At 40.3% G+C, this 135,492-nt stretch overlaps 15 protein-coding genes across 22 annotated transcripts; 5 read left to right on the plus strand and 10 right to left on the minus strand.

Annotated features, from left to right (window-relative positions):
• Positions 1 to 5: 5 nt before the first annotated feature.
• Positions 6 to 2,537, minus strand: vps28 (VPS28 subunit of ESCRT-I; the record flags this gene model as incomplete). Its single annotated transcript, XM_034241313.1, has 7 exons — positions 2,474 to 2,537; positions 1,314 to 1,377; positions 1,164 to 1,192; positions 879 to 916; positions 682 to 771; positions 220 to 325; positions 6 to 29 (listed from the first exon to the last, which is right to left on the minus strand). Coding segments are annotated over exons 2-7 (327 nt in total), but the record flags the coding sequence as incomplete, so codon positions are not given.
• LOC117563121 lies at positions 1,997 to 5,548 on the plus strand. The gene is given in 13 exon segments (XM_034241291.1): positions 1,997 to 2,006; positions 3,233 to 3,348; positions 3,487 to 3,607; positions 3,610 to 3,642; positions 4,074 to 4,220; positions 4,265 to 4,354; positions 4,357 to 4,502; positions 4,504 to 4,607; positions 4,609 to 4,786; positions 4,788 to 4,991; positions 4,993 to 5,027; positions 5,029 to 5,095; positions 5,097 to 5,548. Coding segments are annotated over 13 exon segments (1,290 nt in total). The 3' UTR covers positions 5,136 to 5,548.
• cap2 (cyclase associated actin cytoskeleton regulatory protein 2) lies at positions 5,470 to 25,815 on the minus strand. The gene is given in 14 exon segments (XM_034241295.1): positions 5,470 to 6,382; positions 6,574 to 6,714; positions 7,054 to 7,136; positions 7,225 to 7,348; positions 7,437 to 7,600; positions 8,044 to 8,092; positions 8,094 to 8,225; positions 11,917 to 12,022; positions 12,513 to 12,598; positions 13,407 to 13,550; positions 18,780 to 18,857; positions 20,873 to 20,973; positions 21,078 to 21,205; positions 25,059 to 25,815. Coding segments are annotated over 13 exon segments (1,410 nt in total). The 5' UTR covers positions 21,196 to 21,205; positions 25,059 to 25,815; the 3' UTR covers positions 5,470 to 6,298.
• A 3,807-nt stretch (positions 25,816 to 29,622) lies between these two features.
• rbm24a (RNA binding motif protein 24a) lies at positions 29,623 to 38,198 on the minus strand. Its single transcript, XM_034241297.1, is given in 5 exon segments — positions 29,623 to 30,617; positions 30,619 to 30,718; positions 36,061 to 36,115; positions 36,470 to 36,593; positions 37,744 to 38,198. Coding segments are annotated over 5 exon segments (699 nt in total). The 5' UTR covers positions 37,912 to 38,198; the 3' UTR covers positions 29,623 to 30,365.
• Positions 38,199 to 40,753: 2,555 nt separating this feature from the next.
• On the minus strand, positions 40,754 to 46,931 carry stmnd1 (stathmin domain containing 1). Its single transcript, XM_034241290.1, has 5 exons — positions 46,758 to 46,931; positions 44,718 to 44,904; positions 44,500 to 44,627; positions 42,071 to 42,208; positions 40,754 to 41,792 (listed from the first exon to the last, which is right to left on the minus strand). Exons 1-5 carry the CDS (start codon positions 46,824 to 46,826, stop codon positions 41,355 to 41,357), a joined length of 960 nt encoding a protein of 319 aa, XP_034097181.1. The 5' UTR covers positions 46,827 to 46,931; the 3' UTR covers positions 40,754 to 41,354.
• Positions 46,932 to 48,067: 1,136 nt separating this feature from the next.
• LOC117563122 lies at positions 48,068 to 51,086 on the minus strand. The gene is made up of 8 exons (XM_034241292.1): positions 51,082 to 51,086; positions 50,793 to 50,958; positions 50,262 to 50,387; positions 49,168 to 49,626; positions 48,813 to 48,920; positions 48,574 to 48,717; positions 48,407 to 48,486; positions 48,068 to 48,266 (listed from the first exon to the last, which is right to left on the minus strand). The coding sequence occupies exons 1-8, from the start codon at positions 51,084 to 51,086 to the stop codon at positions 48,068 to 48,070; spliced, it is 1,287 nt and encodes a 428-aa protein (XP_034097183.1).
• A 743-nt stretch (positions 51,087 to 51,829) lies between these two features.
• On the minus strand, positions 51,830 to 69,248 carry nup153 (nucleoporin 153). Of its 2 annotated transcripts, none has more exons than XM_034241294.1 (22): positions 69,120 to 69,248; positions 65,729 to 65,945; positions 65,317 to 65,592; positions 64,676 to 64,800; positions 63,098 to 63,226; positions 62,601 to 62,717; positions 62,383 to 62,427; positions 62,196 to 62,249; positions 60,873 to 61,013; positions 60,701 to 60,753; positions 60,413 to 60,548; positions 59,786 to 59,941; positions 59,584 to 59,682; positions 58,663 to 58,744; positions 58,469 to 58,570; positions 57,736 to 58,377; positions 57,412 to 57,579; positions 55,917 to 56,792; positions 54,940 to 55,341; positions 53,951 to 54,163; positions 53,652 to 53,835; positions 51,830 to 53,401 (listed from the first exon to the last, which is right to left on the minus strand). In XM_034241294.1, the coding sequence occupies exons 1-22, from the start codon at positions 69,246 to 69,248 to the stop codon at positions 53,311 to 53,313; spliced, it is 4,437 nt and encodes a 1,478-aa protein (XP_034097185.1). In that variant the 3' UTR covers positions 51,830 to 53,310. The 2 variants fall into 2 exon arrangements, with proteins under 2 accessions (XP_034097185.1, XP_034097184.1); XM_034241293.1 differs by having other exon boundaries at positions 64,676 to 64,821.
• A 1,859-nt stretch (positions 69,249 to 71,107) lies between these two features.
• Positions 71,108 to 80,535, minus strand: ptdss1b (phosphatidylserine synthase 1b). Its single transcript, XM_034241298.1, has 13 exons — positions 80,267 to 80,535; positions 80,089 to 80,180; positions 79,570 to 79,614; positions 79,066 to 79,190; positions 78,400 to 78,558; positions 77,718 to 77,869; positions 74,272 to 74,413; positions 73,968 to 74,080; positions 73,714 to 73,779; positions 72,429 to 72,528; positions 71,846 to 71,905; positions 71,404 to 71,482; positions 71,108 to 71,315 (listed from the first exon to the last, which is right to left on the minus strand). Exons 1-13 carry the CDS (start codon positions 80,443 to 80,445, stop codon positions 71,221 to 71,223), a joined length of 1,407 nt encoding a protein of 468 aa, XP_034097189.1. The 5' UTR covers positions 80,446 to 80,535; the 3' UTR covers positions 71,108 to 71,220.
• Positions 79,296 to 85,845, plus strand: mterf3 (mitochondrial transcription termination factor 3). Of its 3 annotated transcripts, XM_034241300.1 has the most exons (9): positions 79,296 to 79,371; positions 79,537 to 79,638; positions 81,776 to 82,131; positions 83,754 to 83,906; positions 84,046 to 84,235; positions 84,533 to 84,680; positions 84,812 to 84,883; positions 84,976 to 85,137; positions 85,242 to 85,845. In XM_034241300.1, exons 3-9 carry the CDS (start codon positions 81,783 to 81,785, stop codon positions 85,434 to 85,436), a joined length of 1,269 nt encoding a protein of 422 aa, XP_034097191.1. In that variant the 5' UTR covers positions 79,296 to 79,371; positions 79,537 to 79,638; positions 81,776 to 81,782; the 3' UTR covers positions 85,437 to 85,845. The 3 variants fall into 3 exon arrangements, with proteins under 3 accessions (XP_034097191.1, XP_034097192.1, XP_034097190.1); XM_034241301.1 differs by lacking the exon at positions 79,296 to 79,371 and having other exon boundaries at positions 79,472 to 79,638; XM_034241299.1 differs by lacking the exons at positions 79,296 to 79,371; positions 79,537 to 79,638 and adding an exon at positions 80,780 to 80,881.
• Positions 85,846 to 88,032: 2,187 nt separating this feature from the next.
• Positions 88,033 to 90,402, plus strand: LOC117563129 (cytochrome b-c1 complex subunit 7). The gene is made up of 4 exons (XM_034241303.1): positions 88,033 to 88,268; positions 89,452 to 89,520; positions 89,676 to 89,842; positions 90,209 to 90,402. The coding sequence occupies exons 1-4, from the start codon at positions 88,250 to 88,252 to the stop codon at positions 90,284 to 90,286; spliced, it is 333 nt and encodes a 110-aa protein (XP_034097194.1). The 5' UTR covers positions 88,033 to 88,249; the 3' UTR covers positions 90,287 to 90,402.
• Positions 90,403 to 90,452: 50 nt separating this feature from the next.
• On the minus strand, positions 90,453 to 96,312 carry lrrc14b (leucine rich repeat containing 14B). The gene is made up of 3 exons (XM_034241302.1): positions 95,203 to 96,312; positions 92,592 to 93,217; positions 90,453 to 91,864 (listed from the first exon to the last, which is right to left on the minus strand). Exons 1-3 carry the CDS (start codon positions 95,476 to 95,478, stop codon positions 91,183 to 91,185), a joined length of 1,584 nt encoding a protein of 527 aa, XP_034097193.1. The 5' UTR covers positions 95,479 to 96,312; the 3' UTR covers positions 90,453 to 91,182.
• Positions 96,313 to 103,564: 7,252 nt separating this feature from the next.
• gatad1 (GATA zinc finger domain containing 1) lies at positions 103,565 to 106,418 on the minus strand. The gene is made up of 5 exons (XM_034241308.1): positions 105,927 to 106,418; positions 105,171 to 105,293; positions 105,013 to 105,072; positions 104,695 to 104,878; positions 103,565 to 104,039 (listed from the first exon to the last, which is right to left on the minus strand). The coding sequence occupies exons 1-5, from the start codon at positions 106,104 to 106,106 to the stop codon at positions 103,849 to 103,851; spliced, it is 738 nt and encodes a 245-aa protein (XP_034097199.1). The 5' UTR covers positions 106,107 to 106,418; the 3' UTR covers positions 103,565 to 103,848.
• A 671-nt stretch (positions 106,419 to 107,089) lies between these two features.
• On the plus strand, positions 107,090 to 111,390 carry chrac1 (chromatin accessibility complex subunit 1). Its single transcript, XM_034241312.1, has 3 exons — positions 107,090 to 107,362; positions 107,940 to 108,066; positions 110,492 to 111,390. The coding sequence occupies exons 1-3, from the start codon at positions 107,201 to 107,203 to the stop codon at positions 110,575 to 110,577; spliced, it is 375 nt and encodes a 124-aa protein (XP_034097203.1). The 5' UTR covers positions 107,090 to 107,200; the 3' UTR covers positions 110,578 to 111,390.
• On the minus strand, positions 111,186 to 119,369 carry si:ch211-57n23.1. Of its 3 annotated transcripts, none has more exons than XM_034241311.1 (4): positions 119,152 to 119,369; positions 118,958 to 119,017; positions 112,837 to 113,379; positions 111,186 to 111,908 (listed from the first exon to the last, which is right to left on the minus strand). In XM_034241311.1, exons 3-4 carry the CDS (start codon positions 113,370 to 113,372, stop codon positions 111,767 to 111,769), a joined length of 678 nt encoding a protein of 225 aa, XP_034097202.1. In that variant the 5' UTR covers positions 113,373 to 113,379; positions 118,958 to 119,017; positions 119,152 to 119,369; the 3' UTR covers positions 111,186 to 111,766. The 3 variants fall into 3 exon arrangements, with proteins under 3 accessions (XP_034097202.1, XP_034097200.1, XP_034097201.1); XM_034241309.1 differs by having other exon boundaries at positions 112,837 to 113,383; XM_034241310.1 differs by having other exon boundaries at positions 118,958 to 119,369.
• Positions 119,370 to 121,110: 1,741 nt separating this feature from the next.
• pip4p2 (phosphatidylinositol-4,5-bisphosphate 4-phosphatase 2) lies at positions 121,111 to 133,446 on the plus strand. Of its 3 annotated transcripts, none has more exons than XM_034241306.1 (7): positions 121,117 to 121,407; positions 126,472 to 126,596; positions 127,633 to 127,739; positions 127,959 to 128,079; positions 128,869 to 128,921; positions 130,976 to 131,066; positions 132,005 to 133,446. In XM_034241306.1, the coding sequence occupies exons 1-7, from the start codon at positions 121,302 to 121,304 to the stop codon at positions 132,146 to 132,148; spliced, it is 747 nt and encodes a 248-aa protein (XP_034097197.1). In that variant the 5' UTR covers positions 121,117 to 121,301; the 3' UTR covers positions 132,149 to 133,446. The 3 variants fall into 3 exon arrangements, with proteins under 3 accessions (XP_034097198.1, XP_034097197.1, XP_034097196.1); XM_034241305.1 differs by having other exon boundaries at positions 121,121 to 121,407; positions 126,448 to 126,596; XM_034241307.1 differs by lacking the exons at positions 128,869 to 128,921; positions 130,976 to 131,066; positions 132,005 to 133,446 and adding an exon at positions 128,237 to 128,847 and having other exon boundaries at positions 121,111 to 121,407; positions 126,448 to 126,596.
• The last annotated feature ends 2,046 nt before the right edge of the window (positions 133,447 to 135,492 follow it).

Genomic DNA, 135,492 nt, shown 5'->3' on the forward strand with positions numbered 1-135,492 from the left:
ATCCTTTCCATGGCTAGTGGGCAGTCGAGCTATGTAAGAAAAGAAAAAAGTAAAAAATTTACTAAGAAAAATAATAGGAACAACATACAGTATGTATATATATATATATAACTGCAATTGGTAGAACAATTGGTAGAACACCTGCATTGCCCATTTGTGAAAATGTTCACAACGTTAAATAGTTAATTGAATCATCTGCTCTCCAAAAGATAAACTCACTCTGTACTTTCTGCAGTAATCATCGATGGAGCCCACATCAGAGCCCTGCACCTGTTTGAAGGCGGCCTTGTACTGGACCAGCAGCCTGGAGCAGGAGGCGGTGTACCTGGAACAGAATACTGCACGTTAAAAACAACATAGAAACCTAATATGAGTTGCAACTTGTGTGATCCCAACATTTCCACACTCCACAGAGTTATAAAGCCCAAAAGTCAATATTATATTAAAAAAGGTAAACATTTCCAAAATTTGAACATTATACACTAAAGTATCTAATTAAATATTCTGCTTCAATCCATATTTGATGGTGTTAATTGTTTCAAAAAAGACGAAGAGGATGGGAATAACACTACACCTGTATACAAGGGGCGATCTAGCAGCAGTCCAACAGCACTATAAATGACATATAACCATATAGCATTTAAAGCAGGCCTACAACTTATAAACTCAATCACAACTCACTCATTGGGCGTGACACAGTCTTTGATGTAAGCCTTCTCCAGAGCCTGAAGGGTCTTGACAACAGCAAACAGCTCTGCCATGTTATCATACCTTCAGAAACAGGGAAGAAATGTGTTACAACACTAACAGTATGATGAATCCCTGGGGTACTCTGTGTTCAGATAAGGCTGGCAATTGGTCATAAATAGGACACTTACTTCTCTCGTTCTCTTGCATTTTTGTACAATTTCACCTCCTGAAAATATATGATTTGTAATTTATTTACTAGTAGAATATTACTTTTTTTGTACGGTTTTAATACAAATATGCCTTGGAGTAGCACACTCCATACAATTGTATGTTTAACACATTTTCCCCAGAACAATTAAAAATAATATATTACAGATAATTTAAAATACATTAATCATTGTGCTGCTCTAGGGTTTATACAAATACTGTTTGCCAAATCATTGATAAAGCACAATAAAAGTTGTTACATTTACCTCATATAACTCAGGCTTGTTTGCCGGAGCTGTGGAAAAAAAAGATGACATGCTTTGAGTGACACAAACTGTACTTTACTGTTGAAAGGAGGATCATTTAACAACTTGAATACATCATTAGAAGTCATTGGATTTATTAGAATGACTTACCTCCTCCCACCCCTCCTGTAACTGGTATGCCATGGAACATGATGCCGATGTGTCAGTCCTTGATCTGAAATGAGATTTATGTTATAATGTGACTCAAAACTGACTGATAAATGTGGCCAACAATGTATATGTAGTTTATGGACTAAACACATCCAGGCAAATCTATCCTTACAGAGAAAGTAAACTTTCCCACCATTTACAAATTAAAAAAATATATTAATTTACTATTATTATACCTGGCAGGGACTGTCCCGACTAAAGACATTACCGTAAAGATATGTTCTGTATTATTACTTTTAGAAATTGATATTGATGAGGCACCTTAGTTTGTGTTATTATAGTTTCTTTGTGATAAACGTGTTACTCAGGAGAAGCATCATACCGATTAACCTTTTCACAAAGTAAAACATCCACCTTTTGGAAAGAATCTTTCAGGCACAATTTTACACAAAGATTGAGACATTTAAAATAAGTGTGTTGTTAAGCCGAATGCAAAATGATTTATGGGGCTCGTCACCTTGGCTCTGGGCAAGTGTTCAGAGACATGTATAGCACAATCGATTAATAAATGGAGTTTAGATAAACATCACAGGTCCCCAGTAATGTTGGAATTGTGTTACAATACTTTTAAGAAGGGACAATTATTCTCAACCTTAGTTTATTTTAAGCACAGCTTTGGGGCGATGTTCCGAGGTATATTATTTTCAATTAAACAGATCAACACCATAATAATAATAATTGTTGAGCAAAATCTATGAAAAGCCAGACTTTGTTCGCTGTAAATACCATATATCTAATAAGTACAGGTTAGCTACATTAGTTAAACAATACATAGCTTACAAATGCTGCCGTGTTGACTAGAAATCGTTGTTTCACTCAAATACGTTTTTGATCGACGAAGAATTAGAGAAAAACATTCTTAACGAAGATAATCACCAGCTTTCAATGTCTTGTTTTGCCAAACTAGCTAGCCTGAAGTTAGCTCTCTAGCTAGCTCGTAAGCACTTCCGTTATGATTGATTATAATTGGACGATAGAGCTATTGTTCGTAAACAATAATGTTCTATACGTGCCCATTATTGTGAGGTAACATGTCAAGGCTCGCATTATATTCACTATCAGTGTTTAACCAAACGAAATTAAAAGACATTTAAACTCACCCCTTCGGCAAACTGCTGTGACGTCAGCGTAAACAGGCGAGGACCCAAATACGTCAAAAAATATTAGGTGTCCATTGTGCCTAAAAGAAAACCAAATATTTAATTAAAGATTAATAATGACGTATTGAAATTAAACGGTTCGTGTTTGTGATATTTACATCTATCGTTTTTAAAGTCTTCAGAGTAAAACAACTATTTTAAGATTCGTTTATATTTTATAATTTTTACCCAGTCGAAATCAGCGGCAGCACATCACCGAGGCGCGAGATCATCAAACAAACGGAACGAGGATACATTTCTGAAAGAAACGATAGTAAAGTCTAAGCTACAAAAGTTTAAAGAAGGACAAACGAACCGCTAGAAACATCCAGAGCCATTTTATGAGGTCAGTTCAAATCTGAATGACACTTGTGTTATAAGGAGAGCTAAAGTAAGGCATTTATAAATACAAATCACTAACGTTAGCTGTTAGCGATGGTGCTAGCTGATAGTTAACACCGGTTTGTTCCTTAGTTAGAAAGTGTGTTAAAATGATGGTGTGATTAAATTAACAATAACAAATCGAAACGGGATATGCTCTTAAAGCAAACTGTATATTACTGTCGATGTAGTGCAAATAGTAATTCATTCATTTCATAATTTCGTAAATGTTACATGTTGTTTGACAAACTGTGGTATCAATGTTTTACATTTGTTATGCAATGATTTCTAGATTTCCTTATTTAACAACATTATTTTGTTTTGTTGAATGTATTTCAGAGCTTTATTCCCCTCTTGGCCATGAAGAACCCTCCAAACCATCTCTACAGACCTCCACCCAGGAGGAGTGTGGAGTTTGGCTGGACACTGTGCAGCTGAAAGGAAAAGCTAAGCAGGTTTGGAAACTAGCTTTTTAAATTCTGACTGAATAGCTATTTTGCTAGCTCTCTAAATAAAGGTGTGAATCAAGACATTTAATAGTGAGTATCTTAGTAGGATCTTTACTTACCTTTTTTTTACATCTTGTGTTTTAGAAACGAGCTCCTCGTCCCATTTCTAAGCTGCTGAATCCCTTCACTGAGGGCAGGGGATACAGTTTGTCGGTGGCACTCAACTTCACTCAGACCAAAATGGAGATGCCGAAGACAAAACAGAGCGCTTATCCACCTTCTTCACAGCTCAGCGCAGAGGTATGTTGCAAGATCCCTACTGCCATCAGGTTGTCAAGACATTTTCTTAGGATAGATATCATCTTATGTTAAATCAGGCCATTCAATTGAATGTTTATATTTAAACAGCCTTTTTCTATGTTACATATCCTTTATTTAACCAGGTAAAAAGTCTCATTGAGATTAAAATCTCTTTTTCAAGAGCGACCTGGCCAAGAAGGGCAGCATGAAACAAAGTTCCAACAGATACAACACAGACAATACAGGCAGACGAATACAGCGGTCGTAAAACACAATTAAATGGCACATTAACCAGTCAATATGCAAATAAAAGAAACTATTATAAATCATAAAAACTGGCCACAATTTAAAACGACTTCAATTATGGGATATAGCAAACACATCGACCAGTGTTAACATATTCATTTTTTTCTACACATTCTGTCCTGAAGTTCTCAATAAGATGACAACTTCTGAAGTGCCAAACACAGATCATCTGCAGCCTTCTTCATCAGCCCGCCTCATCCACGCATGCCCTCACTGCACCCACGCCTGTGTTTATCGGGAACAAAACGAAGAGCGTGAGATGGATCTTGAAATATCTGACTTACACAACTCTGACCCTTGTGTGTTATCATGAGTGGGGAAAGTGAAAATGTGGCTGAGCCTGAAGCGTTAGAGTGGCAGGAAGCAAGTCACACACATTCTCAAAACATGGACCGTGAATATGGAGATGAGCGTTTGAGAGCATAAATCCACCACAGAGTAGTAGAGGAGGGTCACTGCAGCCTCCTCTTTTTCCAGCTGACAGTCAACCTCCTCCTCAGGCGTGGAGTCAGGATCCGCTGCTCACATTTAGCCAATATTATGACGATGAAATGTGACCAGAGATATGAGAAAAAAACTACAGGGAAGAATTCTGAGCCAAGTTTCCCATACAGTTTACAAAGTGAGGATGCCTTTGGTATTCAGATCGATGTGGAAGGTAGCCTCGACTCAAAAATCCTTGAAAAACACTCATTCTTCTCAGATGGACGATTAGAAAGAAAACGGCAGGGTTGGGTCTTCTATGTCCCCAAAAAAGCACTCGGCTCTCTCTCATATTGAACCTCTTTCTTATCATAAATGGACAGAACCAAAAAGTGCATCACCTCAAAAACATTATTCCTGTGCAGCCGTGGAAAAGGGCTGATAAAGAGGAGAGCCCTGAGTCACAGTTCAAGTGGACAAAGCCAAGCACTCCTTTAAAAAAACGAGCGCCACAGCAGTCCTGCAGGGAGGTTGACGGAGGAACAAGTCTGGCCATGTTGTTCAACTCAGGACTCTTGAAGGCTTTCAGGGTGATCGCACACAGAGGTCTGCAAACCAGGGAGTCCACTCAAAGATCAGAGTAACACTAACTCTGGGACGGGAGAACGACGCTTACACATCTCTGGTGGAGGAGGAGGAGGAGGAGGAGGACGAGATGCTCTTGAACTCAAGACTCTGAGGGAAATATGGTGATCAAACACTGAAAGAAGCCTTTGACACACATGTTATTTGAGCTTATAATCTTGATAATTGATCTCCACTTTTTGTCTCCTCCCAAGTACTGAAACAGTTTTAAAAAGCTAAATTATACTGTTTGTTTCCATAATGACCCGCACTGACTTAAAAGCTACTTAAATGAAAATATTGAAACTTAAATCTGTTACCTCTCTTTATCTGTAAATATTGTGGATTCATCTTGATGTTTTAGTCCTTTATCTGTTTTTCATTTTGGAGCTTCCTTGTCGTGTTTGTGATATTTCTGCTCTCTGATAGTGAAATATCTTGTTCTCTTTTGCAATAACACCAACAAGCAAGAACTGAGGGTTTTGGTTTTATTTGAAAAAGGATACACAATAACATCAAGTTGTTTCATGTCAATTAAACGTTTTGAAAAGCATTAGTGGTGTAAACGTCTCTTACATATGCTGGTGCCATGTGATACATTGCTACAAAGTGATAGAGTAGGAAGTGCTCAAGTGGATATTTACTACTACAATCAATTTTAAGAGTTACAAATTGTGCAGTGCTTGTAACTTGATGTCTAAATATTCATAGAAGTTAGTGAATTGCTGACTGACTATACTGCATATATATAGACTGCCAGTACAGTACTTCATGACGCACATTAAGGAGTTCCTAAGGACACACTTCATTTGATGGAAATAATACCACATTGTCCCAAACTTAACTCCAAGATGATGTTTGTGAACATTATGTAACAGTTTCTCTAGAATAATGTATCTGCTGGTGAACTAAATTGTGCTTTAACTCTCAGATAGTGAATTAAAAAAGAGCACAGTGGTTATAATGTTGAAAATATTAATGGCTTGTTACATAATGCCTATCATTGCTAGGTGCGCAGACATGTAAGAAAAGGTAAACACACCACTGTTTGTGGGACTTAAGCCTGAGCTGTCTATTTATTGTGTGGGGATGGTGTTTTGTAGTGAGGAATTAATAAACCTATTATCACTGGTTCAACTTGTCTTAATAGTTTCAAAGTGCTACAGAGATATGACATACAAATTGAGAAACAACGAGCAGACCAAAAGAGAATCTGTTGCAGTAATCCCTTTGTATTTTAGACGGAGAGAATATTTTAAAAAAAAAAAGATAAAAACAAATGCTGAGGATAATGAAGCGTCCATCAGCCTGCCATCTCAGTGGGCTCCGTCACCAGTCTGGAGCCGTTCCACACCGTCTTGAACTGCTCCGGTACTGGAAACTCCCTCTGTGGTACAACAAAGAAGAAAAAACTATTATTTAATTATATTTTCATAAATTATGAAACACAAAGTCTAATGCATACTGAGAATGTTTCTTATTCATTGCAATGTGCCTTTGCATGAAAAGATCTGATTGGAAGAACCTTCCCAGTTCACACAGATCCCTCCCCTGTCCCTTTCTATCTCAGACACTCACGTAGTCGTCGTCTTGTGGTACCAGGATGTTCATCTCGGAGCTCTTGGCACTGACGATGTCGCAGTTCAGAGAGTCCTTGCTCAGGTAGACCTGGCAGCCCTCTGTCGTGTTGATGGAGATGGTGGGAACCTTTCCCAACACCTAGAGAAAGACATCTCGAGATGACTGATGTGGCAAAATATGCACTGATATAAAAATAAAACTGATTGCAAAGTTTTGTAACAGAATACAATGAAAACAAGTGCCACCTGACACTGAATGAGAATATAGCACAGCTGCTGCTCACATACAAAGCGAAGCTAAATGGTAGCCATCATTGCTGTAATGCTGCATTCATGTGGTGCACAAATAATCGAAAATCACCTGAAATCAGGAGAACTGCTGCCAAACTCAAACATTTCGCCATCATATGTGAATACATCTGTTCAAGCAGGTAATGCCGGAATGTTGGATCTGAAATCCAATACATGTGTTTCTCACCTGTATTTGAATTGACTTGGAGTTGATGATCTCCACAATCCCAACCACGTTCTCAAAAACTAAACCCAGCTTCTTGCAGTTGTCTGGAGAGAGATGATACGTGTAAAGTAAGTCATATTCAGAAATGATTCATTAAATCTCACATTTCCAGTCTATTTTCAGGCCACTCACCAATGATGATGGAGTTAATTTTGCCCTTAATCTGCAGGGTGGAGTTCTTGCAGCCGAAGACGTAGACCACTTGTTTTAACTCCGTTTCCTCTATGACCAGGTCGTGTTTCTGCTCAAAGTTCTCCTACAACACAAGGGATTGGATTCAGTCAATAACATGTGACATACCATCATACAAAAAGGTTACTCTCTTAGAGAAACATTTGACGTACCACCCTCCATTTCTTCCCATCCAGCATCATCAGAGGGGGTCTTTTCTGGACGGTTGCCTTGGAGGAGTTCATGTTCCCCGGAGACTTTGTTTTGGTCGGTGCTGCTTGCGAATGCAGATTTGGGTTCTTGTGGGTCTTCTTTTCCTCTGATACATGCTTTAGACCTATAGATTAAAACAAATGGAAGTGTATTTGCACATGCAGGGATGTAAGAATGAATTTATATATGTGTGAACTACCTCAGACATTTTAAACAAACACATTTCAAAGAAAACATTATGTAAAATGTGTTATTCCTGTGGAAAAAAACAAAAACGTTTTATTGTAACATAAAGTTAATTTAATTGTCCAGTTTTCAACAAAACCAAACCACAACATAGAAGTCCTAACACAATAACAAAAAAATGCCAAATGGAAGATAGGAAAATAATAAAAAGATATAGGGGACATAGACTAAAAGTAAATACAAAGACTATCACAAAAAAAGCGTATCATTGTTAATTGTCACACTTAATTCCTTTTAGTTTAATTGATTTAAGTCTCTCTAAAAAAGTCAAATTTGTATAATACTTAGTCCATGCTTTACTATAACCTTTCTTCAACCCACCTTTAGTGATGTCCATGCCTTGGTTGAGCTGGGCGAACAGTGCGGAGTGAGGGGGGGGTGCCCGCCTGAGGCTGGGAGTCATCAGTGAAGACCGGAGGTGGGCCGGGGGGAGGAGGGGGAGGGGGGGGAGGACAGGAGGGAGCGCTGGGGGGCTCAAAGATAGAAGGAGGAATGATGGGGCCCTGGAGGGTAGAGAAAAACAGGCTTTAAATGAAAGTAAACGCAGTGGTGACAGGTGGTTTATGAATGAAAGCTGCAGGGACATTTCTCTCCAGCAGAGGGAGTGTTGCACTGGAAATATATTGAAGCTTCCTGTCTTTTGGACCACATAGTGTATGAGATTGTTTTCTGACTACATGGTATATGACACTTTTTACCAGTCCTACGACCTTTATTTTCCTTTTGCTGCTTTTACTGTCTATATCTGTTTGTACTCTGTGTTTATATGTTGTACCAGCTTGTTCCCAGCTCTTTGTTATAGCTATGTTTACACAGGGGGGAATATTCAAACCAACAACTATAGGTTGTCATCAATTCAACAAATGGGAATATTCTAAATATCTTGTGCATTTCCCATACAGATTTACTAAAACAATTATTATGAGGGTAGCAAAAATCCAGGTGCTGGAGGAAAAAAATGCCATCCTTTTGAGTTGTGTTGTGTGTGAGCATGCCTGATGAAAGACTGATTGAGAAATTCTACAATAAAACTTGTCTAGATCTTTTGATACATTGCGCAGGTTTTTGTGTAGTTCTCTCAAAAATGAAAATCAACCTGACCTACTTTGCCTATTCGTAAACGTTGGCATCTCCGCTAGAATTTAAAATGAAGTTCAGTGGCTTTGAAAATGGTTGCTGACTGACTAAGTGGTACATGTAATCAATGCTATCCAGTCCACATCAACGTGTCTAAAAAGAAGGGCTTTAACTCTTGAGATGTGTACAGTAGAAGTTCCCAGTTTTCTATCGACTACAGTGAAGAGAAGCAGACACACACACACACACACACACACACATTTGCACACACAGACTGAAGACCTTGCACAGCTGCCAGAGACAGACACACACACCTATCACAGCGGTTCAACCGTCACATTACGCGCTTCTGAGTGCAGCTGAGACTATTTGACCTTTGACCCGAGGCACATGTGTCGTGAATATCACTGCTGAACAATGCTGACCTGTTACACTAAACAACTCAGCGCATACCACTGGATTAGGACCAGCAACGAGTGTGTGTGTGCTTGTACATGGTTGTAAAACAGTCTGACTACCTCTTTGTGTTCATGCCTGCTTGTGTGTGTGTTTGTGTGTAGGGGTACACAAACAAGTTCTTCTGAAGCAGAGGGAAACCTAACTTTTGTTAAAAGGTATTTCCGCCCCCTTTTTATATGTTGAGGGGTGTTTAATCATAATTAATCAACAGAAAAGCACAATGAAGACTTCATCTCTGGTTTTGTGTTTTAATCGCTAATTTTGACTGTTTTTCGACATTTTATAGGCCTTAACAATTCCAAATAAAATAGAAACCAAATGATTTTGCGCAGACCTACTTTAGAATGGGTTGATTTTCTTTTTGTACTTTACTGCTCAGAGGCTGCCACAAATTGCTTACAGAGCACCGAGAGGACAATTTGAACAAATATTTAACAACTTGGTGACACAAATCAGAGGAGATTAGATACGTCATTGTTGCCTCGCAGCAATGTTGGTGGTAATTGTTTGCATGGCAGATACAGTGCAAAATACTTTGTTAAAACGTGGCATTCAATAGAGATTAACTAATGGGACAGAGTGTGTGTGTGTGTGTGTGGGGTGTGTGTGTGTGTGTGTGTGTGTGTGTGTGTGTGTGTGTGTGTGTGTGTGTGTGTGTGTGTGTGTGTGTGTGTGTGTGTGTGTGTGTGTGTGTGTGTGTGTGTGTGTGTGTGTAAAGCCACCTCCATATGTTGGCCTGTGCATGTGAGAGTATAAGCGTGTCACTAAACCCTGCCGGCCTGCAGATGACGGCTGTGTTAAAGCGGGACCAGCCCAGCGGTTTAGGTTACGGCTGGCTGTGTGACTCTTTGTCGGGGTTCTTCTGTGAAGAAAACATCCATTCAAGTAAACCCTGAGGACCACCTGTTAGTACCCCACACTCCCGTCCTTGTAGGCACACACACTCCGTCCCTCACACACACTTCAGCTCTGTCGTCTGACAGCAGCAGGGACAACAGCTGACACACACACAGCCACTGGAGGCTCTCAAGTTTCTGCTTGTAGAAAACACACACAGCTGTTGGGCATTAGCTTCACATCAGGCTTTAACCAAATCATTTAAAACGTTTAACATTTGGGGTCCTTTGCTTGCCTGGGGTAAGCCCTGAACCTTATCTCTCCTTCATGAATGATCTATATCTTGAAATTCATATTAGAAATGAAGTTTAACATCGTCTTATCAGATGTCACAGCCTCACACATCTACAGTCTCCCTCCATGCCCACCCTCTCACCCAGTTGCCCACTTTTAGCATTTTTCAGACAGATTAGCAATGGATGGACCTAGTTTCAGATCTGGAAGTGAAATTAAACTCTTATCTTGCCATAAAGAATGGAGACAGGAGGAAAACCGCTAAAATATTCCTCCTAGCATTTGGGGAAGTCACTGGTCCAGGTCAAGAAAAAGTCCAACACATATTCCCTCTTCAAACCTTTAGTTTTTTTTATCTCAAATCTTAGTCTCGCTGTTTATGTTGGTATAGGTTTTTGATAGTAGCTACGCTGGCAGTTTCCCCCTGTTTCTAATGTTTTGCTTTGCTAACCAGGTTAAAGCTTGATAATTACGTACGGATATGAGTTTGGTATGTATCTACTAATTTCACTCTCAGCAAGAGCAACATCAAATAAAAGTCAATACACTTATTTCCTAAAAGGACAAAAAATGGTTGTCCTTGAATTATTAAAGATGAGTCTGGCTTACAATATATGATTCTGTTTTCTTCAAGGTTGTGTCTTCCTGGTCGAATGTACTTATTGTAAGTCGCTTTGGATAAAAGCGTCAGCTAAATGCAATGTAATGTAATATAATGTAACAATAAATAAAAAGGGTCAAGTGTGCGTAAAAGGATTTGGTTTCAAGCCATAATAATCTCTGGGATCTTGTGAGTGCAGAGGAGTCCCAGAGGAGACATCCATAAACAGAAATGTGTGTGAGTGACGGAGGTTTTGGGAGATCCACGGCGAACCCTCGGGTGCAGCTACTGGAGAGAAGCTCATTCATGCTCTCTGCGGCGGTTTATGTAACCGGCTGCTCCATAACTAAAATGGAAGTGTACTGCAAAAGCAGGAGTTAATTTGAGCTCCGATGTAAAAATATCTTAGCCTGTGAATGGAAACTAGATGAAAAGACAGCTAAGATAATAAACAAGTTGTTACAGCAGTCATTTATTGTTTTCAGGCATGCATATGCAAAACTGGGAAAAAAGGGTCTGGAAGCACTCATTGAGAAATGTTGGGGCTGGCCTCACCCCGCTGCACCATGACTCGTGCTAGGTTGCGCATCAAAATGTGTATCTATAAAGACGAGTCTTGCGCCATGGTTTTGAAATTGTAAAACCAATCTTGCAAAATACCAATATGTAGCTTTACATGGCTTCTCCTCTGTCACCCCTTGTTTTAACCAAGAGTTACTCAAGTTATATAGAAAGGCCCTCCAAGCAAATTGACAGGAAATGTTCCCAAATGTGATAAATGAAGCAATCTAGCACCCTGTTTCTGATACTTTCCTTAAAATACAGCAGCTAGTTCTGTGCCTTTCAGCATATAAAAACCCCATAGATTGGTAAATCATTTGATTTTTATCAGAGGGGCTCTTAACTTTGAGAGAAGAAGTACTCACGCTCATGCACCACTCCAGTCCTGTAGTGTGGTGCTCTTTGATGAAGGACTGCATCACGGTCCAGATTCCAAGGTAGGAACGCACCCAGTCTACATGACGTTGGTCGCTGGGGGAAAGGGGAGTTTGGTTAGACAAAGATATGATGGTCAGATGAAAACAGAGAGGAGAATGAGGTAAGCAGTGACGAAAAAGGTGCAAAAGAAAAGGAAAGTAAAGATTGGTTAGAGCAGAACATCTAAAGTGAAGCATTGTACAGATTAAGAGAAGCAGTCTATTGTAGTCATAGAAATGTAACTTAATGCATCTTGGAAATAGAAGGTCATTTCTATTTAGAAAACCTTGCACAAGCGTTTTTACTTCCATTTATCATCACATCTAGACTTGAATTTGTAAGATCAGAAGTACAATTTGTGCTATTAGGCAATGTACTACAAGTTATCCAAATCACTCCTAAACTAGAACTGCATGAACAATTCATGGCGCAAAATTCCAAGTATCACAAGGTCAAGATTGTCATCGTCTTAAATTAGGTTAAACATGGAGAATCAATGTTTTTGACAGAACATTTATTGTGCTGTGAAAAACGAGTTACTTACGTTTCCTTGTAGTCCTTCAGCACTCTGTTGGTGTAGAAGATGGCAGAATCATTCAGCTCCTTCACATATGGACCCGGCTTCTGACACTGAGAGATATTCATGCTCATTAGGAAACATTCATCTCAATGTTAGTATGGCAGAAACACTGTCAGACGTATCTGTCTTTCAGCTGATTTGTCTTCATCATGTCATAGTAAAAAGCAGCAGAGCTCATAATGACATACAGTAGAGAGATGTTGGATATGACCTGTGTGCTAAAGGTCCGTCCTGACAGAAACACTGAGCAGAGTCAGCTCTAGAGGCTTTTCTTTGAGAACTCAAGTGGAAAATCTTTGATCTTAATCTAAATGATTTTCATCCCTAAACTCAAAGGACAGAGACTGATGAAAGGCAGATAGTGGGACACATGCTGTAAAACACAGTGGGCTGTGTTTATTTATACTTATCTGTCTGCGACATAGTTATAGTTTTAGCAGGAGATAACAAACATTCACATTTTCTTACATATTAGGTAAGAGAACTTAGATTTTTTTGCTTAGAACTTTTTTTGACTTTTTATGGTTTTTCATGTGCGTGCCAATGTTCAAATACCATTTGTGTATCTTAGATGTTCAAAAAGTAAAACCTACTTTCAATTTAGGATGTTTTTTTCCCCTTGTACATCATTTATATTGAAAGAAAGATGGATATTTTCCATGCCTACATTTTATTGAAGGTTAAAGTTTCCTTGAAGGAGTTTATTTTATTCTTTTGTATACACACGTGTTTTTGTGCTTTTTAATGTTATTTTAGGCTGATACGCATCTTCTTACGTGTGTTGTCCTGTATACATGTGTGTGTTTTTATGCTGTGTAATTTGTGTGTTTTATACTGTGTAATGCTCATCTTCCTCACCACAGCCACCCAGCCCAGAGCGGGGATGCTCTCGCTGACGGCCGAAAGGTGGTTGAAAAGGTTGCTGCCGCGGTTTCGCTCACGGAAGCTCTGGATCTCATGGATGTGATCCGAAATCGGCTTCAGCAGGTCTTTCAGCTCCATCTGCAGATGAAGAAGATGTGGGCAGAATATTTAAACTTGTAAACAGCATGTTACACTAAAATTCAATCACAAAGAAAACTTGTAAAAGCTACCAAAGATTATAACTTCTTAAGCAAAACATGATAGCTACTTTCGTCTTCAACATGTTTCAGATTCTTTTCATTTCCAAACACCAGCATTGTTTCCCGGCCTACTCATACCTAGCCTTCTCTTGATGCCAGTCACTCATTCCTAAACTATACTAGAGGACAGCAACCCATTTTATTAGCCAGAGTTTTTTTTCCATTGGATTTTCCAGATCTCAGCTACATAACGTCTCCCAGCACTCAGCTCCCCTCCCCATCGCTCTGTTCCTACAAAACATTCCTGGGTTCATGGGGAGATCCCTCTGTCCTTGTAAGGCATACCGCTCCTGCAGTGTTTACAGTTTACCTTTCACACACACATGGCTCCGGGAACACAGTGTTTCATTGTGGGAATTACTGCTCTGATCTGCAGGGAAAATAGCTATGTGAAATATTTAATGAGCTGTGACCAAAGCTGTTTATCCAGATGAGAAGTTGCAGAAGACTTATTTATTGGAGTAGCGGATTGATTGCATTCATTAAGATAGGCCAGTGTATTTGCTTCCATAATATCTGTCTATTTAAGTTATATGATGTAGGGTAAGGTATAATAGCCGTAAAGTGTATGTAGCGATTCCACAGTTAATTGATGTGTGTAAGTGAGTGTCAAGAAGCAGGTTTCATTTGTATTGTACATAGATGTAGATGTCAGGTGATGCTGTATAAGAAAAAACAGCCCCTATGCTGCGTGCAAAGGAGAAATAGAAATAGTCCTCCTTTTTTCAACCTAATTCTTCCCTCGATGAGATGCACATGATCTCCATAAGCTGAGATGGACGCTCCTTTCTCTGATCATACAGCTGATTTTATTCTCACTAAATCCAGCTGATATTGGTGTGAGAGCAGCTTTGAAGCAAAAACAGATAGCATACAGATGTACTAGGGGTTGCTATGTAAGGATGATTTGAGGTAACATGAATTTGAGTCTAAATCAGGAACAGGAAATGTCCTCTACTTCTGCAACCAACAATTACTTTCATTATAGATTATTTTTTCATTATGGCATGTTTAAACTAATGAATTGATCACCAAATAGCGACAAATCAACTAATCTTTTTAGCTCCACAATTAATGTGAAAATCAATAAACAGCGAGGACACAAACAACTGACTCTCAGAGCCGTCTGTCCTTCTTTAACTTCCACAACAACGTCATCATGTGTTGTGAGGTAGAGTGTGGACTTCCCCTCACTCATGCTGCAGTGAGAAGCGAGACAAATATATTCGCTATATTCCCGAGTGACTTGTTAACTGAAAATGTTTTGGCAAATGAACATGCTGGCATCAAGTTAGTACAGATTTTACAATTTTCCATGTAAAACCCTTCAGCTATTACTAGCTCAGGATAATGTTGACATCTTCTAGCACAGCTGTTGTGGGAACAAACACTAATGCATTCTTAAACACAGAGAAATATATATTACTTTTACGAACTTATCTCAGAAGCTGGTCTGCTGTTTCCTGCTGTTGTAGTCTTTATGCTAAGCTAATAGGGTGAAAGCTGTAGCGTTTTCTTCAAGAATTCAAGGTAATACTGGGCGAATGGTTCATATACTAATGGTCATTTTGAGAGTTAGGTATTCATTTTAAGTCACTGCATTAGGAAATGTTAATGACGTACGGTTGAACTAAAAAGGAAATAATCTCTGAACAAAGATGACAAAATTGGGGCAGAGACACAGACAAACAGGAAGAGAATGAGCAGACAAAAGGCTCAGAAACATTGGATCACATTTTTGATAGGCAGTGTGTTACAATGGAACAGCGTATCTTGGCTTCCTAAGCAGTGGATCAAAGGCGGAGAAGCGACAACGGGAAAACAACTGTAACTGGGAAAGTCTGCAAGTCTGAACTGCCAGACACAAGTTAACAGGCCAACTTGAGGTCACATGGGAGAGAGGCTCACTTTCTTTCACTCTAACTCTCACACACACACACATACTGACAACAGGCTCAAATATAGAACATGCCCATAAAAAGTCAGAGAGCACAACAGGGGCTGCGCTGCAGAGAAAGGCCAGAAGTTTGTAATCTGTGTGTGCGTGTGTGTATGTGTATGTGTATGTGTATGTGTATGTGTGTGTGTGTGTGTGCGTTTGTGTGTGTGTGGGGAGAGGAGAGGCTGCACTGTTCAGAGTCACACACACTTTTCCTTCTCTGACTGATCTGTATCGAGGAACTCAGATATAGACATGAATGTGTGAGTGATGTGTGTGTTTGTTTGTGAATGTTTTTCAGGAAATGGTTTGTAGTGGTGGTGGTAGTTGGTGCGAATATTCAGTGCATGTGTGTGTGCGTGCGCGTGCGCGTGTGCTCTGAAGAGTTTATTGTGGGTCATGTTGACTGTAAGTAAAGAACTGATGTCCCAACCATGTCGAGCTGCAGCAGCCCCGACTCAACAATGACTTTTCCCACATATCATTCTTTTATTTGGCTTTTTAGCAAACAGAAACATGACTCTGGGTTGCGTCAGTAATCTGAGCTAAACTGGTATCTACCACTGTATTGGTGAAGATAATTGGTGAAGATAAAACATGGGTTTGTTCGCATAAAGCAGCTACAGCGCCCTTATGTCTAGCTTATACTTTAAGAATCTTGTAACTAGCAGGTGAGACAATCCCTCGTGATATTTTTGATAACTTTAGCCTGTATCTAGCAAAAAAAACAAAACGTATTGGAGTGCAGTCAGCCAAAAATAATTTTGTGATAATAACTTTTTGTTATGACAGCAGCTAAAGGGACTACATTCAGGCAGAGTTCCCGTTAGAATATTTTTTCGCCGGTCAACATGTCCGTTAAAGTTGAAATCTTCCGGACAAAATGAGAAAAGTGCCGGTCAAAGGTCTTCTTTGTTATTTATTGTGCTTTAAAACAAATTGATATGATTCGATATTAAACAAACTAATCATAGTAGATTAACTATTCAAAAGTGTACAGTAATTTATAATAACACGGGAATAATAAACGGAGCGCTCTCTCCTTCTCCTGACAGCCCGTCAGTATCATGCAGCTCGCGGATCAGTAATGAGTGACCCGACAGTAAAACTAAACTTATCTATAACTAGTTTAGGTAGTTTGAGAGGTCATTAAAATAGCTATGTGTGATATTCTAACCTGAAGTGTTTGTTTTGTTCCGCTCACCGCTGCAGGTGATTATGCAGAGCTGCGTGTCGACTCGTCAGCAGCAGCTGATCTCTCTCTCCCGTCAGATTAGACTTTACTCGCGTTTATGTCCATATCGATCAGATCCAGCTAGTTCTAGCTAATGATATGACTACCTGCTTATTAAAAGACACCTAAACAATAAGCGTCGCTATGCAACTGGGTGAGGCCACAAAGTATAGCGCAGCATTATGCATTTGTTTACATGCCCACCGGAACCCCGAGGCATTACCAACAGATCAACGCACAATCAACCCATACAGGACATCTCTTTCTCCACATTAAGTAGACATTAGAATGGACTATTCTTGTCTGTCACATACTCTTGTCTGTCACATAAGTGGCGCAAGTTGTGCAACTGATGCGGTATTGCGCTAAACGGAAATTATTTTTGAACGGACACTTTGACCGGAGAAATTTAGATTTGCCGGTCTTCAGCATATTTTACCGGTCGTAGTCCGGTAATTACCGGCTAACGGGAACTCTGCATTCAGGCCCTGTCTACATTACTTTTTGAAAACATGTATTTTTCCACTCTGTCCGCACAATCTTTGTTTTAAAATGTTGTTTTAAATTTAAATATATAAATCTAGTTTCGTAGGCTAATCTCTGCAGGGAGGCGTGTGGTGCAGTCAGTGGGTTGTCCGTTGGTGTTCAAACCCCACTGCAGTCATCATGTCGTTGTCTCCCTGGACACTTGCTCCTGTGGGGATTGCCCACAGTATTGAGTATGTAAGTCTCTTTGGATAAAAGCGTCTAACATGTAATGTAATGCACACCGGGTATCAGTACATGTGTTTGGCGATCACGTGAGTATAGAGGTGTTCTGGCTTTTCGTCATACGGCAGTGGGCAGGGTTACATCTAAAGTAGGTTGGGGAGAAAGCATAGGGAGAAAGCCATAGACGCTGACCTGACAGATAGAGAGTAATCACTTCCTGGTGGGCGCGCACACACACACACACACACACACACACACACACACACACACACACACACACACACACACACACACACACACACACACACACACACACACACACACACACACACACACAGGAGGCCAATGGGATGATATCATATCAGCTCTCTCTCACACACACACGCACACACCGCACACACACAGAGGAGGCCAATGGGATCATATCAACACACACACACACACACACACACACACACACACACACACACACACAAACACACACACACACACACACACACACACACACACACACACACACACACACACACACACACACACACACACACCTCCCTCTCCCACCCCCCTTTCTCAATACGTGAACATGCTGGGAATGTGTTGTATTAGCGTTTTCTTAGTCAAAGAGCCGTGTAATCCCTCTGTGAACGGCCCGGCCCGCTGGGGAACACAGGAGGGAGGACACACAGAGCTGAGATAATGATCACTTTAATGATAAATGAGAAACATTTGATGCCGTTTGAAACAGAATGACATGAGAGTTGTATCCCCTGCTGCAGTTAGCTTAGCAACACAAACAACAGCAGCCAATCATAATGATAAGATCTAGTCACATGACAAAATCAACAAATACCAACAGCAATAATGGCAGTGGGAAAATCATGATAATGTTACTTTAACTGTTGTCAAGGTGTTGGTAGATAACATGGTGGCACACATGATTTATGTTGCAAATAAAACACTAATAAATAACTTTTTAACTATTGTTTGCCATCCAGTAAAAGTGGTCTGGTTTTACCTAACAGTAAACTCCCCTCAAACAATAGACCCTAATTGTACAGTCTTACACAGGACTCAGAGTTAAGGCTAAAGTGTCAAAAAATAACTGGCACATAGGCATATTTTCTAGAGTCAAGGTTTCTAAATCAATCCTTTTATTTATTATGCATTATGTAATCAAAGGTCTAGTCAATCATTCTATTATAACCACTATCAGTACGTCGTACCTGTGCAGGTTGCCGGTGAGTGGCCACCATCTTGAGGAAAGTTCTCTGAGTCTGCAGTGCGGTGTTCACCATGTCCGCCTGTCAATCATAAAGAAAAAATGTTAAATAGGTTTTGATTATAATACGTGTAACAAGCAGCATGTGTAGTGAACAAAAACAAAAAGGCAATACTACCTTGCTCCTTAAATTACTTTATTAATGTCACTATTTTTGGTGACTTTATCAGATTCTGAGTGTTTTATCCGGCCCAGATGTCAAGCAACAGTCCTCTTTAACCCACCTGTCGTTTACCTGTGAGCATCTCAACCTTTGCCCCCACAGGAAGCGCCTAATAGCCTTTAGTTCACTTCCTGCAATTGAGTCAGTTTATGTTCTCACTGCAATTGAACCACATGAGGGTTTGCTTGCTCTGACACCCCTCTCACACTCAGTCTCAGCTGATTGTTTTGGCCCAAACTAGATGTTCACAACGGACAAACTAAAGAAGGTTTGATGAAAACTGACTTATATTGGCTTTTGAAAGTGGCTTAATTCATGAAACTAAAACAAAACAAGTCAACTTCGATTTTTCCTTTCACATGGGACACGAACACCAGTCTCCTGGCTGTCGGTGCAGTGTTTGTGTAACTCCTTCACCCCCCCCTACGTGCCTATGTAAGCAAACTTCTATGGACTTTAATTTAAAATGAATTTGTTAACATACAAAAATAAACCTAAGAGAAAATAAATTTCACTCAAATTGTGATTGACAGTTTGTGTTTGCATGATTGTGTATTCTGAACATAGAGAATATTACAGTGCATGACATTCTTTCAATCTCTTTCGTTTATGCTTTCATCGTGTTCTCCCAAGCTTATTGAAATCCAGGCTGTGAATCTGTCTGTCTTACACATACAAAAGAAAAAAGAGTCACGCACGCTGGTCCGCACACACACACACACACACACACACACACACATACACACACACACACACACACACACACACACACACACACACACACACACACACACACACACACACACACACACACACACACACACATATATACACACATACACTCAGGGTTCGTCTCAGCCAGCTGGGTCCTGTGTGTGTTTGAGACCTGCAGTCGCGGGCCAAGGGAACCACCGGGGAGGCTTTGACCATAAAAGGAGCTCTGCAAACTTAGAGAAACCACCTCTGGCTCTCGCTCACACACTCTCCCTCTTTCTCATCCCGTCCAGTGATGGGACGCAGAGATACAGGCTTTCTTTCAAGGAACAGAGGAAGATAAACCAACATTTTCTTCTGGGATTTCTGTCTGCCCGCCTTTAGTCTTCACTCCCTGTTGTTCTGGATTTATTCAGCTATTATTGCCAACTGGCTGACCACAAAACACACAGTCCTCTGATGGGAGTACAGGTCACTACCAAAAAGGAAACAGTGCTCCACTAGCGGTTTGATAAATGAAAGTAAGGTCGTAGTTCAATCATACTCCCACCCTTGGCTTTGTAGTGGACATGAAACCTTGGGCGATGGACCTCCCAAACTCAAACATCACCGTCCTTCAGCCTTCAGTGCAGCACTTCTTTAAGTGAGATCAAAAGCAGAACAATCCATGTTTGTTTAGAAATGTGCATCCAATCAAATGATGGTTTGGCACAGACAGACTGCACTAGTGGCTACACATTATCCATCTGTGCTCCCACTGAGAAAACATTTCAAACTGAGAATTTCAGAAAATGGGGGGCCACATCTGGAATTACATCTGGAGTTAAATTGGTAGTCCAACAATTAGTATTTCTCTTTAAGTATTGTTGATGGACTTTGAAGGGACAGCTTTTAGATGTTTTTAATACTGAACTTTGTATGTAAAGTTGGTAGAGAGGGACTTGTATAAGGACCTTCAAAGATCAATAAATAATGTTGAATTTGTAGTGCCTGCCATCTTTATCTCAGGCTATAGCAGCTTGTTTGTTTTTCGTTAATAATTGAAGGTCACTTGTCATGAGTCAATCAACTCCTATCTTCTCTCATCTGGATTTCGATCGCTGAACAATATAAGGACGTTGTTTAGAGAGACTTTGGTGCATTAATCAAACACAACTTACATGTTTCTCCACCACGCTTCCTATGGCTCTGCTGTAGTTCATGTACTCTGACACTGGACCTCTCAGCAGGACGTCAAAGTCCTCCATACACCGAGACAGACCTGCAGACACAAGAGGGAGAGATTAAAGCTCTCATGTCCATCTTTCACTTCAATCTTTAACCTGTTGATACAAAAAAAGTTGAGTATCATTGAAGCAGACTTGCCTCCATCGATGCCATTGGTACAGTCCCCATTAGCCATGCTGTTGGACACCTGCATGGTGATGGACATTTTCTCCAGGCGAGTCACAGCTCGCTCCAGCCGCTCCACTAATCCTTCCATGGTGACAAACCTGGAAACAAAGGAACAGTTACTTGAGATGTACTGTGAGCTCACTAGTATAATGTTTTCATTTTGTGATACATGAAATTGTGTTTTTCCATCTTCCACATCACTATGGAGGGAAGAATCACTATTCAACTTCCCCATGCTGCTGCTCCTTAAAGAGCGGTGTCATTACAGAGTGTAACTTAGTTGATGCATTGGGCTTAATATGAACACTGTCTCTGTTTGAGCTGCCTGGTCCTCTGGCACAGACACAACCTCTGCTATGTAAGGATCACAAATTGGATCAAGCAGGGAAAGAAAGCAACTGGAGTCAGACTGAGAGGAGGGACAGATAATTGAGTACAGTGGAGAAAATTAAGAAAACCGGTGACAACACCTGACAATAGAAACAATAGAAATCCATGTTTTCTGTTTGGGTCCAAAATAATCACATACTATAAATAAATGTATACGCACAGAAAATACACTTTATACATAATTTGGAAATTGTCACTAAACTTTTAAATCACATAACTTGCGCTTTTTCAGCATAATAATGCTCAATAGAGGAATTGGAATGGATAGCTTATTTTTGTATTTAATATTGAGCAACATCTATGTCCCAGGATGGCATCAGTGACCTTGTAAAATCCCCAAATAATATTTCCACATGTTTATATATGCCTCATCGTGAGGCAATGCAGTGGTCAGTCAACAGATTGGAATTCAACCCAGCATCTCGCAGCATGTTTAGACAAACTGCTGGTTAACACGCTCGTCCTAAACTGACACCTGTTACCTCCAGGACCCACACACAATCCTATTGTGTGAGTTATAATCTGTTTATTTGCTTTACATATGATCTATAAAAAAACACCAGGAGGCTCTGTGTTGCATTAATATGTCAGCTATGACTGGATTGTTTTCCCTGTCTGTAATCTTTGTGAATTATGTCTTGTAATTATGTGCTAGGAGCGGCTAAAATGTCCTGATGGGCGTCATCGAGCCGCCTCGCTGGAGAGTCAGATGCCGGTCGCAGGAATCAGCTGCTATTTCTGCTCTCTGGGTCACAACAGCTCTAAAACCTGGAGAGCTATGTCCCAATCTGCTGCTCCATGAGTTTGTATTTTGTTTTTTTTATTAGAAAAGTTTAACCCTCCGGTATCACTCTGGACATTATTGTCCCGAATGACTAATTAGGGTAGTGCATTTGAATGATAACAGAGGGTGAAGTTAATTAAATGCATGATGTTCATATTTTTGGAAACAATTTATCTTAGGCCTTCTGTACAATTTTTATAGTTAGTCTTGTAGTGAACAATGTTTTCTGGTAACACTAAACCAAAAGATTGATCTGCCATTATAACATTGTAGATCAGGTAAAGTGTTTATGTGCAACATTTCAAGTAAACTGTGTTTTGAATAGCAGAACAATTTAATAAATGCTACAATACAAACGTTTATCCTGACGATTTGTTAATATTTACATCCAATGACTAAGTGAGAAACCTGTGACTCTTCATCAATGACTGAAACCCTATACAATAAAGTGTGTCTTATTAGAAAGTTGTACTCTGTGGCACTAAAGTTAAATATGTATTCTTTAAAATGTTGGAAACTGTATTTCTTTAGGAGCCAAAACATTTAACAAATGACTGTTGATCCTCAGAAAAGGGATCTGCTATAACAATGAATAATTTGTTATTATTCAAGCAAAAGGGGGCGTTTTCTTTTTAAAGACGCCGACTCTGAGTAATTGGGACAGGCAGTTTTCTTGTTCTGATGTTGTATAGATAATCAAAAATGAAACCTAGAGACCATCCAACTCCCGTACCAGCTCAGACTTCACACATCTCTGAATTCTTCCATAATTTTGAACTAAACACCTATAACGTTTTTGTGACTGCATCCTCCATGGACGTGACATTATTGCAGTGACAGAAATCATACACACACAATGCTGGCTGGTAATAATGACCTATTGCAGTCATATTACAGCAGCTTTTAATTTAATGCATTTAATAGAGGACAACTACTCTATTTGCTCAAGTACAAAACACTCCACTTAATCACTGTCACACTCAATAATAATAAAGAGATTAAGAACCATGAGACAAAAACAGCCGGCGTCTGCACTGATTGCATTCATTGTCAGCCAGCCAAATTCTCCATGGCAATGCAGAGCCATGGCCAATAATGCTCTTTTAACTTTTCATAAACTCTTAATACATTCAGCCCATCAAGGAAACTGAAGGGGAACAGCAAGACACTCAGAAAATGTATGGGACAAAGACTGTCAAACACAAGACAACCTCAAAATGTTGCAGTCAATGGAGTTCATCTATCAGTAATTTGCAGCTGTTATATTAAGTGGACTTTAGCAGACTTTAGCCCCAGTGAATGAAAACATTATTCCCTCTGTTCCTGCCGACAGGTGGGCAGCAGCATTTGTCACAAAAAGTCCCCAACCGACAGCTGAGAAAGCACAAATGTTCCTGCAGTGGAAAGATATGACTGACTTTACCCTGAACCGCGTGTCTCCTGAACCCACTGGCCTGGTATCTGATCTGTGGGGCTATATCGGGCCTCAGTCTGCAGCTATAGTAGGACTCTCTGACTGTAGGCTATTCTGATGCAGGTCTCGAAAGTACTGTACTGTATAAATTCATTCGAGTAAACACGGAAATATCTGTTAAAACTGTTTATCTGTAGTGTGTGTGCTACAGGCAGAGTCAAAGATATTTTTCAATGGGTCATTTTGGGCAATTTCTTTCCCCCAATGTGTGAAATTTAGAAGACTTTACATACATGACCACACATTTCCTTGCCCCCTTGATTTTGTTTTATGCAGAAAATGTAGGGGCAATTTTACTACTGGCAATGGCTTCAGGTGCTACAGTTGTTTATACAGCTACTAAACAGGAAGCTGTGACATCATCGGTATGTTAGTCAAAGTCTTCGTATTTGTATCTACTTTCAAAAACACTTATATGGTTTCTTGTTTTATGTTGATATTTTTTTTACATAGCTGAAAGTGGACATCTTCCTTTAATGCAACTGACAAAAACGATGTTTAAATTATTCTGCAACTAAATAGGCGATATTATCTGCCAAATATATTGTGACAGTAGAAAAACTATGATATCAATATAATGTGGGTCTAATGGTGAAGAGTCAATGTCACTTAAAGAACCATTTAAAGCTGTTGTGGACATTTTCATCATTTGATATGACCCTAATCAGCAGAAAGGATCAATGGGATTTCCTTTTTTTCAGAGCACAGTAGCCTACTTCCGGTCAATGGTTACTCAAAAGTTGTTTCTCAAAAGGTGGGTTTAGCCTAAGTTTATCTCAACATCTAAGCCAACATGTGATACTATCATCAAAAGCTGTAGATGAACTTCGAGCAAAGATTGTTTGTCAAAAAAAATACTTTGAAATTCGGAAAATGTACAGCATAATGCATAATAGCCTAAAACATAAACAGGCAGCTTGAATCTCTATTGTCTGATTACAGGTGGTGTTCACGCGGCACTCACAGGTCAAAGATGACGCGTCATAATAAAACATGACATGGCACACTGCTGGCATGCTGACAGCACTTTCACCGCCCCTCAAATCTGAGGCATCACACCTCAACATCACCGTTTCTCCAGAAGAAACGACATGAAAGAAAACAAAATCACCCTTAACATGACATCACTCAGTGTTCTTATAGCCTACTGTAAGAAACCATGGTGCGCGGAGGGAGCAGGTGAAGATGACTTTGTTTGGACATGTCTGCTACTCTGCGACACCCCAATATCCCTCCGCCCCCACCAAGAAAATGTACCAAACACCAAACTCAGTAACAAACTCGTCATAAAAAAACAACTTACCTCCCTCCTCTGGTTCGCTTTTTGCAGATGTTTTCTTAGGACTCTCAATATCCCGGGAAGAGTTCGTGTCTGTGTGCTGCGGTCCCCTCCTGCCTCCCAGCCCCGTCACTCAACTGTCTCTTCCGGGAAATCCTAAATAAGCCACACGTTGAACCTGAGAAAGGGACCGTGACTCAGTACCGCAGTGTCTCCTCTCTCGCCGGCTCACGAGCTTTTACCTCGCAGGCAACATGGCAGCCTCAGACAGAGTCGCTAAAAATAGTTATTGACGCTGCGGCGAAGTCTGAATGAGGGGAATGGACCTGAATTTACAGGGAAGTTTTCATCATCTTAATCCAGTGAAGTCGAGCCAAGGTTTGACACCTAATTTTGGTAATCCCCATTTTAAAATCTCCCCTTAAATGCAATATTATATTAGTTCCCAAGCAGGTTTTATATTCTGGATAAATTAGAGCCTTTAATAAATCAACAGGTGGACTTGCATTTTTTTTTTTTTTTATAGCAGACATTTTGAATTTTCTTTCAAAAGCACAGGTGAAAGTAATAACAGTTATAGCTGCATTCCACTTGCCAGTATGCACCAAATGTCCTGGTTTGGTGCATACTGGCTCTCTGGGACAAAAGTCATGCTAAGGTTATTAAATTCACCTGAGTTTTATGATATGTCAAAATGTCCACAGTTTTAATTTCCAAGATTATTACATTACATTACATTACATTGCATTTAGCTGACGCTTTTATCCAAAGCGACTTACAATAAGTACATTCGACCAGGAAGACACAACCTTGAAGAAAACAGAATCATATAAGTACATCAGGTTTCATAGAGCCAAACATTTCAAGTGCTACTCAACTGGCTTTAGATAAGCCAGTCCTTTATTAGTATAAGTGCTTTGTTAATAAATCTATCGCTCAAAGTGGAGTCGAAAGAGATGAGTTTTCAGTTTGCGCCGGAAGATGTGCAAGCTATCTGCTGTCCTGATGTCAATGGGGAGCTCATTCCACCATCTTGGAGCCAGGATAGCAAACCCACGTGTTTTTGCTGATGGGAACTTGGGTCCCCCTCGCAGCGAGGGTGCAGCGAGTCGTTTGGCTGATGCAGAGCGTAGTGCACGCGCTGGGGTGTACGGTTTAACCATGTCCTGGATGTACGAAGGGCCAGATCCATTCGCAGCATGGTACGCAAGTACCAGTGTCTTGAAGTGGATTCTAGCAGTTACCGGAAGCCAGTGAAGGGAGCGGAGGAGCGGAGTGGTGTGGGAAAATTTAGGAAGGTTGAAGACCAGGCGAGCCGCTGCATTCTGGGTGAGCTGCAGAGGTCGGATGGCACATGCAGGTAGACCAGCCAGGAGGGAGTTGCAGTAGTCTAGGCGTGAGATGACGAGATCAACCAGGTTCAAAGGAGTACTCAACTGATTAATGATTGCAAGTTCTGTGATTATTGATAGCAATGTAAAGAAAATGGTCCGTGGGTGCAGCAGAGGCCAATATTTGTTTGACTGTAGCATACTGCAAAGAACTTTACGTTTCAACTTTACATTTTTGGTCCTTGAAAGGCAATTGGTTTTTGCAGCAAGGCAAGACAATAAAATGTCAATACAATTATGTTTTACTGTATGGACGCATACATGAATGCAACAGTGTGAACAGTGCTTCACTTCATAAAGACAGTATCTTGACTGGGACTACTAACACAAAGATTATTCTGCTTGCAACTTCTTTTTTTTAATCGCTCTCAATCCAAAATGCATAATGGACATTCAGTAGTTTGAAATCCTTTCATAAACAGCAGATGACTAACATATCCATCCCTAAACCCTAAAATGTTGACTATGTGGGGGGTGATAAACGTTAGTTCAATGCAGGAAATACATAATTTATAAAGGTATGATACAGTGAGACCAAGAATTAAGATATTTCAGAGCTTCTTAATTTCTCAATGAGGAATTTCTACATTAGTAATTAAACCCACAGTTTGTTTTAAAACTGATACAACTTCTGATTATTCTTATTATTGGTGTATAACAGACAGGTAATGCTTTTAATCTGACTATTTACTATTCGTTAACAAAGACTCTAGTTACAAGGTATAAATAAAAGATAGTTAGAACGTAGGGCTAACTTTAGTAAACTGATCCTGGGTGCCACGTCAAAGTCATATCAAAACGTCATCACAGCTCTGCATCATCAGTTAAATAAAGTAACAGCTTTAATTGTTATCATGGTGTCAGATGCTATGATAGCACCTGTTTTTACCCATAAGGCTTTGTTGTGACCATGCTGTGTCATGATCACCCCACTATAGTTTTAGGTTTCACCAAGGCCCAAAATACTCCCTGTAGCCGAGTGGCAGAGACACAGCAGCATGTTCTTATTAACATGACTTATTGATTAGAGGATGAATCATTAGTCTTTAGACTTTATTACGTGTCAGAGGTATCCAAACTTTGGGTGTGACTGGGAGTGTTTAAAATGACGTCTTCTCAAAATGGTTTCCCAGTGGCGGGGAGCGGAGCAGTTTGTCACCTCACAGATGTTGCTCAGAGAAAGACTTACAGCTCAAGACAGACAATCTTTCTCTTTTGTCGATTATAAACTGTGCTCTATCTTAAAAGTCGGATAACGCATGATGGCTCAAAGGCAACAGGGCTGTGACAACACCACTGTCGTGAAAAAATGGGGGGGGGCAATGGCATTTTGAAATTAAAAATCAATTAAAAATCAATGAAATAAATATGAAATTACCCAGCTATCTGTAAGGGAAAAAAAGATGAACTAACATTTCATAGCGTAGAGTGCTATGATTTTCCCTTTTTTGTGCATATTGTTTATATTTTTGCACAAATGATATCTAAAGTATTTCATTTCACAATTATTTTATATTGAACATAGCAGGCACAAAGGCAATATATTCATTATGCTCATGAGGGTGTGTAAGGCAGACTGAAAGGCTACATTGGAGGAGGATCACACAAATGTAAAAGATCAAACACTTCCTGCACAAAAAGATCATCATATTCATTCAAATAGCCTGTCATGCGAGATGAAATGCACTCTTCATGAAAATAAATGTCACCAAGCTTTTTAAATATAGATCATTTTATTCCAATTTTAAGTAAATGGTGTTGAAATTCTGCAGTAAAGGTATTAATATCAACATGACCTTTGCATTTAAATACACTTTACATGCCTTCATCCAGTGACAATGAGAAGCATCCTAAAAAAGTTTTTTTGTCATTTATTTTTCATATTTCCCTTGTAAGAAATAGTTCAAGTATAAAAATTCCCGACAGTGTAAAATAGCCCATCTGATGAATATTAAGCAAAAAGAAGCACAGCGAATGAACCCTTGACAACGACTATACATTCTAGTGGAGAAAGCAGCATTTTCGCTTGTTTTTTGTGAAAGTTATTATTATTTATTCCTCTCATCTAAACACAGAAGAGTACAATCTCCATGCAAACAGGCCTGCATTTAAATAAAGTTCCTTCCCTACAAAAAGGCATTAAGCTAATGTCATGTTCTAAAGAATCAAAAAGATTAAAAAAATAAAAGTACAGTGAACATAACAGTATCTTAAATAACTCCTACATTGACATTTTTGGTTGAGTATGTTAATAATAATTATAATAATATTACTAAAACTAATCAATAACTTATATATGCCTTGAGATGAGTACATAATATTAATAATACAGTACCGCCACTAAGTCTCTACTCTCAGAGCGTCAACATCGTCAACCCTAAAAAATAAATATCTTAAATAGTAGATTTATCTTTTTTTTGGTGTTTTTTTCCTCTTAAATAGCAGTAAAAATGTAAGGCACACAGACCGACATTACGTCAAAGAGTCCTCTTCACCCCACCTGGTGATCTCGACAGACATGAGGCAGGTCAGTTGTCGAGTAGCTTTGGTGAAAGTGTGTGTGAGTGTGTACCTGACACCAGACTACAGCAGCACAGAGGTGGAAGTGCTGACAGCTGCATGACTGAGGGGGGGGGGCTCTGCTGTGGGGCACTGCGTTGGGTGGAGGTTTGTGAAGTTGGTTCCCAAATGGGCCCAGCCGGGGATTAAAATGTGACAGCTCAACAAACGAGCACAAGTGATGCGTTCTTTCCAGAGTGATCCGTCTGTGTGGCGCAGCGCTGTCCTCCCCCACCACCAGCTGCTCTCTCTCTCCCTCTCTCTCTCTCTCTCTCTCTCTCTCTCTCTCTCTCTCCATCCCAGAGGCAGAGAGAAACACAACTGTGCTGCCTTTGTCTTTGACTGCTATGTGTGCAACTCTGGATGCATGTGTCTGTGTACGTGTGAGTGAAACATGTGGAAAAGCGACAGGTTTAGTGTTTCTCATTGTCTGAAGCCGTTTTCAACCTCCCTCCTTTTGTCAGTGCGTTCGCTTTGTTTGCCAAGTCCCCCTTTAGTCCAAGAATCAAGTCAGAGTTGATGACATTTTCAGTTTTTTTGTTGCTTTTCTTTGTTTTTTTGTCTCCTGGTGATTTGTTTGCTTTGCATAGGTCAAGAGGTCGAGACACAGAGTAAAAAAAAGGGACATTCAGCATCAGGAAGATAAAAAGGTAGTTCATCAAATAAGTGTGACACAATAAGTTAGGACTCCTCGACTTCCTGACAGAGGTCACATTATAATAGCTAACATGTTGGAAACGGTTCCATTTCCCTGATTATCAGAAAATATTAACTCCTAAAAATGCACTTGATATGACAAAAAGAACAAGAAGAGCCCCCAATGTGTAATAATAACAATAATAAATATATATGTTATGAGGGCATAAAATAACCGAAAACACTTGTGGTAAAACCACAAATGAAAAATAATAGACCTAAACTAACATTAAAGACAGCAATAGGACTTAAAGGCTTAGTTCAACACCTATACCAACCACAGGGATTAGTTCCTGCTTCTCTTCTAGAAATAATTACTCTACTACAATGATAATAGTAATGATAATAGTAATAACAACAACAATAATAGTAAATCACTTTCCATTATGTGTTCTGCAACTTTTTTTCATTTTCTCGTTTTTTGGTTGAAGCACAGCAAGTTGGAAGGTTACTGTAAAAGGTTCCCACCTCACCATCATCATCATCATCATCATCATCATCACTACCACCACCATCATCACCACCACCATCATCACCTTTTTAAAGCAACTCTGCCTACGAGTCGCTGACACGCCCGCCCTTAAAGCCAATCCCTCTTCCTTTTCCTTCGCCGCTCCTCCTGACCAATCAGCTGTGGCCGGGGGCGGGGCTCCTCGCTCTGCATGTCCAGTGGTTGCAGTGGCTGCTATTGCATGCGATCGGCTTGCATTTGCTGAGGCTGGTATTGCCCGAAGGCGGCGGCAACAGCGGCGGCTGAGCCCGGGGCGGCGGTGGCCAGAGGCTGCTGTACTGCGTAGCCGTACCCCGCGGTAGCCATGTAGCCTGCGGCGGCGGGGGAGGCGGCGTAGGGATACTGCTCATAGGCAGCGGCTGCAGCAGCACTGGCTGCGGCGGCAGAATACTGAGCGTAGGCCGCTCCAGTGTAGTCGATGTAGGGGGGAGGAAGCGTTGGAAGGTGCACTGGCTGTAGGCTGCACATGAGGGATGACCATACTAGGCTGTACGAAGGCCTGAGGGTACATATAGTGAGCCGGGATGCTGTGAAACAAACACACATATGAAAGGTTAGATTGATTCACACAGAGTTGATTGCACCTAAACCCCAAACCCAACTCCATCACACTGCGGCCAAGCGCCCGCCCACCACCCAGCCCCAGTCCAATCCACCAGTCAAGAACACCAAGGAAATGCCTGCTAGTAGGGATTAGAACAATATAGGGTTGCCAAAATAGAAATCTCTCTGTGAAAAGAAGACTTTAAGGTGAGGAAAACTGTGGCTCACTCAGAAACTCAAAGAGTGGTATGATTACATTTCGAGGTCATTAGGAAATTGGGAAAAGGTTTTTAGATATTTCCTGTTTGGTCAGTGTTTAGTTTGTGAAGGCAGAGCTACAGAGAGGCAGGGGGAGGTGAGATGAAAAGGAGAAGAAAGAAAAAAGTTTGAGATCTGTAACCTGCAGCTCGGTTGTCCGTCACATGTGGATTTGGCTCTGAGGCCGTCCCCCTGCCCTCTGGAGGGGGGGGGGGGAGGGGAGGCTTACAGTGGGCAGGGGGTGCGGACAGAGGAGATGAGCCCAGGGAAGCATTGTGAAAATGTCACTGCCACTTTGACAGCTGGACAGTTCTCAAAAAGGGACGCTGCTGGCCATTTCCCCCTCCGTGTCGGGACAAAGAGGTTGCAGGGGGAGCCGGGACTAGGCTCCGCACCCAGAGGGATGTTTCGATTAAATAAACAATTATGAACAATGAGCACATTCTGTCCTCCATTACATAGCCTTATCCTACCCCCCATACTCTATAAGGCCTGGAAACTCAGTTGGACAGCGAGCATGAGGGGAGCTTTGGAAATGTACACTAATGGATCAGAGAAGTCTCGACTTTTGACTGTAGGTGGAATAATGTGATTTTCAGTTTGTGGTGACCTGGAAAACAACCCTCCCTTTCCCCTTTACAGACACAATTGGAGTCAAATTCAATTTCCCTTTAATTCAAATTAAATGAGAAGCATCAGGCTGGACAGAAACACATTTGAGATGTGTTTCTCGATATGTGAGTTTAAAAGAAGATGGATCAAAACATCTGTTGAAAGAAAGTCCAAGACAACCAAATATAATCAGTCGAGTCTGCATAAATGAACATCAGGTGGAAAGAAGGCAAGGAGGTGCAGAAAATGTTAAAGGTGGAAAGGCAGGATCTATCGTGGCAACCCTATTGTGAGCACTCCATTATCCAATCCAACCCACATCTCAACCCAAAACAGTGCACCAGGAGAAAAACAGGAAAAACAAAACAACAGCAAGGCGTCAGAGAGGAAGAAATATGTAAAAATAGTCCACCTCCACTAGACCGATTACAGGCACAACGACAAGGGCACTGCACAATCACTCCACGGAAAGACACAGAAGGAAAAGGGAGGAATAAACTGAGTAAATGGGTATGTAGTGGTTTGGTGTGTCTGTCAGTAAAGGTCAAAGATCAACATAAGCACATAGATTGGACCCATTGTCTTTAAAGTCCAGTCACAAAGTAACTGCATTGAAAGGTTTAGTGTTTTTTTCAGACTATCTCCAATTTGAAAAGCCTCCGAAAAAACATTTGAATCATCAAACCCTCCTTTGAAATCACACTAATGAAACTCAGCAGGTTTCCAGGAGGAGTTCTTAAACTAGGGATGCAATCGAACTCCTAATCCTCACACAGAGGGACATTTCCTGCCTATTATCTGAAGTCAAAAATCAGTGAATTTCCCCCCCCCCCAGCAGACAGGGAGGAAGCTCTTTATACTGGAGGTAGATGAGACACTGTCTGAAGGGCCATTAGCCAATATGCATAAAAAGCTAACATTAGCCTGATTGGAGAAACACCAATACACATAGCAACAGCAACTCTAATGAATACGCAAACACTGTCACATGACTCTGTCTGGGTTTTCTCACACAAAATCTATGCACAGGTTTAACACAACTACTTACAAAATGAGAACCCTTAAACTTTATTTACAAATCAGATTTAATGTGGTGGACCACCAATGGACTGTGAGGATAATTCAAATGTCAGGTTCTGGTATTTATTTTATGCTGTGCTTGCTGATCTGTCACTTTGTAATCATTTTTGTTTAACCATCTATTGTATTACCTTATTTAGTAGGTAGCTAATTAGTTGATTTAATCCACATGTCTGTAAAGCTGAGTTAGGGTAAATACTGCAATAACACCAGTTTAGATTTTTTACCAGACATCTGAAACAGACAAGTTGATGAAATAATCTTAGTCAATTTAGACCAAAACCAACTATTTATCCAATGATCAACTAACAGGCAGGGGCTATCATAGAAGAGCCTATAGACCGCTGGTCATTTATTCTAGAAGCTGGAGCAGGGCTGGAGACTACATCGGCCATTACTATGAATTGCATTGTGGGTAATGCCTGGTTTAAAAACAAAATAAAAACGAGTGGAATAAAACATATGTTTCTTGTTCTACTGCACTAATTGTTATACTGTTGATTAGACTGTTTGCTTAAACTTTGAACCCTTCAGTGTTACTCATACTCATCTCTACTGCTCTCAAAATGCATCTACTAACTCAGCACATTTTTGGATTGTATCTCTGCTGTCTCTAATCCTACACTACTGCTGTATCTATGGGATGTTCTGGTATACTAAGAGACATAAACAAGTACACACACTTAGCATAAGCAGAGGTTTTGCTCATGGGAAGCAAAGCTCTGGCTGACCCATCTAATGGGCCCAACTCATAACAAATACCCACGTTTCCCATGCAGTAGTCCTGAAGTAAGGAAGTATATGGCTGCTTTGTGAAGCCATGCTGGTGGATATGGGGTTACGACTTCTGTGTGTGTTTGTGTGTGTGTCTTTACTGGAATGTCATGTTCACACAACCCAGCTGTCATTAAAGTTCAAGGCTAAATAAAGGATCTCTGCCATCGTGCATGGTGTCTGCAGAGGGCGGGTCAAACGTACACTGAGGTGAGAGGATCTAATGTGTGTGATTTTGCACTATGAAAGTGTCCGAGGTCTGCAGCACACACACCTGTCTCGCTTCGACAGAGTTAGACTTTTGATATTATGACTGAGACAGATGGACCTGGTGTCTAGTTTCTCTTCACAAGTGCAGCCAGACTTGAGTGATAATCCACACTTAGAAAGCTACTTGGATCATACATTGAGAGAGTTTTGTAAGAGCAGAAACGCACCTTTTGTTGTTTTAGTTTATTAGCAGTTTGAGGATGTGAGACAGACAGCGATTAGCTACAGCTAGCAATTATCTGCTTGTGTCATATTTTCTTACAGTTAGTCTTTTAGAAGCATTATTTACCTTCACATTAGGCAGATTTTTACTTATTAGCAATATGATGTCTCAAAGATTACATTTTGAGGGTGCAGTTTATTGGTATGGGAACTTTGTAGCTGACTTTGTAGTTTTCTCCACTTCAATCAATCTGTCTCTACAATGTGACCTTACATATTGATTTGCATTCTTATTTTGAACCAAGTCAATACTTTTTTTCAGCAAATAACTTCCTTACATGTGTTCAGAGCGTTTGCACTATGCGCCTATTGTGACAGAGAGACAGAGGCTTCTGGTTCAATCTGATTATATGTGCATATGGAAAATTAAGCACAATAATGTGTCCCCAAAAACACCCGACCTGGCCCTATTTGAGTGGCCCCCTGCATTGCTATTAAATGACAGAGAGAGATGGTCCCTAACCAGACCCCCCCAACACACACACAGACAGAGCTTCATGCGACTGCAGCGTCAGCATTCAGGGCTTTGTGTGACACAATGGGTGCGCTTGTTTTCCTTAACACCACGAGCCCATGTGACGAAAGCTCGCTCCGATAGAATGAGGGAGCGAGAGAGATTTGTTTGTGTCACACTAGAGACTTTGGGACTATGTGGACGGACAAAGACACACACTCGTACAAACACAATAAGAGCACATACTCCAATGCAACCACACATGTACACACATAAATACACATATTGCTATGACAAGAGCTCACATAATAACTGTTTTCATTCCCAAGACATCCACATTTCTGATGGTGCTACGTTACCACAAGTCTTGTATGTGTGGTGTAGAGAATAGAAAAGACAAAGAGATACAGAGACAGGAAGGAAAACAAAAGAGTTGTAATGAATTGACCAGCGGTAATAAGAAGGAGACAGTTTCATAGGGGACTTGTTGCTGCTGCTACGTTGTGTTAATGTGAGAAACTGCTAGTAACACCAGGAAGATGCTAAAGTCACACACAAGCAGTGATGGGTTTGGTTATTTTGGGGGAAAATATGTGAGGTATGGGAGTGTTTAGGGAGAGCAATAAAAAACACACAGAAAAATGCACCACTCACTCCAACAAGACAGCCAGAAGAACACATTAAACATCCAGTTAAACAAAACAGGTCAACCACAAGCTAAAAGCAAAACAAAAATCTCATCCTTGGCAAAGATAACACGCTTCCACAAAACAAGAAAAAAGATCACCCCAAAATCAATCCAGCTCCTTTTTTTTTTCATTAAAGTGAGAAAGCACACGGTTTAGCTAACAACACCACTTCATAACCGCACACAAAGCTCTAAGTTCTATTCAAATAAAATAAAAAAATCAGGTCAAAACCCACATACATGCATCTATAATCACCATTTTGAGAGCTTTTTTGTGTGTTTGAGTCTAGAGGTAATTCCTTTCTCTGATCTGTGATTATTGCAGAACTATTCCACAAACCAGCACAGTTAGCTTAACCGAGAGTGAGCCTGTCGGACCAGAGAAAGATAGATAACATTGAGTCAGGCTGGAAGCTTCCATCATTGTCCACTCAGCACACACACACACACACACACACACACACACACCACACACACACACACACACACACACACACACACACACACACACACACACACACACACACACACACACACACACACACACACACACACACACACACACACACACACACACACACAGGAGGCCAATGGGATGATATCATATCAGCTCTCTCACACACAGGCACACATGCACATGTACACACACACACACACACACACACACACACACACACACACACACACACACACACACACACACCACACACACACGTTCAACAGGCTAACCTAGAAAAGGCAGTTTGACTGGCTGTTTAGTGGACAGTGACAAAGGTTCAACATCTTGTCCACCTAAAATTATCAGCTGTTAAATATTTGGGGGGAAAAAGATAAAAGTATAAAAAACAGACTGATAGTAACAATCATCACACATTAAACTGAGAAAATGTCAAATTAAAACATGTTTGAATCATTTAGTACCTAAATATTCAATGTGTACAACCCTCTCAAATAGTCTCAGTACTTACCCATAAGGCCTTTGGATGAACGCAGGGTGAATTTGGGGAACACCAAAGGTAAAACCTGCAAAAAAGTAAAGACGACAGCATTAATCTCTTGAATAATTGGTTTAAAAAACATTGTCACAACATGTTCTAACATTGATTGCAAGCACCTTAAAAACAAACAACCCTGAGGAGGAACTCAAAAAGGACTGACTTGATTTTTGCCAGTAAAACCAACGTCTGATGCCTAATAAAATATATGTTCAACAAAGACATGCTGATTAAATGTTGGATTTACTGAGCGGGAATATATGATATTTAGAGACTACATCTGCACGTCTGACTGCACATTTTTGAAGAAAGACACCCCATTCCTGCGGCTTTTGAGGATGTTTCTTGTGTGTTTTATTGCTCCTCATTTGTCTGTCCTTACCTTGCTGCATCACCCGAGGCTTGGCCCCCAGGTAGGCCAGGTTGACGTTGGCCTTCCTGCCGTCAATGATGGGGTTGGGGTCCTTACAGGCCCGGTCTGCAGCCGAGCGGTCCGCCATCGTCACCTGACGGAGCAGTCAAAAACACAGAGCATGAGAAAGATGAGGAGAATTCAAAGCTGTGTGTAATTTGCTTCATTTTCCTACTGATTGAGCAAAAGCTATAACTTCATAGGAGGACAACATCTCTTTGTGTGTGTATGCCTTTCTGTGTATTTCTCTGGTCATTATTAACAGTAGCAAGTATTTGGCAGCACACACTTCCCTGTACTTCATATGTATGTGTTAAAACTATCAACAGTGTAAAGGAGCCAGGATGGTGGAGTGACTGAACATGGCTCCCTTACTGCTCTCATTACAGACTCTATTGCTCTGCTCACAGCCCCAATAGCCGGCATCTGTGTATCATGTTTTCATTGTAAAGCACTGTTTTTGAAAGCTGCTCGGCTAATACGGTATAAATATGGTAATGCTACAACAATAAAGAGGAAATGTGGGGAAAGTTGGAGATAATACATCTCAGTTGAAGATAGTAAGGTTAGTTTCTTCATACAATAGATATGTGTGCATATCAAGGGTGACTGTGCAACTTGGTACATCCTCTTGAATATGAGCCAAACTTCAAATAGATTACTTTATAGTCTTTAAAGAGGCCAAATAAGTTAGGGTACCTCCTGGCAGCCTTTAACATATATGTTTTAGCATCTGTTAAACATAAATGTATACATGAATGAACTAAAATAGGTATTTTGAAACACTGTCTGAGTTAGCAATTTAACATTGCGTCTTAATGTGTTTTGTCTATCGGTTTTTATGACAAGGGGGAGTCAAATATTTTAGTTTTAAACAGATTTGAGATAATGAAACAGTGTCACGGGGTCAGAAAACTTAAAAACATCATCATGAGATTTTTCCTCAGGCCACCAGAGCTGTCAGTGTGGGAGCAGTTCACTTTAAAAACGTGCCAGGGCGCATACCAACGCGCAACAAGTCGGTGGTGCAAGATTGCAACTGACGACTTTAGGCACTGTTATCACAACATAAACACCCCATGACTGCAGATAAGATAATGTTAATCATGATGTTGTGACAGACAGAGACTGCCGCGCGCTTAAGACGCGTAAAGTCAGGACTTTTCCCACATGCGTAAAACTTGTGTTGTGTTCAGTTGAGTTTAAAAAGCGATATACTTGTTATTAAAAAGAGTGATACTTACGAATCCATATCCCCTGGACTTGCCGGTCTGCCGGTCCGTTATGACCACCGCTTCTTCAATCTCACCAAACACCTCAAAATATTTCCTGAGACTTGTATCCGTGGTGTGGTAGGGTAGACCCCCGACAAAAATCTTTGTGTAGGTCGTGTCCTTTTGCGTGGAGTGCATCGTTAGTGCAAATACAATAAATATTAGCAATATAAAAAAAGAAAAGTGCAATGTCTCCTTATCAGTTTGGATGAAGAGAGAGAAAAGAGAGAACAGCTGGCTCTGTTACTTTTTTCAGAAGAGAAAACACAACAACAATTAAGCCTAGAGGTAGATGTATCTTCCGACAGTTAAGAGGAGAGTTATATGGAGCGGATTGTCCCACAGAGACCATCAGGTGTTTCCAGCTCTTCTTGGTAACTCTGCTGTCTAACTAAATAGGTTTGGGACCCATTCCTAAAAGCGCTGTTGCTAACTCCACCCAGCTCTCTGTCCATCTCTGCCCGCCCACAAGCGCGCAAACAGCTGGAAACCTGCACAGCGTGAAACACTGGAGCTCCTTCACAAAAAAAGAGATCCTCCTACTAGAATCACGTTTAATTAACCATCAGGGGCAAACAAAACCTGATTCCACTGATCATATGTTGGGGACAAAGAGTAGCAGGGGCTTAAAAAATAACTCATTGTTTAAAAAAGGGATTATTTGTGTGATTTGCACATCCTTACACTGTCAATATTTGTTGATTTGGGTTACGGGGTAAAACCAGACTTGCACTATTCCTTAGAAAAGTTCTGTCTTGATTTTCATTAGACTTGCATGGATTAGCCCCCCTGAAAAAACAGCTGATTAGGGTCTTGACACAGCTCAGGGACAGACACATCACAGCAGCCAAAGCAGACAGACAGGTGCAGTTTAAGCACTTGTGGGGGGTGGACAGAGTTTTGCCAAGTTTATGTGCCAATGCAGACAGAAATAAGGCATAGATTGTGAAAAGTGTAACCTGAGTTTGAAAAGTGATATCAAACTTCTCTCAAGTGTTGTTTTTAATTGTTCCTTAACGGTTTGGTCATAAAGTAATGAGCCTAACCCATCAACAGGTTTGAATGTCCAATCCATATCATATTTATATGATAGGGACCTCATTTGTTAGATCTTTGTTTTAAGTTATAACTTAAAACAAAGATCTAACAAATGAGGTCCCTATCAATATATATTTTGGGTAATGAAACCGTTGTGCTGAATTAAGCCTTATATCATCTTTTTTTTTTTAAACAAGGTGATCCCAATTTAATAGTTTAATCAAGTGAGACCTGTCTTCCAAACTGACAGATGCATCGTGCGTCATATGATTATGCACAACTGTATCACAATGGTAAAGGATCAAGTCAGAGATCTATTCAAAAGTCTCTGAACATCAATAATTAACATAACTTGTGGCAGCATGGCCTCGGCTGGCTGCTGGATGGAGCTTTGGTTAATTCAGCCCCAGTAATGTGAGAGGGAAGCCTGCTGTCTGTAAATCATTCATGGCGGCTCCGCTTCTGTGAGCAGCATATATCCTGCCTACATGTAACACTGTGAGTTGACACATTTGGGAACATTGTTGAGTGTTATCAATGTTCTTGTTTAAAAAAAACGTGTTCAATCCTGTACTATTTTTAAAAAAGTCACATAACTCAAGCCAATTAAAAATGTCAGAGACTGATGGGTATGTGTGTTAGTTTGTAAATACATGCTTTAATAAGGCCATACGTGTGATTATAATACACACTTCAATTATATATTTGTTCTTAAAGGTGGGGTAGGTAATTTAGGAGAAACCAGTTTACAGAGCCCCTCCTCCAACAAACACGAACGTTTACATGGCCAATGAGGGCACGAGATAAGTGTGTGCACAGATGGAAGGCTGACAGGCAGGTAGGCCATCCAGTTACTTTAGCCGGGCCGGCTAAAATGATTGGTCGTGCTTTTTAGAGCGCTGCGGCTTCCACAGATGAAATGTTTGTTTGTATGTATTTATTGTCAAAGCATTTAATGTATTCATTGCTATCGGGATGTTAAGAGCATGCATTCCATGGAATATAACAAAAAGTGTTTCTGAAGTGAATTACCTATAGCCTACCCCACCTTTAAAGAAAAAAAGTTTGACTGTCACAAAGTGGACATCACAGGACAGGTAGTCCACTTCACAAAGGAACGCAACCTGATAGATGTTCTTTCTGCGGTGTCTCTGTTCATCCACTATTTTATTCATGCAGGCACACGCGCTTTAAAGTCCGAGTGGAGTCGTGATAAAAGGGGGACCGGGAGACCAGTGTCGAGTTTCCCAGGCTTAACAATGGGGATCCGGTCAGGTTGCGTCCAATTGTTGTTTTCTGTTCATGTGCAGCATGCTGACTAGTCGGAATCCTCCTATACCTTCACAATAACAGCCCGAGCAACAAGAAAGTCTGATTGAAGGACCGGACCCTATTGAAATGGCATGGAATTGTTTTTTTCTATAATAATATTATCATTCAGAAACCACTTTCAGTTTCGAAGGCCTAAATATATTCACAAATGCAGTATTTATTGGTACAAAATTCAAACTGTAAAATGTACGTGAACTACTGGTCTTGCGCGTGGGCGTGTCAAAATAGCTCAACAGCGCCACCTAGATTACAGACCCCATATGTACGATTGTTCTACATGTGTATTGGCCATAAACTCATCAGGAAGTGGGCTGATTTTGAAGTATACCCTGACCTAAATACTTAGATAACTATCTGTTTTTAAATTATCAAGAGAAAGGCTGCTGAAATTGTAACTTAATGCTTGTTATCCATTTGGCTGCAGCTACCACCTGTGAGGCAGAGTAAAGCATAAGGTCAAAGGTCACTTAAACAGCTGAATAGGGTTTCTACAGCTCGGACAAAGGTCGTACAGGAGAATACTTGTACTTGTATACCACATTTTACTCAAATTATTTTGTATTATATTTCATATTATTTTAATGTTTTGATTAAACTATGCACACCCCTCATCCTCTCAGAAAAGAATAATCATAAAGTTTTAGGGATTTAAATATTCATAAACAACACATAGTAGGAACATTTCTATTATATAGACATATTTATTAATTAATAAAACATTCCCTTTACCTATTTGACTTCACATGTGGTCAAACCTATGTTATTGATAAGCTGCAAACTGACTCCAGGCAGCTGTGAGACAACTTCAACTGAAACAGCGCCCTCCTGTGTCCAACAGAACAAGTACACCCTTCACATGAAAAATTAGACTTAACAATATGATACTTTACAACGAAATGTAAAACTAAAATATCCTTTGAATAAATGCTGTATGTTGGCAAGACGTTTTGGTCATATTTACTAAAGCCTTCACTGAGGTAAATTATAAACCCTTATAATTCTTTGTGCATGTTTTGGTCCAACGTAATTTCTGCTTTTACATTAGCTCGTCAATAGAGCCTATCCAGCTTAATCACATATGAACTTCTTCTAATACAATATATACCCTATATATTTTTTTCATTACAACCTTTCGGCTATGCAAAAGGAATTATGTTTGGCTTCCTCTCCTCTGTCTTTTATCTCTCTCAGTGCTCATTTTTTGTGATAAATTAAAATATCTCGTCTTTGTCATCTACTTGTTGAAAGCTAGAATCGCTCTCCAGCTCCCCCGGGGCTGTGAGGAGGAGCTGATCCTTCTTCAGCTCCTCCACCTGGGTACACTCCTCCTCCTCCCCATCACCACTGACCCCTCGGTTATTTCCCCTCTCTCCCCCCTTCTCTCTCTTCCCCTCTTTCTTGTCTGCTCTACTTATTTCTTCTCTGCCGTCACCTGCATCCTCTCTCGCCCACTCTCCACCCTCGGCCGCCTCTCGTGTGATCTGGCTGTGAGGCTGTGGAGTGAGAAGTTCAGGGGTGAGAGATGGGTGTAGCGGCTCCACAGGGGTGAGTGCTGCGTCCTCTTCATCCTCTGTGATGAAGGTGTGAGCAGGACCCCGGACACGGGCCGACTTGGACCTCAAACGAGTCTTGAGCTCGTCTTCTCTTAACTGAGAGAAAGAGGAAGTAGATTAGTGTGTGGGAGACAAAACAGTAGGATAAGCTCTCCATTTATCAGAGAGAGCTAAAGATGAGGTGGTCAGGTACACACACACACACACACACACACACACACACACACACACACACACACACACACCACACACACACACACACCACACACACCACACACACACACACACACACACACACACACACACACACACACACACACACACACACACACACACACACACACACACACACACACACACACACACCACACTACCTTGCGTCTTTCCTCAGCAAGTCTTATTTTCTCCTCAATCTCTTCTATGCTGGGGAGGTGTTGCGCCTTATTGGCCCTCAGAGACTCCAGTCTGGCAGGTGGCCTCCGCATGACCCCTTCCCTGTCCTCAAGCTCAAGCTGGTATACACAAGCACACCCAGGAGATGGACACAGAGAGCAGACAATCACAATAAAGAAACTGAATGAATATCCACGAAAACTGACTGACCTTGTGCACCTCCCTAGGATTATTGTTATATTAGTAACAGCAAGGCCTTTGCTGCTTTGACAAGTCAAAATGCATGTATTGAAAGAGAGCTACCATATACACTATATATTATGGGCTTTTCTATTTATATTAGTAAAACACTGACAAGGAACATGTTACTGCTGAATAAATACACTGAACAAAAATATAAATGCAACACTTTTGTTTTTGCTCCCATTTTTCATGAGATGAACTCAAAGATCTAAAACATTTTCTATATACACAAAATAACCATTTCTCTCAAATATTGTTCACAAATCTGAACAAATCTGTGATAGTGAGCACTTCTCCTTTGCCGAGATAATCCATCCCACCTCACAGGTGTGGCATATCAAGATGCTGATTAGACAGCATGATTATTGCACAGGTGTGCCTTAGGCTGGCCACAATAAAAGGCCACTCTGAAACGTGCAGTATTGCCTTATTGGGGGGGTCTGGGGGGGTCCGAAAACCAGTCAGTATCTGGTGTGACCACCATTTGCCTCACGCAGTGCAACACATCTCCTTCGCATTGAGTTGATCAGGTTGTTGATTGTGGCCTGTGGAATGTTGGTCCACTCCTCTTCAATGTGCGAAGTTGCTGGATATTGGCAGGAACTGGAACACGCTGTGGGTTTGCTATCCTGGCTCCAAAATGGTGGAATGAGCTCCCCATTGACATCAGGACAGCAGATAGCTTACAGTACACACCTTCCGGCGCAGACTGAAAACTCATCTCTTTCGACTCCACTTCGAGCGATAGAACTATTAACAGAGCACTTATATACTAATAAAGGACTGGCTTACCTAAAGCCAGTTGAGTAACACTTGAAATGTTTTTGCTCTATGAAACCTGATGTACTTATATGATTCTGTTTTCTTCAAGTTTGTATTTTGTTGGTCGAACGCACTTATTGTAAGTCGCTTTGGATAAAAGCGTCAGCTAAATGCAATGTAATGTAATGTAATGTGTACAGATCCTTGCAACATGGGGCCGTGCATTATCATGCTGCAACATGAGGTGATGGTCGTGGATGAATGGCACAACAATGGGCCTCAGGATCTCGTCACGGTATCTCTGTGCATTCACAATGCCATCAATAAAATGCACCTGTGTTCGTCGTCCATAACATACGCCTGCCCATACCATAACCCCACCACCACCATGGGCCACTCGATTCCCAACATTGACATCAGAAAACCGCTCACCCACACGACGCCACACACGCTGTCTGCCATCTGCCCTGAACAGTGAAAACCGGGATTCCTCCGTGAAGAGAACACCTCTCCAACGTGCCAGACGCCATCGAATGTGAGCATTTGCCCACTCAAGTCGGTTACGACGACGAACCGGAGTCAGGTCGAGACCCCGATGAGGACGACGAGCATGCAGATGAGCTTCCCTGAGACGGTTTCTGACAGTTTGTGCAGAAATTCTTTGGTTATGCAAACCGATTGTTGCAGCAGTTGTCCGAGTGGCTGGTCTCAGACGATCTTGGAGGTGAACATGCTGGATGTGGAGGTCCTGGGCTGGTGTGGTTACACGTGGTCTGCGGTTGTGAGGCTGGTTGGATGTACTGCCAAATTCTCTGAAACGCCTTTGGAGACGGCTTATGGTAGAGAAATGAACATTCAATTCACGGGCAACAGCTCTGGTGGACATTCCTGCTGTCAGCATGCCAATTGCCCGCTCCCTCAAAACTTGCGACATCTGTGGCATTGTGCTGTGTGATAAAACTGAACATTTTCAGAGTGGCCTTTTATTGTGGCCAGCCTAAGGCACACCTGTGCAATAATCATGCTGTCTAATCAGAATCTTGATATGCCACACCTGTGAGGTGGGATGGATTATCTCGGCAAAGGAGAAGTGCTCACTATCACAGATTTTTTCAGATTTGTGAACAATATTTGAGAGAAATGGTTATTTTGTGTATATAGAAAATGTTTTAGATCTTTGAGTTCATCTCATGAAAAATGGGAGCAAAAACAAAAGTGTTGCATTTATATTTTCGTTCAGTGTACTTTGAGAACATTGTGCCCAAATTATTAATGTACTTTTAATTAAGTAATGCTTTAAAAGCAGGACTAATACTTATAAGAGCACAGTGTGGTTTTAGTACATGTACCACTGCCTCTCAGTGATGTGTAATAGCCTGTTTGAGCAGTGTTAGCAGGAACCCACCATGATGCTGTAGGCCTCCCCCGCCCGGCTGCCCCTCTCTCCGCTCTGGCCTCCCTCCGGTATGATGCCTTGGTGCAGCAGCTCCTTCAGGATCTCACTGGACATTGTGCGCTCCTGCTGCAGTAAGACTGGGAGACGACAAAACACAAAACTGTAATGTTGTATGCCCTGAATTCTCTTTTTGACGTGACCCAGTGTGTTTTATTCAGCTGACGCACCATGTTGTGTTATTACGTCCACAACGCTTTCTCTGACACACTGAGATGTTAGAGGAGGGAGTTTTCTGGGCACGGCTCCAGGTAACAGAGGGATGTCTCTGTTGTTCTCCATCACCACCCCGCTGTCCGTCGTGCCCTTCGACACGGCCGAGTCCCCACGAACATCCACTTTACTTCTGGTCACATCCTGACAGCACAGACACGCAGTATCAACCCATGAATACATTTTTTATACCCCTCCCCCCCACAGACATGATGTTGTCATGGTGGCGTATGTGTGTGTGTTGACACATTGTCATGAACACAGTAGCTCAGGAGCATTAGAGTTAAAATGAGTTCACAGTAACAGTGTATTCTGTGACTTTAACAACGCTATATGTAGTAAATAACCAATATAATATATAATGACATTTATGAACATTTAAATTGGCTGAATAACAAGCTACGTTTTTAATCTTTAAGTATTTTGCTTTTTAAGGGAACATAATTGTTAAAATGTTACCAGGAACTCAATACATTGTAATTTTTAGGCTGGCGAGTGAGTCAAATTGAGCAGAGACTTTCGTACTTTACAAGCCAACACATTGACATCTTTTAAATAGAGGACTTTTTAAATTGTAACATAGCATTTTTACACCGTGGTATTGCTAGTTTAAGTAGAGTAAGAGTATTCTTTCCACAGTAGTAGAAGTACCAGATGGGGAAAAAGATCTGTTACAATTTGAAGTCCTGCAATAAAAATGTTATCTCTACCTATAGATAAGTAATGGCATCTAATCCAATCCACTTTATTTCTATAGCACATATTAAATACAGAGGGTTTACCAAAGTGCTTCACAGCAAACATAACATTATAATAAAATATTACAAGGCACACATAAGAATAGATAAAAGGCATACATAAGAAAAGATAAAAGGCACACATAAAAATTAATACAAGGTACACAAAGGCTATGGACAGACAATAAAATCATACAAATCGGGACTTAAAAGTTTGGAGGGTGGGGGACAATTTGACATGGGGGGGCAGGTCGTTCCAGAGCCATGGGGGCTACTGCTGAGAAGGCTTGGTCTCCACTGGTCTTTGTCTTTGTTTTAGGTCAGGGACTACTAGCAGCAGCTGATCAGCCGACCTCAAAGCCCTTGAGGGGGGTGTACACCTTTAGGAGGTCGGAGATGTACTGAGGGGCCAGCCCATTAAGCAATACAATCTTAAAATGAACTCTAAAATGGACAGGAAGCCAGTGGAGGGAAGCCAGAATTGGTGTGATGTGCTCATGCTCGCGTGTTCCTGTAAGCAGCCGAGCCGCAGTGTTTTGTACCAGCTGCAGGCGTGCCAGCGAGGTCTTGTTTAGGCCGGCATAAAGTGCATAGAAACTAAGGCATGAATTACACGCTCAAAGTCTAAAAAGGATAACACCGGTTTAATTTTGGACAGGAGCCTCAGGTGAAATATATTTAAGCACCAAGTTATGCAGATTGGCCCATTTCAGAATAATGACTAATATGTTTGGTTATAATTATTGATGCATTAAGGTGTTTATCAGAGCTGGTAAAGGTGATTTTACTCCAGGTCTCACTAAAGTCTTATTTAAGGATTGACTATGATATATTTTGTATCATTAATCCAGATCTGCAAATAAACAAAACGTATTAAATTAATGTTTTGGAGTAAAAGTAAACGATTTACCTCTGAAGTATAGGTAAAACCTCAAAATTATAGTAGGCTACAGTTTGAGTAAATCTACTTAGTTACTTGTTTACACCACTGGTAGTAGAGATTAACCAATCCGGTCAGTAGCCTACCATGATTACCAATTGACAATATTTGGTCACTAAATTAAACGCCACACAGATTTCCGAGATTTCCTTTGTCCTCTAACACCTCTTAACAATGTCTGATAAAACATATGAACTTTAGCTGACTTTTTCGGATACAGTTTAAGACTTTACACTTTTTTAAACTCCTCTCCGCAGTTTTAACTAACGTTGACCAACTAAAAATGCATGGAAAGCGTCGGTTAGTGGGACGCAGCCTACCTTGTCTCCGTTCGCTACTTCCGGTCTCAACGGTCGCACTGCCGTTTTTGTGGAGCTGCAACATCCCATAATCACCTCAAAACAGAGATACAAATAAGTCCATAAAAGTAATAACTATTTTAATGACACTTCGGTGTCTTTTCTCTCTGTGTATTGACCCGTGTAGCCTCGCATTCCTTCATACACACTGTCTCCATGGAAGCCGGCTCGTTGCTAAGGCCCGTTGCTACAATAAAATTAAATCTGACCCGGTTAAAGAGGTGACACCCAGGAGAAGCTGTGGGTGTCAGGGTGTCACCACTAAACACCGCCTTCACACATCTGATACTGCTGATCCTATTTATCAAATGTATTACTGTGGTGGCTTCAAGACTCCTCACAGGTCAATGTCAGCCACCAGGGCTGTATCCAGGATTTTAGAAATATTACATTTTAATCAAACTGAGTCAAAGGCAACACCTGTCATCTTTGTCCAAACTCCGCCAAAATGTTTAATTCTGGTCTATGATATGCAGCAGGTTGTGTCTAGTAGGCTACTGTACTTTGATTATATGACAGCATAATGTGTGAACACAGAAATCTGCTGAGTCTTGTTGGCAGCATAAGAGGGCCCTTATGAAGAGAGTCAGGTACAATGAGAGAGGTCTTACAATTGCAAATAGAATATAGAACAGTTACATTAGAGTTAGTACATGTGAACATGTCAACAGCAAGATAAGAGAACTAACCACTGGTTATGTCATTTTTGTAAATAAAAAGGTTTTGTGGAGATAGAGCGATCCACATTTGTTTATGATTTGTCTCTATTGTATGTGACATTTCTGTAATTTAAAAGCAAATAAAGTCACATTTTTAAAAAACCCTGAACATCTACATTTTGTTGGTTATCATTTTAATTTGTCCTTTTTTAATTTCCATCTGAGCATGAAGTGGGCTGGTGAGATACTGAATCATTTCTTTATTTGAGCCATTTACTAAAAGGTTTAAAAATATTAATACATTGAGTCAAAAGCTACTGGAACTGCCCTGGTTTTATGTTATTTGATTAAAAAAGTCCTATGTAAATAACCATGATGCCCTTTCTTGCATCCTTCTCCTAAAAAAAGCTTTACATAATTTGGTTTCTGCACTAAATCCACTGTCTTCTTGTTTTGGAAAATGCACCAAAAGCACAATATCACCTGAAATCATTGGGGCCTCAAGGTGACGCACATATTGATTCTAAACAAGTCAAAGTAATACCGCTTATGTTTTTATTTATTTTTGTAACACCACATGGTAAAAAGACCACAGAGGTGCAGATGCAGGCTCTACTGGAGGTAGGAGAGCAGGCTGGAGCTGTCCGGGCTGAACCTGGGCTTGTTGGTCAGGATCACAGAGGTGTCGAGCGCAGGGAGGAAACTCTGGTGCAGTTTCTGGCATCTCTGCTCCACCTCCATGTGGCTAACATTTTTGGCCAGTTTGTACTCCAGAATCATCAGATGGCTGTGTGCAACCTCCAGGTCCCTCCTAAAAAATAAATGAATATTAGTGCATTCAGGATATTAGAAAGAAGTATGAAGAAATATTTAAATATAGGACAGGCAACAGAGAAAGCTGGGTATAATATTAGAAGTGAAATTGTGACTTTAGTGAATGGAAGGACTTACTGAGAGCGCCTCATGATTGGACAAAGTCCAGCTGCCAAACTTTCAAGGTCACGTTTCTCCAGTGTGAGGCTGAATAGGGGCTGGAACAGAGAGAAAGGGTTAAAGCCAAAGTATATATAAGATATTTAAGGCTTTCTTTGCTTCTGAATGCAATCTGTAACACTTACCTGGTCCAGGCAGAGCTCACGTCTGGGTCTCTGGTGCAGGATGTCCAGGCAGTGTGTGGCCCGGTGCAGCTTTGAGTCACAATTCTGGATCTGACAGGCTACTTTGTGACAGTCCGTAGTCAGATCAGAAATCTCATCTCTTATCTGGAGATAACAGAAAGCCACACAAGAGTGAGTGAGCATTACAAAAAGCCAAGTACATTTATTCTGTGGATGGAAAATAAAGTAAGTAGACTGACCTGCTGCCTCTCCCAGATCAGAGTATCCTGGGCCCTGGTCAGGTCGTTGATCTTCTTTCTCTGAGTATCAACTGTGCAGCGGCGCTGGCGCTCTTGGGTATTTTTGAGCTTCAAGATTCAAATATAAACAATGTTTTAAGACATAAAAATGCAAGATGAAGAGCAAAACATTGAATTGACTTCCTTGAGGGCAAAAAAAAACAAAACTTGAACGTAAACATTGAAGATTTTATAAAAAAAAGCTCATGGTGTATTGAAAGCAACTTTGAACAAATCTTTAAGAGAGAGTTCATATTAAGCCCTAAACTGCTGTATTCAGGTCTGTCTAAAGTCTTGAGGTCAGTTTTTTTCTTACATTGGCCAGTGTGAAGCGCAGGTTTCCCCTGAAGGAAGACGAGTCGTTGATCAGGTTATCAGCCGCCTGCCTCAGCTCCCTGCAGTGGGACAGCCAATTGTCATAGCTCACGTAGTTTGGTTTGTAATGGGTGGCAGGGAAACTTGATCTCAGGGCGTTGACGTCAGGGACAATGCATTTGGTGGTGAGCTTGATGGCTTCACCCTTGTCCCGAAAATCTGCCAGCAGCTGAGCGCGGATCCCCTTCAGAGAGCCCCGCTTCTCCAGGAGGAAGCAGATCTGTCTCTGGAGCGTTTCTCTAAACTCACCGGTCAGCTGCTCCTCGTTCTTCAGCTCGGAGAGGACGCGGTCCTGTCTCTGGCCCACTGAGCCCAGACTGTTGCTGATGGACACGCAGTCCCTCATGAGCTGACTGTACACCTGCTTCTCCTGGAGAACGCCCTCAGCCAAGTCTTTCATCTGGACACATGAAAGTAATGATCATTTAAAGCTCTCCTATTATACTGTTTTTCATCAATATATTATAGGTCTCAGATTTATATAAAACATGTCTCTGAAGTGTTTGCCTCCAAATACCAAACAGATCATGCATTGTAGCATCCCATAATCCCCTCTGTTTCAGCCCTGTTTCAAAAGTGCTGATTCTGTGTCTTTTACTTCAGATGAAAATAAGGAGCCACGCCCCTCTGAGATATTTGGTTAAAAAGAACACAATGGTGCTCTAGGAGGAGATTCAGGTGATAAGGTGGTGGGGGGGATACCTTGGTTGGTTATTGGCTAATGGTTACACAAGCCAATAAATCGTTATGACATCACAAAGTGGCCAAAATCTGATCAGCTCATTTTCAGACAGGTTTTTATATAAATGAGTCAGGACAAAAAGTGAGAGAATCTTTTTTTCTGAAACTTTCAGAATCTCTTTACACAGAGGGGACACATGTTTATGTATAACAGACATCAAAAAGTGAATTTTGCATGATAGGTGACCTTTAACTCAAAGCGGAAACTGTAGTCAATGATTGAGATAGAGGGATTACTCTTAAACTCACTTTCCTTGTTTTGCAATATATATAAAAAGTCATTAGTGTGTGTACCTGCTCCACAGCAGTGATTTCTCGATCCACTCTCGCGATGCTTTCAGATATCTGGGACCTCCACTGGCTGACCTCTGTGTGTCGAGAGCTGAGATGCCTCATTGTGCTACGAGTGGCAGATGGGATCTACAAAAAATAAGAGGGTGCAATTAGGGAATAGTTCCTAACAAACTCCTCCAGGGTTCCTCTTAGCACGTGTGATACCCGCTCAAATGGACATCAGGTTTTCAAATCATAATCCAATGTCAGGCGGATCTTCATCCAACCATTTCTGAAGTATTGTGAGGCTCGCAGCATTCAAAGCAATTCCAATGATATGTCTACGTTCATAATTTGAATCTAATCCGAGAACAAAGTTATATGATTACACATTTTAATACACTGATATATCACAAACATGCCATATTTCTTATCTTACTCATTGAAAGGTATACTACTTCTCACTTTGTTAAGGATTCAATGACTTTTTCTGCTGATACATGAGATAATTAACATTCAAATATGGCAGGAGGATCAGGAAATGTTCATTACCCGTGAGATATCGTCTCCCAGGGAACAGATGGTTTCCTCGCCGAGCTTCAGCAGTCTGTTTCTCTGAAGCTGAGGTCTGTGGCTAACCAGATTTCTGTTGGAGGAGAGGACAGGCAGAGACAAGCGGACCTCTGACCTCATCTGGTCCTCCAGTGCACGATGGTGCCTAACAGTGTGACAAAAAGCTTACATCTTGATTTTTTTCTCCCAAATGTTTACAGGGTTTTACTTGATGCTAAGATACTACATGACACCAATACAGTATTTTAAAACTAACAGATGTACTTACCACATTGTGTTTCTTCAAAATGTAAAAGTAAACATTGGACTGAACAAGGTCAGCTGCTGAACTCGTGCTCTCAGGTCAGGATATGGAGGTGAAGGGAATTCCGATTCAAAAGTAAGCAAACATTCGGAATGCGTTTCTATGGATACACTACTGTTTATATTTACACAAAAAAATGCTAATATATTTTTAAAGCATTAAACCTATAAAACATAGTAACATACACTAGCAGCTTACTTTCAAAAAAGAAAATGTGCCTTTGATATACATACTGTATGTTATCACCAGGACATATTTCTTTTAAGACTTCTAAAGACGGAAAACTGGTTTGTATGAAATAAATCTGTTACCGTGTCTAAAAATCCAAAGATCTAATCGTATATAAAAATACAAAAAAAAAAAAAAAAAGTTTAAAAAAAAAAAGTTTATCCAGATTAACAAAGAGGGCAAATGAAAACGATTGGGATTTTTTTTTTTTACAATAACCAAAACCACGTTTTTTAAAAATCAGGAATTATTTATAAAAATCACGCCACAATCTTTAATAATTCTCAGTTAACAATATTTGACAACGATAAATCAGCTGATATTTGGTCAAAATACTCCTGATTTTGATAATGTATGAATTTTGTTAATGATCTATTTAATAAGGTTGTATATTATTTACCCAAAAAGACATACCTGTTATAGTAGTATGAGCCAGCCACCCAAACCGTGGGTCCCGAATGAAAAGATCAACAGAAAACAGGAATTATTTTTATAGTTTTATTGATGGCAATTACCCATGGTTTTAATTTTATCACTCATTCAGTAATAATCATGGCTTTAAAATTAAACTGACTTCCGTATCATCCAAAGTCACCCTTGTCCATTTAAACACGCAATAGAAAAATATATACTTAATACTTTGTACAATACTGGTTTTGGTCCAAACAAAAGTGGATCAGAAAAGCCAATATACCTTTAGTCGTCAAAGGCTCTCCAATTTGCATTTAAGCTCCTTTTAAATGGATTCGGGCAACTTTGAATATAGGAATTTACATAATAAATTCTAAAGACAAAAATGTTGAATGCGGAGTTGGTAACACACAAAAAAAAAAATTCAACTTCACAGATTAAAAAAGAAACTTCACTATTTACAGGTTTTTATAATAATATTCAAAGGCCAATTAAGAGATAGAGAGAGGAAGAGGCAGAGAGAGGTAAAAGGAGAGTATAAGGATGAAGGAGGAAGAAGGAGAGAGACAAGACGGCACAAAAAGCAGAGAAGTGGAGCGAACCAAAGAATCAAACATGTAACGAGTTTTGAATCTATGCATTTACAAAGTCCTTAGGGGCGTCATCCTCCACAGTGCATGGATACATTTCCCCCTCTCCCACCCTCCATCCGTCCGTCCTCCGCTTGTTTTTGTTTTTAACATTCATTTGCTTGCTCGCCCATGGCGCGGCTATGCTAGCGGCCCAGGCGATAACTCTCGTTCAGTTCTCATACGCACACCATCACGAAACCTCAGCATGTACAAATAAACCAAACACACCTCAAAGTCTGTACATAAGAGAGGGGAGAAAAAAACAAAACAAGCACGCTGCATTCAACACAAAGTTTACACGCTCATCCCTGTACATACAGCACGCCGCGGCTACATCTCCAGCGGCATCTTTGATTCCCGTAAGAGGAGCAGTCTTAATAGTTTTTCGGATGGCCGCTGGAGATTCCCCGCACAGCTCTCACTACAGCTCTGCACTTCACCCATACTAATTAATAAGATTCTGTGAACACTCGCAACTCTTTAGATTTGCAGTTTTTGCCTTTGTGATTTTATTACAAAAAGTCATGCCTAAAGTCTAGCAGACATTTGCCAGTGTTCAAAATATAGATATGACGTCTTGTTGTTTCGTCGTGTTGAGCAGGGGGTCCCTGGTTGATTGTTGTTTTCTAAATCACTTTTATTGTTCAGTCAACATTGTTTTCAAGTCCTGTGGGATCTGTCTCGCATATCAACAGCTCCGGGCTAAATGTGAAAACTTTTGAATATTGAGCCCAGCCTTCAGCTCAAACACCCGCCCGCCGTCCAGCCCGAGCACAACGCGGCACCGAGCCTCTGCCCTTCTTCACATGCCGAGTCCTTTCAGTGTTTGTCTAGCTGAGGCCGTCCAGGACTCTGTTCAGCCTTCAGTGGGGATACAGTCAAGTCAAAGTCAAGTCTTCTTTAAAGTCGAGTCCGCAGGGCTTTACTTCCTGCGCCGCACCGCTGTCTTGATCTTACGCCCAGCGATCGCCGGCTGTCCAGCAGGGGAGGAGGCGGTGAAGGTTTTTGCGGCCCTGGAAGACAAAAATCACATTCCCATTATTATTATTATTATTATTATTAGCTTCAGAGAGGAGAGGAAGAGGAGAAAGAAAAAGGGACAACTACAAAAAATGAAAAAGATTTAGGAGGCACTGGATTATCAACACCATATTATCAATGTGTATTATAAACACAAACGTTCCTCATGTTTTCAAGAGATCTAGTCAAAGCTACTTTTTTATTTATTTTTTAAATACTCATAACTGAGGAGATGAGACCTACCCAATATTGAATGCGGGGGGTTGTGAAAAGTTGAATCCGCCTCCAGGGGCCTGGGGTGGGATGGAGGGGTTGGCAGGGGGGGCCGGGGAAGCGGCAGGCCCTCCTCCAAAAGTAAACACTCCTCCTCCTGAGGCGTTGTTTGGGGCTCCAAATGCACTGGCTCCTCCAAACTGGAAGCCTCCGCCTAAACAAAGTGGCACATTTACATAACTGAACTCATGATAATCCTACTTTCACAAGAATCAGGAGGTACCACGGACCCCCTGAGGTTAAAGGAGAAATATATCTCAGTCACCCACCTGGTGCAGAATTAGCAGCGGCCCCAAAGACGGGTGTGGAGTTGTTCTGCTGCCCAAACACCGGGGCGGCGTTGGGTTTGGCTCCAAATGGCTGGGAGGGTGCGGCGGTGAAGGGAGATCCAAAGGTGGAGCCGAATGAAGGGGTCTGGTTCGCCCCAAATCCAGCAGAGGGGGCCGAGCTGAACGCAAATGGAGAGGGAGCTGCAGACGGAACTGTCAGAGGAAGAGAAAGGATTGAAAATATAAATACATGTACATTTTATAAATATAACAATATCGAATGTAAATATTTGATCAGACACCATCATGCTATTTTCTGAAAAAACCCACTATGAGCAAGTGTAATGGTTAAACTATTAGGGATGTAACGATATATCGAATACCGCGATAAATAAATGTCTCAATACCGTCGTGAGACTGACAAAATCTACTGCGATTTAAAAAGAAAAACCTTTATTTAACCAGGTGGTCCCATTGAGATCATTGATCTCTTTTTCAAGCGAGACCTGTCCAACATGGCAGCAAGTAGGTTACAACATGAACATAAAACAACAGATAACACAAAAGGACATAGTATTTACAGGGCTACATGTACATAGAGACATTGACAAGTACCAACAGTATATTTATATCTCGCCCTGTCAATAAGCCTCACCTTCTTGGCAACAACTGTATTGTTTTTGAAGTGGTGGAGAGACAATGCACAGTTTGACCCACTGCTGTCACCCATGGCCAAAGCATATCTATCTGTCCCAGCAACATCAGTACCAAGCAAGAGTTTTTTCCACAGCAGGGGATTTTGTAAACGCCCAAACATCCCAGCTTCTACCTGGAAATGTGGACGACTTTTTAATCGCGATATTATCGTACCGTGTGTTTTTGATATCGTTACATCCCTAATAACTATCACTCTAACTACCTTATTTATACTTTTTAGATTGTTAATACGCATTGTGTGACTGAATAAAAACACCACTGCGAACACAGACCTGCAGAAGAGGCAGCAGAGGGCGCAGCTGCTCCGAAGCCGAATGATGGAGCAGCAGCAGCAGCAGGAGGAGGAGGAGCAGCGGCAGCAGGAGCACCGAAGAGGAAGGGCTGAGCGGAGGAGGAGATGGAGTTCAGGTTGACCGCTGACGGTGCCGCCGACTGGCTGTCCTGATTCTGGCCGAACAGGAAGGCTTTGGCCGGAGGAGCGTCGGTGGAGGAGGCAGCAGGCTGACCGAACATTAAAGTGCTAGGAGCTGCGAAGGGAGCCTGAGTGGAGCTGCTGCTGCTGCTGGAGGAGCCGAACAGAGTGGGCGTCGGGGTGGTGGATGTAGAGGTGGTGGAGTTGACGATGGGATTACCAGACATAAAGGAAAATGCTGGTTTTGGAGCAGCAGAAGAATCTATTGAGGGGAGAGAAAGGTTAACTATGATGTTATATAATAAATACCTTTACAGTGCAGTGGTTAAAGGGATAATCCGTTTCACATCAAAGTGAGTTTACGACATTTATCACTGTACTTCTCACGGTTGTAAAATGTCTTCTCTGGGGAGCTTTCTCTGACTTGAGGAAATTATCTTGAGGGGAAAACACATTTGTATATGTTTATCTAAATTCTGCTTCGATCTTAACCAATATCCGAAATCTCAAAATGATGCAAGTAAACATTTTAAAACGATGAAGTCATATTTAAATAGTTCTGCTGAAAGAAATTGGCAATAATTGGAAAGTGAGCCAGCTCATTTTAAAACCCTTGACCAGCTTCAGCTAATTGACAACAAGCATATCATTAGAGTCAGGCCGATTCCTAACAGATGCGTAATAAGTGACCACAAGGACTGCTTAGATGAGAATATCATTCATAATGTTGTTGCGTCATCCACATTTCAGCATTTATGTAGGGACAGAAATGGTAAGCAAACTACAAAACAACTCAAAGATACTATCGAGAGCATCACTCTCCGAACTTTCTCTCACCTGCAGCACTCTGTCCAAAGGTGAAAGACGGGTTCGGGGCCTCTGCAGTAGTTGTTTCACTCTTGTCTGCTGGCTTGCCAAAGTTAAAAGTGGGTGGGGGTTGTTCTGTTGGAGCACTGGTCTTGTTGAAGGAGAATCCTCCAGTGGCGGCCGGTGCTGGAGCAGCCTCGGCATCTTTACTAGCAGCTCCGAAGAGTAAGCCGGATGGAGCCGAGGACGCGGCAGCTTCCTTCTTTTCCTCTGGCTTCCCAAAGGCAAAGGTGGGAGCAGCTGGCTCTTTGTCCGCCGCCTGTAGAGATCCCAACGTGGAGCCCCCCGGTGGTGTGGGGGTCGTTGAACTACGATCGCCCAATCTCCCAAATACAGACCCCTTACTTGAAGTTGAGTTTGTGGATGCGGTGTCATTTGATGATGCTGCGCTTTCACTTTTCTCTTGTGAAGATGAGGAGCTGTCGGGTGTTTTCTCTTCGGGTTTTGAAAGTCCAAAGGTGAAGCCGGTCTTAGAGGAGTTACTTTCTGTGCTAGAGGATCCGGTTCCAAACGGGATCCCACCGCTGGCTCCGAACTTAAACCCAGAACCTGCGGCAGGTGGGTCTGACTTTTTGTCATCACTAGCGGCATCCCCAAATGTAAAGCCCTCCGATGAGCTGCCAAACTTAAACCCAGAGGAGGCAGTAGTGTCGTTATATGTACTTTCTGATGGGACTCCAAATTTGAATCCACCTGACGATGAAGAGGAGGACTCTGTTAATGAGCCTCCAAACTTGAAACCTGCGGCTCCGGATCCCAAGGTACTGTCTGTTGTGCCAAACTTAAATCCTCCAGAAGTAGTGCCTGAAGTCCCACCAGCTGACGAACCGAAAGACGAACCAAAAGCTGAATGGAAACAAAGGATAGAAAACATTGAAAAATGAAGTTATATTTCATAGGCTTAAAACAGTTGACAAGATTTTGTATGTTTATCTCAAAAGAAATAAAAACATACTTAGTTTGTTTTCGTGTATCAGAATCAAACCAGGTCACAGCAACAAAACATACAAAATAAAACTAACCTGCGGCCCCGCAGCAGAAGCCTAGCCCGGGAGGTCAGCCCCGGAACGTTAAGCAGTCTACTGATATATAGCGTCATCAAATAAATAAATGTTCCTTGTAAAATGCCTGATTTGATCGGTAGCAACGGTGTTGTCACAAGATTATTGGCGAATATATGGTGGCGAAGTCGATAGGGACTTGGCTTGGCAACTGGAAGGTCACCAGTTCAAGTCCCGGAAAGACCAAGTGCTACCGAGGTGTCCCTGAGCAAGGCACTGTTCCCTACACTGCTCCCCGGGCGCCGTACATAATGGCAGCCCACTGCTCCTTTCGTTACATAGTACCTGTACTACGTAACGACAATAAGTTGAATCATCATCATCAATCATCTTATAGGAAAACGTGAGTAACACTCATTTACTTTTGAATTGTTGTTGCAATAAAAGCAGGTCGCCTTTGTTACCTTTGGGCTCCACAATAGCTCCAGGTTTGGCTGTCTGACAGGCCACACACTGTACATCAGCAGCCTTGTTCTGCACTAGACAGACGTCACATTCCCAGGCACCCTCTGGCTTCTTGAACGCATCTCCAAACCCAATCAATGGAGCACTGCTGGCTAAAGAAGAGGCTCCTGTTGTGAGGATAAGGGGGGAAAATATGCTTTACTAAACTAACAATTTCCTTTACATGAAGGAAAGTTAATGGCATTCTACTTTAACAAAAAACAATGATTCAGCATTTTGTAGAACATCAAATACCAACATTACCACGGTCCGGATCATATTACCTGGTTTGGCGCTGCTGCAGGCCACGCACTTTGTGTCCTCTGCCTTGTTTTCTACCATACATGTATCACATTCCCATGCTCCCTCAGCTTTTTTGAACTTGTCTCCAAATCCAGTAAACGCTGTAGAGACGGGGGCTGTGGGTAGGGATACAGTCTTTACAGCTGAGAAGGCAGAAGGAAGAGTCGTTGAGGGCTTAAGCCCTGTCCCAGGTTTGGCCGTTTCGCAGGCCACACATTTGACTGCATCAGGTTTGTTTAGAACTAGACACGTATCACAGTCCCAGGTTCCTGCGGATTTGGAGAACATGGTGCCAAAACCTGCAGAGGTTGATGTGGTGGAGGAGCCGCTGCTCTCTACCACATCCGGGGTGGCTGTTAAAGGTTTACTGTCCATAGATTTGGGCTGTGGGGCACAACAGCACACACACTTGGTGTCCGATGGCTTGTTCTGCACCATGCAGACATCACAGCTCCAGCCTGGTGGAGCTTTGAACGCAGCACCAAAGCCTATTGATGTGAGGGAGGAGGTGGTTGTAGTGGTGGTGGAGGAGGAGGAGAAGGAGGGGGCTGTTGATTGTGTTGAGCTCAGCTGGGGAGCTTCGTCTGGGGTTGGGGAGGTCCGAGCAACAGGAGAAGCAAAGCCTGGACAGAGTAAAGTAAAGTATTAAGCAGTGAATAACATTTCTACACACAACCAAACACTGTAGATGTGCAATGAGTTATAGGATCTTACCAGGTGCTTTGAGAAGATCCAGCACGCTGCCCTGCTTCAGGGTCTTGGCTGGTTTGAAAGGTCCTTCAAAGTCTTCTGTGCTTTTGCTTGGGGTTAACTTCACTGCAGAAAACATAACACAGAGATCAAACTTCAAGTTTTCTCAGGAAAGGCAAAGAATCATCGTTATGCTCAATGTAGGAAAACTGTCTTACCTGCGACTATGGGAGAGGCCAGGTTCCCATTTGACATGGAGGGACCCAACTTTGCTACAGGTGCACTAAAAGTGAATTCAGCCTACAAACAGGAAATAACAATTATTATCTACATGATGTAAATAGTTGTCTCCCTAATCAATAATGCTGCGTTCACACCAGACGCAATGCGAATATTTGCATCGCTCTAATTTTACCGCGGTTGTCAGCTGTGTTAACTTGCATCATTCAAACAAGATGCGCTGGCCAGGGGGCGGGGCTTATCTCCATGGAAATACTATGGTAGTTACCAACAACAACAACATTAACATATTTTACCGTGATTTAATTGTAATACACGTTTCTAAATGATGCCGTAGTAACAACATACTGATAACGGTTAGTAAAAACCATGAATTAATGCTGTGACAAGTGTGCAGACAGACGGCAGGCGAAAAACCTTTTAAAATGCGTGTTTTCTGAATGGAGATCGGATAGATCAGGCTAAACTCACAACACGTCCTAGAGACAGAAATAAACCAGCGACTGTATTCGCCATGACAGACAGTCTGTTTTGTACTTGTTTAACTTTTGTCCAGTTTATGAAGAGATATGAGGAGCTGTGAGCTCTGTGTGGTGATGTTTTGGTTTTCTTAATTCAACGTCAGGCTGAGATCCTCACCGCTGATTGGCTTTCGCAAGAACGCTTCACGCGAATTTGACGCTCGAGTTGAAATGTTTGTATTGGTTGTCGCGCCCCCCTTCAATCGTCTCAATCGCGCCGCGGCATTCGCATCAACCGCTTCATTCACGCCGTCGGAGCGAATTTGCATCTGTCCGTGTCTTTGTATTGACTTTACATGTAATCGTGCCGCCCCCAAAAAACGCATCGCGTCCGGTGTTAACACAGCATAAGTTATCATTTTGAAAGTGTTTACTTACTGAGGGGGAAAGGGAAGGAGGACTACCAGCAGTTGCTTTGACAATGGGGGAGGAAAATGTAAAAGGAACACAGGGAGGGGTCAAGGCCTTTGGTAGCTCCTGGAAAAAGAAAAATAACATTTTAAATGTGCATCAATTATGTTGTTAGCTATTAGCAGTATTTAGCAGCTTCTTTGTGGAATGAGACCATTTTAAGACCAACCTTATTCGTGACAGTCTCCTTAATGGGAGTCATTGGCATGAAGTTGGGGGTCGCACTGATGGTGGTTGTGGGAGGTGGGAGTGGGGAGGTAAAGCTGAAGGAAGGCATGGTGTGGATGGGAAGGGCGATGGTTGGTAGGTCCGGTAGCTCAGCCATCTAAAGTCACAAAACAAGGAGGAGTCAGAATCAGAGTCCTTTATGTGTCCCACAGCGGGGAAAGGAACAACGGTACTGCAAACGTGGCGGGGCAGAAAAAAAAAAGGCGAAAATAGTAGAAAGTACACATTTTATACGCGTTAATTACAAATATTTAAATAATAAGTACATGTCCATATTAAAAGAAAAATAAGTAGTAGCATTTAACATGAACATAGTTTTGAAATAATTGCATGGGTGTTTCATTTCAGAGTAGCCTTTTTTCAGACCAATGCTGAAATGAGATAACATCAATCTGAATGCATCAAGGCACATTATCTGTTTATTACCTCTCGGCCGGGCTTTAAAATAAGTGTGATACGGCCATGGCACTTAAGCATGATTACCTGTTTTTTACCACTTTTTTTTTACAAGTGCATGAAAACTAGAATTGGGAGTTAATATATACAAAGTTTTGATGGAAAGCCTTACCTCTTCCTCATCCACGCGTTTAGAGGAAGGTCGTGCACTCATCCTCTCTCGCTTCATCTTCCCCCCCCCAGAGCCCACGCTGCTGGCTGCAGGCGTGCTGGACAGAGGATAGGCCGGGCCACTGGAACCCATTGTGCTATTAGAAGAGGGGTGGAGAGCAATAAGTCAAACAAATAAACATACAGGGATCGGTTTAAAATAACTATGAATGCTTTGATGAGGTTATATTGCCTTGCTGGTGTACTACATTAAGCTTCTTGCCTGATTAATTAGAGTAACATGTTTTACCTTTTAGATGGACCTGGGGTTGCTTCAGGTAGTTTCTGTGATTGTCTTGTGGGCTAAGGAAATAAAACAAACAGATTTATTATTTGCTTTGTACTCTATTTTTCTGCATGTAATGTAGAGGAATTGCATAGAGAAAATGTTGACAGTGTATAATAACGCATGAGTTTCTGACCGTGTCTCTGGGAGTCCTGTCCAGAGTTCGGCTCACCCCTCCAGGAGTCAGAGTCGTCCTAAACGACACGGAGCGGTTTCCTGACACCGACGCTGCAGCAGGAACCATGAGCTTCTGCACCGGGGGGAGGGAGGGCTCCATCTGACAGAAAGAAAAGGTGTTCAAAAAAGATAAGAATAATTATCACCAAAGTAGGCGGTGCTTTAGTATTTGTCTTATTGTGTCGAACATAGCTGGTTTATTAGCTTCTTAACTCAAACATAAACCGTGTCCTCAATGGTGATCTGTAACATTTAGAGTTTGTATTTCATTTACCTAGCGGGCAGGCCTGTTGTAAAGGCCTGTGATTCTTTCTCTTGTTTGCAAAAATATAATTATTAAAAACAGAAAAGCTTTGTATGAATCTAGGTCACATTTCTTTAATTCTTTAAAGAAACAAATGATGACACTTTGTAGAAGGGTGGAGCATGGGCCAAGGAATATTCTTCACATTTGAGTCAAATCATATGGCAAGGTACAATAACTATTTTTCACTTTTTGAAACTGGTTTGCACTCTGCAGGGGCCTTTTCTTTTTTATGCTAAAAAAATTAGAAACTATTAGCTAATAAATTGTTATTAGAACCCAAAATATCGGTTTTGACAAAGAAACCTAGGGTTGGTTGGAGTATATTTTGGACACTGCTAAAGCATACATAGCAGTTACACAGCAGGCTCTCTTGCTTTGGACCTGTGAGGGTCAATACACCATTGTTCAGATTTACAAAGCAGCTGTCGCAGCTGGTAAAGCCTGACAGTTATTACTGAGGACAAGTCCAGAGCTGGCACGATTTAACAATGGACTACACTTAACCCACTGCACTCATAAACACACCATTTCAAAAGCCACATACATCTTAGAGTATAGTTCACTTTTGCCTACAAGCACTTGCGCATATAAACACACAGGCGCACACACAAACACACACTGTGGTGAACAGCTGTGTCCCAGCCAAAGAGCCTGGTGTATAAGGCCAACAGACAGTAGGACAGGAAGTGGCAGAAAGACAAACGGCCACAAGTGCTGCTGGGTTTGCACAAATCTATCTTTGTTCATATCAAAAAGACTTGAGCCTGACGAAAAAACACTAAGCAGAAAACACAAGTGGAGCTTAGTTGTTGACGTGCATACACAGATTAACCTTCGGGTCATTCAGGGACAAATATGAAGCAATCATCATAACATCAGGAAAACAAGGCATATAAAGATAGACACACACAAATGGTTTTAGAGAAACCAGGCAGGCGAAAATGCTGTCACATGAATCTTAAAATCTGTACTTACACGTTTCTTTTTCGACTGATAATGTGAAACATCTAGATTTGAACCATCCATTGACTGCAAAGAAAAAAATGAATGTAAGAAAATGTGTTAATTGTTGAGGAAAATCTAGTTATCACAAACAGCAATTGATGTAAAATGAGCGGCTTCAAACTAATGTTTTATATGTCAATATATGAAAAGCTCTTACTGCTGAACGGGGGGACGAGGCAGCCGATGGGATTCTCCTTGCATCCTTTAGAAAATAAACCGTTTACATTACTGTGTTCATTTGCAAAATATAAAATGTCTTACCACTGTCACACTTTGAGATGAAGTTTGAACAGAGGAGAGGATTATTTATTTGTGTGTGTGTGTGTGTGTGTGTGTGTGTGTGTGCGTGCGTGCGTGCGTGTGTGTTGTACTCACAGCGAGGGGGCTGGACATGCGCTCCAGGGACTGAAGGATGCGCCTGGCTGTGGCGCTGGTCACCCCACAGGGCTGAGCCCCAGCAGGCTTGGCCTTGATCTGTCTCCTCACTGGGGCCTACAGATCAGATGAGGTCATTTAGTCTCCATTTATATTAACAATATTCCCGTCACATGCATGCTATGACTTTACAAACTTTACAAGCTACAAATGATAAGCTGCATATATTTCTGTATATTAACTATTATATTATCTGTAGAATTAGATTCCAGCGGAGGTCGCTTAAGGATTGTTTGAGTCTGGTGTGATCAAAACCTTCATTTTCATCACACCAGACTTTACAACACGGGTGTGATCAAAACCTTCACCACACCAGTGTTGGAGAGTTCAAAGTCAAAATGTATAGAAAAAGACAGCTTTACATTCATTAACTTCTTTGTTAAATATCTAACTCGGCATTGAGAAGTTTCTAACGTGTGTGTTTCTCACTAGCTCACCTGGTACGGTGTTCCAGGACGACCTCGAGCGCTCCTGACTGCCGCTGCCCCCCCGTACATGGTCTTCCCGGGGTAGAAGGGGGAATCTCCGAGCTGGCTGGAGTTCAGCACTGTGCTGTTTAATGACGACTGGAAGAGAGGGTTAAATCACATTACTTAAGGATTGAGGGATTGAATGTATGATATAAGAGCAAGTAGGTTAAGGTAGCCAAACAAACTATAATATAATCAAAGATATCTGCCCTTTTCACTAGGGGTCGACCGATAATCCGTATCGGCCTTTCTTTTATCAAATTGCCGATAAAACTTTGGCTCTGATGCGGTCGTTTCTCTGGCTGCAGTCACCACTCTGTGTACGCGAGCAATGTCCCGCCCACAGCGCTATCTGATAGGCTATTACTAAAGTGTCAATCAACACTGAAGATTTTCCGGGCGGGAGCCAGCCAGAGAGGCGGGACCTTCTCAGATTACAGGCAGTGGGAAAGAACGCAGACACAGACTGAAGCAAGCAGCAGCGCTGAGCGGCAGAGCCATACATGTGTTAAACCGAAGTTCAATAAACATCCCTATCCCCTACGCTGAAGTTGCAAAAACACCACGATCTTATGATCCAATTCTATCAGTTTCCCAGTTACACAGGGACGCGGGAAGTCAGTGAGTTGGGGGTGCGTGCAGCGTCTCGCAGCGGAGTAACTGTTGTGCGGAGGGGGGGGGGGGCTGCGAGTGGAGCCTCGCAGTTTTTCAGGTTGATATGTGAAGCTCATTAGCTCGCCAACATGTATCTAACAAATGTTTAGCAAAATATTAGAAGTGAGGCTAATAGACTAACGTTAGGTCTACTGTAATAGCCTCACTTTTAATATTTTGCAAAACATTAGCTAACACTAGTGTTTTGCAGTTGCTAGCAGCTTATTGGGATTTTATGCTAGATAGACAGACATTGTTTTGATATAATAAATTAAGCATTATTGTCAGTTAAGCATGTCAGCCCCACTTTTAACTCTGTCTCTCTCTCTAACTCATTGCAGATGGCTGCACTAAAGAAAAGGGCACAGAGAGGAAACCAGTTGTAAGATGTTTAAAAGTTCATTAAACATAATATATGCTTAAATGCATTTCAAAGAAGTTGTGATGGAGTTTGTGTTATTCTACATTTTGACACCAAGATTTTCTGATTTTACTGCATATGTATATCGGTTCCAAATATCGGTTATCGGTCTCCTTGACTACTAATAATCGGTATCGGCCTTGAAAAAGCCATATCGGTCGATCCCTACTTTTCACGCATAAAAAACTAGCCTTTTCTTTTGCAAATGAAGTAATGTCAAATATTTGTATCTATGAATATTTAAATATATAACCAGCAAATGGGGTTTGGCTCAAAATGGTATTGTTACTCTGAAGATCTTTTTATAATTGTCATTCTTGGTAGAAGTCCTAATGAGAATGCACACTAAAGCAGTTGTTCATACTGAGACTGGTGTCTGGCATGCAGCAAGAAGGAGATGTACAACATGTTGATCACAAATCTGCTCTCACAGCATGCGTTGCTCAGTAACTTGATGAACAGATACTCACATTGGAGCAAGTTCCAAATACAGACAGGTTGAAAGCAGGCCTTTTCAGACTGGACTGGTGAGCATGATGAGAGCCGTGAGAGTGCGTTCTGTCCGTCTCTGGGGACCAAAGTTGTGGAAGTGATGCTGTTTTGGAAGTGGGAACATCTGTTTAAGACATGCAAAATACGAACAAAATATAAACTTAGCGGCCCGATCTATACAACCCATGATTGAGCTAATCCATACATGAGGGAAAGAAAGCTGCCTACACCAGCCTGTAAAAACTGAAACAATATATTTCCTACATATTTCCATTTGAGTGGAATCAAAACAGGATGCCAAAGATATATTACAATGTTGGTGCAATATTTTCAGATAGATTATCCTCATGGTAACAACATACTATAACGTTTTTGAGGATAAAAGGTGTGAGGTCATGTCCCACAAAAAACATCTTTCAGTGGTTATCAATTGGAGTCAATTATTAGAGTTCAACAGTAACCAGTCTACAGACAATGATTTTTCTGTGTATAGTATCTTCAATAAACTTAATTCTGAAGAGTTAAATCTATATCACCCCTTAAAATTACATTTCTATGAACATTAAATTGATCACTTTAATAACATTTGGTTATGTTCCCTCAAACTCTCTTACTTTACCTTTTTCTGAGGCGCGGGAGGAGAATCCGCTAGTGGTGGAGATGTTATCATCTTCGTGCTGCGATAGGTTGTCCTTGATTTCTTTGACCAAGGAGAAGCCTGTGGAAAAGGGTCCAGGGGCAGAGGAGGTGGAGGGTTGGGAGAAGAGGTTGCTGGGGGACCCCAGGGTCGGGGAAGAGGCATCCAGTGGGGGAAAGTGGAGATGGGAACGACTCAGAGGTGGACGAGAAAGCACATACTCCTGAAAGTTCAGGGAAGCCCGGCTGGTTGAAGGCTCTGGTTGAGAGAGGGAAAAGTCAGAGGTGAGCAGGATGGTAAAGTTAACAACACAAAATAAGTGCAAAATATAGGAATTCCTTCGCGTGGGACATCAAATGGTTTGCTGAGATGTGACGCTGACTGAGTCGCTCACCTGTGTTACTGGTGCTTGGTTCTGGGGAGTCTCGTCCATCAAGCAGAGGAGGGCCCTCTTCGCTGCCATTGGGAGGAGGAGGAGTCTGGCAGTTCTGCTCCATCCCCAGTCCATCTCCTCCTCCTTCAGGAGCATCTTCCTTCTTGAAGTATTTCTGCAGCCAGGAAGGAACGATGCTCTTTACTGTGTCTGTCACTCGACTGATGATGCCTGACGGCTGCAGAAAAAAGAAACATAAGAAGTCGTAAAAAAAAAGAAAGTTGAAATGAGCGAGAAGCAGACATGAATGCATATCAGCTAAATTAAGTACCACTAACTCAGGCCACTACTTGTAGTACAAGGTCCTCATCAGATTGAAATTCTCTTATCAATCAGCAATGGAATAGAATCGATGCTTTTAAATTAACGCTGCATACTCGAACACTTATGCTACATGAATCTTATGGATTTGTTTTTCAACTACTAAACTGAGGAAAAGAGAACAGATAAGATGCTGGTGCTATATTTATTCGGTTTTCAAGAATATTGAATTTGAAGATAAGCAACTCCCCTTAATTTAAATCGTTATAAAATCACACACAGCAGTTGCAAAACACAGCAATCAACACAGCATTTTATTATTAGAATCAGCTGCACAGACCCACTTGCAATGAGAGGACGTAAGTCCTCCCCAGTGCAAAGCAAAAAAGAAGCCAAGTATGACAGCGTGCAACTGGGTCAGACGCTGTGTTTGCTTCTGTGAAGCAAAGAGCCAGTGACGCTGGTCTGCTCTGTACTGAGGTTGAGATGAAATCGAGTCAATACGGATTAATCTCGTCTCTTACGGAACATATCAAAAGCAGCCTAGTTTACAGGTACTCGTTATCTAAAAAGCCCATAAATGCATCGGCCTATTAAAGGGAAGGGTGTATTGGAGAGCATTGAACAAGACAATGTTAAACTTTTGACTGGTTTATCTAGTTTTCTTTTATTCTCAAAATGTATTTCTTTAGCTCTTTGATTTTTAGAGTTGGACCTCTTCATATTTTGGCTATGCTGTCCAATGTTCTTGTGACTAGAGAGCAGAAAGATAAGGCAGAGTTGAGTGAAGGGGTTAGCTAGCGGTTGTATCACTACATGTTCACACTGTATAACCCATGGAGGCTTTCAACTCCTGATAAGAGCCATATGTGGCCCCAAGTTTGCTGCTTATCTAGACAAATACACCTGTGAGCCATCCTGCACTTTAACCTTAGTGCACACAAGTTCAACTAGTCAAAGGCAAGTGTACAATCCACCCCAGTACTAGTTTACGTAGCTCTACTATAGCTATTGTTATAAGGATTTAAGGGTGCCACATTTCTGCTGTGGGCACGGTCATGTGACTCAAGGATATGTTGTCATTACCAGTGCTCTCTCTGAAAGCTATCATGTAAAACTGCCGGGCCAGTAAAAGCTTAGTCGATCAGTGCATACATGTTTTTACAATAACCAATGTGATGCATCTTCTTCACACCTCAAAATCTTAAACCTTAAAGTCAGCTTCATTGTCACATATTGGCCGTCACGTGATAAGGTAATTATTGATTAGAAAGACTCCATTTCCTCAGTAAGCAAACCCACACCTTGCTACATGAATCAAGACAATGATGGCATAAACAATGCATGTCTTATCATGCTCCTGCTTTTTAACCAGTGTTTTGTGAACTGAATACAGCAACCTCATATGGATAACTGTACATAAAATGTGGATGTTAAATGTTTTGGGCTGAATTTAGTCCAGACCTTTTCTTATGAACTTCAGACACTTCCACGTTATTTGCCATTTACACAGATGTATGAGCATTAGCAGATGTAATCATGACTCCAATGTCATGGAGACGTTGTTCAACTCATTTATTAAAAAATAAATATGACATGTTCATGTTTGTCAGTTTGTTGTTGGCATCAATGCATTAGTCCAGTCAAATCCCTAATAATAGAATATTTAGATTGTTGATAAAGTGGGATATTGTGTCAGGACTTGGTTGATGAAACGACAGGCCAAGTCAGCAACCTCTGTTTGACATTACATGACTGTGGTGTGTATAGATGCTGAAGCAATTTCACTAAGCCCTGTATTCCCTAAGTTGACAATTAATTAGGTCTACTTCAACTCTGCACAAATTATTGTTCACAATTTAACAGTTTTTATGAACTTTATAGTTATTTAGCAAGCTGCCGTTTTCTGTGCATTTTTGCTAAGAACTGTTTCTAATTGTATATGGATTAAGGTAGAGCAAGAAGTGTGACATGATGGTACCAATATATAAACCTCCATTTGCTTTCTATAGTTTATATAATCTACATAGTTCATTATGAATATATATATTGTATGTGATGGGCTAACAAGTATTTAATACAAAGTGCAGATATCAATCATAAACAATGACTATCCATTCAAATCTTGTTGTGTGATATTGAGTGATACTTGATAACCTTAAACATAATCACAATGATCATGAAAACCACTTTCACTAGTACAACTATTGTCAAAGAAACTCCATGGCCTTTAAAAAAAGAAGAAGCTTTCCGTCCGATAACTACCACAATAAACTGGCATTAATATCAACAACCTCCCAATATTCTACGTAAGGAGTGCAAAATAGTTAATCGAATCTGCCATGTATAAATCCAGATACAGCTTGTCCACTGTAACATTAAAAGGTGCTTTAAAGATAACATTAGCTGATGTCCAGGCGGCAAGTGGAGTCCCCTCATGCAGCCATGTGGATTCATCCGATGCTTCCTGCGCAATCCAACCGGCTGAGATTCGGCTAACGTAAGCTAGCCTAACAACCACATTGATTCCCGGCAGACCCGAAAGAAACACAATCTTAAGATCTAAATACACGCAATGCGGCTACCCGTAGCTATGGAAGGGTGTAGTTCATCACAATGTCACTTCTCCCTGTGACGCCGTGAGGACTTAAAAACTTAAGAAGCGAAGACAACAATACGTTGCTCGCTAATGCTAGCCTTCTAGCTAGTTAGCATTAGCTACATCGGCTAACACTTCTAATCTACTTCTTTGCTAACTTAGCTAGCAGCTAATAACCTGCTAATAGAGCTGACGTTGGTCATCCCAACGCGTCATGTGTGCAGTTGCACATGACCAAATAGTGGGTAACTAGTCTAAACGACTCACTGTGCAGTGATTTGACCTGTCAAGTCCGTCTGATTTTGCTAACATATAAGCCAACTCACTAGCATTTCATCTACATGCTAGCAGCGCGTGGAGGCCACGAGCGCTAACAGCAGGCCATGAAATCTCTCTAACAAAACAAAAACAAGAGCTAAGACATAATGGCACCGCAATCACCATGACGTCCTCGAAACGGGCCTTAAATACGAACACTTTCACTGGGTTTACCTGTTTACTCTTGGCGTAAGGTTTAGAGGCGATGTGATATCTCCTGCTTCTAATTTTCCCTCCACCCGTGGCCGCCATGGCTCTTTCGTCTGAGTGTCTATCGGTGTTTCGGCGCCGGATAGCTGTCATCGAGCACAGCGGCCACACACAAAGGAACTCTGGGAAATGTAGTAGCTGAACGTAACAAAGAGGAAAGGTTTGACATGACGTTGTTCCACATGGCTTTATCATAGGGTTCTTTTTGTGTAATTTTTACTGAACAATTTGACATGTTTTTTTTTAAATACCCGCCATACTGACGGTCGATTGATCGATTTTTTTTCAAATAAATCATGGAATGTTTAAAGATAGGGTAGGTAATTCACTTCAGAAACACTTTTTGTTATATTGAATGAATACATTAAAATGCTTTGAATAAATACAAATATCATTTTCATCTGTGTGGAAGCCTTGGCGCTGTAAAAAGCAAGTCCAATTATCTGCCTCGGCCCGCGGCAGATAATTGAATGGCCTACCTGCCTGTCAGCCTTCCATCTGTAAGGAAGTCTGAAGGAAGGGGCAGATTTTTTTCGGTTGTGTACTTTCAAATTCTAGCTTACGAGCTGGTTTCTCCATTCTTATCTTTAAGTAGCAAAAACGCAGTCTTTTTAGAAGACAAAACTGGTTAATGTTTTAATAACTTTAGCCAAATTCGTGATTGATTCCCTATGCATAATGCATCAGGACCAGGACCCCAGCCATCATCACTATAATGAAACTCAACCTTTGTTCCATGAAATCCAAATTTCATTTTGTGAATAAAAACTATGTGGTCATTTAATAATGTGTTCAAAAACAAGCAAACCAACCCATATACATTTATAATCAGTACAAATTACGAGTTTATTAGAGGTTATAACAATGTTAACACTTTAAATGAAATACAGTACAGTCAGGCTGACACTTACAGCTTTGTAGAGAGCCAAAGGACTAAAACCGGCAGAACGACAACAAAAAAGTGTAATTCAAACAAACACAAATTAAAAAAGCTGACAACTAGGAAGTTTGAAAACACACTCTATCAAATATGAATTTTATTGCATAATTTAATGATATTAAAAACAACTAATATTGACTAGTCACTAACTTTCTGATATTAATATCACATTCATTAGGATCATTAAAAAAATCAATAGCCAGTGAAAAGATAATTTCACAAGTGCGTATCCTCTGATATTTCATACCACCACAGTGCTTTTGCATTAAATGTCACAGTATTATCTTAGCACACCTATCATGAACTTCACCCTATAATAACAAAGAAACACTAATGTCCACAGTTTCACATAATTTGGAGTTAAAAAGGGTAACTTGAAAACACTACAGTTGGTCTAGTAACACTTGGTTCTACTTGTCATTTAAAGTACACAAAAACATCTCTCCTGATATAAATATAATTGCAGAAAAGCAAACAGTAGTGTATCTAACACTGCTTTACAAATCAGTGTTAATTGTGGTTGATTTTAGAAATGATTACATACAAACATGTATCAAATCCAAAAAGTTAAACAAAAACTCATCACCAAATGAAATGTCTTACAAAACGATGTGCTCTTTAGCTTTCTAGCAAGGCATTACATTGAGTAGACAGTCATATTAAAAAAATAGTTAAAGAGGTTAGGTGCAAAACAAAACTCTTAGTAAACATTAGTATAAACATTTCCCTGGACTGGACATTACATTTCCCACAGGGCAAAGTGTCCAAACAACGTTTAGTAATTTTAGGTAGAACATGATGTGTGATATGTGTGTAGTGTTTTTGGTAAAAAAAACATTAAAATCCAGTGCATATTCTTTACTTGATCAAGTCTGGTTGAAATAACTGACATCGAATGCAAGACCAATTACGTGCTTTTCCTTCAGTATTAAGATATGTAAATGCTGCCTAAGCTGTAATTGGTGTTTCACCTTTGACCCGATTGTATAAAGGCTCGCTGGTGTGAATTTGTTCTGGAGTCTGCATTCTTACCCCTAGGAAGCAACTTTTACAACATGTTTTTAGTACATTTATTTGCATACTCTATGCTCCTTGTTGGTCGCGTCCTCCTAAAAGTGCTCTTGTTTATTGTTCCTTTCCTCCATGTTCATTCACAAATCTGTTCCTCACAGATTCTTCCCTCAGTTTTGTAGGTTGTAAACTCAATGAATCTCTCTCAGCTATGAAGGGAAACAGACAAAGTATGCTTTACATTTGGGATGGAGTTTAAAGAAAAGTGGTCATTAATCTGCCTTTTAAGAGACTAACCTGCTTTGCCAACTGGGACGACACCGCACGACTCGTCAACACTGCTGTCATCGTGGTCTTCACTTTGTACAGAAAGGCTCTGTAAACAGAAGGAGGTTTAGAGTGGTCAAAAAGGAGGAACAGCTCTAAAGAGTAACTACATAGCAAGCAAGAAACACCACAGGGATTAACAGACAGTAGGACAGGGAAAGTATAAATAGTAATAACATAATTTATTTCAGGTTCCTGGTATTGTACAAACTGACTCACTGTCAAACTTGAATAGAACAGCTAATGTTAACACCTGTGCTTTTCCTAGTATTACAACTCAAAGTGAATTAAAAAGGACTTATTGTGGATTTTATTTTAACTACAATGAGTCATCTTGACTATATATACAAGTAAATTAATTCTTAAAATATAACAGAAGGTTTAAAAAAAAAAAAACTAAACAACATCTCACCTTCATTTTCTTTTGCTCGTACCACATCATCCCATATAGACATAGAAGTGTGATGAAGGCCTAAAATGTAGAAGAGAAAGCATTAAAGTTAAACTCTTCTTTTGTTTTTTTACCCCCGAGGGCATGAGAAAAAATTATTTTTATCAGAAATAAATATAACCACACTTGTTTTGCATGTGAACAAGCTAGCAAGAATGGAAATAGTTACATCTTTGAGCTGTTTGAAGGGGTCAAACACTGTGATGAACTCATGAGTAGCATCCAGGAAATATGCAGCTGCGTTAAGCACTCAAATCAGATTTAAAAACATGCTTCAGATCTCTGACACACATTTGTGACTGTTACGAAACAGAAACATGAAAGCAGAGGTCAGCATGAAATCCAGTGCCTTTCAATACTTGTCCATGAAGGTGTGTAATATACATTAACAGTGGTTGGTTTCCCTTTATGAAAATGTACATAAAGGCATCTCGGTTATGGTCTTTGCACAGGAAATATAGTTGCATAATCAGGATGCATCTATTCAGTGAAGCTTAACCTCCATCAGTCCACACACACACATATACACTTTCGTTTTTCTTACCAGAATCACCAGCCACAGGAGGACATAGCGAACTTGTGTCTTGGAAAACAAGTCGTTACCAAATTTAACACAAACAAGAGCCTCGAGGAGAGAGATGGCACTAAAGGGAAATATACAAGTGTTAGATAAATGGTAAGGGGAAGTTTTTGTATTTTACAATGGCCCCCTCTCATGGTAGCACCATTTCATTGCAGTGGAGCACCTCTGTGGATGCATACACCTGGCGGCAGATGAATGTGCTTTTTATTATTGTTCCCTCGCCGTTCATACCCGTAACAATATTCATTCGCTATACTCCTGCTGTGGGGAATGCAACTCAATTGTAAAGTCTGAACAAGAGAGCCTTATTCAACGTTATGTGTGTCATGCAGACGGAGGGAGCCTGTCTCGTTGCTATGGAAACTAGAGCAGACTGAGGGTATATGCAGCTTTGAGTCTCAGGTGAGGTCAATAACTACATTACGTTATGAATTTCAATTGACTGCTAGAAGTACACTGTTAAAAAAGCGGAATATAAAACCTGTTTAAACATGAACCATTTGCCTGTCGTATAAGCTTGTAAAATCAGGGAAAAAAGGGCGAGATTGTGGGCATTTGACTAACACAAAACTGGTTTCAGTGTGTACCGCTATAAATTTGATTGATATGTTCCCACTTGAAGGAAGTAGTCGGTAACTGAAATAAGGTGTGTCAAAATCTGATTGGTTATCATATTTGAATCTACAACATACCTTGCTTAGCCGGCCAATACATTACACAACCATAAACCCAAATCACGTGTCGTTAAACTGCCGCTCTGATTTGTTTGATTTAAAAACAGGGATGGCCATCCAGCACATCCCCTTTACTGTGCTATATGTCGACAAGATCAAAGGAAACCTACCATACACTGGACAAAGTTCACTGCTATCAGTTGTAAAACTACAATGCTGCAATTTTATTGACAGGCAGATACAAGTGGGTTTGACCCAAAACATGGCATTTGCAATAAAAAAAGAAATGAGGAAAACTCAAAATGTTGTGACAGTCCTTCAAATAATACCAATTAAAAACATAATGGAATAACAGTCTGCAAGTCTGCAACTGGAAATAAACACTTTTAATACAAAGGGTGTGGCATTATAATACAGTAAGCTATGACTAAAATGGTATTGTATTTGACCTTGCTCTGCTGCAAATGCCCTCCTTTTGTAATCGCCAATTTAATTATTTTTGTATGCTCTTCTTTTCAGGGAATACCCAGTCCTGTTAAATGTTTCTAAGGGATAAGACAAAATATACTTACATAAACACCCAGCATTGGGTGCCAACTCGTTTACACTCAGTGTCAGTCATATATGCATAATATTGTCTGAAAGAGGTTAAAAAAAAAGGACATTTTCACTTATCAACAACATAGTAAGCATTTTAAGTTTTGAATGTCAGACAAAAACCGGCCAACAAATGCCACTTAATTTTGTAACACCAGGAATAAATACTACCATAAACATTGTTTCCAGACTTTTGTTGCACATTGGTGTAGTTGAAGGCTGAACATACCGTACAGTGGGTGCAGTGATGGCTCCAAGGACGATGAGGCGTAACCAGCTGAAAGCGTGAGACGCCTGGAAGACGAATATGTGCTTCAGGAAGAACATGTTTAACTCTGTCAGCTGTGCGGATAAAGGATGTAAGACGGACAAGGTTAAAGGATTACTTATGGATATTTTGTGTGAGCAGCAAGATAACTAACAAATGTGGAGTTTTTCTAGAGAATATTATGAATTGATAATCAGCAGATACAGCTCTAACAGTGCAGACAATTCAAAAAGCAAATCAAAGATCAAGGAATACAGCACAGTACCTGCCAGAGGATCATAAAGATATAGATGCCTGCCAGCCTTTGAAAGGAGGACTTTGGGTCAAACCAGCGCACATAAGTCCAGCTGGCCGGGGTGAACTGGAGCACCACTCGCTTTATCTTCCCTGTGGTGGTGTGGATTTCCCTGAACAAAATATGCGCACTTTATAGAGGATATCGAGATTCATACAAATGTGTTCGAAAAATATCACTCGTCACCGGCTTGATCTTCAATATCAGGATACATGTATTTATTATCCTTGCAAGAATGGAAGTAGTCATCACACACAGGGCTGCGTGGGACAAATAGTTCCCAGAGTAGAGTCCTTGATATGCTTATACAGTGGGGCAAAAAAGTATTTAGTCAGCCACCAATTGTGCAAGTTCTCCCACTTAAAAAGATGAGGCCTGTAATTTTCACCCTAGGTACACTTCAACTATGAGAGACAGAATGGGGGGAAATAATCCAGGAAATCACATTGTAGGATTTTTAATGAATAAATTGGTAAATTCCTCGGTAAAATAAGTATTTGGTCACCTACAAACAAACAAGATTTCTGGCTCTCACAGACCTGTAACTTCTTCTTTAAGAGCCTCCTCTGTCCTCCACTTGTTAACTGTATTAATGGCACCTGTTTGAACTCGTTATCAGTAAAAAAGACACCTACACAACCTCAAACAGTCACACTCCAAACTCCACTATGGCCAAGACCAAAGAGCTGTCAAAGGACACCAGAAACAAAATTGTAGACCTGCACCAGGCTGGGAAGACTGAATCTGCAATAGTTAAGCAGCTTGGTGTGAAGAAATCAACTGTGGGAGCAATTATTAGAAAATGGAAGACATACAAGACCACTGATAATCTCCCTCGATCTGGGGCTCCACGCAAGATCTCACCCCGTGGGGTCAAAATTATCACAAGAACGGTGAGCAAAAATCCCAGAACCACACGGGGGGACCTAGTCAATGACCTGCAGAGAGCTGGGACCAAAGTAACAAAGGCTACCATCAGTAACACACTACGCCGCCAGGGACTCAAATCCTGCAGTGCCAGACGTGTCCCCCTGCTTAAGCCAGTACATGTCCAGGCCAGTCTGAAGTTTGCTAGAGAGCATTTAGATGATCCAGAAGAGGATTGGGAGAATGTCATATGGTCAGATGAAACCAAAATAGAACTTTTTTGGTAAAAACTCAACTAGACGTGTTTGGAGGAGAAAGAATGCTGAGTTGCATCCAAAGAACACCATACCTACTGTGAAACATGGGGGTGGAAACATCATGCTTTGGGGCTGTTTTTCTGCAAAGGGACCAGGACGACTGATCCGTGTAAAGGAAATAATTAATGGGGCCATGTATCGTGAGATTTTGAGTGACAACCTCCTTCCATCAGCAAGGGCATTGAAGATGAAACGTGGCTGGGTCTTTCAGCATGACAATGATCCCAAACACACCGCCCGGGCAACGAAGGAGTGGCTTCGTAAGAAGCATTTCAAGGTCCTGGAGTGGCCTAGCCAGTCTCCAGATCTCAACCCCATAGAAAATCTTTGGAGGGAGTTGAAAGTCTGTGTTGCCCAGCGACAGCCCCAAAACATCACTGCTCTAGAGGAGATTTGCATGGAGGAATGGGCCAAAATACCAGCAACAGTGTGTGAAAACCTTGTGAAGACTTACAGAAAACGTTTGACCTCTGTCATTGCCAACAAAGGGTATATAACAAAGTATTGAGATGAACTTTTGTTATTGACCAAATACTTATTTTCCACCATAATTTGCAAATAAATTCTTTAAAAATCAGACAATGTGATTTTCTGGATTTTTTTTTTCTTCTAATTTTGTCTCTCATAGTGGAGGTATACCTAGGATGAAAATTACAGGCCTCTCTCATCTTTTTAAGTGGGAGAACTTGCACAATTGGTGGCTGACTAAATACTGCCCCACTGTATACAAGAGAGGGTGTTACAGTCAACAAGATGGAAGAATACTGGTTCAAAGCAGTATTCTGACATTAGTAAATATTAACCAGCGACGTGCAGTCAGGGGAGGCAGGGGAGGCAGAGCCTCACCTGTCATACTCATAGACTGGCCATACTACAATGTAACGGAAAAACAACTAAAGAAAAACTAAATAGTAATAATAATAAAATGTCTTCACTGATCTGTGTTGTTGATTTATGTATGATTCCAATCGCTTTTTATAGTCAAAATCAGCAAATTTGCCGAGCTCCGCTACAACTACGGGTAGCGATGAGAAGTGAGGCAGGGACGAGCTCTGCCTCACGTAAGCCCACAGTAATTTGCTGGAGCGCGGGCACTAATTTAGCGCGGGCACTTATTTTGTGAGCGCGCTCAAGCCAGTTACTGTGTGGTAAGGTGAGGCACAGATGAGCTCTGCCTCACCTCAAAATGCGTCACCTCACAGAAACTGTCTGGAAAGCGGGCACCATCTCACTGTATGTCACCAATGTAATGTTTGTAGATCCCTTTATTACATTTATCCTCGCCATCCATAGTCTCTAAATAACTTATTTCACGTATATATGATATTTAGGCTCGCCGTACAACGGCAATGAAAAAGCACCAGGGGAGGCAGCCATAACCTCTGCCGCACTGAAGGGGGCGCACGTGAGCCCACAGGTCCTTGTTGCTACTGTTATTCTACGCAGAGACGGTAGACCGTAGACTCAAACAACAAACTAGACTTTTGAAACTAGAGGAAAATAAGGAGGACTTTTACAAAAAAGTAATAGAGATTGTTGTCCAGAAGGATAGCATGGACTTCATCTTCAAGTCAAGGTAAGACCACATTGGTAATGAAAATGGGATCTTACTAAGAAAGAACAATCCAATATTTAGATTGTGGGTATCCTTTTGTTGAACGGTCTGTTTCAAATTAATCGAAACATCAGACCAAAAAAGCTTTTGAAAATAACAGAATATTTCGATTAAGGTCAGAATATAATATTTGTAAATCTGACTCTGAAAGAGTCAGTGCCTCACCAGCCATGAACCTCACCGCACGTCACTGATATTAACTAAGGCCTGCGTAAGCAATAAACATGAGTCATACGCCTATCTCTCTAGGGGCTGTGTCCCCAATATTAGGAACATAGCTATCATAACTTCAACACAGTGTCTCATGAGCGTCATCCATGTAGCCATACATGTAGGGCCTCTGTTATCATGTGCTACTCTGATATAGAAGGAACATTCAGTATTTTCCCAACAAAATGTGATCTTGCATTGAACGTAGTATGCATAGCTTTAGAATCACAAACTATATAAGAATCTGCCAGGACTACCTGATTTTGTAGATGTATCAAAAGTAAACAGCATAAAAAGTAAGCTACCAATTAAACCTTATGCTTTTAAAAGAGGCATTTTAAGTGTTTATTAAGGACAGTGTAAAGAAAAGATCAAAGTTGAAGATTAAGAACAAGAGCCAAACTGACTTGATGCTGGCCCAGTGGTAGGTTCTCATCTCCAAATACCGGCAGGCGGTCATACCGATCCAGATGCCTCCTCCATTACACAACAGGATGTCCAGAATCACCTGATCCCACCAGCACTCTGCAAAGTTCGGCAGCAGGTGCATGAAGATCAGCTGTGGAGAAAAAAAATAGAAAGCAGTGTGAACATAAACATTTTCTTTATATACATTGTGAAATAGCTTCTTTTTTTTTATCACGGGACAACATTCCTGGACCAACAGACTCAGAGACAGTTTTATCACACAGGCCATAGACTGTTAAACTCCTGAGCTCTGTAAAGGTTCACCATTAAAGCACTGTATGTTCATAATGCACTGTACAACTGTCTTTTTATTGCACTTTTAACTCTTTTACTTTTATGTTAAGTAGATTATATGTTGCATTGTTAGAGGAGCCTTAGTTAATAAACCATTTGAAGCCTTCTATAGTCTGATATTTGGATTATTTTTGTACCTTGTTGATTGGTAACGCAGTCAATTCTCTGATGAGTAAATCCCATGGCAGGCTAAATGCTGTAATCTAAGCTCCCGAGTCAACAACTGGCAGCAGTCACAGCGACAGCTCTTGTTATGTGCAGATCATTTTAATGACCTCGTAAACTACATTTCTGTTTTGGGCCACATCTTGAACAGATGCATTTTACCTCAGTGAGCTCCCAGGTGATGCTGATGGTCCAGCAGAGGCCGTAGCTGCGGATGAGCAGCGCTTTTACAGCCCAGCCTGCAAAGTGACCCAATGCAAAGATGTCGAAGTGGGTCAGGATCCGCTCCCATGTTATCACTGTACAGTTCACAGCATATTCCTGAAAGAGAAAAGTGACTAAATGATAAGAAGCGTTTGAAGTCTTCTCATCTCAACTTTCTGTTGTAAAATTACTTTCTGGAGCAAGGACTCAGAACACAAGGGGAACACTGTAGACATTGAACGTGTGTCAGACACTTCAAGGTTTATTGGGAGTTGCGGCCAGAGAATTGACAAAGAGATTTGCTGCAGCAACGAGGTGATACCACTCCTGCCCAGGCAATTCTGAAGATCTCTCCCCAAATCCCAAGTATTTTTCTAATTCTAGTCAAAACTATTCCCAAGGAGAGAGTGGCCTTCTGAGGTCACATTCCCGAACTCTGACAACGGGAGAGAGTGATTAACTGGGTGAAAGGCTGAGGCCTTGGTAAATATTTCCTCAACCTCTATATCCAAGAAATATACATCCTTAATCCTTCCATTGATCCTCCTGACATCTTTTAACAATAAGAACTGCATTTGCTGAACTTAGTCTGATCAAGAGTACAAGAAACTAAAATATCCTCACCATGATATCAGCTTCCCGTTTGGCATAGCGCAGATTTGGGTCCAGCCAGTACATCAGTAACTTTACTTGGTCCCAGTTGAGGAAGAGGAGGAAGACAAGAAACAGGAAGTACAGCACACTGAGTCCTACAGGGGAGAGGAGAGAGTTAGGATCGAAACAAATCTAGCCCAGATCCAACCTGGACGGATTAAATAAGCAAAGAAAATCAGATGTATTTGGAAACTACAGGATAGACAGGAATGAAGATAAACAAGTTGGGGGCCTTTTATGACGTCCTGTGGAGGGGGGCATCTGATGAGTGTTTGGGTTTGTGTGACTTGCATGTCTTGATGCCTTTAAAAAGCTGAGCCTCATAGACCGCAGAACTCCTGGGGAGGCGTCATGCGTGCACGCATTAAAGATCTTAAAGAGCTTTATATGAATATTGTGTTTCTTTGTACATTTGCCTAACTCATCACTTTCTCTAAACAGCAGCTGATTTAAAGATGCAACGATAACACTCACCAAACACCACTCGCCATACTGCAGGGTGTGGCCTGGTAAAAGGTCCTGATGAAGAAAAAAGAACACCGAGTAAGTGTTTGTATTATTCCTAGAAAAAGCACATTTGCTCAAAGTCCACCAAGGTCAGTCGATATGGAAAACTTCAGCTATCTAGTGTCAACCACCTGATATTTAGGCTACACTTAGTGTTGAATTAGATCCAGCATTTCACACTGAAATCATACTCGTGTTGTTATTCTAAATACTTAATTCTAGATTTAAACTTTTCAAAATCTCAATTTTATTTCAAACGTTTGAATAGTGCTGACCATTCAAACATGTTAAGTTATGTGTGCATTTAAAAAGAATATTTTGTATCCGTGCTTGAAAAATGCCTAAGTTAAATCAACTCATTGTCAATATATTGCAGATTTATCTCAGTAGACTTTGAACTACAGTTCAGAAAACAAGACATAAGCATGGGCTGGTTCCAATAGAGTACCATTTATTGCTGTGTGTTAAATTAAAGATACATCTTACCATTAGGAAAGGCTAGGATACTGATGACCAAGAAGAAGGAGACAACCACCAAAATACCAACTCGGAGGTTGTTATCAGACTGCTCATCATCCCTGTATCATAACAGTATCACAAGTTAACAATCCCAAGCTTATCTACCTCAGTGTATATTTACATTACATTAAACACTGTGGTTTACCTTGTAAACGCAAAGTACATCAGGCTGAGCACAGTGACTGTCAGGAGTGTGATGGTGTGCGGTTTGTAGAAGAAATCAAGGCAGATATCGTCCACTTGTTGCTCGTTTATCATTCTGAAATGCAAGTTATAGTTGACATCATCCTCCCGGTGTGTTTTTGGAGACACAGCGACCGGCATTTTGCAGTTGTTGGCTATTTTATTAATTGCAACGCCTTTATACTAGAAGTTTGAAAAGCAGATAGACAAGTAGATGCTGTTTAGCAGGAACACTGTAGATGGACTAAACCATTGAGCTAACGAGGCGGTTTATATTTGAAAATACCATAGGAAGATTCACGCTGTAGTTTAAACCAAAGACACATTGTAAGAACGTGGAAGACAGAACATTTTTGATTGTATAACTGTCATTCCCCTATTGAAATATTTTTGCTTTTCAAATTATCTATGTATATTAAGTGCCTTTGGTGTCACCCACAAATATACCGTTGTGGCACATCCCACAAAAGTGACACTTCCGGTGATTCTTCCGGTAATGTTACCCACGCGTTGTTAATAACGGATGACTTTGAGACATACTGGTGAATGAGATAGCTGAGTTGAGGATACAATACTTGTGAGTAAAAAGTTAATCTAAAATAATATGTTGGCTTTGGTGACTATAAGAGGCGTTATATTATTGTAGCATGCTAGCTTTCAAACCTAGCCTCTTGTATGTCAACATTCTATTGATTGATTGAAAAGTTTATTAACAGCTTGTATATTGGGTACAGTACAGTACAGCTCAACACATACAATTGTTAAGGGGATACAGACCAGAGAAAGACTTTCGTCTTGTTTACATCAGGGTCCCCCATTTCAAATTCCTCATATAATTTAAGACATATTTGACATACAGATGGCTTATTTACAATTTACATACAGGTGGGTTTTTTACATACAGATTGCTTATTTACAATTTTCATTTTAGATTTCGTTCAAAATATACAAAACGTATGTTTTATTTCTTAACCTTACCTGCATTAACACAAAACAAATTTAAAGGTGAAATATTCCTAAACTTCTCTCAATATGAATGACACAGTGTTTATTTCTACACGCTACCAAACCCATGAACAGCTCAATTAAGCAGCCACTAGAAAAACATACGCATGAAGTTAAAAACACAAATATACACATTGAGTTACAAACAGTATGACCTTGCAGATATTACAACATATATATGCGTTTGATTGAGCAAGTACTATACTGCTCTTTAATACTTTTATTGGAAAGTAGGAATGATACAAATTGTAACTTTCTTCTGCATTTACAAAAGTAAATGTAATCAGAATGTATACTGTACTCATACTTGTACTAACAATACATTGATTCCATCATAAGGAGACCTATAAGACTAAGCTAATAACAACCTGATATTGTTGTCAACCGTTTACCTATTTATAATAGTTCAATGTTACAATTATTCATATGCTTGACAGAAAAACTAAAACAAATAATTCCTTTGCAGATTCACCATGGCTTCATCCTGTACACAGCTCTGTCTACAAGGCAGAAATCTTCTCCGCTCCAAGGCAGTGGCTCGCACCTGGCAGTATAACACTCAAGTTAGACATTGCATTACAAGGGGATCAAGCAAAATCCTAAATGATTGCTCGATTAACAACGGAAATCACACAACAAGCCAGACGAGACAGAGATGGAAACAACAGATGTTCTGTTACAGTGACTTAGCTACCAAACATCTGGCAACTGAAGCTTTGGAAAACAAGAATGTTGAAGAAACCTCTACAGCTAATGTTGTAGCATACAAGAGCCCCCTGTTGCCAATCAGAGATGCTGTGTCTGTGCCTAATATGCCATTAGGTATATTTATTTGCCTAAATCCCTTTTAAAGGTCCCCTATTATACTGTTTTTCATCAATATATTTTAGGTCTCAGATATACACAAAACATGTCTCTGAAGTGTTTGGCTCAAAATACCAAACAGATCATGTATTGTAGCATCCCATAAACCCCTCTGTTTCAGCTCTGTTTCAAAAGTGCTTATTCTGTGTCTTTTACATTAGATGAAAATAAGGAGCCACTCCCCACGCCCCTCTGAGAGGTATTTGGTTAAAAATAACACAATGGTGCTCTAGGAGGAGATTCAGACCCCGGCCACACGAGGACGAAAACGGCTAAACGCATAGGATTAACGCAAACGCAATCGCAAACAAGCTTCCGTCCACACGCAATAGTTATCCGGATAGTGTCTGTCCACACGAGACCGCTCCGTTTAGCTCCAACCGCTGGAGAAGCTGCAGTACATATGCAGGAGCCTGTACGTGGCGCTGTAACTTCCTCCACAAAAGCAGCGAAGAAGCATGGTTGTCATGGTTGCCCTTCTGTTTATTCTCCGCGGTGGGGGCCGAGGGAACCGGGCAGAGTTTTTCGCCAGTCAACGTGTATTAAAGTTTAAACCTTCCGACAAAATTATAAAAGTGCCGGTCAAAGGTCTTCTTTGTTATTTATTGAGCTTTAAAACAAATGAATAACGAATCTATATATTATAATAATAAAATACATGGAGCCTCTCTTTTTCCACCCTCTCTTTGGACAGCGTCAGTGTCTGTCTCATGCAGCAGCTGATCCAGTAATGAGTGACCCGGCCGACAGTAAAAATAAACATATTTATAACTAGTTTAGGTAGTTTGAGAGGTAATAAATAAAATAGCTAAGGGTGATGATCTGACTTGAAGTGTGTGTTTTACTCCGTTCACCGCCGCATCACAGCGGGAGGAGCTGCAGGTGAGCAGAGCTGCGTGTCTCCGTCCTGTCAGATTAGACTTCACTCGCGTTTATGTCCATATTGAGAGAAAGATAAATAATCTGAATTCAGTGTGCAGTTTACTTTGACGCGGGGGTGAGCAGGAGAGGCGGGGCTATTGCTATTGCCTCATCATTATCAGAAAATGATCGTATAGGGCGTACACACGGAGCCGTTGGACCCCCCAGAGCGTTGCGTATGCCGTTCTATCCACCTTGGGACCCGTTATCGATTCCTCAGTCGTTTAGTGCCGTATTCGGTCGTCCTCGTGTGGCCGAACGGTCTATATGACACTAAACAGTAACGCAAACGGCCGTTTTCGTCCTCGTGTGGCCGGGGCATCAGGTGATAAGGTGTGGGGTACCTTGGTTGGTGATTGGCTAATGGTTACACAAGCCAACAAATCATTATGACATCATAAAGTGGCCAAAATCTGATCATCTAATTTTCAGACTGGTTTTTATATAAATTGATCAGGACAAAAAGTGAGCGGATCTTTTTTCCTGAAACTTTCAGAGTCTCTTTACACAGAGGGAACACATGTTTATGTATATAAGACATGAAAAAGTGGATTTTGTATAATAGGTGACCTTTAATATAACTAGCATTTGATTTAAGTGTTCATTTATCTTGAGAGGGAGTTGAATACATTGTTCTGTCTTTTTTCTTCATTTACCAGATCTGGATGCTGCTGCTGAGGTTTCAGCATTAGAGCTGATCAGTGAGGAAGAGGCTGTCAGTATAACATTCCCTTCTGACTTCCCCCCTGCCTCCATCTCTCTAAAAGACTATGTTGACAAGTCTGAGACGCTCAGCAAACTGGTGCAGCTGGGTAATTAAACTTCAGATTTCTTAAAATATATTTCACAACACCTGTAGTTTTAAGGCATATTTAGCTATACTGTGATACAGGAAATGATCTAGTACCCATGTCAGCTACACGTTTGTGATCTTTTATCTTCTCATTGCAGGTGTAGATCTGTGGAAGCTTGAACAAAGGCCCAATGTGGGCTCCATGCTACTGAAGCTCGACTTCAACACAGATGTGGCCCCAAGGCTGCTGTTCCTCAAAGATATAGGTGTGGACGAATCTCGTTTTGGTCACATCATCACGCAAAACCCCTTCGTTCTCACTGATAATTTGGAGAACCTGCATTCCAGGTGACAAAAAAACATTACAGTCATTTATATTTTCCAAATAATTGATTCTAAATGGAATCAGATTGATGAGAGAAGTTTAATGAAACAATCTTACTGTATGTAGTAAGGCAAGGCTCCAACAAGGCATGTAGGACAGAGTGAATACACATACTATACAGAGATGTTGTATGAGAAAACCAATGTGATTTTGGAACAATGTAAATCTATTCTAGTAGACCTCAACAATGGAATTATGATCAGTAGAAATGGCCAAGACATGGGACCTTTAATAATGTTGTATTTGTTGGTGTTTCAAAGGGTGAACTTTCTTAAGTCACAGAAGTTCAGCTCTGAGATTGTTGCATCCATGGTGTCCAGAGCTCCGTATATACTGAACTTCACTGTGAAGAGGCTGGACAACAGAATGGGCTTCTACCAGCAGATACTCAAACTCAGTGCTTCTAATGTAAGTTGGCTGATGGGAGGGATCTCATTGTGAAGCCTAGCCATGTTTGTCTCTGTTATTTTTTCACAAAATTCAATTGACTTGTAGGAAAGAAAAAAGCATATCACAGCTTGTTTTATTTCTCTCTCCAGACACGGCACATTTTAGCTCGTCTACCCAGATTACTGTGTGGCAGTCTGGAGCCTGTTAAAGAGAACCTGAAGGTACTGGGTGACAAAGGACATTATTAGGTAACATCATTGAGTAACTGTGGAGTGCAGTGTTTTAAATTCCTTTATGTAAATATTTTCAACAGGTGTGTGAAATGGAGCTCGGCTTCAAGGAAAACGAGATCCAACACATAGTTATTACAGTCCCGAAGGTTCTGACAGCAAACAAAAAGAAGCTGACCCAAATATTTGACTTTGTCCACAATACCATGAAGGTGCCCCACGACCTGATCGCCAAGTTCCCACAGGTAGAATGAAAGCTTTTGGTTGTTGATTTTTTTTAAACAAAAACAAATGTGAATTATTGCATATTCAAAATTATAATGTTAACATTTGATATATCTTCCCATAGGTCCTAAATTGTAGGTTAATGCGTATCAGAGAGCGCCACCAGTTCCTCGAGTACCTTGGAAAGGCTCAGTATAACCCAGACCTGCCCAACTACATCTCCCTGGAACGGCTGGTGATAATGCCAAATCATGTTTTTTGCACTGAGTTGGCTCTTGCCAAATCTGCAGATTTTTCTTTGTTCCAAAAGACTCTCTGATTCTTCAGGAAACAAACGATCAAGCGCAAAGAATAAATAAATGTCAAACACCTGAAGACATGAAGGCTTGTAAACTTCAGCTCATCAACTGAGTTGGAATGAAAGTGTTGTAAATGCATTGTTAAATAAATGTCCACACTGATTACGACTGATCATAACTTATGTTTTGAAAACTGCTTGAAAAAATTGAGAGGATTTTCGCAATGTAACAAAGTTCTTCATCGGCTCCAGTACAATTTAAAGGGAAATATTATTTTTTTTAGTGTCATTTACACATTTAGATATTCCATAGAAAACCAGTGTTTACGGTAGGAAGCATTGTTATGTTGTAAATTGTAGGTCCCCAATATATAATATTGAAAAAGGTCAGTTATTATTGCTGCTATTTTGTATTAATAAACCTGTTACTGTAAGAGAATATTTTCATCTGATCTGTTTATAGAGTCTTTTATGGTTCCTTAGAGTCTGTGATACTGCAAACATCTGCTTGTAGTCACTCAAAGACTCCACTGTAGGTTGAGGTCACAGGTCAAACGCTTCTCCGATATCCGTGGGGGGGTTTGAGATCTGGCAGCATCTCTTTGAGACAAGCAGATCATTGTCTTGCATCGGCTATTGATTATACGCGGGCTTTCTGGAGGCCCGCCTCTCCTCGTGTTGGTTAGATGTTTTGTGTCTTTTGGTTCAGAGATCGCTGGTGGAGCACTGGACATGTGTGAAACTAAGATGATCTCCCGGCCGTTATTGTCTGTACTTTCTCCAATAAAACTCTTCAGTGCTTTTGGCTAACAACGGTTCCAGACTCCTTCATTCTACCTCAACATTGCAACAACAGAAGTTTACCTTCACAGTTACTACTTAAATAAGATTTTGAACAGCCCTCTTACTTGTATCTGGTGTTTCAACATTTACTTGAAAAGGATTCATACTCATGCCATCATTGCACTTTTAAATGGACTTCCACTGTAACTGTTCTACCTCCATATACCTTTCATTCCAATCATGATGATGGCTAGTTGTTATCCTCAAATGAATGATGTGTTTTAAGTTCACGGACTTGACCAGTAAAAAAGTCAATAGTGTAACATGTTTTATAGATTTTTTTTTAATACATTAAAGGTCCCATGTCATGCTTTTCTGGTTATTACCCGTCCCCTTGTGTGTTATGTAGGTTTTTATGCATGTAAATGGTCTGCAGAGTCACAAACCCTCAAAGTACACCCTGTAGCGAGTAAAACTCTAACACAGAAAAGACCTGTCTATGCTGCCCCAGAACGCCTCGTTGGAGATTTCTGTTTTTCCATTTTTTTCTTCTTGGGTATAGTGACGTAACGTAACGGCTCCGCGGATTGGTCTGTTACGTGGAATTATGATCAGTAGAAATGGCCATGACATGGGACCTTTAATTACAAACTAGTTTTTTATTCCAGTTAGTTCCATGACAGAAATGCGCTTTAAGATAAACAAAATAAGTTTAAAATAATCGATTTATTACAGTTTCTTTAATATAATAGTGTAATTTTATAAAAGTAAAATGTGGATAAAATAATGAGCAAATTAAAGACGTCGCTGATGAAATTAGGATTGAAGTAAAAATATTTACAAATCACGTTCGAAAAAAAAATTCTAACCAAAGTACGTTTTAAGATCCAACTGAAAATCAGTAATGTTACAAATCAGGAGATGTCTGTTTTAAACTTCTCCTTTGATGCTATCCAGCATAGCATTATTAGCACATACAAAGAAAGTACACTGATATAAATTGCACTTTGTGTGGAATTGGTGATGGAACTTTCATGTAACCTAATTTGTAGCTGTCCGTAGGCCTGTATTGTTAACTTTTGGAAAATAATTTTTTCAACTTATTTTTTTTCTATTATTATGTGCTGTTTTTTTTTTTTATGTCTGCAGCTCAGTACAAAAACAGTAATATAATATTGGTCTTTGTATTAACCTGGCAAAACTTTACATTCACAAAAGTAACTTGTATAACCAAAAGCGTGTTTATAAATACAACACATATTTTCAGCCTTGAAGACTCATGATAAATGGATAATGTGTTATTTTCTATTATTAATTTCTCCATATCTTTTGTGGTTATATGTCGTCACCATGTAACCCTAGCTATATTTGGCAATAAAGCAGTTTAAAAAAAACTAATGTAAAATTGCGCAACTAAACCAAACTAAACGTTACAGTTTCACTTGGAAAAGGAGAAGGAAAAGCAATAATTAAGAAGAAGGGTATGGGAATATGACAGAAAAGGTGGGAGGAAGATCAGAAAGGGAGGAGATACCACAAGTTACATAAATCAGTCATAATAAAGATCTATATAGAAAGGAACAGACGGGAGGAGATCATCATCACTAGACTCAAATAGATTGGATCATACAGGATTAAACGGCGCAATGTTTATAATGGGAAAAAGCGAAGCTGAAGAATGCAGGGGGTGTGGAGTGAAAGAAAATGTGGAACCATCATATTACACTGCAACATGTACAAAACAGAGAGGGGGAAACTAAGTGACAGGGTCAGAGAGGCAGGAAGGGAGTGGAGCCTGGTGGGGATACTGGGAACAGAAGGTGAGGGAGTAAAAGCTATCAGGAAGGCCATTCTTAAGTATTTAAGAATTTAAAACAACGTATACAGTGGTATAATTCCACAAGTGTTGATAGGATGATATGGTGATACACACTCTTGTACAGTAGGTGGCGGTATGCACCTTAAAGTTGTTTGCAATCCGCCACAAACTGAGAGAAGAAGAGGAAGAAGAAGAATAACTCACCGCGGTTGCTCTCAGTTGAGTGGTAAAAATGGCGTCGAGGGCACCGGGTAAATCAACAGCACTTTTTACATTATCATTTGTGATTTAAACTTAAGCTACATTGTGTGTTGTAGTGTCATTGTGTAATGTATATAGTATTGTAACATATACAATTATGTCGTGCTTATTTTGTCTGACTGTATTCGCCTTTGATGCGTTTGACTTGTGTGTGTCCTCTAGTGTCCCCGTGCTAACTGAGGCTAAGGGTTATCTGAAGTTAGCATAGCGCTAGCTGCTAATTCTGATCACATTGGCACATTTATTTACCTACTAGACACTCTCTGCTGTCCTTGTACTGATTAGACCTTTACTAATGTCTTAACCAGCAGCTGTTATCGCGTTGTTAGTTTTTTTGCTGTACCATCTATAGGCGTACTGCGGGTCAGCTACGGTTAGCTTCTTAGCATTTCAGCCACTGATGTGTTGCTGTCTTTAAATGCTCTTGAAGATGTTATTGATCACAGAAGGGCACATTATCTTTCGTTATTGTTGTCATCCTTGACTTGTTGTCTTTATCAGATAGTGTAGTGTGAACATAGTTAATACGCTGTAAGTCAAAGGTGAGTCACATCATTTATAATTGAATTAATATTGAGTGAATGCTATGAAAGTTTATTTGTAAAGTGCTTTACAAGGGCTTAAAAATACAAGACGTTAAGATCATTTTTAAATGTGATAAAAATAACAAGCAAGCAGAACAGTTACAGAATAAAAGGGCCTTTTATCTGATGCATATGAATAATGAAACAATTATAATATGTTCGCCAATACAATACACAGTAATAGCAGACTTAAAGAAATCAGTGAATCTTATTACACAGACGGGGTTGCATAAGAGCTGAAACAAAAAATTGCCAACTATTTTTGATAAATGGACAATTTGTGTTTCAACTTCTCAATTATAGATTGCCTTTCTTTTAGGTGTAATATCATATTCATCTCAACATATTTTAGATTCTGACTCACAAAACAAGATGTTTTAACAAATCGCTTTGGGATTTAAGAATCCTGTATTGCCTGAATTGTATAGCATAAATGTTTAATCAATAATGAAATAATATAATTGGTAGTTGCATCCCTTTTTAAGCTGTTAAACTCAATTCTGATCCAAGCCTTACACCTGCCATTATGCTCTTGTTTAAATTAAGGTTTGTGAATAATAATTTCTGTCTTTTCTTGTCATGTTCACAGTAGCAACAGGCAGGCTCCTAATGGGGATCCGCAAATGGTATTACAGCATGGCCGGCTTCAACAAGCTGGGTAAGTCAATATATATTGGTCAAATAGTCAGAGTATAAACGTACTTGTTTTAAATGTACAGGGGGGAACATCATTGCCTCGGATGAGTGTAGGCCATCTTATAATCGATTTCCCACACTTTTCCAGCTCTTTTAAAGCATTGTTTTCTCTGACAGGTTTAATGCGCGATGACACGCTCTATGAGGATACGGATGTGGTGGAGGCTCTGAGGAGGATCCCAGAGAACCAGTACAACGACAGGGTGTTCAGGGTGAAGAGAGCGCTGGATCTCTCCATGAAGCAGCAGATCCTCCCTAAAGAGCAGTGGACAAAGTTTGAAGAGGTGCAATAAACGTATTCATATGTGTTTTTGTTAAGGGTTGAAGTGAAGTTTAATGTAAAGACACTATATTATATGACATTGATTCGCCACAGATACGTTTTAGTTTTAAATAGTTAATGCTAATAGCTGCAGCATTTCCCTTTTTTACTACTAGAGACTTGCCTGCTAAATCCATTTGTAGCTAGATGCAAAAATTAAGGAATTCTTTATATAATCAAGTGTAAGTAAGTATAAAAAGGATCAATAAACTATAGGGTTGGATATTATTTAATGATAATGCATCACACCTATCTAATCAAACAATTATTAGTCTTCTGATAATGGTGATTTCATTTGTCTCATGTTTTTCGTATCTTTTCCTTTTAGGATGTTCAATATCTGTCACCATACCTGAAGGAGGTGGTCCAGGAGAGGAAAGAAAAGGAGGAATGGATGAAGAACTAAATGGTTCTGAAGTCCTCGTCCTCAGTCTGTGCATGATTGTCCCCTGGTGTAGTATTTAAAATGAAAACTTTACCTATATAAAACATTGCTCATTAAAGAAATTGTACATTTTAGAAGATGTGTAAGTGTATTTTTTTTAATAAATATAATGGATAGTAGACTGAAGTATTTGGAGGTTTGATTTATTGGTATGACAAAGTGAAACCATTACAAGCATACTTGCTATTCTGATTGTTGCAAAGTTATGCTGTTCACATTCGCAAATCCAGTTATATACAGCATTAAAACACGAATATAGACATGATAAATACAGTTTAGAAAGAATCCTAGACAAACTTCAAGTATCTACCACAACCGCTACAGTACATCTATCTGCTCTGCACATATGTTTGGCGTATAGGAAGTGCTGAGAAGAAACCAATGATCTTCTGTTGAGATGACTTCTAGAAAAATAAATCAAGTCTAATCTGTACTCAGGTTTTCCCTTCAGTCATGAATAGGAACCGTGACGAAAGGGTCAGGAAGGCTTTGATTTAGAGCGTAAACATGGATGTTTTGTTTCTTAAATCTAACTGATATCACACTTTTTTTTTTTAACATAAAAAAACAAAGGACAGATCAATAATGTTAATACATTTTTTTCTTGTAAAGTACATCAAAAACTTGTATTCCAATCCTGTTTTTTTCCTCTGAAACTAATACGTCCCCACCTGCACCCTAAAAGATATAAAACGCGATAAATATAGTATATCTTAATAATAGTTTACTAGTTACAATGAAGACGATTCTGTGATTTTTGATCATTGTCAACAAATTATTTCTGCAATGTCTAGATTAATCTCAACAATCTGAGTTCATATCCCTTTTCTGTATACTTGACCTCTCCACAGTCAAATCTATTCAGCATTTTTCTGAGCCTGTGATCTCCTGTTGTCCACTTCAGTTATGCTACTAATAAAGTCCCCAAGGACGTTGTTATAAGACTGCAGCATGGACACTCCCAACTCGTTGCTGGTTTCGTTAATATCTGGGTCGTACGCCCCCATGAGAGGGGTGCACACCTCCACACTCCCTCTCCCTGCTCCTTCCAGGATCCCCATCAGCTGGGTATTGACTTCCTGAAACAACTCGTTGTTGTACACCAGGAGGTCTGAATCCTCCAGAGGGTAAGTGACATCCTCTGAGTAGCACTCTCGGGGAACTGGTACCTCGATGTATTTTAAGTTAGGAAAGCCTGCAGATAGCATGGAGAATAACCTGTACAGGGCTGCAGAGGTCAGAGGGTTTCCCAGGAGTCTGAGTTCCTCTAGCATCTGACAGCGAGCCAGAGTGTGAATGAAGTCGTCCATGTGCTCGTCCTCGATGTTGCACTCTTCTACGGTCAGGCTGGTCAATGTGGCTGAGCAGCGGCCGAGCAGTTTGTCGAAACAGGAGTAGAAAGAGCTGAAGATGTCATGTCCGCTGATATCCAGGCTGACCAGGAACTCGCTGTGGAGGCTGTTGGAGAGATAGGTCATGTCCACACGGTTCAGGCAGCAGTTGGCCACATCCAAGCACTGCAGCGGTGTGTTGAGAGGACTGTGGAAAGAAAAGAGGGGTAAAGAGAATGAATTTGTATCATATAAAGCCTATAGTACCAGACATTTCTGGGCCTCGAAGATTTTTGAATACAACTTTGATATAGTGGAAAGCAGGCAGATAACTTGTCCGTGTGCTTTTAGACTTTAAGTGAGGTAGATTATTGCACACCCAGGGCATTCTGATCTTTTGGCAACTTAAAGCAAGATTTTAGCATTTCTGTTTTAACAAGGTTACCTGCATAAGGACCGATCTTAATTCAATTTGTGCAAGGGTTAACGCTTGCCTAACAATAGCCTGCATGCTTTATTTGGCTTTGTTTATTTTGATTGAATCCCCCTTTACCTTTCGTTATTATTGAAGAAGCATCATTTTAATTATTATAAGGGAGGCATTTTGTCATTGTGAGGTTTACACCAGACTTTGATTGACAGTTCAGTGCTTTGTACTCCTGCTTTTTTCCATTTGACTGTAAGAGCATCTGCGGCTGTCTGTTCTCTTCCTGGCATCATGTCAGCAATTTAAAAAAAAAAAAAATACCTTCCATCGCTAAACAAGAGCCTTAAAGCTGGAACGTGTTTTGACCCCGGAGAAAAGTGATTATTTTGAGCTATATTAAAGATCCTGATGCTGTAAGGTGCATGTGAGCCTCCATCTTGTCCTCATCCAAACAAGAACACCTTGTTGTCTTTCTCCATCTCTCCCTCTGTCCTTTTAGCCTACTCACTTAAGCAGTCTGCGTATGTGTCCAGTTAGAGTGGAGAAGCCAACATAGAGCTCGGTCAGGCTGCTGAGTTGGGCCAGCAGATTCCCGATGATGGACATGATGTCGTCATCAGGGCCCAACCTCCTGACATCCAACGCCCCGGCTGGAAGGGTCAAAGACTGCAATCTGGAAAGTTCCACCTTGGACAGCAGCACTTCCAAGTGTGCAGCCTGCAGGGGAACATTGTGGACTACCTCCAGCTTTTCAATGCTGTCAGGTTCTGCGAGGCGAAGAACATAAAATAGCTGCTTGAGAGTGAGGGTGTCAGCCCGAAAACTAACAAAGCGCATCTTCAGAGGACAGTAGCGGAGGACGAGGAAGGCCTGAGCCACCAGCTCATAGCTGCGGCCCGTGACAAAGCCGTTCAGACGGACCTCAATAGAGGTTTCAAAGGCAGATTGTGGCACTTCGCTGGCTTGCATGGTCACCATGGTCTCAAAGCACACTTGTGTCAGGAGCTTGGTTCTTCCCCATCGACCCAGGGTGGACCGGCAGGGGCAGGTGTGGTGCTCCACATCCCTCAGGCCTGTCAGGTCCACCACACGCAGGTTCTTGGCGTAGGTTCTTGGAGGAGACAGCACATAATCCTATAGAAAACAAAGGGGAAATTGTGTAAATTAGTTGAAAGTGTCAACCTATAACAATTCATGATCACGAGTCAATAACAAGTTAAAGCAGATGTGTTTAAAGGAACACAAAATGAACATTTAAATATCACTGACACACCCTGTTATCTTGAATTTGTGAAGAAAACTAAGAAATGTGTTTGCATGCCTCTGTGGTGAACCTGGTTAAATATGGCTTCCATTAACTTAAAGGGAACCTATCATGCAAAATGCACTTTTGTACGTCTTTTATACATGAATATGTGTCCCTGGTGTGTCAGGGAACTCACCAAGTGTCAGAAAACACAACCCTCTCTCTTTTGCTCCATACCCAAATCTCTAAAAACGGGGCTGCAACGGAGCTGATACAGATTTGAATGTTCCTGGGTTGCATTCCAATAGTCCATTTAGCTTAGGAATCTTCCTAACGGAGTGAAATGACCCGGAAGTCCCTCAGTGGCAGCCATGATAAGTGCCGTTCCAATTCTCCAAATGAAAGGAAAGGAGGTTTCAAACTTCCTTTATAACCTCCTTTAGCTTAGGAACCACTGGACCTCCCTAACCGAAAGGAGAGGAGAAAATGCTGCCCCACAATGCATTGCAGCCGCAGCATTTGCCGTCACTCAACAGTCAGCCGTTCACGGAAACAACCGATTATGACAGAGAAATTATATCATGAAAGTTACGGTGCTTATTAAGCATTTTAAAACGTATGTGGTAAGTTGCCAAAGTGCTTTTTTCTGAACGTTAATCAGTATTATAATCAAAAAGAGAAATATGAACGTTAGTTTTTACTGAAATGATCAAATAAAGTCAACATCTCACAGTCTTTACTGAGCTGTGTGGAGTTTGTTCAACTTTTAAAAGATGTTTGAATGGTGATATACACAGTGATAGATGTGAAGGACTAACGTTTATAATAAATACATTTGTATTGATTTTAAGATATTTTCATAGTTCATACAATCATACGTATTGGGATCATTTGTATTAATGTGGACCGGAGGGAGAGGGTGACGAGCATAAGTTTCACTTTCCTTTTTTATTTAAATTCCAACTTTGGTCATGAAGAATATGTTTCTCTGTTGTCCCCGTTCATAAAGCATAAAGCAACAGCATCAGAGCACGGTGCAGAGTCTCTAGATGAGTTTACAGTAGTCCCTCCTTCTTATTAAACATCCATGTTGTAGTCCGCTGTATAGAAAACTGTAGTTTCCATAGTTTCTCCACAGCAGCAGACGCACATTCATGACGTCCGCTGGCGCATCATAAACACGTCGGATAGTGAAAGTGCATTCGGATTCTCTAAAGTACCGCGGTCTCTTCTCCTAAGTCCTTTTGAATTCTCCTATCCACTATCCCTTAACCCCGTGACGTTTCACTCAGAGGTCAAGGAATAGGAGATAGGGTTAGAATTCAGGAGCTGATTTTTGGATTATCGGAACGCAACCCTGACGTCAGAAAAGGGGTGCTCCGCCTATATGGGCAACTCTCCACCTATCAGGGGAATGGGGGGTTGGGCCATGAACATGTCCGTTCACACGAGACCGCTCGAAAGCGCTGGAGACGCTGTAGTACATATGCCAGGCCTGTAAGTGGCGCTGTAGTCTGCCACAAAAGCAGAATCAGCCCTTGCAAAAACAGGGCTGGAATAGAGCAAATAGAGCCAAATGAGGCATGGCTAAAATGCATGACCTGTTTGGTATTTTGAAAAAAAAACTTCAGATACATGTTTTATATAGGTATGGCCCTACAATATATTTTTCAAATATAGCATGGTAGGTCCACTTTAATTTATTTATAATTGAAAAAAACACATAAATATTGGGATACTACGCTAATTATTTAGGAATATTTTCTTCGCTTTAAGGCAATTAGTTCACAAGGAGAAGAACTGAAAAACATGACACAGGAACATGCCCTTAAACACAAGTATAAATAGGACAAGGCATATTTGACTAAAGTACCTTTAAGCCAGTTATAATGGCCTCCAGACAGAGGCGGCAGGTGCGGGAGGTGAGGTCCGCCTGACAGTCGGCTGTGGCTCCAAGCAGCCTCTGTAAGTCGAGCACAGGAAGAGGCCATGTCTGCACCAAAGCACGCAGCATGTCCGCCTGCTCCAGCAGATAACAGGCCTTGAAGAGGAGCGGGTAGAGGTTGAAAGACATGCAGTTTAGGTTCTCCAGAGCACTGGGACCACTCTGCACGAAGCCCTCAGCAGCAATAAACCGCAGTGTCTTCATGGTTCCCGGTTTGTTTCGTCAGAGTCGTGGTTGTTGTTGAGAGCTGCAGTCTAACAGCTCTGCAAGTCACTGTTTTGACGCTTTGTTATTTCCTCTGTTGCCGTCTGTCCCAGAGTTGTAAACCTGTCTAAACTCAGGCTAGCTGTTGTGAGGCAGAGGGGTCGCGTGGTGGGTAAGAGGGTTGAGGTTAATAATAGCAACAGCTGTCTCCTGTCCTTCGTCGGGAACACTGTCTATTTGCAACTTTTGCCAAAGAGATAAGTAGAAACAACATCTAAATTCCAAAAGGAAAACTTGTCACTGATCACTTGTGACATGTGAGAGCAGTAATAGAACAACATCGGATCCATGCACCCATGATTATATGAAGCTCAGCGCAAGTTATTTCAGGAAGACTGGGTATATATTAATTCATTCCGCAGCTGCAGTTCTCTTTAACCTATTATTTCACCTCAACCTCCAGCAGCCAATCATCGTGCTGCAGCCAAACTTTAAAATGGTTCTCCTCTCTCCTGCAGTCAGCTGTGATTTCAAGTGTTCATGCTGAAGCCCATCCACCTCCTTTCATCATATCCAGTGCCCAGGAGAGCTAATCCAAAGACCTCATCACATCTCTTCATCCCATCTCCTCATCAAATCCAGATCTTCGGCATCCAAAACAAAGTAGCTTTCAGAAAACATTAAACTGACCACAGAGAGCTTATCTTTAGGGTTTGTTTGCTTTAGATAACTGATAGCCTGATTCCACCACACACTAAAAAACATGTAAATTAAGTGATTTATCAAGATGCTGAGTTGCAATTAACCTCTAAAGCATTTCATGTCGATAGCATACTCTTCACCTGTCTGATATGTGTTTAAAATGCTTCTACGACGGGTGGTAGTGATGGTGATGATGATGATGGTGCTCGTGATGGTGCTCATGTCTCTTGGTTTGAGAAGCAGGGGCTCCACAGGAGGGCTGACTGTCTGAAGGTATTTCAGGCGGGGGTCTGGAGGCAGCCTCGTGTCCCCTGGTGCGCAGCCTCCTGCTGTGACTGCGTTGCAGGGCGCTGTGTGCTGCAGGCTGAGAGGGATGGCACCAGGAAGCAGGGTGCTGGCCATGTAACCTGCAGGACTTTCTATCACCTCCATGCCTGTCCTTTCCCATGGCCTTGCTTTTCAGGGAATATGGGGTGTATTGGCCTCCAGGAGACATGCAGTTCACTGTGCTGACCACAGGGCGGTGCTTAGGAGCTGAGCAAGTATCCTGACTGGGCTCCTGGGTAGCGGATTCTGGATAAAACAGGAATAACAACGACTTTAATCGTATGTAACACCAGACGTTAAAATACAGTTCGGGAAAGGAGGGATTGTATTGTGATATGTACAAGTTATACCTGTACCGTCAAACTTGGACGTGTAGTTTTCAATGCCGGCTAGATCCAGGTAGTGGTTTCTGCGCTCAATGTTTTCATCCACACAATAAAGTCCTTTTACTGGGTTCCCTGCCTCCTGGGATGCTGTCTTCTCCTGTGATGCTGTTTTGAATTGAATTAAATGGAGTGTTACCTTGGATTATTCATATACATTAGATGTTCTTGCATGCTTCCACGATGAACAAACAAATCAAAGAAAAAGTCTTAATGAATTGAAGTAAAGGGGGCTCAGGTTTAACAACAGTACAACTACACAGCTTAAACCTTTTAAATATTTGTTCACAGTAGAATAATGTGGGGAAAACATATTTCGAAAAGTCAAGGTGGTTGTGTGGAAAAGTGTTTCTTTAATATCCACAGTTTTTCTCTCCTTCTTTTCACCTATTAGTAAGATCTTCTCTGGGTCAGCTGACGGAGTTACAACAAGCTTTATCTTCAGAGGTGGGGGGCCTCCGTTTGGCTTGACTGACGTCTCTAGTACCGCATAGATGGAGCGAATCAAGCTGGACATGTCCTGCAGACAACACACACACACATACCATGTATACATCACTTCAGGGGACATTACATTGACTTACATGCATTTCCTGGAGACTTATCCTAACCTTAACCATAACCAACACCTGCCTAACCCTAACCCTTACCCTTAACCTAATCCTAACCAAGTCTTCACCCTAAAATTAATGATTCCCCTAAATTTGTCCCCATAAGGGAGGCGAGCCCCCACACGTGACTGTGTAAACAGATTTAGGTCCCCACAAGTATAGTAATGCTAGGCCACACACACACACACACACACACACACACACACACACACACACACACACACACACACACATTTTCACAGTGTACAAGGCAAGCTATTTAAAACAATATGCAAAACCTACCTCTTTGGTGACCTTGCCACTGTTGTCAAAGTTGTACAGTGTGAACACCCACTCCTGCTGAGTGTCCTCATCAGACACCATGTTACACTCTGTGACCTGCATGTGCAGAAAACAAGCTTGTTACTGCTATAAAAACATTTAGTTAATTAGAGAGAATTAAAGGTTGCATTGAGTTGGGTTGTGTGGGAGTTTACCAATAGAGACTTCAGAACTGGTAAAACAACCATTTGCAATTATAAAATACCTTGTTGATTAGTATCAGATGAGTTTACAAAGAGTTCTCCTGAACACATCTCACAGTAATCAGTACACGCATGTATGTAGAATTTGCAAATGTTACAGAGATATGGAGATTAACTCACACCAGCATGGCTGCTCTTCTTCTGTGTCTGTTTATTGACCTGGAGGTGGATGCCGTTTCCTCTATTAGCTGTCTTCTTTGATGGTAGAACATCTAAACAACACACAGTAAGCGGTTAAACTATCATATCCCAGGAGAATCACAGTTTCATGGTAAATATGTTTATTAAAATAAGTGATTTAACCAGTCCCATTGCAATTTTCCAAAAGCTCTTTTCCAAAAGGAGACCTGGCCAAGATGGCGGAAATGTAGTGTTTCAAACACACAAATATTGAAAAACCTATAGTTTATTCAAATATGTTATTCAACCTGTATTTAACCAGGTAAAGGCCAATTGAAATCTTACAAAAGTTGATTTCCAAAAGGAGCACAGGCAAAGATAGCGGCAGTGTTTCAAACACAAATATTGAAAAACACACAGCATGAACTCACAGAATAATATTCCTGGAGAAACAGAAAGGAGGAAACAGATGTTGCAAAGGAAGTAATTACAAATTCCAATTGAATAAACCCCCAAAACCGCCACTTAATTTTTAAAAGCTCTCATAGGGGTCGGCCTATCTGGCTAACAATCTGTTAGCACGCCAGGCTGCAGGGGCCGAGAACATAAAAGCCAATTTCAAAACAAACCGTATAGACTCTCTGCAATGAATGTATTCCTTGTTGTAAGCTCTGTTTTCAATAAAGGTTTGGCAGCAGAGAGGAAACTGAACGCTGTCCATCCAAAGGTCGAAGTTTTCTCACACAAATATAAAACAGATGCATTTGATTTCAACATCTCAGATCATTCACAAAATCTACACAATATAATGAAGCCCTTTATAGTAGCATGCATTAATAGTAGTGTCAGCATGGAAGTAAAACAACAATGAAACAACAATGGTGCAATTCTTTACTCACCTTTCAGTTTGCAGTTATGATTAGACTTGTTCGCCCTTAATTCTACATACAAATTCTGTAAAACACAAACGTTTGAATTAGCAGAGAGCACACATGTAGGAGAGGGAAGGCAGAGAGGAAGCCAATACGGGCTTTTCAGTCCCATGAGTGTTGAGATTGAGCTCCAGATGTGAGCAATGCTGAGCCAATCCTTGAACATCTGTGGGGTCTTTCTAAAAGACTGTCACTGACTCTTCTTCAGTTCCTTTAAAGACAATTACATTTGTATCAGATATGACAGTGATGGGATTCTTTCATTATTTTTCTGCAGAAATCAAATAAATGAGACATTGAGGCATCAGAAGGAGGTTTACTTTGGACATTTCCAGCTGGAACTCCTCCTTTAACAGCCGACATCTTGGCCTTCCCCCCCCCCATCACATGTAACTGACGTGGCGTGATGTTTCATATGGTCATTAAATGTAAAAACCATAAAGCCAGCAGAACTGTGCTTGACTAAAGGAGGTTTGAGTTGTGTTACACTAACAATTCACAGTTATAGTTTGTTGATACTAATACTTCACTCAGCATGACTACAAAGTATAAAGAAATGACTAACCGAGTGAAGGAATCCAAGTCGACAAAAAACAAAACAGGCAATTAGTTGACTAATTGCCTAAAAGCCAGATTTCCTGGAGGCAAGCGGCATAACACCATGTTCAAACATTTAAGTTACCTATAACAACCCATTATAAAACTATAAACCTTAAAAGTAATATCCATTTCAGTGAATTAAGAATCTCTGATGATTCTTTCTCGCTCCTCTCTAGAAACAAGTCAAAACAAGAGAAAGCAGCAGCAAGACTTTTCTTATCTGTCAACAGGACAATCCATCACTTATGTTGCACTGATGATCTGCAGATGAGCAACAACAAGAGTGATAAGATGGTTGCACCCTCACACTAATCTCCCTCCACACACTCCCCTCTCCTCGGACACGCTCTGCCTGCTGGGAAGCTTTGATGCTGGGTTGGATTACAAGTGAAAGACGGTGAGAGGTAGCAGAAAGGTGCCTGATGAAATTGTGTTTTTTGTTGTATGCCCTCATTGTACTTCAACCATCCAAGCATGTGTCCTGATATCACAAAGACTCAACTGTCAGATGAACAATAGCTGCCTTTGTCTCAGCGGTAATGTCTAACAGGGAGATACAAGATGATGCTCTGTTTACTACTCTCATTTTCATGACAACATGCTGCTCTGACTTGTGATACAAAAAACACTGAAACAAGCTGATTGAACTCAAATGAATAAAACAACTATTTAATCTGTTAAATAACCACAAATCTGGAGAAAAAAACATTCCCCTGTACCCATCATCAATGCTGCTATTTAGGATATTCTGCAACCAACATTAAGTTATTTTATGGTATATTTATCTTACAGTCATTTTTCATTGTTAAATACTGCTAAATATCATGCTCTGTTGTGATGTTGATGTTAGCACTTTTAATACTGCCACTTGGTCACTTTAAGTTTTTACGATGCATGATTGTTCTGTGTTGTTTTTAATTGAAGGGGTATGTAAATAAACAAATCGGGTTTCTAGGGGGAATTTGAGCCGAAATATCACCACAAAAAACAACCTTTTCATCCTTTAAAATAACATGTGCAGACTCAAGGCAATAACACATTAAGGTTGTTAACTGGGCTGAGGTGGATTCCTACCTTTAACTAAATAACAAGCAGAACAGTAGAAGTCAAAGTAAACACTTCTGGGCGTTAGTTATGACAAATATGAAGTGTAAAGATAAAAATCCTACTCATGATGTTTTCCCATGGATGTTACAATGTTTACAGAGTGTTTATGAACAGTTTGCACTGTGACTCAGCCTTACTTGTACACATGCACGCACACCCACGTACACATTTGTGATTTTTCAGGAAGTATTATGGTCAACACTGACATCGCTGGTAATTGAGAGGTTATAATTGTATTGGCTCACTACTTTATATAGTATATTGTATAAAGCTGACGGAAAACAATACATAATGTCACATAAAATAACACGTCTTTTCCGTTTCTACAGTGGTGGGGTGTGAAGCTAAATTAGGCTGGAAAATCGAATGGCAGAAAGATCTCTGCCATTAACAAGCACAGAACAAGCGACAAGCGTGTTCTGGCAAACTTGGCAGAATAAACTTTTTCCAAACTGTGAAACATACATATCAAATCTAAACATTGAAACAACACAACTTGTAAAAAGAACAACATCTCATGACTTTAGCAGTTGTACTAAAAGATCACTGAGAAGAAGTGGTTGTTTACTTTCACCACAACATCTGACAACACAGCTTCAATCAGTGTGTTTAAGGTTAATAGGAACTTATATTTGACATGTTTAATTAATAAAATAAGACCTTTTCTCTTGTCTTCAACAGTATCCAAACGTGATTGCTTCATTAATGCTAGTAGTGTAAATGTGATGCCATTTACGCAACCAAACACCCCTTTCCCACATCTTTTTCCTCTCCCCCCTCCTACAGTTTGCCCGACTGCAGAAGGAAAGCAGTACCAGATGTGGAGGTTTTTTTTCGGTCGTGCATAAAGACCTTGCTGTTTTGAGGGGGTGGCTGTGTTGCACTTCACAGACTTGCAAGTCTCTTTATAGAGATGGAGGAGGAAAGGGCGGAAGAATAAATATACGACCACCTCCCAACACCTTTTATGTCTCCTAATGTGATGTGAGCAAATACTGTTCATCCCAAAACTGGCTTAACAAGGATGAAGCTGTTGGCACTGAAATAAACCAGCATAAAGAGGCCGGGAATGCCTGTGCTTTTTTATTGCTTTTTTTTCTTAGGTATGGGAACAGACTTTTATAAATGTTATGTATAACTCTCAGGCATTTAAGAAGATGTTTCAGAGGATAAATGTGCCCTAAAATACTGTAGTAATGTGTGATTAAATATTATAAATGTAGAGAGTTTATTTGAAGTTGTTCAATAAATCAAATCCAAAGTCTGACTATTGATTCAGGAAAATAAATCTCCCAAAACTCTGTCTCATGTTCAGCAATCTTAAATCTAAGTACATTTTCCACAATGTTATCAATACAATCTGTAGCCCTTGGCTTTGTTTATCATGTGGTTAATATCATGTTGTTTCCATTCATCACTGTGCCAGCTCTAAGACTATCTCAATTTATACCAGATTATTAGTGTAATAGAAAACCAAATTAAGTAGTATGGGATCTGTTTTTGTGCAATACTCCAGTTTGGTTGTGCTTGTTTTTTATTCCAATAACATGAAGAATTTTTTTAAATCACAGAAAAGACGAAAACAAAAACAAAAAAATGTCTCCTACCTTGGTTAGTTTAGTTTTGTGGATTTGCTGGAGCTCTCTCTGACAGGTCAGCACATTGGAAGCCAAACTCCCACCTGCATAAAAAAAAGATGTAAACCCATTTTAAAAGAAGTTATGTTGTTTATTAAGTTGCTGTGTTGGTTGACTTACCTTCAGGACTCTGTCTACGTTTTGAAGCTGTCCAAACAGGAGAAAAGAACATATTAAGGGCTACAAGTCAAAAGCGCTTTAAAAAAGTCCAAAACAATTTGCGATGAAATAAAATGCCTCACCAAGTTTGGACTGGAATTTACCCATATTCCTGCGTTTTCATTGGATCAACAAAAAGTACAATCCATGAGGGGCAATATTGTTGTGTCATTTGGGAACAAACACCGGTACACTATCGCAGAAATTCATACACAGACGAGGTGAGCTTAAAAGTCGGACTGAGAAATCAAAGAGTAAAGAGGCAGAGCCAGAGGATTCACCGCTGAGCACTTCCTGTTTGGTTAAGCTCGGAGCTTGAATCACTCTCTGAAGGAAGCCTAGGCAAAAAGTGGGAGAAATCGGTTTTGTTTTTTTAGTCAAACGACTTCACTTTTATTATGCAAAATAAAAGAAGTAGGGGTAAAACTATATTTCTCTCTCTTCTTCTCTCATTTAAGGAAACGCAAAGTTTCAAAGTACTTTTTGACATGCTTGGGATGGACCCTCTTGCAATTGTAAAGCAACACCTCAGATGACAATAAACTGTTCCGTGGCATGTTGTATATTTGGAGCCATATAGGAGCTAAACTGTGTATGGATTAAAAAACAATGGTAGGATTTTAAACAGTTGTTTTACCAAGTATGAAAAGGATGCTCACTTTTCAATGAGTCATAACGTAATTCGGGTCACTCCACTGGAAATTCCAGTGCTGTATGAGGTTTATTTTATTTAGTAGCAGGCAGGTGTAAAACGCATGAATTCTACATTGAAATCTGAATTAAAAAAATCTGTATGATTATCTTATAACCCTATGAAAAGTGAAATGGATGTCTTGGCCAAGTCCCAGGATCCATCATCATTTCCTTGTTTGCAAGAAACAGACTCAACTGTAGAGCATCATCATAAAACCGAGCAGGAAAGATTATTGTTGCCAAAAACATCCCGTTTACAAGAATAAATTAAATAAAAAAGGTATAACATTGTCAAAAACAAACAAGTTTATTATTCCAATGCATAAATACAATTTTCTTGAAAATAAACACAGACAAAAAGGATGGTGGAAAAGAGCTTTTTTATAATTATTATATACAAAAGTATGTAAGCAACGTTCTTGTTATCTCGTAACACATGGTTTCCTTTGTATCAACTTACAAGTCGCCTTCAATCTGAAGTAATGGCTGTGGTTAACCATTATTTATTTTCTTATATTACATAAATGTACAAACGTCTGTTTAAAGCAACAGACTGAGTCCATGTCACAGTCGTGTTAACTGCTGCCACTGACGGACTCTTTGGCAGTGAGCGCTGCGGAGGGTCCTATGTGGGTCCAGACGTAGCCTTTTTCTGGTCTGTTGGGGATGGTGGGGAACGGGGAGCTCCGTGACTTAAAGTATTCAGAGGGGGCGTGACAAACAAAGTCCAGATACTCCATCTTTCTGGGTAGATCTTCCTCTGGACCTAATACAAAACAGACAGTTATTGAAAAGTCACACATTATGCTCATTTTCAGGTTGATACTTGTTGTATTTTGGATTTCTACTATAAAGTGTGTATGCTTTAAAGTTAGGGAAGCAAAATCTGAAAGTCTTGTTGTATCCAATGTTTTCTGACTGAGGCAGCCAACATAATTGATGGGGTTGCCTTATTTCTCAGTTTGTGGGTTTGATAGGCACTCAACATATATGTGTGTATGTGTGTGTGTGTGTGTGTGTGTGTGTGAAAACATAGGTTTATGACATCTCTTCTTTAAGAGATAATCGCCCAGATTGTGAGGAAAATAATAGTCCATGAAGTCACGATCTGTTGCTGAATGAGGCCACACAATGGGGACTAAGCTTATGACCCCCTAACAAAATATTTATATATTTGCAGTCTTACGAACTAGGAAACCTTAGCAACATTCCCGAAAAGAATTAAAATGTATTACCTTAAGTAACTGCTAATGCAAACACAACTGTACTTAAGGTAGTAGTCACAAAGTGTTTGTCTGTGATCTTGACCACTATTTATCCAAGATTATTCTAAAAAAACAAAACTAACAAGAAAATGTGTCATTTTTTTTATCCCTTAAATTTGTCTAATATATGGAAAATGTACAATTTTTATTTCTCACCAACAATGTATGTCCCAGGTTCAAACTGGTCCTTGCGGCTGGCCTGTGTGGGGATTAACCAGGTCAGTGCAGCGCTCTTTTCACAGTACTGGTCTTGCACAAAGCCACGAATCTGAGCATAGTACGGCTTCCCGTCTTCCTCATCCGTTACCTTGATCACATCTCCTGTCTGGTAGTAAACACCCTGTGGATACAAATATATCAAAATAGATATTAACAATGACAATGACCCAGTTTGGTCTCATATGTGTCACAGGCTAAAGGTTTAGTTCTACTATTACTATGATCTTTTTTGATATTAAGCAGAAACCACTGTACCTTATAAAATACTGATTCTGACGTGATGATTGTAGCAACTGATTCTGGTGCTTTGATTGGCTGAGGAAAAGGAACACACAGGGTCAAAAACAGAAATTCTAAGGAACGCACAAAATCTACAGAAATAACTGCATTCGCTGATGAAATCTTACTCTTACATTTTTGAGTTTGAATATGTGTCTTCTTCCCTTTCCTTTAGTTGACACCTTCTTCTCAGAGGCAGGAGCTTTGTACTTGGTGCTTCTCAGCCGTGCCGACCTCCTGTGGATCTCCTGCTTGGACTAAAAGCAACACAAAAGATTAAGCAAGCAGCCTCCATTCACTGTTTATCTATAACAAATTACTAATGATTATTGAGTAATTGATTGGTAACTGTGTCTAATACATATTAATTAAAACATCCAATTTAAAGATTATACAAAACAAAGAGGGGCAGAACCTTTTGACTTTCCCAAAAATGAAACAAGCTTATGTTAAGTGTTTTCCCTATACATCACAGTCTGTTATGCTGCTGTTCCCGTTTGTGCCTGTTGTGTTTTTCCTTTTAAAACATTTTATTTAGTCTTCTGGCATGGGGACATTCAGTTTGTTGCCTAATACATTTTAGGGTAAAAAAACAAAACAAGACTAAATATAAAAATTATGTCAAGTATTCGGTCTCTCACAACAAGTTGAGTAAGTATAAAATAGATAAAGAAATCCTATGGAAGACATCTAAATAACACAAATACATCCTGACTGTACTTACTGTAAACGTTGTGTCTTAAGTGAATTGAAAATGTCAACAACGTTGTCCCTAACAGATTTAAAATGTTGTAGCAGGGTTTGGTTCTCCCTGAAAATACCTACAACATACAAGCTGAAAACAAGATAAACATTGAAGGTGAAAGGCCCCTTTACAGACAGTAACTAACCTGCTTTCCCCCGCCATTGCTGGGCAGAGTGTTGGAGGACATGGAGGGTCCGGTGGCCCCGCCGCTGCTGCTCTTTCCTGTGCAGTTGTTACAGAGGATCTCCCCCTGGTTTCCTTTCTTCCACATGGACGAAGAGTTTGTCTTGCAGACAGCACAACACGGTTTCAAACCCAGTGGCATCGTTAATGGTCAGGATACGTAGAGGATAAGGCAGAAATGTTTCCTCAACAATGAGATGATGGCTGCTCGCTGCACCAACAACACAGGGATGTGCAGCTTCAAATGGCTCCAAAAGAGATGACGATGTTCGCTTTCTTCTACAGATAGACCTCCGAGGACAAGCTTTACTACTTGATTTAAAGGTATTATCACGACAGTATCAATTTCAAGCTGTATTGTTTATTTTTGCAGCCAAAATACCGCCATTGCTAGCGCCACTGTTTCTTCTTCTGCCTCTTTTGACATCGACTCTTCTTCTGTGGTTTGAGAGGCCACCTAGCGCCACCAATGGACCGGAGGGATCTGTGCATTTGTTGGAGAAATATCAATTATACCTATTAAAAAAGGCAAAGGCATTAAAACATGTTAGATTTGTACTGTTATGGTTTGATGTACTTCAAATGTGCACTACAGCGCTAGTTCTTATGTTTGGGAATATTCCTTGTGGTAATTTGTTTAACTTTCTGCAAAAGATATTCCACGGGATGTATTATTTTCAAGGTGTATCATGTGCTTTTAACTGTAAAACCTTGATCTAAAGCAGTAAAACACATTATTTCCCCTGACATATTTTTTTAAACTTTATAATTTAATTTGTTTCTTTTGTTTTTGTATAATGTATGTTATAACTGTTATTTTACTATTGTATTTTTCTTTTTTTTTGTGAGATGGGAATGTCATCTCCCCTACATTGTTGTTGTATCCTTTATTTGTGTCTCCTGCCTGTACTAAATACATTATAAATAATCAAATACAAGTCCAACCATCTCAATATTGTGTTCGTATACAGTGATTAAGTACATGTGCTTCGTTACTTTTTACCACTGATTGTAATGAATGAATGCAATTATTCAACGCACAAACACAAACCATTTTGAACCAAAAATATGTTTTTCCTCTCAAGTGACCCCTTTACGTGTCGGCCACCGTACTTTGGCAGCAGGTGGCAGTACTCCAGTAAAACTGCCGCCAACAGCAAAGTAAAACTGAAGAAGAAGAAACTCGTCACTGTTCAAAACAAAAAGTTCCGCCTGTCGGTCTGGCACCGTGTTTTCATGAAGATGTCTCAAAATACTCCCGACAAAGACGATGACCAAACGTCAACCAACAAAAAATCCCTCTCCCTCCCGACCTCCAGGGTGAGGCTGATAATGAAGAGCTCCCCGGATGTCTCCTGCATCAACCACGACGCGCTGTTTCTCACCACCAAGGCTACAGTAAGCCGCAGTTAGAGGCTACATCCTCGCTTCACTGAGCACTGCTAACCTACCATTCATTGCTGCTAACAGGGATTAGCCCGCTGCTGCTAGCTACCCTGATAACTGTAAACAGTGGTGTCAAGTGACGAAGTACATTTACTCAAATACTGTACTTAATACCTTTACTTTGCAGATTTGGATTAATGATGTGAACAACACTTAAAATACTTAAGTTACACCTGGTAACATTCACTAGCGACCCTACAAAGTGATTAAAACTAGCTGCACCAGCACCTATACCAGCTTTGATTAACATATTAATGCTTCCCAAATTATTCTCAAAACATACACTCTATTTTTCTGACAAGGGCCAATTTACATAATGTGTACTTTTACTTGAGTTCTTCAAGTATATGTTGATCCTTATACTTTTGTACTTTTATTCGAGTAACATTTGACTCTACCAGGGTGGGTATTGCTACACCCTGGTAGTTTTACTCTTTGTACTACAAGATCGGAGTACTTCTTCCACCTCTGACTGTAACCTGCAGTTTCCATTCGTGCTCCACTTATTGTGACTTGTGTGTTTTTGCAGGAGCTGTTTGTGCAGCACCTAGCTGTGTCTTCATATACCAACGGAGCAGGGAAAGAGACCAAATCTCTGTCATACAGCGACCTGGCTAACACCACAGAGGAGAACGACACTTTCCAGTTTCTCACAGGTGAGACACAGTCACAGCCTGACATGCAGGGACTTTCTGTATCATATAATGTTGGACACTACTTACCCTTTACCTCTGAAACATTGGTGGAATAACCTGTAACCTCCCAGAACGTATGCAACAGTTTATTAGGTATATGTCTATAATGAGCCTATTGCCTAGATCAGGGCTCTCCAACACGTCGATCGGGGCAGCTTTTCAGTAGCTCGCCGCTCGATTATCGATTATAGCGTAGTCCATCCATCCATCCATCTTCTCCCGCTTATCCGTGGTCGGGTCGCGGGGGTAGCAGTTCCAGCAGAGAGCCCCAAACTTTCTTTTCCCTGGTGACATCAACCAGCTCTGACTGGGGGATCCCAAGGCGCTCCCAGGCCAGCGAAGAGATATAATCCCTCCACCTGGTCCTAGGTCTACCCCTTGGTCTCTTCCCAGCTGGACGTGCCTGGAACACCTTCCTAGGGAGGCGCCCAGGTGGCATCCTAACTAGGTGCCCGAACCACCTTAGCGTTGTAAGGTTGCTTATTGATTTTTCGGCCGCGGCTGGACAATAACGTTTTTTTATTTTAGAATTGTTTCCCTTCCAACACACGCGCACATGACCAATGAGGGCACGAGACAAGTTTGTGCACAGATGGAAGGCTGACAGGCAGGTAGGCCATACAATCATTTTAGCCGGGCCAGCTAAAATGATTGGTCGTGCTTTTTACAGTACTACAGCTTCCACAGATGAATTTTTTTATGGATTTTTTGTCAAAGCACTTAAGATATTCATTGCTATCTGGATGTTAAGAGCATTCCATGGAATATAACAAAAAGTGTATCTCGAGCCGTTTTCTCAAACTTACCTACCCCACCTTTAAGTCATGTGTGTGATGCCACATTCAAGACATTCAGTGTCTTTTTTTTTAACAGAAGACTGTAGCTAGAAGCTGCAGCTAGACTGCAGAAGTATTAGTTTTTAGTTTTTGAGGATGGAACAATTTCACACACAGATATAGGGAGGCTAGACCTATACAATTGATTTATTATGGTTTATAATTTAATGTCAAGACGAAGAAGAAGAAGAAGAAAAAGATGGCTGAACAACTGTTCAGTGTCAATCCTGTGGAGATCTCCAAAATAATGTTCAGTTTAAGTCTCAGCAAAACTCAAAATTCCTGGAGCTTTGTAGACCCAGAAAAATACAAGAGCATGCACCAAGCAGCACTGAAAATGTCTGCTTTATTTGGTTCTGTTCTACATACCTTTGTGAAGCAGCTTTTTCTGACATGAATGAAATCTAAATACAGAACAAGACAGACTGATGAACATTTAAATGACTCTATTAGAGTGAACCTATGTGGGTACACTCCGGCATACACCTCTATGGTGGACTCCATGCAGCGCCATTCATCTCACTAACTGTACAAAATAGTGAAATGCTTGTAAGGTGGTGATTAAGGACATTTATGTGAATGTTCAGTGATGTACTTACTATGTGGGCCATAATAATATGTGAGACATTTTCGTTTTCTTGGACCTTGATGTGAAGTAAAGATTTTTGATAAGCTTTAGGTATTGCAATTTCACATGTGTACAAAAGTATAGCTTAAAGGGAACCTATCATGCAAAATGCACTTTTGTACGTCTTTTATAAATGAATATGTGTCCCCGGTGTGTCAGGGAACTCACCAAGTGTCAGAAAACACAACCCTCTCTCTTTTCCTCCATACCCAAATCTCTAAAAACGGGGCTGCAACGGAGCTGATTATTATTTGTATTTTTCTGACGTCAGAAAAGGGGTGCTCCGCCTATATGGGCAACTCTCCACCTATCAGGGGAATGAGAGACCGCTCGAAAGAGCTGGAGACACTGTAGTACATATGCCAGGCCTGTAAGTGGCGCTGTAGTCTCCCACAAAAGCAGAATCAGCCCCTGCAAAAACAGGGCTGGAAAAGAGCAAATAGAGTGAAATGAGGCATGGCTAAAATGCATGATCTGTTTGGTATTTTGAGAAAAAAAACTTCAGACGTGTTTATATAGGTATGGCGGCGGCCCTACAATATATGTTTCAAATATAGCATGATAGGTCCATTTTAATTCAACTGATGAGGGCTATGTGAATAACTGTAAGCGATGTGATGCAAGTAGCTCTTGGCCACCTTCATTTTTTCAAAGTAGCTCTCTGATGAAGAAAGGTTGGAGACCCCTGGCCTAGATTGATCAGTAATGGAATTTGTGGCAAGCCTTATTGATTTTCTGCAGCAGTTTTTATAGCTGTTTTTTGTAACGCCACATTATACTTATGACAATAATCTATCAGCAATTAAGATGCTGAAAAACACGTTTGGCTCCATGCATTGTAACGGTCAGCAGAGTACAGTGGATACATGGTGACTGGCTGTGACACCAAGTTTGACATAAGTGTAATATTTTTCTTTTACAGATATCCTACCAAAGAAGATCTTGGCTGGAGATTACCTCAAATCTTTGGCGCAATTGCAAGAAGATGACGACAACGCTGACTTTTAAAAGGAACACTGGCTGCATTTCACGTCTGGACAAATGTTATCAAATGTGCACATCCTGTCATTTATTGAGGGCACTGCAATGCTTTTAAAATACATTGACAGAGTTAAGCTGTAGGGCTCAAGAAAGACGTTAGAGCACATGGGACTGAAAGTACAGCCACTAAGGGCAAATGTGAAATCAAGTGAAGACTCAAGAGTTCACGTTCATATACTAGAACACAGAGGAACACTGGAGCTTTACTGTCTAAGATAAATACTTGATGCCATAAATCTAGAATTTAACAATGGCCAAAACAAAGCATAATGCAATCAGTACTCAAGATTTTGAACATTTCATTATTTCAGAACAATTTTCTTGAAGGTTTTCTGGTAGCAATGTCTTACACATTTAGTGCTTGTTTTGCATGTATAACATTTAGGAGGAGGGAAGTGATATACAAGATAACAACTTGCAGGCCTGTATGGGCTCACTCCATGCAACAGACCAACACATATTGGAAATCCATTCCACACAGCTGGTGCACAGATGTCTCCATTTTAAGATGCCATCAAACATTGATTTCAAACAAGTGAAATATGCTGATGTTCCTGATTCAAAGTTATACATAGTTTTTTTTTTTTAAATATATTGTCCATGTATTAGTAACGGGTAGTTTATCATAAATACTTGAAAGTAAAAAATACACATGCCGCTTTTCTTTTCTTCACACTATATATGTGAATATTTAAAGTGTATATAACACATTCTCCTCATTTATTTGCTAAGGAATTGTTTAGATTTGAGATTAAAATAAAGATTCAGGCCATCTGATAATTGATGTCGCATTGCATGTATTACTATTTACACCACAAACTTGTAGGGTATGAAAATGCTTTTATTAATGTTGAATGAGGATTTAAACAGGTCTGTAACAAGGTGCTCAAGAGACTAACCGTTTTACTAGACGCTAGCAAGACCATGAAATCTCCTCGTGGAAACTGGAATACAACAAACTATTTAACAGCTACATGTTCCTCATATCTGATGGTGTGAGGTTTAGTCTCCTTTATACCGATTTTACCTTTAAGTGTATTAATGACATAAGGTGCATATTTGGTCCACATACAGTCTAAAATGATCCTGGGGATGCATGCATTTTCTACATTGTTAAACAATACATGAACACATAAATAGAGGCAACCAATCCTTGTCAGTGTTGGATGAGCTTGTTCAGTCGAAACTGCATGTTAAGCAGAGTGTTCTCTAAAGTAGAAAAGTGATTCTCCAGGATGTTTGCTGTGTGCTCTCTCCCATGTATAGCGTCCCTTGTGTTGGCAAGATGCTCCTTCATGCTGCAAGAGATGACAAACCACAAGTAAATGTCTAGGACATTTTGACACATATTCACACCGTTTTGCATTAATTTTATCCCACCAATATCAGAGCTCGTCAAGTAATCAGTTTGTTCTCTCTCATTTAATAGAGAGAAGGCACTGAATTCTTCACAGCCGTTTTAGTGCCAGAGTGTTGTCTCAGCCAGATGTCCCAACAGATGACTAGGAAAACACTAGAAACGTCTCAGCTGCTTGTCTGGATGCTGTTTCCACTTTCTTTGGCATTCAAGCACTTATTTATGCTAAACAACTAACAAGGATCCAGGGTTCCTGACTGCCTCGCTAACAATGATTTATGAATAATCCCGCAGCTGGCATTGCATGAGTATCTTCCAAACATGTTATCAATTTGTCTATGCACAGTGGCGATTGTAGCTCTGTTTGGATGGACTATGTCTAATGTTTGTATTTAAATATAAATATGCAATAGCAGAACGCCAGACCACCCACAGTAAGAAATCAGGGGGTATTTAGTCAGATAATCCCCATCTCTTCAACCTCCTCACCCAAATACTTTCAGGGGTTTTCCAAAGTCTGAGACCGCAGGCTACCCTCAGACAAGGCTTGGAAAAAGACAACCCCAATAATTGAGACAAGATACCTTTATATTGCTGTTTGACAACTTCAGCCTGCAACAAATACATGAAAAGGGTCTCGAGGTTTAGGTCTCAGGCATTTATTCGTTTCTGATTCTGAGAAAACAGCACCAAAAACAACTAACATGAAACATAACTCTTCAAACTAATCACATACATTTCGGCTCATATGTGATCTTCGCTAATAAGATCTTTTTTTCAATTAGCCTCCCCTTAATCTGTTTATACCTCCCCTGTCATTTAAGACATATCTACCATATTAATCCATCAAATGAATGTCTATTTCTCACCTTGTGAGGACCCCCTGCTCCTTCCCCTCCTTCCTGGTCTCCTGCAGAGAGACAAACACCTTATCCATGGTCTGCATGGTTTCTACAGCACTCAGGTGGTCCGAGTTGATCCCCTGGACCTCCTCTCTGGCTTGGTGTTCGTAGGAGATCCCTCCCTCCTCCAACCCGCTGGTGGTGGCCACAGCCTGCAGGGCGGCCCTGTTCTGCAGAACAAGCAGACGTGACTTGGCAAACTCCTTTGGCCCGACGATGTTCTCCCAGCAGATTGCAGAGGATGGTGGTAATAAGAAGCGCTGGGTGCAGTTCACTGGTTTTCCTGGGGTCTCTGTTATGAAGGGGCTATCAGCAGGGAAGCTGTGGAGTAGGTGCAGAAGAGATGATCCAGAGCCCCACTCCAAATCATCAAGATCTGGTTGGCCAGAGGACTCTTCAGGGGAGAAAGTTGGAAGAGGCCCAGCTGCCCCTGCACCCTCTGCTGGGAAACAGACCCCCAACAGGAGGGAGCAGGACAAGCAAAGCACAGCCCCCTGCAGCATCTCCAGACTGACTGAAACACACACACACACACACACACACACAGCACACACACACACACACACACACACACACACACACACACACACACACACACACACACACACACACACACACACACACACACACTATGTATACATCACTTCAGGGGACATTACATTGACTTACATGCATTTCCTGGAGACTTATCCTAACCTTAACCATAACCAACACATGCCTAACCCTTAACCTAACCCATCCCTTACCCTAACCCTAATCAAGTCTTCACCCTAAAATTAATTATTCCCCTCATGGGGACCTCCAATTTGTCCCCATAAGGGAGGCGAGTCCCCACACATGACTGTGCAAACAGATTTAGGTCCTCACAAGTATAGTAATGCTAGGCCACACACACACACACACACACACACACACACACACACACACACACACACACACACACACACACACACACACACACACACACCACACACACACACACACACACACACACACTTGGAAAGGCCATCATGACAGAAGCTTTTTTCAATGATCTGAATCTATCAAATGAAAGTAAATGCACAATCCTATTCAACTTCAAGACAGACATGTTAGCGTGTTATTACGACATCTGATAAGATTAAAAGTTAGACTTCTCCCTGGTATGAAACAACCCAGTCTCATAAAAAAACGTGTAATAACTACGTTGGTCCACAACGTAGGACGTAGTATTTCGACAAAAATGCCTCTGAAATTGTAAAATACCTAGCCTACGTTTTTTTTCACCATTCGTTCCAATGACTGGCGTCTATGTCACGTGATCTTCAAATTTCTCCCTGCAGAAAAAAAAAACATGGCCGAACTTCGTTTTATTCTCGGTGTAAAAGGCCTATTTTAAAGTTAGTTTGGCCATTAAAATGCCTTTTGATGTCATTTGATGCGAGAAATATGAGTTGTTATTTCAGAGTATGTGTGCAGTGGAATGCACATGATCTTTAGTTTGCTAGTTATTACGAAGATTACTTCAGGAAATTGTGTCTATACAACGTTTTCATTGTCACCAAGGTGGTTGCTAGGGATGCTGCTATCGATATTATTTCTGTTATGTTGTGTAACTGTTTAATGGTGTTATATTTATTGCTACCCCCTTCCCCGTCAATGTATAGTGTTGGTCCACAGCGCAAACGTATTAGTTTAACAAAATCCGCATCTAAAATTGTGGCATAGATAGCCTACGTTATGTTCCCCTGTGCAATTCTCCATTTACTCAACAATAACACATAATTATCCTTGTGTTTATTTACTTATTTGTTTGATTAATAAACACAAGTTGGAGTCCGTCAGGACCATAGATAGGACCGAGGGTCGGAGCAGCTCATTTGCTTTACAGAATATTCAACCCAGTCTCACGGCATTTCGTGTTCACCAACACGATTTTTAATCTATTGATTCGTGTTCACCAACACGATTTGCCCCTTTTTTTCGTGTTGCACAGCACGATTTTAAAAGCAATGTATTTCTACTGCCTGCAGCACGTCTTTTTCTCCGGTCGGGTCGAGGAAGACCGGAAGCTGTGTGGTTCATAAAAACATGTTCTTACTCAATATCAAGCCACAGTTATTGCTTTTATTTGAAATCGTATAATTTCGGACTTTTGTTGCCGTCTGTGAGGAATATAAATGGGGTCAGAGCCTCAGGATACTGAAATCTGTATTTTTTAAATCTTTTTTTCCTTCTAATTTGTTATTCTTTTCAAAATAACACACTGTTATTTACTCAACAATAACACACAATTATCCTTGCTTTTATTTATTGGTTTAATTCCATAATCTCGGGCTTTTTTGGCGTCCGTCAGGAACTGAATTTCAAAATAAAAATAACCGGAAACAGACGTAGGCATTTCGAGAGCGATTACCCAAGATCCTCAGCTATGGTTTTAAACTCGCTTATTGGATGTTTTAGCCGCAATGCATGCTGGGATTTGGTGTTTATATGATATGAAATCCGGAAAACATTTTTAAAAGAATAAAATAATACTTAATTCCGAGCGCTCTTGCTTTTCTCTTTGAAAGTCATCACATAACGGCATTGCAATACACGGTTCGGCTGCATTGTATATTACAGATCTGCCGTAGTTCTTTATTTATAGAGCCCTGATGAGAAGACCTTTGGAAAAACTGAGAAAATGCAGCCGAAACTGAATACTTGACGTGGATCATAAATAAAAGCAATAACTGTGGCTTGATATTGAGTAAGAACCTTTATATATACAGTCTATGGTAAGAACATGTTTTTATGAACCACACAGCTTCCGGTCTTCCTCGACCCGACCGGAGAAAAAGACGTGCTGCAGGCAGTAGAAATACATTGCTTTTAAAATCGTGCTGTGCAACACGAAAAAAAGGGGCAAATCGTGTTGGTGAACACGAATCAATAGATTATAAATCGTGTTGGTGAACACGAAATGCCGTGAGACTGGGTTGGAATATTACACCCGGAAGTAAGTATTCTCTCCGCTTCGCTTGACAAACCCCGTGATAGTCCTCAAGCTCTGTGATTGGAGAGTGTGCCGAGCATCCAAAACTGGATTTGAACGGGTCCACCCCGTCCCCCCCTCCCCCACCCCGTCCCCAGAACTACACATGCTGGCTATTGAGTTTCGCAACATGTTCTCTATCTATGGCACGTCTCTACTGGGAGTGTAGTTTTAAAAGACGTTTTCGTATTTCCCATCATAAGAAGTGGCCAGTATTAAACTGTGTACATCCCTGGAGGTTTAGGGGATAGGAAACACTCAAATGTAAAACATATAATTAATAAATGGGTGAAAATTGCTTGTGCCCATAATGGGTAGCATTACCCACATGCCAGCTAAGGTCAGAAGAGCTTTATTTAACAGCTGGTCTTATGTCTGTGACCCCTCCTGTTGTTAATTGATAAGCCTGAAACATGCACTTGTCAAAGTTCAGAGGCACATTTTGCAAATATGGCAGTAGCCATCGATCATCTTAAGATAAGATATACTTTATTGATCCCAAGTTGGAAACATTTGCGTTACATCAGCATGTGTAACAGTTGTAAATATGCAGTGGTGTTTATTTGTAAATCATTTATTATAATCACAAACATTTTGTGTTTTATATTTAATAATTCTATGTTCTTTATTTATTGATTGTTCAATACCTGACAAGGCCGGAGATGAAAAACTTTGGTCGCAGGTTCCTCAACAGTGTATTACAAGACATCTATCAATATGTGTGTACCTCCACCATTAAACTGTCGTATTCTGCACATTTATTATACTATCTACATACATCTTATATAAGAGTATAATACATATGTATAATATCAGTTAAAATAAGTGCTTCAACATAGTTAACATTGCTGGAGGTATACACAAAGTTTTTCATTCATTGCATAACTACACCGTTTGTGTATGATATGTCAATAAACCTTAGAAAATCTTGAAATCTTGAAAGGGATGTGCAAAATAGTCATTATATACAGTCTTTAATTAACTATTAGTAGAGAATAACGAGTAATGAATATACTTTATAGGGATCCTATTAATATCTAATAATAAAAATAATGAAATTCAATAACATGCTTTAACCACTAGGTGTCCCTTTATATCAGCTGTGCACCTTTATGGTGTAAATACAGCCTATCTACCAATTGGATCAAATATAAAAGTCAGCCGAATTAGTGTTGATACTGCAAGGAGACGTATTATGTGAAAATAAATGTAAGATGTTGTTTAATGGCTGATATATTTATGATCCATGTCACGTTTTCAGTGTTGGCGGCAGTTCCTCATGTTTGTCTAGAAGTCTTCTCATCAGGGCTCTATAAATAGAGAACTACGGCAGATATGTAATATTTAATGCAGCCGAACCGTGTATTACAATGCCGTTATGTGATGACTTTCAAAGAGAAAAGCAAGCACACTCGGAATAAAGTGTTTTCGGTCTGTTTCCGGTATTTGTTTATGACGATGTGATGTGAGATGTGAGACTGGAATTGCACAGGGGAAAATAACGTATATGCCACAATTTTAAATGCGGATTTTGTTAAACTAATACGTTTGCTCTGTGGACCAACACTATACATTGACGGGGAAGGGGGTAGTAATAAAGATTACACCATTAAACCAGGGTTGCCAACTCTCACGCATCTGGCGTGTGACACACGCTTTCACACTCAATCTCACGCTCTCACGCTGTCCAAACTATTCTCACGCCAAAAACAAGATGAACCGGCGATCGTTTTTGGTTGGTTATTTACAATGTTGAGTTGACAGCTGCTCAAGCTGTCGATCCGCTCCCTCCCCGCCCCCACCACTCTTAACAACGTTAACAGACAGCAGAGCAGTGGGAGCCGGTTGGTCAATCCCCGACCCGTATTGCGCATGCGCAGATCTAAGATCCAGTAGAAATGATAAAAAGTAAAAGTCTGCTATTTATTGTTCTACTAGACCAAAATAGAGTCAAAGAGTATATGAGAGTGAGACTGTGTTAATTAATATATTTGGACAATATATAATGGAAACAAACGTGTTTGACTTTCATTAGTGAATGAAACTGTGTGCCCTTTATAGTCTGTGTCCAATATTGTGTATTTGTATATATTGTATATGTATCCTAGGCTATATATATGCTAAGGTCCCGCTGCTGACACGATAGCAGTCATTTAGTGCACATATGTGTAATTAAACCCATGATATCAAAATCTCACTCCAGCCAGGTACCCAAAGTTGGCAACCCTGCATTAAACTGTTACACAACATAACAGAAATAATATCGATAGCAGCGTCCCTACCAACCGCCTTGGTAACAATGAAAACGTTGTATCGACACAATTTCCTGAATTAATCTTCGTAATAACTAGCAAACTAAAGATCATGTACATCCACTGCACACATAATCTGAAATAACAACTCATATTTCTCGCATCAAATGACATCAAAAGGCATTTTAATGGCCAAACTAACTTTAAAATAGGCATTTTACACCGAGAATAAAACGGAGTTCGGCCATGTTTTTTTTTTTCTGCAGGGAGAAATGTGAAGATCACGTGACATAGACGCCAGCCATTGGAACGAATGGTGAAAAAAAACGTAGGGATCTTACAATTTCAGAGGCGTTTTTAAGGAAATACTACGTCCTACGTTGTGGACCAACGTAGTTATTACACGTTTTTTTTACGAGACTGGGTTGTATGAAACTGTGTCAATGCAATGCATGCACAATGCGATTCAACCTTCAAAATAAAAGGTGTTACGTTTTAATTAAAGAAAAGAAGGTTCATTGGAGCTACCACCACACATTCATCCACCAACAAGATAGATGTTCGGTACAGTTTTTGTATCAACCTCCAAAAGGCTGCAGCATAAATAAAGGCTTTTTTTAAGTTTGAAAATTATATCCGGAAATCTTACTCTCATTTTGGAAACTTCATGCATCGCCATTAGTACAAAAGTTAAAAAGGCAAAGAAAAAAGATTCAAAGATAATCCACAAATTGTTGACTGCATCCAGCACCTTTTACTCATACACATCAACATCTCTACATCGATTCAACTCATGACTAGTGTGTGTAACATGTCTTACCTTGCAAAGAAACCCCAGCGAAGAAGCAGTCTGTGGAGGGCTGCGACTCTCGTTCGGTGACTGAAGTCGTAGGAAAAAATGAGTCGTTGACTGCAGCCTATTACATGCGATGTGAATCGCAATTTATTGGCCCGGTAAGGCAGACACAAGAGTATTTTCCGTCAGAGTCTGTGGGGTAATTGGTGGAAACTTACCCCAAACACGTCAAATACACTTGCAGTCTGCAGAGAATGTGTGCAAACAGCTGGGCCTGGCTCAAGGATTGTATGTCTACTTGATACAATGAAATCAAGTTTCTATGCAGGATGTTGAATTATTTGTCGGTGAAAGGGTTCATTTCCAGCCTCTTGTTCCCCTCAAAACGTCCAAGTCTGTAAGTCTATGAAGGCAGTAGGAGGTGAGATGATCCTGGAATTTATGAGCCATTTTACAATGTCCTAAACAGGACCAGCCAGCCCCAAACTCAAAATGCTCTAAACTAAACACCATGCAACAATGGTTGTGGATTTAAACAGTTTGTTACCATTTCAGTCATTCCCATAAACATCTTGTCATCCTGCTGTTTGAGACACAGAGGTTTTGAAAAGTATCCACACTTGTTTTGTCCCAAAGATTAATTCAATACATCTGTGTTTATTTAGAGATCCTTTTGAATGGCCAGGGAACGGATTTATGTAGCCCGAGGATTACAACCTCCCTGACATAAGCAACAAGGAATGGGAGACGTATTTTGGCACAAACTCTCGAGGGTGGTGTAATGTTAGGGGAGGAATAGGGCGCACACTACATACATCTGAAAAGATGTTCTTGCTTTCATGGACAGACTGTAAAACATGAGCTTTTTTTTCTCTTAATAAGGAGGGGGAAGTTAGATCATTTGAGAGGAGTTCAGATACTGGGGCTCTGTTGCAGCCATATGTTATTTTCAGATGCTAATGACTTTCAAACCATCTGGAAAACAGAGAGAGAAGTTAAGGTTAATATGTTCATTCAGATGAAGAAAATCCCTGTTTGTGGCTCATGGTGAGATGTAGAGCAAGACAATTAGTCACAATGGCAGTTACTCATTACATTTCAAATGAAATAAAGTTTTCTAAATAATTACACTGCTCAACCAATCAGGATATCAACTGCAACACATCAACCATACTAAACAAGGAAAACAGGCTCCACCATGACATCAGGCACAATGTAATGGTCTTAACAAACACATCACAAAAAAGCTGTTCACGTAGCCTAGACTGATCTCATACAAAGGCCAAATGTGAATTTGTAATTGCTTTGGCAATATGCCATTGAAAATGCATTAATCGTCTTGTAAAGTCAGTTTTATTTATTTTCACAACTCAAATATTTTCCATAGAGGGCTTTACAGGCTGTAAAACACATACTACTATTTGAAGACCCCTTGAGTTAAAGAAAAAACATAATTTTTTTAATTTAGAAACTAAGACAAGCAAAATATGTTGAATGCAAGAATCAGCTATCATAAAGGAACTTTCCTAACTGGTGAAAGAGCGTCAATAGGCTCGAGAAGTGTCTTTTATGAACTTGATCCATATTTTTTCCAGTTAAGAAATTGGAATCAAAATGCCTCGAGGCCTTGTTGTCATATTAATCCCTCCCTATACATTTGCTGTGTCTTTGAGCAAACACAATGTTTCTTGAGCTACAACGTAGCCCTTTAGCCAGAGTCATGGTCTAATTGGAAATCCAGTTTTCTACAGTACATAGCTGAAGTGAGATAAACTATTTACGTTTCTAAGTAACCCTATCAAACTGGTAAGTGAACATGGCTTCGTGTTGAGGAATCACCAGTCATAAAGTTTGGCCTAAATAATACATTATGGTCTAAACACTGATGGACAGCACAGAAGTGATCTTTCAGTGACATCTAGTGGCCAACACCGAGAATTGCTTCTTTATTGATTAATACAGCTGTGTCCTTCCATCATGAAATTGATATTTTTTGTGACCTTTTATATGATTATTAGTGAAAACATTGACTAAAATCTAAATAATGATGTGCACATGCAGCCAATAATGCAGTTACATTTGATAACATTCGTGGACATAATGTTCTCACAAAATTCCATCACAGTGCATGATGGGTTTAGTAGTTAGATCCATGTTCAGGGTTTAGGAGCTCTGCCCATGCCCCGGGTCATGTCAGTGAGGGGCGGGGACCACCGAGAGGCTCCTCCCTCCTCCAGGCTGCCGTCACCGGGCTGCTGGACCGGAGCGACTCGGCAGCAACAACCCGCCGCTGGCTGCTCACCGACTTGAGTGCAGACCCGGTGCAGCCTTCCGCCGTCTCTCACCGTCATTTCTCTCGGTTAACATCATGGCCTCCGACGGCATGGACGAGCGATCTCCGCTGCTGTCGGGTCCCAACTCCGAGAACGCGACCCCCATTGCTCCCCCGTACCTGCAGGATTCAAGTCCCCGAGGTAAACACACGACATGTACACAGCGTGAATGTTGAATCATATTTGGGCGTATCGAGTTTGCGTAAATAAAAACTGCAGCAGTGCAATGCAAGGCAAGGGCACTCCATCGACAGCTGAGAAAAAGGTGGAGCTAGCACTGTGAGAACTGGAGCAGTGGGTTAGGGAAGAGGGGCCTACAATAACAGCAAGCTATGTTTTTACTGCAGAAATACTCACATCACGATTCACTGGGGCCTGTAACGTTTTGGGTCTTAACCGAAAAAATCTGAGTCATGATGTGGGTCTGTGAGTTCTGAGTGGATGTAGGCTTTATGTTGTTGATGGATGGGGGTAGGAATGACCCACTGCAGAATGCAGCCTAGCAGCCTTTTGTCCCAGCTGCAAATCAACAAAAAGCCCAGATGTGTCACAACACCCACTGCACGGCATGATTTAAATGTCATTTTGTTAAATCTAGCTGTCAGTTTGCTCATTTGCATGGAGACTAGATTGCATAAGATAATATTTGCCTTGATCTGAGAAAGACTATTTGATTCTAAAATTGCATCTTGACTACAGTACAAACCATGTGCATGTTCAACCAGGACACCGACAAAGTGTCCACTTTTTGCTTAGTTAACAGCTGAATGTAGGTTACAGCACCATAATGCATGCAGGGCTGAAAGAGAGTAACAGCTCATCAATCTTCAGTCCATAGTCTAGAAAGCCTTGGTCAGGACTGGGCTGGGCTCTCAACTGATTTTTAGTCTAATTCTGAATTGAAGGGTTAGGGTTGAAACATAAGACACACATGATGACATGCTATTTATTTTTGCTGAAGAATTTTCTTGATAAAAGTTCCCTTATTCTTATAAATACATCCATATTCGACTCATATCAAAGGATTATGTTTTCTTTTTATGTAAATTCACCTCCAGACACTGTGAACAAACATCATTTATTTGCTTTGGCACAACACATGGTTTTTCTTGCTGCAAATGAATGGATTCATTGAACGTGTAATACTCTTTGCTGGACATTTCAAGACTATCCGCTTATATCAAGCAAACACAATGATGTTGACAAATGAACATCCTAATCTTGCAGATTCATATTTCACCACCGGATTATTCATAAAGACTTTAATGCTGGACTGTAACCGGTGAACTCAGCGCCTGTTTGAATGTTACAGCACTGACTGAGCGAAAGGCTAAATGAATGTCAGTATATTTCATGGCCTAGTTTCTGCTCATTTCCTCTTTACAGTCTGGATTATGGCTAATTCTGCTTTCACTGGGTCTGCTGGAGTACATTCCTCTATTAGACTATTTGTAAACTGGATTAATTAGAGTCAAAGAAGCCAAAGCTGAGCTTGTCAATGAAACAATGACTCAGATGTTACTTTGACTAATAAGCTTATAAGATGCGATGAAACACAGTGCATTTAAGATGTGATGAGGAGTTAGTAAAATGTGATATTTATGAAAGTGACTGCAATCTCTGCTGTATTGATTTCCTGAATTTCTTCACATTCTTCCACTGAAGAAGTATAAGGCCTTTACCTGATGAACAGTTGTCCACCATCAGTGGTTAGTAGCTGTATCAGAGATCCACAGTTTGCTTTGCTCACAGTGTGGTGGTGGTGCAGGTGAGAGGCGGCTGGAGACCAATGACCTTGGCTGCGTCACATTGTTTTTTTTTCAGTCAGGGTTTTGCTATATATTATAATGCATGAAAAAAACAGTATAAAGGTTAACATAATACAAATTTGTCTTATTATGAATACAATTAAGTTTTATGGCGTCATCTACATCATGATAACACATATACATATATATATATTGTATACTGTATATATTATATGTATTATTCCGCAACTAGTCCCAAACAAATACACATTTATTCCTGTTTGAGAACCATTTGCTAGAAACTACAGGGCTGTTAAAGGAATCTCAGTGATATACGTATTTAGTAGGAACTGATGGGCTGAGTGAGACATAAAGTACTGTGAAGGACACATTCCTTATTTGTTTTAAACTTTATGGGATTTGTATAAAACAATATAGAGCCTTATCCGTTGACCTTAAAGAGATTTTTTTCATGCCACAAAAGCAAGATATCGTATCTGATTTTTTGCTGACTTTTTTTTCTTCCTTTGGTGATAAGATCCATACTTAATGTACAATCTTCCTGAAATAAAATGAGCACTGCAATCTTATTAGTGGAACTTTTGTGTATTAATGTGCACACACATTGTCCAAGGGCTTTGAAAAATGTCCCAGTACGAAGTGTAATAAGAATATGCAACATACAGAGATATAGAAACAGAAAACACATCAGCTTGAGTCTGCGCACTGGCTTCTTAGGGAGTGATTCTCCACTTTGAACAACACGTGTGTCAGTGATGGCACCAGCTGGCAGGATGTGTTGGCGGCTGTATGTTGTTGTGCTGCTGGTTGTAGTGAAGCGCCTTCTTATCTTACTTCTGGCTCTGAGAACAGCCGGTGAAACCTATAGCTGCTAGATTCAGTTTCAGACATGCATTAGGACGCCTTCACAGTAAGGGGAGAGAAGCGAGATGAGACAGGCCTCTTCTCAGAGTGAGGCAGAGAGAAGTGCTGAATGTGCTCAAAACCAGGTTTAGGATTTTATTTTATAATGTTATGGAATTATTTATGTTAAGAGAGTACAGTCTGCATTGCACTTCCGGTGCACTGTTGTTATATTTAGGATTAACTCTGCTTGGGAGAAAAGGGATCACTATGTGCTGCCGGTGGACAGTGTTTGGCAGGCTTTGGTTGTATTTCTAGTGACGTTTACCCGATTGTAGACGGGATGTCCCATCTGTCCCTGTGGTGTCCACTGTTCAGTGTCTCTGAATCTCACAGCCAACCTCATTTACCTGTTGACTTGTCCCATTATCTCATTCAGTGAAGGTCATTGGTTATATTAGAGGCCTCCTTTGTGTTGTGTTGCCTCCTGTGGTCGGTAGACTTGGCTATGTCTATATCGATAATTATTTCCATTATTGATTAAACTGTTGATAATTTTTTTAATCAATTCAATAATTGTGTTGCGTATAAAATGGCAGACATGACAGAAACACTAAACCAAGATTGGCAAATTGGAATTTTCTGAAAAAACAGTTAAATACAAGTGTTTAGCAATTAATTTTCATAAAAGACAAGAAAAACAAAAGCTTTTTGCATCCGAGGCTCTAATCTGGTGATTTTTCTGACATTTTTGTTTGAAAGAGACTTGATAAGTGAAAGATAATCAGAATCCCATCACCTCCAGAGCTGTGCAGTAAATCTGGACTTTAGGTACACATTCAACAAATGTAAGTAGATTGAATAACTGCAGACACACATTTTTAAGTATCACGCAGATTGTAAAGTAAGCTTGAATACTACTGTAGTAGTAAAGGTACTGACTGGTGCAAAACTATGCATTTAGTGTATTAAAACCCAGAAAAACACGTGGAATGCAGACTAACAACAAAAGGTTAATGTGGGATTAAACAGTGCTACTGTAGTTGTTTGTTAGTTCACAGTAGTTCTTTCAGACTGTAGGAGAACATTTTTAAGTCTGGACATTTAATCATGTTGATTACACGTATGGACCATAAACACCTAACATAGCACTGGCTTTTCTTTCTAAGCCAAACCAGTAAGGAGCTTGTTAGCCTCATTAGCAGAGACATTTAATTTAACTGATAAAACACCATTTACTAGCCTATAAGGCCCAATGTCAATGAAATATGGCTGATGGTACATTTTAACATTTTTCTTTACATGTTACATTTTAGGACATGAAGTATTAATTCCCATCCATATAAATTGCACTATGTATTGATTTAAAAATCACTAAAATGGTCGTGTACAGCAGCTTCAATGATTCTCAAAAGGCCACAGCCTCACAATAAGAAGACCAGCTTTAATGTTATAGTAACGTTGTCTGCAGCTTGGTAGAGAGTGAGTTTTACATCCTACAACTTCTTTATCTAAAAGAGCCCATTGTTACTTTCTTAAACATACTGGGTGATGCTCGGCCCTTGACAAAGAGAAGAGTCACATGTTGAGCAATCATCGTCGAACAAGCCTGTCGTGGGTTTACATACAGCATGTTCCCTGCTACCTACCATACACTTAGTTTAATAGTTACTAATAGTTGAATAGTAGATATTGAGGCAAATCATTTTAAACAATTATTTTTAACTTATAGACAACAGCCTATAAGTTATTTTGGGAGGCAAAATATGTTTGTATTTGCAATTTATAATGTAATATAAATGATTAGCTTATTATGAAATTAGCTAAAGATAATATCCAAATCTGTTATTCTGAACAGTAAAAAAACAAATCACATATTTTAGAAGCTGGGGCCTTTATGGGTATTTCAACTATCAATTTAGATGTTCAAACATAGTTCATTTTCTTTTGATCTTCTAATTGATTAATGGTCCAGCTCTAAGCGTCTTTTGGTTCAAGGAAAGCGCTATAGAAATACAATGTATTATTATTATTATTATTATATAAAATGTTTTTACACACATGCAAAGATTTTGGACTTTTGGAGAGTCTTGTGTTGTCTTGTATGAGATCAGAGGGTCTCTCACTAAGATTATAACTTTATTTTTTGGTTTGTTAGACAAACTGTCATTAGAAATAAGATTGAGTTGTGTGTTATCAACATACTCCATGGGCCGTTTATTTCCAATTATTACTCATTCTACACATTGTAAAGTCTAATGTCATGTCTCATGTAATGTCTGAAATCCTAATGATCCTGGTCCACAATATACAGTATCACATGTGTTGAGTTTGAAGGTTTATTCTAGTGGCAGTTACCAAAATCTGAAGAGCGAATTTCTAGATCTTCGCACAGCTTTCATTTGCATCTTGTGTCCTTTATCAACCTATGCCATATTTTGAATGTAGTCATTGTGTACATCTAACCTCCAGCGATAATGTCTGTTTGTTGATTGAAGTTGTATCGATGCATGCGATTAACAGCTGGCCGTGTGTTGTGTGCTTTGCCCTTCTCCTCCTCTTCTCAAAGCCGAACTACCTCCTCCCTACACAGCCATCGCCAGCCCGGACGCCGGCGGTGTTCCCGTCATCAACTGCCGCATCTGCCAGTCCCTCATCAACCTGGATGGGAAGCTGCATCAGCACGTGGTCAAGTGCACGGTCTGCAATGAAGCTACAGTAAGTGGAGGCCATTGAGCGCGGTGACAGCTTTAATGATTGTTGGTGTTGAGTCGTTACAGTTCATCTGTCAGGTCGAATAAAGACATTAAGTCTTCAGTTTTATTTGAGCTGTTTATCGCTGCTCTCCTCTCCTCCCCATTACAATCCATTTACTGTTTATCTCTTCTGAAATGAAATCACTCAAAGCATCGTTTTGCGTGGTTGACAATTACATATATTTAAAAATAAACAATTTGCCTAGGATGCCCTTGTCTGATCTTGACAATGTCCTGCTTACTGATGTTGATGTAGACATCTTCACATCGATCAGTCAGTGCAGTGATAGGTGCAACATTTGACTTGAATGAGTCTGGCTGAGAGCTTTAATGGAGCTGTCAGTGGCAGAGAGGAGGATGAACTGCTGTCATCACTACCACATTTCCACTGGCTGATATTTGCGGTGCTTATACATGTACATCAACCCACCCGTATGGTATTCTATTTCCCTGGAATAAAACGGTACACAATAAATACTGATTGGCTTCATTCAATTCAGCTCAGGTTCACCACACACTGCAGAAATAAATCTAAAGCTGAAGATGCATTTATTTTGTAAGCGTTTTTTTATAACCCTCATTTAAATCCGGCTAAATGTGTGCATGCAGTATGCTAATTCGTTTAGGTATGTTTTTTCCTTTTTTCACATGAAAATCCCTGGTTCTGATACATGAGTAAACTTTATTATAGTAACACAAGTAACACTTTGTGCCATTGGACAGCACAATGTAGAGTATGCGAACACAAACACCATAGAATATTGAATACAGAGGTTTTAGAAAAAACACTGATATACAGCATGTCTTACGGGATCATATTGACATTTGAAGACAACGGGCAAACCTATAGAATTGATAGGTTAAAAGCAAAGCTATTGATTTTGCAGAAATGTACAACTTTGAGGGTCTCTTTTGTTTTCACATCAGTGTTTTTAAACTGTTTTATTGCTTTGTTTTTGTGTTTTATACTAAACTGATTTTGATACTTTTCCTTCCAGCCCATCAAGAACCCCCCAACAGGGAAGAAATATGTGAGGTGTCCCTGTAACTGCCTGCTCATCTGTAAAGACACGTCCAGGAGGATAGGATGTCCTCGACCAAACTGGTAGGCAGCATTCAGTCAACTTCAGTCAAAGCTAAATATGATGTTCGGACACAGTGTTGGCCCCGGGTACGTTTTAAGTTTAATAAAGGCAAATCAAGACACGGTAATCCAAAGAGCTTTACAACAGACATTAAGAGCATTTAGACAAAAATGGCATTAAAAATCCCTTTTGGATTGGTTGTAATCACAAGCTTGTCTTTCCCCCTGTTCCTCCGACAGCAGACGCATCATCAACCTGAGCCCGATGGTCATCCCGGAGGAGCAGCCCGCCCAGCCGGCGCTGCCCGTCCAGCCCGAGGGGATGAGGGTGATCTGCGGTCACTGTGGCCACACCTTTCTTGTACGTACCCACCAACACAATCTAATCAATCACAGTTTTGTTCTGGTGGAATAGTGTTACTTCATTGTTGTTTAATCTTCAAAGCCAAACCACAGTGTATTCAGTATTTGGGGATGGGAATAGGGGATTCTCTTAACGTGTGTTGTGGCGTCTGTAGGGCAGTGAGGATGCCGCCACCTCCCAGCCAATGTCTAGCCTCCCCAGCGACGGCTCTCCTCCAGTACAACAACAGGTTGAGAAAGCTGGTCATACTGGAGGACATATTAACAACAGCCTAACCTGCTCCAGTTCAATCAGCAGCCGTTTTACACCGATGTAATAAGACTTATGAACATCTGGCTTTAAAGAAATGGAACAGTTGAATTTGAGTTTACGGTCACAGAATTGGATTAAATCAACATAATTTAGCCTGAATTTCTATTGAATTGTTTATTCCTCCTCTGAAGCCAGATGTCAAAAGTCACATACTAGGATCTTAAATTATGCTGATCTGTGATGGGATGAACATATCCCTAATACTACTTCTTTACATCAAAACTCTAATAGTTGAGACAACTAATATAATATTATAATAATTATAGATGATAATTTATTCAACCTGCCGATATTTTCTCTTAAAAAGATTTATAAAGTTGCAAACCATCCTAACTGATCATGTAACATCATTCCCAGTAGGTCTTGTGTTGATTCTTCTAAAAGTAGAGTCGGATTATAGTGTCTTTGCATTTCTGTGTTCTTCTGTGCCTGTTTGGATGCTCCTGTAATGCTTTTTCTTCTGTTTCCTCACAGTGGATGGAGCTTCGGTTTAACACGCTAGCCAAGTGTCCCCACTGCAAAAAAATGTGAGTCGATCAAACCTATTTCACTCAAAGTATGAAATTATAATCACAGAAATTGTTTTACTTTTTGAACGATTATTTCCTGTTGGAAATAGGTGGTTTTGGTTTCATTTATTGATATCATGAGTCATTTACTGTAGCAGATTTGAAAAATGTTAGTTTATTGTCAGTTAAAGACTGACTTAAATAGTTTGTGTCATAGTTAGAATGTACCTTTTTAACAAATGTAAAAGCAGACTTGGATGATCACTGTGGAGTTGAAAGAAGTGTCAAGAATATGCATTTTAGTTATGATATTTTACACAAATGAATGGAAGCCAATGGCTTGAAAATCAAATCGGATATTCTCTCAAACAGTAAACATGGTTTTTAAAATGGTTAAATTCTGATGTTGGTTTAAATTCTTTGAAGAAAATGGGATCCAAATGCAACATTACACGTATGCGCAAAATGCATCTGTTGTGTATGTTTGTGTTTTAGTATGATACAACTTGGATTTAAATGCATTTAACTTTCAACCCTAATTGCTGGAGAAGTATCCAGGCTCTCACTTTATGGAAGCCAAGCTTTATAGGTCTTGAATTGTAGTTGTTGGAAGGAGAGGGGAGGTGATGGAGGCTAATCCAGACGTGTGACAAGATTTAGAGTCTGGCCCTTAGTAGATGTAATGGTGATGGGGGGGAGGGTCACAGAGTAACAAGGCGGTGGGAGACGGGAGTCAACAGGTGTGTCTGAAAGTGAGGATCTGGACTGGCTGAGAAAACAAATAAGCTGCAGTATTTCCTCTATCTCTGTGTCTTAGTTCTCCATCTCTTTTTCTGTTCCTCTTTTACGCTCTTTTGCCATCTTTCCTAGAGTTTTATTTTAGATTTTGACAATATCTCTCCGGTCTTTTTCTCTGTTCATACATTCCTATCTTTATCTCCGTATTATGAGTTACTTGTGTTATGCATGTGCAAATTCAAAAGTCATTAAATATATTGCTGCTGTGAGGAAGCAGCAATTGTCAGAGAGACTTCAACATAAACCAGAAGTGTCTGTGTCCTCTCCCAGTGGCCCCTTACCGGAAACACCAATCAGTCCAGCAGTTAAAAGTCATGAGAATTGATGAGGTGTATTTTATTAAATCAACTTTGATGAGTGATTAAACAGTCAATAGACGTTGTATTCCGCCTATAATCATTTTAATTATTTATTTTAGAGACCTTAACAGTATGTCTTTCTTCAGCAATCATTTTTGGGTTTCCATTTCTATTGTTCACCTCAGTGTCTGTTTCCATTTTCTTTGCTCTCTATCTATCTCTTTCTCCTGTATTTTCTCTTACTCTCTCCCTTCAATCTCCTTTACTGCATTGTAACAGAAGAAGTCATGAGTCATGTGAAGATGTAGCATTAATGCTTATAAGGAGTGATGAACTTTTGATAAAATTAGATCGTCTGATTAAGTGTTCAATTTCATAGCTTATATTTTAAAACCTTCTTTGAAAAATGGTTTGCTCCACAGCTCAAATAAATGAGATGGTCAGGCGGCACAGTTGTAAACAGTGAGTCGATCAAAGAGTAAAAAGACTGTTTTCACGTTTTAAGAAGGAGTAGTAGAAATCAGGTGATCAGGCTCCCCCTTAAGCCATCTGAACACCTTCCTGAAGAATGCTTGAGTCCCCTCACATGAGAGGCATGTGAGAGCAGAGAGGGGGAAGAAAGTAAAGAAACGTTGAAGCAAAATGAAAAAAAGAACTGATGCCAGCCTGGTGCTTGATTTGTTCATGTGGTTTTATGGAGTCAGGATGTTGAGAGCTGACATGTGACCGGACTCCAGCGCTCTCATGTGTAAGCTGCAACGAGAAAGACAGATTTTTTTCACTGCGAAATTTGATAGAATAATGCTAAGAACTTAAACTGTACCTGAAATGTTACCAATGTTCTGTAAAGCCATCCCCATGTTGTTTCTCAGAGGAACATACACAACATAAAACTGTATAAAATATATTCAGAATTTCTTTCTGCCCTCTGACGACACACTGACCATTTTTCTCCCCCTCAATGTCTCCCTGCAGATCCTCTGTTGGCAGTGCACTCCCTAGGAGGCGTTGTTGTGCTTATATAACTGTAGGAATGATCTGCATTTTCATCGGAGTGGGTTTAACGGTAAGTGCTGCCTTTGTCTAGTTCGTGCTGTTTGAATAGCACAAGTTAAGATTCATAAACAGCATGTGGTGTTTTGCGATGAAGGCATTCAGCAGGAAATATCAAACAGGCAGGATAGTTACAAACAAAGGAGCAACACAACAAGTCTAATTTCTTTACAGTTTCCATATCATGTGTCCAATTCAATCACCAAATTAATTTACTACTGTGGACACATATTAATTGGATTTTAGGATTAAATTCTATTTTATTTGAACATCTTGGATTTCTACAATAGCTTCCATATCATGTGAACTAATGATTCCATATCATGTGAACTAATGATTCCATATCATGTGACCTAATGATTCCATATCATGTGACCTAATGATTCCATATCATGTGACCTAATGATTCCATATCATGTGACCTAATGATTCCATAACGAATGCGTAATTGTATAACAGCATTGGACAAGTGTGGGACACACCTCTCTTTATTGGATTTTTTGTCTATCTTCTTTTTCAAATGAATATTTGATAATAGGAACTGTTTTTAGAACTGTTTTTATTCAATAGCTTCCATATCATCTGACATAATTACTTTACATCAATGCGAAATTGTATAACTAGACTTAACAAATACGACACACCTCTTTATAACTGAACGTGCTATTTTATATGAATATTTATATGAAGATTCAGCAGTTTACAATTGAAGATTCAATTGTCAATAGCTTCCTATCATGTGACCCATTGACTCCAAATCAAAGCAGCATTGTATTACGCACACTGGACGAGTAAAACACACCTCTTTTTGATATTATACATTATCCTGCTTTAACCAGTGGCACTTCTCTTTGAATTAGTTGTTTTGTAGGATGTGCAATTTAATCAAATATAAGAGACTGAGGTTTGACTGTAACAATCCCTCTTTCTTCTCCTCCTCTTCACTAACAGGTTGGTACTCGGGACTTTGCGAGCCGCTACAACGCCACCTACGTGTCCTGGGCCTTCGCCTACCTGCTGGGTCTCATCTGTCTGATACGAGCCTGCTACTGGGGCGCCATCAAAGTCAGCTACCCCGAGAACAGCTTCGCCTAGAGCGGCACGGCTGGAAGAACAAACCCCACTTTTATTTTTGTTCATGTTGTTCAGATTTCTAACCGGTCATGTTCAGCGGGGGATGATGTCTGCAGAGCGTCTGGACAGAAGTGTGTAGATGGTACTGTGTGTTTGAAGATGTGTATGGTGTTGGAGATGTGTTTCCGTCTGTTGGGGTCTGGGATGTTTGAGAGTTTGGACTCGATGAACGGACAAAACGTATGTTCTCCTACTCGTCCACAAAGACTCAAATCCTGCCCAGGTTTTTTGCGAAAATCCACAATCGTGAACAAAAAAGAAACTGTGTTTTTTCCTGATGAATGCCAAACATTTTATTTGAAAATGATTGTTTAGCAAACTGGTTGGATTTGGTCTTTCTGGACCGTTTTCTTGTTCCGTTTTCTTTTTCAGCCCTGGTTTTATTTTGTTACTGACCAGACCAAAATAAGCCAACCTCCTAAGAACAGTTTGCCCATTGCACTACGATTATATGCAATTGTACGTGTTGTTTTGCTGCTAGTTCATAACTCCATCTACAGAAAGCTGCATACCCATACTGTCCTGTAACCATTTACCTAGCTTGTGTACACTGACATAGGATTGCTGTATGATTTTAACCCTGACAAAATGATCAATTTTAATATGAAATCCTTAAAAACCTATGTGCTGCCCAGTATTGGTCAAGAAGAGCAACAGATCAACAGGAGGTTGTTTTTTTATATCAAAGTGTTAATTTTCCATCCATGCAGCTTTTAACTGACTTGGCAATAACCCTTTTATTGGAGTTCGGTGTACTTCATTGCACTTTCGTTGCCTTCTCGATAATGAAAAAATGATCCCATAAATGGAGACTCATGTTTGCATGTTGACTTGTTTATGCTCCGTCATTGATTTGTTTTTCAGTTCCCGGAGAAGTAGCTGAAGCGTAGGATGTCTTTGCTCTGTCTGCCTGTGAGTTAGAATTTAAACCCTCCTCTTCCTCCTCTTCCTCCCTGCGCGTTATAATCGCCGCTCTCTGACCTCTGTGCTGGCTGGCATCACTTTAGGCTAACTCAGCATCCTGTCTCTCGACCTTGACCAGTGGGCACTGCTCAGATTTCTAACCTTGTTTTGAATGTGATGATGATGATGATATGATGATGATGATGATGAAGCAGAACAAAAATGTTTAAAACATGTCTTTGTATATAGTTCAAATTGAGTACTTGGTAAACTGTAGTGAAAGGTGAAAGGAGACGATGGCTCTTGGGTCTTTTTAAAAATGATAATTTATCAATAAAATGCAAAAACTGCCTGTATTGTTCTGTGTGATCATTGGCTCTGATTCTTTGGTCATTTAAAGTCCCTCCAAAGACCCACAAGGTTCAAACACATTGGATGAAGTCACTTTTACAAACTTGTCATTTATAAAAGTGTTTTCAATTACAATTCAGGTATATTTTTTGTACTTCTTTACTCTTACTTTACATTAGATTTGCCTGACCGTTAAAACAATTTTCTAGGTTAAAATGATCTCAATCAAATGGGATTCATTAATATAGTCTAAACCATCTTTCTATCTAAACACTTCCCTCTTGGGATTTTAAATGATCTGTAATCTGACTCCTGCTTCCTTGTACTCATTTGTTTGTTGCGATGAACAACGTTGATCAAAAAAACGAGAAACCAATTTTTAACTGTAAATAATTCATTTCTGTTTAAATATGTTATAAGGCAATAGAGTACACATAGTCTTAGAGATGATGACAGTGTCTCACATGATAAAAGTATTCCCATCCATTTCCTTTTTTATTTTATCGCAGGCCCTATAGGAGTAATAACCATCAGTTACACAGACTGAGACCGTAAACAGGTGCTTCGTTTTCTGATAATAACTTCAGTAACCAGTCAACTGGTTGAGCATCCGTAGCTCTCACACACAGGGGGTTTCACCTATGTTGCCTAATGAGAGTTCTTCTTTGGACTATCTGGGCAATTACTGACTGTATCTGATCGAGTGGCACAACTCACCCTTTCATTAATCTATAGTGTGTGTAATCAGGAGCTGTACTTCAATCTGTCCTCATCTCTCATCAACCTGATAATCGATAACACCTGTGTGGTTAAAGCATCTAGCTGGTGTCTAAGATATTTTCAGATTTTATGTAATTACCGGGTTTATAATAAAATGAAGTATTGACAAACATGGTTTTCAAAACATTTAGTCAAACTTAATATCTGTCATAATTCCTGCTCAATTAAAGAGCCACCACCATTCACAGCAGCATTACAGCTGCAGTACTGCTGTCTGTCCACATGGTGGTGACATTAGCAAACATTAGATAAAGCAGTGAGGCTTTAACCGTGTGTGCCATGGTCTTTATCCATACTGAAGATATCAGGAGGCACAAAGGAGCAGACCAACAAGGACATATTGTCAACCTGTTGATACATTGAAATACATTTTTCCAGACACTTTGACTTCAGGTTCCTTCCTGGGGAATTCTTTAACGGCTAACATTCATGAAAGGCTCTTCTATAATTCCTCCTCCTTTTTTACAGTTTTTTTTGTATTTCTATCCTTCGCTATTGATTTATACTGTGTCTTAATGTTTAGAACAGTGTAATTATTCACTGTTTTTAAGTCTATTTGTATAACATATAATTATATATTTTACTGTTTGGATTAGTAATTAAATATCCCTGGCTTTAAATTTCGCTTTTGATTAACATAAAATCCAAACAGTTGCAATGTTTTTTTTTCTAGATATCATGTTAGCAGACAAACAAACGTGATACACAACAAAATATCTTCTTTATTTATGACCAAGGGATTTTTATCTCGTTTGACACATTGATTACAGACACAACAGAAACATGTTCTAATGAGCTCCCTGGAGCTGCTACACATGATTTAATTATAATTCTCTCTCTCTCTCTCTCTCTCTCTCTCTCTCTCTCTCTCTCTCTCTCTCTCTCTCTCTCTCTCTCTCTCTCTCTCTCTCTCTCTCTCTCTCCTCTCTCTCTCTCTCCTCTCTCTCTCTCTCTCTCTCTCTCTCTCTCTCCTCTCTCTCTCTCTCTCTCTCACACTCTCACACACACTCACACACACACTCACACACACTCACACACACACACACACACACACACACACACACACACACACACACACACACACACACACACACACGGCTTCAGGTCCAATGATCTACCCTGGGCTGCAGATTATGTCACGTCAAACACATCAGCTGACGTGTCGTTTCTTTCAGGATGTCAAAGCGTCGTCTAGGTGTGTAAACAAACACACACATGGACTATTTCAGACTACCATCTACAACTATGAAGGAACATAAAGGTCATAAATA

The sequence above is a fragment of the Gymnodraco acuticeps genome, unplaced genomic scaffold (assembly GCF_902827175.1).
Source record: "Gymnodraco acuticeps unplaced genomic scaffold, fGymAcu1.1, whole genome shotgun sequence".
Classification (NCBI taxonomy): domain Eukaryota; kingdom Metazoa; phylum Chordata; class Actinopteri; order Perciformes; family Bathydraconidae; genus Gymnodraco; species Gymnodraco acuticeps.

What these genes read in the sequence shown, in the direction of transcription:
- LOC117563129 (XM_034241303.1), top strand. An exon ending in GGCCGGCTTCAACAAGCTGG is followed by an intron (nt 89,521 to 89,675) that starts GTAAGTCAATAT and finishes TTTCTCTGACAG; the next exon opens with GTTTAATGCGCGATGACACG. An exon ending in AGTGGACAAAGTTTGAAGAG is followed by an intron (nt 89,843 to 90,208) that starts GTGCAATAAACG and finishes TTTTCCTTTTAG; the next exon opens with GATGTTCAATATCTGTCACC.
- si:ch211-57n23.1 (XM_034241311.1), bottom strand. Translation starts at nt 113,372, where the DNA reads ATGCTGCAGGGGGCTGTGCTTTGCTTGTCCTGCTCCCTCCTGTTGGGG. An exon ending in GAGCAGGGGGTCCTCACAAG is followed by an intron (nt 111,909 to 112,836) that starts GTGAGAAATAGA and finishes CATCTCTTGCAG; the next exon opens with CATGAAGGAGCATCTTGCCA.
- mterf3 (XM_034241300.1), top strand. Translation starts at nt 81,783, where the DNA reads ATGGCTTCATCCTGTACACAGCTCTGTCTACAAGGCAGAAATCTTCTC. An exon ending in TCAAACTCAGTGCTTCTAAT is followed by an intron (nt 84,681 to 84,811) that starts GTAAGTTGGCTG and finishes TTCTCTCTCCAG; the next exon opens with ACACGGCACATTTTAGCTCG. An exon ending in TGATCGCCAAGTTCCCACAG is followed by an intron (nt 85,138 to 85,241) that starts GTAGAATGAAAG and finishes ATCTTCCCATAG; the next exon opens with GTCCTAAATTGTAGGTTAAT.
- stmnd1 (XM_034241290.1), bottom strand. Translation starts at nt 46,826, where the DNA reads ATGGGATGTTGCAGCTCCACAAAAACGGCAGTGCGACCGTTGAGACCG. An exon ending in GGGAGGCCTACAGCATCATG is followed by an intron (nt 42,209 to 44,499) that starts GTGGGTTCCTGC and finishes TGTGTATACCAG; the next exon opens with CTTGAGCTTGAGGACAGGGA. An exon ending in TTGCTGAGGAAAGACGCAAG is followed by an intron (nt 41,793 to 42,070) that starts GTAGTGTGGTGT and finishes TCTTTCTCTCAG; the next exon opens with TTAAGAGAAGACGAGCTCAA.
- chrac1 (XM_034241312.1), top strand. Translation starts at nt 107,201, where the DNA reads ATGAAGATGTCTCAAAATACTCCCGACAAAGACGATGACCAAACGTCA. An exon ending in TTCTCACCACCAAGGCTACA is followed by an intron (nt 107,363 to 107,939) that starts GTAAGCCGCAGT and finishes GTGTTTTTGCAG; the next exon opens with GAGCTGTTTGTGCAGCACCT. An exon ending in CACTTTCCAGTTTCTCACAG is followed by an intron (nt 108,067 to 110,491) that starts GTGAGACACAGT and finishes TTTCTTTTACAG; the next exon opens with ATATCCTACCAAAGAAGATC.
- nup153 (XM_034241293.1), bottom strand. Translation starts at nt 69,248, where the DNA reads ATGACAGCTATCCGGCGCCGAAACACCGATAGACACTCAGACGAAAGA. An exon ending in ACCAAGCACCAGTAACACAG is followed by an intron (nt 65,593 to 65,728) that starts GTGAGCGACTCA and finishes TCTCTCAACCAG; the next exon opens with AGCCTTCAACCAGCCGGGCT. An exon ending in ATCAGTCGAAAAAGAAACGT is followed by an intron (nt 61,014 to 62,195) that starts GTAAGTACAGAT and finishes TCTTTCTGTCAG; the next exon opens with ATGGAGCCCTCCCTCCCCCC.
- lrrc14b (XM_034241302.1), bottom strand. Translation starts at nt 95,478, where the DNA reads ATGAAGACACTGCGGTTTATTGCTGCTGAGGGCTTCGTGCAGAGTGGT. An exon ending in CCATTATAACTGGCTTAAAG is followed by an intron (nt 93,218 to 95,202) that starts GTACTTTAGTCA and finishes TGTTTTCTATAG; the next exon opens with GATTATGTGCTGTCTCCTCC. An exon ending in CACATACGCAGACTGCTTAA is followed by an intron (nt 91,865 to 92,591) that starts GTGAGTAGGCTA and finishes TTCTTTCCACAG; the next exon opens with TCCTCTCAACACACCGCTGC.
- LOC117563122 (XM_034241292.1), bottom strand. An exon ending in AAATCACTGCTGTGGAGCAG is followed by an intron (nt 49,627 to 50,261) that starts GTACACACACTA and finishes TCATGTGTCCAG; the next exon opens with ATGAAAGACTTGGCTGAGGG. An exon ending in TGCGCTTCACACTGGCCAAT is followed by an intron (nt 48,921 to 49,167) that starts GTAAGAAAAAAA and finishes TGAATCTTGAAG; the next exon opens with CTCAAAAATACCCAAGAGCG.
- ptdss1b (XM_034241298.1), bottom strand. Translation starts at nt 80,445, where the DNA reads ATGCCGGTCGCTGTGTCTCCAAAAACACACCGGGAGGATGATGTCAAC. An exon ending in TCTTTATGATCCTCTGGCAG is followed by an intron (nt 74,081 to 74,271) that starts GTACTGTGCTGT and finishes TTATCCGCACAG; the next exon opens with CTGACAGAGTTAAACATGTT. An exon ending in ACGAGCAAAAGAAAATGAAG is followed by an intron (nt 71,483 to 71,845) that starts GTGAGATGTTGT and finishes TTCTGTTTACAG; the next exon opens with AGCCTTTCTGTACAAAGTGA.
- gatad1 (XM_034241308.1), bottom strand. Translation starts at nt 106,106, where the DNA reads ATGCCACTGGGTTTGAAACCGTGTTGTGCTGTCTGCAAGACAAACTCT. An exon ending in CAGAATCAGTATTTTATAAG is followed by an intron (nt 104,879 to 105,012) that starts GTACAGTGGTTT and finishes TTGTATCCACAG; the next exon opens with GGTGTTTACTACCAGACAGG. An exon ending in ACCTGGGACATACATTGTTG is followed by an intron (nt 104,040 to 104,694) that starts GTGAGAAATAAA and finishes GTTTTGTATTAG; the next exon opens with GTCCAGAGGAAGATCTACCC.
- pip4p2 (XM_034241305.1), top strand. Translation starts at nt 121,302, where the DNA reads ATGGCCTCCGACGGCATGGACGAGCGATCTCCGCTGCTGTCGGGTCCC. An exon ending in GGATGTCCTCGACCAAACTG is followed by an intron (nt 127,740 to 127,958) that starts GTAGGCAGCATT and finishes TTCCTCCGACAG; the next exon opens with CAGACGCATCATCAACCTGA. An exon ending in TGTCCCCACTGCAAAAAAAT is followed by an intron (nt 128,922 to 130,975) that starts GTGAGTCGATCA and finishes GTCTCCCTGCAG; the next exon opens with ATCCTCTGTTGGCAGTGCAC.